General features: G+C 32.4%; 3 protein-coding genes and 1 long non-coding RNA gene across 8 annotated transcripts in view; 2 read left to right on the top strand and 2 right to left on the bottom strand.

Moving 5' to 3' along the window:
• Positions 1 to 32,877: 32,877 nt before the first annotated feature.
• On the bottom strand, positions 32,878 to 44,430 carry LOC139515998 (uncharacterized). Of its 2 annotated transcripts, none has more exons than XR_011662891.1 (3): positions 44,151 to 44,430; positions 42,965 to 43,072; positions 32,878 to 33,036 (listed from the first exon to the last, which is right to left on the bottom strand). It is a non-coding gene; the product is annotated as an uncharacterized lncRNA (long non-coding RNA). The 2 variants fall into 2 exon arrangements; XR_011662890.1 differs by having other exon boundaries at positions 44,185 to 44,425.
• A 3,790-nt stretch (positions 44,431 to 48,220) lies between these two features.
• Positions 48,221 to 48,865, top strand: LOC139515104 (uncharacterized). The gene has a single exon (XM_071304665.1). It carries the CDS (start codon positions 48,221 to 48,223, stop codon positions 48,863 to 48,865), a length of 645 nt encoding a protein of 214 aa, XP_071160766.1.
• An 8,324-nt stretch (positions 48,866 to 57,189) lies between these two features.
• LOC139514176 (ras GTPase-activating protein 3-like) lies at positions 57,190 to 93,255 on the bottom strand. 4 transcript variants are annotated; one of them, XM_071302966.1, is made up of 24 exons: positions 93,149 to 93,255; positions 85,932 to 86,049; positions 85,184 to 85,277; positions 84,016 to 84,117; positions 81,195 to 81,277; positions 80,443 to 80,605; positions 79,114 to 79,184; positions 78,446 to 78,574; positions 77,819 to 77,969; positions 76,813 to 76,961; positions 74,602 to 74,716; positions 74,046 to 74,120; positions 73,240 to 73,363; positions 72,868 to 72,974; positions 72,519 to 72,596; positions 69,556 to 69,639; positions 68,338 to 68,417; positions 67,512 to 67,704; positions 64,590 to 64,660; positions 60,250 to 60,339; positions 59,692 to 59,846; positions 59,290 to 59,307; positions 58,076 to 58,253; positions 57,190 to 57,594 (listed from the first exon to the last, which is right to left on the bottom strand). In XM_071302966.1, the coding sequence occupies exons 1-24, from the start codon at positions 93,240 to 93,242 to the stop codon at positions 57,537 to 57,539; spliced, it is 2,580 nt and encodes an 859-aa protein (XP_071159067.1). In that variant the 5' UTR covers positions 93,243 to 93,255; the 3' UTR covers positions 57,190 to 57,536. The 4 variants fall into 4 exon arrangements, with proteins under 4 accessions (XP_071159067.1, XP_071159069.1, XP_071159071.1 ...); XM_071302968.1 differs by lacking the exon at positions 59,290 to 59,307; XM_071302970.1 differs by lacking the exons at positions 81,195 to 81,277; positions 84,016 to 84,117; positions 85,184 to 85,277; positions 85,932 to 86,049; positions 93,149 to 93,255 and adding an exon at positions 81,138 to 81,184 and having other exon boundaries at positions 57,407 to 57,594.
• A 36,450-nt stretch (positions 93,256 to 129,705) lies between these two features.
• LOC139515996 (ryanodine receptor-like) overlaps positions 129,706 to 144,179 on the top strand; it is a gene marked incomplete in the record, with an annotated part of 134,798 nt that continues 120,324 nt past the window's right edge. Inside the window, 3 exon segments of the mRNA XM_071305798.1 lie at positions 129,706 to 129,989; positions 141,435 to 141,557; positions 143,879 to 143,980. Coding sequence (XP_071161899.1) covers positions 129,933 to 129,989; positions 141,435 to 141,557; positions 143,879 to 143,980 — 282 coding nt within the window.

The following is a 144,179-nucleotide window of genomic DNA, read 5'->3' as shown; positions in this document are numbered from 1 at the left end:
AGCTTGAAGCTTTTTATATTGCGGATAAACAGAGGGACAAACCTTCAAGTGTTCGAAATTTTGCTATTTCGGATGGTTCAGAAGTGTCTGGTCAAATAAAAACACTGACTGATGTGGTAGAAGAACTTCGACATGAGCTTCAGTTTATTAAGCGTGATATGAGTCAACAGAGACACGGATTTTACAACAATAACAACCAGCCAGGGAAAAGAGGATGTTGGACTTGTGGGGACACGGGACATATTAGAAGAAATTGTCCTAATGATGACAAGCGTAACGCGAACTATCAACAAAAAGACAGAGTTAGAACAGGTAACGTTGCGAGTGACGGTGGAGAAATGTATATTCCTGGTAAATTTCAAGGTACAAACGTTCAATGTTTAGTAGATACAGGTGCAAATGTGACAATTTTGAACGATAAGGTATACAATTCTCTGTCCGATAAAAACAAAGTAGTGTTGCGTCCAACACAAACAAACATGAAACTTGCCGACGGTCAACCACTAAAAGTCCGAGGAATAGGTCAAATGAACGTTCAAATCGGAAGGACACTTTTAAAACACGATGTGTGGGTAGCGGATATAGATGCAGATATAAACTGTATAATCGGTTACGACTTCATGAAACAAAATATGTGTTGCATTGATGTGGCTAACAATACAATGACTGTGAACAAAGAACAGATATCGTGTGCAGTATTAAATACACAAGGTGTGCGATGTTGTCGGGTTGCTGTGTCAGAGACAACAGTTATTCCGCCGGGTGTCGACCAGATTATTCCGGGGAAAGTTATGGATATTGGTTATGCTCCAGATTGTAGTATGTTAGTAGCTTCAGATAAATTTGTGGAGAAGCATCAGCTCATGTTGGCTAAAACGGTAGTTAATTCATCATCAGATGTCGTTCCGATTCCAGATTTGAACGCAACAGATAAGTCTGTTAAAGTGTATGGAAAAACTATTGAAACGCCATGTGAAGCAGTAACAGTACTTAACGAGTCAGCTTGTTCTCGAGATTCGTCAAGAGAAGATATTCCAGAAAATTTATCCAGTTTTAACACAAACAGTATTAGTGACTTGGTATACCGGATTCAAAAGTTAGAATCATCAAAACCAAGAGTTGTTTATTACAACAGACGTAAACCGTATCATGGAGATTTTGACAATTGGTTAATTAAAACTGTAATTCAAAGAGACACCGAGTCTCACGCTCCCGCAATCGAAGAAAATAACATTGAGTCTGACATTGAATTGAGTGAAAATGAACAGTGCGATATGTCTAATTTTCCAACGGACAATATTAAATACGGTCCCGGTCATCGTGTGAAACGTCCACCCAACAGATACGTACCTGATTAGAACTTTGTTGAAGTTATGAACATTTAAAATTGAAATGAACATTGCCTGTTTTCATAATTATGATTGAGTTAATTGATTTATTTTATTGTTAAAATGTTGAAATTAATTTTTGATATATTTTGATTTTTTCGTATATATTCTTATTGCGTATTTTTGATTTATTTTTGAAGAGTAGTTTTCTATACTTTAATAAGTTAAAGTTATTTTTGTTTACATGTGAGACACATGTTTTTCAAAGAAGGAGGCAATGTAATATTTTAATGTTTTGTAAATATTGACCTCTAGTTAGTTTGGCTTTATAACTGTTTATTTTGTGTACAGAGAAAATTAATGACGCAAGGCTAATTTGACAAGTTGCTAGTTTATTATCTGCAGTTAAAGTTGAACTGTCAGATGTGATTAAGACCAGAAACGATGTCCTGGTGTGTAGGATAATAAAATTAGTTATGCCTATTTGTTTGTCTAGAGATGAAGTAATAAAACTCTATGATAAGGTCAGTTGGTCAAGAGACTGGCAGATTGTGTATCAGCTGTGATACTGTAAGGATGTGTATTCCTTGAAGTCTTGAATCAGTTAGATTCTGGAGGACTTGTATTTAAAGTTTATATGTTTAAACTTTGTAGCTTACTTTGTCAATGTGTCTGAAGTAATGTACATTTGTTAATAAACTTGTATATATAAATACCGTATTATTTAGTTACTGGGAATTTACCACAGGATATATTGTCGTGCCATAGATGGCTATATCCGTCCGTCTGTGTCGGTTGTGACCTCCCCTCGATCACGTTACAATACTTAATAGTCAGCATAAATTTATTTATCTATTAAACTGTGAAGACAATGCTGTTGGTAAATTTATTAAAGTGAATATGAGTTAGTAATTGTATTGTAACTGTATGTAAAAAAAAAAATTGTTTGTATCTATGTATATATGCAAATCAATATTCTTTTTCCTTATTCATGTATGCTCTGTATGCCCCTTGTGGGCCCTTAATTGGAAATAAAAAATGTTCTATACGTCAAGCCAAAACCATATATTTATTTAAACAGTTTTAATATAATAGACACATGCAAGCCAATAATATATAAACAATCAATACAACAGAATATTATATAATATATCAATTACAAAATGTATTCAAATACATGTATATTGTGGGACCCTCCATTTTTCAACAGTAATGTTGGGACCCCTAAAGTAAAGGAAGGCCGAACAGTTGATGGGGCAAGTAATTTAGTATGGACGCAACATTCAATAGTTGACACAGAATGAATGTAGTCTAAGAACTTAGAAAAAAATGGACATTTACCTATTATGGTCCAATATCCAAAATCAAAATCCATGGTTATATTCAGCATATCATAGAACCCCAAATATTCAATTCTTTATGAAATCAAATAAAGTCAATTTTGGACCCTTTCGAACTCAATGTGGACCAATTTGATAAAGGGGCCCAAATATCAAAAATCTAAATACATGGTTAGATTCAGCATATCAAAAGAACCCCATATATTCAATTTTTGTAGAAATCAAACAAAGTTTAATGGACCCCAATTTGGACCAACTTGAAAACTGGACACATAATCAAAAATCTAAGTACATGTTTAGATTCAGTATATCAAAGAACCCCAAGAATTCAATGTTTGTTAAAATCAAACTAAGTTTAATTTCGGACCCGTTGGACCTTAATATGTAGACCAATTTAAAAACAGGACCAAGTATTTAAAACACGGTTAGATTCGTCACATCACAGAACCTCAATAAATCATTTTGATAAAATCAAACAAAGTTTAATTTTGGACCCTTTGGCCCCTAATTCCTAAACTGAACTCTCAAAATCAATCCCAAAATTCCTTTGTGGTCATAAACCTCGTGTTTAAATTTCGTATATTCTATTTACTTATACTAAAGTTATTGTGCGATAACCAAGAAAAATGCTTATTTGTGCCCCTTTTTGGCCCCCCTAATTCCAAAACCCCCAAAATCAATCCCAACGTGTTTTTTAGTGGTTATAAACCTTGTGTTACAGTTTTATTGATTTCTATTTACTTATACTGGTAAAGTTATTATCCGGAAATCATCCGTCTTGGGTGTCGGCGATTGAAATTGGACCACCATCTTGTCGCTTCAAGGTAAGAATTTTACTTATTATGCCAGTTATATGAGGGTTATGATTATACAAAATAGTCCACCAAAGACTATATAAAGTAGGAAAATAAATAAGCCATCACTCAATATTATTGGTTATCTCAATTTTGCAAACACTTCGATACCAGTTTTAGGAATTAGGTCAAACATGCAGGATATCGGCAAAATTTTTCATAACAACATCTTGAATATCAAGAACCGCCTACTTTATCAACAAAAGAACATGTCCGAATTTTTTTACTGTACTCGGGAAAATACTTAATTGTTCCTCACAAATATCCGTCATTATGGTCGAAAAACGTCTTATTTTTTAAAAATGGAAAAAGGATGTCGGCAACACATCGAATATCGAAGGATGTCGGGGACACACTAATATATTAACAATCACAATGTAATTGTCCTTTTATTTTATCAACCATTATAAAGAAACGATAAAAAAAAAACAGGCTTAGTGTTCCTTGCTTGCTTCCATGCATTTCATGCACTCAATTTCAGGATTCAATTTTTGTAAATATTCGAAAAAAAAAATAGTTTTAGAAGGTGAAAATCAGATTTCGTTTCAGTTAAGCCAGGGGTTTCACAGGGGTCAATTATTGGACCAAGTCTTTTTGATACTATATGTATATATATACAACTCGTCTAAACATCAACCCAACAATGTTAGATCTGTAAATTTGCTTTCGCAATTTTTTTGTTTTTCCCTCGCCGGGATTCGAACCCATGCTACTGATATATCGTGACACCAAATCGCCTGCACTTGAAACTTTGCTTGTACGCCGCTAGATTAAAACTGACGTGGAAAGGTAACACACGGCCAGCGAAAGCTCTAATATTGTAGAGCCCAGGTGGTCGTGTGGTCTAGCGGGACGGCTGCAGTTCAGACGATTTGGTGTCACGATATCACAGTAGTATGGGTTCGAATCCCGGCGAGGGAAGAACCAAAAATTTGCGAAAGCAAAATTTACAGATCTAACATTGTTGGGTTGATGTTTAGGCGAGTTGTATATAAATATATATATATATATATATATATATATATATATATATATATATATATACGAGTCTAAATTGAAAACTACGTTCAAACCTATGATTGCGTTGGATATATATATGGAAGGATGAAATCGATAGAATGGAACTGTTAACTTTTTACTTATTTTATTATTTTATATATATATATATATGACATTTCATCTGGCTGTCATCTACCGGGTGTTTCATAAAGGCAACAGTAGTATACCGCTGTTCGAAATTCATAAATCGAGAAATAAAAAGAAATCGGTTTACAAACTAAAACTGAGGGAAACGCATCAAATATAAGAGGAAAACTACGTCACAACAGAAATACATCATCAAAATGTAACAAACACAGAAACGAACTATTATATACCAATGGCAATTTTCCTGACTTGGTACACTAGGACATTTAAAAAAAATGGTGGATTGAACCTTGTTTTGTGACATGCCAAACCTTCCGCTTTAAATGGCAATGACAAATTTAACATTTAAATGACAACATTACCTGACAGGATTACGATACAAAAAATGGGAGAAAATAAAGGACAGAGAAATACACTAATAATAGCTAACAAAAAGTATCAGGGTTAAAATTTTATATGCCAGACGTGCGTTTCGTTACATTTTTACTTGCAGACGATACCATAGTTATTTTGGCTTTTTTTTATCGAACTTTCATGTCTCTACAGTACAAAAAGATCTCATGGGAAACTATGCTGGTAAAGGCATTCCACCCAGACAATTAAGCAATGTCATCCCAGACACCAGATTAAATAAACATATGGACGTTCATTTAACTTTTATAATTGAGTCGAAATCCTTGCCATGATCATTAGTTTTATCTGAAAAAATAAGAAATTAAATCTAGTGACATGTTGAATAACATATGTGTTAAAAATAGTATATGATGTGTCCCCGACATCCTTCGATATTCGATGTGTTGCCGATATCCTTTTTCCATTTTTAAAAAAATTAGACGTTTATCGACCATAATTACGGACATTTGTGCATGTTTGACCTAATTCCTAAAACTGGTATCGAAGTGTTTGCAAAATTGAGATAACCAATAATATGGAGTGATGGCTCATTTATTTTCCTACTTTATATAGTCTTTGGTGGACTATTTTGTATGATCATAACCCTCATATAACTGGCATAATAAGTAAAATTCTTACCTTGAAGCGACAAGATGGTTGTCCAATTTCAATCGCCGACATCCTGCGTGATGACGTAGATCCCCCCCCTTGAATATACGACCATTTTTTTTTTTATTTTTGTTGTCATATAATATTATATATACCTAAAATTTAAGGAGAATAAATACTTTCTTTATATAGTAATTTTTTTTTGTCAAATGACCCCTTTATGATGGACCTACAAACTTCTGAATGGACATGACAATGATTTGATTTATTAAACAAGGGTTTATACTGTACAAATCCTGATAAATCCTTGGATTGACTCAAAATTCATTATCTTTTTTTCCAATGACTTTTTCACAAGCTTGAATTTTATTTTTAATAGTTAAATAAAAAAGGAATGAACAAGAAAATGTACATAATTTTTTTTTTTAAATGAGTGACTAAAGATTTTCAGGTCATTTCTTTTCTTCTTTCAGGTACAAGAAAAAAAAAATTGCTATATACCTTAATATTAAGGTTAACATGGAAAAAAAGATGGACTCGCCGTGAAATGTCTTCAATTTTAATCGTCTGCATAAAAGTTAAAGGACAACAACCAACGGATGCCAAGCTATCAGAAAAGCTCACTTGGCCCTTTGGGTCAGGTGAGCTAATAAAAAAGAGGGTTTTTTTTTGTCATGCACATAGACCTAGGTGAGTGAAACAGGGCTCTTTAGATACTCTAGTTTGAATAATCCCCTGTAAAGTAAGACAGTGTGAGCACTTTTTAAAAATAAATTGCACACTTAACAAGAATAACATTAATTTAGGCATGTTATGAAAATCACTTCAAAATCTGACAAATCTATTGGTTTTAATGGATAGTTTTTAAAATGTTTGGTATTTAATATGCAGATAGGTCAAGCCTTGTTGAAATATCGGTTCAAGTTGGTTCGTCTACTGTATCATTCGCCTGATGATACTGAGGTTATGAGTTCGAGCCCAGCACATGGCTAGTGCGTTAGACTTCAGCCATAATTGACAAGTATTGCCAGTTTTCCTGCCAAAGGTATGTGGTCTCTCCTTTTTCCTCAACTTATTTAATATTGGTGCCAAGAAATACTAGCAGTCAATATTTACAAAACACAAAAAGTGTGTTGTGGAGAAGACACTCGAGAAACCATCAAAAACTATACAGAAAAATTGACATACGAACAAGTTGACAAATACTACAATTTAACTAAAGATTTAAGGAAATTGAAAAACCTTTGAAAGAACACCACATACCCCAAGCCACTACATTGTCAGGAGGCGAAAAATCTCACTTAATTCCTAAGTTTAAAGACTCATAACTCCTACAAAAGTCAACTGATAATATTATCTTGGGTATTCACATCTACCTATGATATCTACAAAGTTTCAGGAAATTCTGTTGTGTTCAGAAGAGTTGCAAAGACAAACTCTTGCAAGTAGTATCTTGATGTAAAAAAATTAAGTTCAAACGGACATATTTCCTATGGATAAGCAAATTTATAAAATATTCACTAACTATCTACAAAGTTTTATAAAATTTTGTTTCAGTGGAGTTTCGATGACAAACTGTTACAGTATGATATTTAGGCCAACATTTAATGTTTACAGGCCATATTTCTTAGAAAAACTAGAGGTCCTCAAGAGCCTGTCTGGTTCACCTGGGACTATGTGCATAATCAACAAAGGACATCTCCAATATCGTAGACGAGAATAGAATTCATGACAAAATCTTTTTGGTTTGTTTTTTTCTAAAAAACTAGTAATTACGATGCGAAATATGTTCTAGTTACCCCCCTTTGGCCGATCATTTGATATTCTCGCTTAACTGATTTCGAATTGTGTTCACTCCACCTTTAGTTTTAAAGTGAATTCTTTTTCCTAGTCATTACATTAGAATACGTTAGAGTAATCAGATCGAAATTTAGAGTTAGAAGTTTGAAGTTAAAAGTTTGACGATGGCCGACAGACCTCGCAGAGACGTCCATGGAATGAATTATAAGTCACTATCGGAGTACGGGATCCCAGATGCGGGGGAAACCAAAGAGGAGAAGAAACTTGAAGATCCAAGCAGTGTTAAAAGGAAGTTGGACGTGAGGGACGAGAAAAAATCTCTAAGCAGTGCGAAGAAGAAGTTGGCGGCAGCCCTCAGTCTAGACAAATCCTGCATTGAAGATGATGTTGAAGACGAGGAGTTGAGATGTTTAAGGGCGGAGTTAAAAAGCACAGAAGATGATTTAAAATCACAGAGATTACAAAACGAAAAGTTGAAGTTGAAGGAAGAGTTAAAGAGAAAACAGCAGGAGTTAGAAAAAGAGAAAGGTGAGAGTAAAAGTACTTTACATAAGAAAGTGGCTACGACATCTAGCGACAAAAGTAAAGAGAAGGTTTTACGGGAAAAATCAATTAAAGACCCTTCACTAAATGAACTTAGGCAATTTGAAAAATTAAACGAAATAGTAGACAAGAAGTTATCAAAGCTAGGTCTTCTTGAGCAAACAATTGATTCTGATTCGTCTTCTAGTACTTCATCTGAAAAATCTCACTCTGTCACTGTTAAGAAGGGAAAAAAGAAAGTAGATTGTATCAGGGTTTCGGATAGTTCCGATTCAGAGTCAGATTGTGACGAAAAGAAAAAGAAGAAAAACAAGAAAACCAAGTCCGGAATTAAAGCAAAGGCTTCCGACAAAGTCAAAACTCAATTGCTCTGGCCCCAATCTGCTCTTCAATATGAATTCGTTAACGAGTCTGTGTCCTTTAACGATTTAGATCCTAAACTTTTTACTGCAGGTGAGCTGGAGATAATTACAAGTAAAAGCATTTCAGAAAAAGAGAGGTCAGGTCGTTTAAATCTACTAAAGAAGATAACATATTATAGCAATATTTATTCTTGGAAAGGTCTGCTATCTTTTTATGCTGCGTGGTTACGCAAAATTGAGTTAGGTCAGAAGTCCTGGGATGATGATCCATCGTCTATCGAAGTTCCTATTCTTACTCAGTATATTGTGCCTAAAGCAAAAACATCGAGTTTTCCCGCTAAGTCGTCGGAAAATAAGGATGACCAGGTTTGGTTTTGTACTCTTTTTAATAGGAACCGTTGTACGCACAAAGGGTCACATACAACTTTCATTAAAGGTCAGCAGAGAGTAGTTCAGCACATTTGTGCAGTATGCTGGAAAAAAGATAAAAGCAAACTAAGTTATCCTGAATGTGCTAACTCCTGTCCTAATTTTCCAAAGTCTGGATGACTAGATATATCTTTTTCTCCGATGAATCCTGACGCTGAAATTTTTTATCCTGAATATTTGAAACGAAATCAAGCACGTAAAATTTTTTCTAGTTCCAATACGGTAGTATATGAAGGTAATAGAGATTTTTCAAATTGTTCAGTTTGCAAAGAAGTACACAATTTAGATAAACATTGGTTTGAGTTTTTAGAAAGATCTGTGTCGGATCACGAACTTATTATGAGTTCGCAGAAGTATAATTTTGAGGATAGTAAAATCCCAGTGGTTTCGCATTTGAATATAGACTTCTTCAAATTCATGTTAACAGATTATTTTGATAGGAACATTTGTCAATTTTTGGAATTCGGTTTTCCTATTGGTTGTGAAAATTGTACTGAATTTTCTTCTGAGAAGATCGTTCAAAATCACAAGGGAGCGGTCGAGTTCCCGGATGATTTGGAGAAATATTTGAAAAAAGAAATCGAGAAGAAAGCAGTATTAGGACCGTTTCACGTAAATCCGTTTTCTCATGATATTGTCATTTCGCCGCTGAATAGTGTTCCCAAAAAAGGTTCTCAGGAACGGAGGATCATCTTAGACTTAAGTGTAAAAGGAGGGGGTGCTGTCAACGGTTATATTGACAAAGACAGCTATTTAGGAAATGAGGTTCATTTAAAATATCCAAATGTTGATGCATTAGTAGAGCTTATTAAAAAGCATGGTCGGAACTGTTTTATTTGGTAGGCACTTAAAGTTAACCATCGAGGGACGTTAACTACCGAGGGTAGTAATGAATATTCATCTTTACCGGATGATTGACAGCGATGTAAATAAAAACATGAGAGTGATTACCGTGTCAAATTAATTCAATTTAATTGTTAGAAATACTGTTTTCTTCTGAAAATTAAAAAATAAATAAAATTGAATGGAATGGAATGGAATTGAGCTATGTACAATACAGTAAATAATAGCAATTAGAATTAGACGGTAGACAAGCATATTTTGCCTATTGATTCCTATTTGGTTATATTATAATGCACTAATTGTTTTGATACTGTTTAATGTTTAAATAAGACCCATATGTGAACCATTTATGCACTTTTAATATAAAGATCAGATTCACACAGGATCATACAGTTCGAGCTAACTATTTTATGTACGAGAGCTATTACTAATGTAACGGTGATGCTGAGATAATCTCCCTTTGCTAGAATATGGGATGACGCAAAATGAACTATATCACTGTGCAAGAACGGAATAGCAAAGTGAATATATAAATCAAACTGTATTGGGATGATTTGGTAACGTTTATCCAACTTACTGGATATTTTATGAAAGATTTTGCCATTTGTATAGAGGAATTATACCTTTTCAAATAAACTTGGGAGAATAATACACTAATTATAGAATTTTTGTCAACTTATACGAACTAATCTTGTCAAATATACATCAAAATCATAGTCTTTGAATATAAATATGTTGCGTGCAATTGTTAAATATTTAATGCGATGAGTGTCATTATAGCCTGAAATGAGATTTTGATTACAACGATGAAGAAAAAATCCTGATTAAATCAAACGCAATACTTCAAAATGCGAGTCTTAATTATTGTCGCAATAATAAAAACCTCGCATTAATTTCTGAATTTACAGACATCTGTACCGTCAGCGTACCGTGATCTTTTAAAGGTTTTTTTTTAATAGTTAATTCCGGTGTCACTTTGTCTCTTTTAGAGAGTTGTCTCATTGGCAATCATGCCATATCTTCTTTTTTTATATAATAAAACAAAAACCTGAACGACTTTACATTATAAATTAAAATGCATCCTAGTCGTGATGGAAACAGAGTCAAATGAACAAATGGACTAGATGAAACTGAACGAAAAAAAGAAAGAAAACACCAATTTGATCTGATAGGGGTGAATTCTATTCTTTATTCAAACTCGAGTTTGGTTTGGAACCGTATCTATTGCGATTATTACCCAAGGACAGATATTACATATCTAAACTTCGATGCTCGAATTTGAAGTTACCTATTGAGACGGGTAGATGGGCGGGGATCGCGAGGGAAAATAGAATATGTACATTATGTAATGAGGGAATAGGGGATGAGTTTCATATATTGTTTACCTGTAAAAATGCTGATGTTTCTGCTCTTAGATCAAAGTTTGTACCAAATTACTATGTAATGAATCCAAGCAAGAAGAAATTCACTGGCTTGTTGTCTATATGTAACGTACAAGTTCAAAGGAAATTATCAATTTTCGTGAAGAAAATCATAAAATACTTAATCTAATTATACCAATTGTCTTTTAAAATATACTATGTATTTGTGTTTCGTTTGTCCTGTCTCGCTATGTATTATCTTAATATGGTTGTATATATTATTGTCCTCTTGTACACAAGTATGTGTCTGAGGTTATGAATAAAATCTTGAAATCTTGATACAAGAAAAGATTATATTTGCTTCGGCTTTTTCCATTTGCGCCAATCTGCACTTAATTAGCGCCTATTTTTTTTATTTCTTTGCGCCAAATTTATTTTCTTCATTTGCACAAATTAACAGGTAAACACAAGTCATGAGGCATATAAGATGTATAGAATTTATTTATATAATAACAAAAATATTCCTTCTGGCCTTTTGCCACCTGCCACTTGCTCACACGTGACGGGGAGGAGGGGGATTGAAAGAAGGATAAGTTTATTGCAAGTGTACATCACACTTGAAGTAGCGCTTTATAAAATAAGATTGTAACAGTTTGACATAAAAAGCACATTTGCATATGCACAAATCTTTTTTAACTGAGTATTGTCATGCAACACTTCTGCTGAACTGCAACCTTGTGATATCTTCCCTACAATAAAGCATCCCCTTTTTTATCAAAATTTTTATAAGTTAAAGCCTGTTTTTTTCTTTATGGCATCGGTTCCATATATGAAAGTAAATGTTCGGGTACCAGAAGTGTGATTAAATGATGATACCCATGATCTCAACATGTGTCTATACACACATTTATCTATATTGTAGCTTGTGTTCATTGAATTGCTGCGTTTGGTTAAACAAGTTTAATTTTATCATCTAAATTTATCAGACCTAACCTTTCGAATCAATTTGGCGCAAATTAAAAAATGTCAATGTGCGCAAATGAAAAAAAAATATGCTTTTTCAAAATTGGCGTAATTGTCATACGTACATTCACCGATCACATATTACTGGTTAGATTAAAAAATAATATATTATTTAGATTAAGAAGTACTTTAAGAAATTGATTGCTTGTTGTTTGCCATCAGTAGAGCCGCAAATATTTCAGACAAGTTCAGGGAGAAAACTAAATAATGAATACAATAGGGAATGTTACTGTTCAAATAAATGTCATCGGTCATTCAGAGTGAAGTATAGATACGAAACTTTGGACCGTCGATTGAAAATAGTTTGTTTTGATAACAACCGCCGGTAGGTATAGACAAATACGGTTGATAGACGGTATATAGGAGCACTAAATTCTATGTTAACCACCGACAGTAGGTATAAAGAAATACTATTGAAAGACGGTATATAAAAGAACACTATATTTTACGTTAACCACCGACGGTAGGTATAAAGAAATACTGTTAATAGACGGTATATAGGAGCACTATATTGTATGTTAACCACCGACGGTAGGTAAATTCAGATACTTTTGACAGACGGTATATATGAGCACTATATACGGACCATATAATACGTTATATTGACCATCGACGGTAGGTATAAATGAAAACTGTTGATAGACGGTTTATAGGAGCACTTTATTGTATGTTAACCACCGACAGTATGTATAGACACATAATTTTAATAGACAGCACTATATTTTACGTAAACCACCGACGGTAGGTATAGACAAATACTTTTGATATACGGTATATAGGAGTACTGTATTGCTTGTTAACCACCGATGGTAGGTATAAACAGGTACTGTTGATATACGGTATATAGGAGTACTATATGTAATGTTAACCACCGACGGTAGGTATAGACTAAATACTGTTGATAGACAGTATATAGGAGGACTATATTGCATGTTAACCACCGACGATAGGTATAGACAAATACTGTTGATATACGGTATATAGGTGCACTGTATTGCATGTTAACCACCGACGGTAGGTATAGACAGGTACTGTTGATATACGGTATATAGGAGTACTGTATGGCATGTTAACCAACGACGGTAGGTACAGACAAATACTGTTGATATACGGTATATAGGAGTACTGTATGGCATGTTAACCACCGACGGTAGGTACAGACAAATACTGTTGATAGACGATATATAGGAGTACTGTATGGCATGTTAACCACTAACGGTAGGTATAGACAAATACTGTTGATAGACGGTATATAGGAGGACTATATTGCATGTTAACCACCGACCGTAGGTATAGACAAATACTGTTGATAGACGGTATATAGGAGCACTATATGCTATGTTAACTACCAACAGTAGGTATAGACTAAAACTCTTGATAGACGGTATATAGGAGCACTATATTGTATGTTAACTACCAACAGTAGGTAAAGACTAAAACTCTTGATAGACGGTATATAGGAGCACTATATTGTATGTTAACCACCGACGGTAGGTATAGACAAATACTGTTGATAGACGGTATATACACATGTAGGAGCACTATATTGTATGTTAACTACCGACAGTAGGTATAGACAAATAATGGTGATAGACGGTATATAGGAGCTCTATATTGTATGTTAACCACCGACGGTAGGTATAGACAAATACTGCTGATAGACGGTATATAGGAGCACTATATTGTATGTTAACCACCGCCGGTAGGTATAGACAAATACTGTTGATAGACGGTATATAGGTGCACTATATTGTATATTACCTTCCGACAGTAGGTATAGACAAATACTGTTGATAGACGGTATATAGGAACACTATATTGTATGTTAACTACCGACAGTAGGTATAGACAAATACTGGTGATAGACGGTATATAGGAGCTCTATATTGTATGTTAACTACCGACAGTAGGTATAGACTAAAACTCTTGATAGACGGTATATAGGAGCACTATATTGTATGTTAACCACGGAGGGTAGGTTTAGACAAATACTGTTGATAGACGGTATATACATTGTAGGAGCACTATATTGTATGTTAACCACCGACGGTAGGTATAGACAAATACTGTTGATAGACGGTATATAGAAGCACTATATTGTATGTTAACTACCGACAGTAGGTACAGACAAATACTGTTGATAGACGGTATTTGGGAGCATTATATTGTATGTTAACCACCGACGGTAGGTATAGTCATATACTGTTGATAGATGGTATAATGAAGCACTATATGGTATGTTAACTACCGACAGTAGGTATAGACAAATACTGTTGATAGACGGTATATAGAAGCACTATATTGTATGTTAACTACCGACAGTAGGTATAGTCATATACTGTTGATAGATGGTATAATGAAGCACTATATGGTATGTTAACTACCGACAGTAGGTATAGACAAATACTGTTGATAGACGGTATATGGGAGCACTATATTGTATGTTAACCACCGACGGTAGGTAAATTCAGATACTTTTGACAGACGGTATATATGAGCACTATATACGGACCATATAATACGTTATATTGACCATCGACGGTAGGTATCAATGAAAACTGTTGATAGACGGTTTATAGGAGCACTTTATTGTATGTTTACCACCGACATTATGTATAGACACATGATTTTAATAGACAGCACTATATTTTACGTTAACCACCGACGGTAGGTATAGACAAATACTTTTGATATACCGTATATAGGAGAACTGTATTGCTTGTTAACCACCGATGGTAGGTATAAACAGGTACTGTTGATATACGGTATATAGGAGTACTATATGTCATGTTAACCACCGACGGTAGGTATAGACTAAATACTGCTGATAGACAGTATATAGGAGGACTAAATTGCATGTTAACCACCGACGATAGGTATAGACAAATACTGTTGATATACGGTATATAGGTGCACTGTATTGCATGTTTACCACCGACGGTGGGTATAGAAACAGGTTAGAAACATAGTGTTGATAGACAGTAAATAGGAGCACTATATTGCATGTTAACCACCGATGGTAGGTTTAGAAAAATACTGATAATAGACGGTATATAGGTGCACTGTATTATATGTTAACCACCGACGGCAGGTAGAGAAAAATAGTATTGATAGACGGTATATAAGAGTACTGTAATGCTTGTTAACCACCGATGGTAGGTATAGACAGGTACTGTTGATATACGGTATATAGGAGTACTGTATGGCATGTTAACCACCGACGGTAGGTATAGACAAATACTGCTGATAGACAGTATATAGGAGGACTATATTGCATGTTAACCACCGACGGTAGGTATAGAGAAATACTGGTGATAGACGGTATATATGAGCACTATATTGTATGTTAACCACCGACGGTAGGTATAGATAAATACTGGTGATAGACGGTATATAAGAGCACTATATTGTATGTTAACCACCGACGGTAGGTATAGACAAATACTGTTGATAGACGGTATATAGGTGCACTATATTGTATGTTACCTTCCGACAGTAGGTATAGACAAATACTGTTGATAGACGGTATATAGGAACACTATATTGTATGTTAACTACCGACAGTAGGTATAGACAAATACTGGTGATAGACGGTATATAGGAGCACTATATTGTATGTTAACTACCGACAGTAGGTAAAAAATGTATAGACTAAAACTCTTGATAGACGGTATATAGGAGCACTATATTGTATGTTAACCACCGACGGTTGGTATAGACAAATACTGTTGATAGACGGTATATACATTGTAGGAGCATTTTATTGTATGTTAACCACCGACGGTAGGTATAGACAAATACTGTTGATAGACGGTATATAGAAGCACTATATTGTATGTTAACTACCGACAGTAGGTATAGACAAATACTGTTGATAGACGGTATATAGAAGCACTATATTGTATGTTAACTACCGACAGTAGGTATAGTCATATACTGTTGATAGATGGTATAATGAAGCACTATATGGTATGTTAACTACCGACAGTAGGTATAGACAAATACTGTTGTTAGACGGTATATGGGAGCACTATATTGTATGTTAACCACCGACGGTAGGTAAATTCAGATACTTTTGACAGACGGTATATATGAGCACTATATACGGACCATATAATACGTTATATTGACCATCGACGGTAGGTATCAATGAAAACTGTTGATAGACGGTTTATAGGAGCACTTTATTGTATGTTTACCACCGACATTATGTATAGACACATGATTTTAATAGACAGCACTATATTTTACGTTAACCACCGACGGTAGGTATAGACAAATACTTTTGATATACGGTATATAGGAGTACTGTATTGCTTGTTAACCACCGATGGTAGGTATCAACAGGTACTGTTGATATACGGTATATAGGAGTACTATATGTCATGTTAACCACCGACGGTAGGTATAGACTAAATACTGTTGATAGACAGTATATAGGAGGACTAAATTGCATGTTAACCACCGACGATAGGTAAAGACAAATACTGTTGATATACGGTATATAGGTGCACTGTATTGCATGTTTACCACCGACGGTGGGTATAGAAACAGGTTAGAAACATAGTGTTGATAGACAGTAAATAGGAGCACTATATTGCATGTTAACCACCGATGGTAGGTTTAGAAAAATACTGATAATAGACGGTATATAGGTGCACTGCATTATATGTTAACCACCGACGGCAGGTAGAGAAAAATAGTATTGATAGACGGTATATAAGAGTACTGTAATGCTTGTTAACCACCGATGGTAGGTATAGACAGGTACTGTTGATATACGGTATATAGGAGTACTGTATGGCATGTTAACCACCGACGGTAGGTATAGACAAATACTGCTGATAGACAATATATAGGAGGACTATATTGCATGTTAACCACCGACGGTAGGTATAGAGAAATACTGGTGATAGACGGTATATATGAGCAGTATATTGTATGTTAACCACCGACGGTAGGTATAGATAAATACTGGTGATAGACGGTATATAAGAGCACTATATTGTATGTTAACCACCGACGGTAGGTATAGACAAATACTGTTGATAGACGGTATATAGGTGCACTATATTGTATGTTACCTTCCGACAGTAGGTATAGACAAATACTGTTGATAGACGGTATATAGGAACACTATATTGTATGTTAACTACCGACAGTAGGTATAGACAAATACTGGTGATAGACGGTATATAGGAGCACTATATTGTATGTTAACTACCGACAGTAGGTATAGACTAAAACTCTTGATAGACGGTATATAGGAGCACTATATTGTATGTTAACCACCGACGGTTGGTATAGACAAATACTGTTGATAGACGGTATATACATTGTAGGAGCACTTTATTGTATGTTAACCACCGACGGTAGGTATAGACAAATACTGTTGATAGACGGTATATAGAAGCACTATATTGTATGTTAACTACCGACAGTAGGTATAGACAAATACTGTTGATAGACGGTATATGGGAGCATTATATTGTATGTTAACCACCAACGGTAGGTATAGTCATATATTGTTGATAGATGGTATATAGAAGCACTATATTGTATGTTAACTACCGACAGTAGGTATAGACAAATACTGTTGATAGACGGTATATGGGAGCACTATATTGTATGTTAACCACCGACGGTAGGTAAATTCAGATACTTTTGACAGACGGTATATATGAGCACTATATACGGACCATATAATACGTTATATTGACCATCGACGGTAGGTATAAATGAAAACTGTGATAGACGGTTTATAGGAGCACTTTATTGTATGTTTACCACCGACAGTATGTATAGACACATGATTTTAATAGACAGCACTATATTTTACGTTAACCACCGACGGTAGGTATAGACATATACTTTTGATATACGGTATATAGGAGTACTGTATTGCTTGTTAACCACCGATGGTAGGTATAAACAGGTACTGTTAATATACGGTATATAGGAGTACTATATGTCATGTTAACCACCGACGGTAGGTATAGACTAAATACTGTTGATAGACAGTATATAGGAGGACTATATTGCATGTTAACCACCGACGATAGGTATAGACAAATACTGTTGATATACGGTATATAGGTGCACTGTATTGCATGTTAACCACCGACGGTTGGTATAGGAGGACTATATTGCATGTTAACCTTCGACGGTAGGTATAGACAAATACTGTTGATAGACGGTATATAGGAGCACTATATTGTATGTTAACTACCAACAGTAAGTATAGACTAAAACTCTTGATAGACGGTATATAGGAGCACTATATTGTATGTTAACCACCGACGGTAGGTATAGACAAATACTGTTGATAGACGGTATATACACATGTAGGAGCACTATATTGTATGTTAACTACCGACAGTATGTATAGACAAATACTATTGATAGACGGTATATAGGAGCACTGTATTGTAAGTTAACTACCAACAGTAGGTAAAGACTAAAACTCTTGATAGACGGTATATGTAATAGCACTATATCGTATGTTAATCACCGACGGTAGGTATAGACAAATACTGGTGATAGACGGTATATAGGAGCACTATATTGTATGTTAACTACCGACAGTAGGTATAGACAAATACTGGTGATAGACGGTATATAGGAGTACTATATTGTATGTTAACCACCGACGGTAGGTACAGACAAATACTGCTGATAGACGGTATATAGGAGCATTATATTGTATGTTAACCACCGACGGTAGGTATAGACAAATACTGTTGATAGACGGTATATAGGTGCACTATATTGTATGTTACCTTCCGACAGTAGGTATAGACAAATACTGTTGATAGACGGTAAATAGGAACACCATATTGTATGTTAACTACCGACTGTAGGTATAGACAAATACTGGTGATAGACGATATATAGGAGCTCTATATTGTATGTTAACTACCAACAGTAGGTATAGACTAAAACTCTTGATAGACGGTATATAGGAGCACTATATTGTATGTTAACTACCGACAGTAGATATAGACTAAAACTCTTGATAGACGGTATATACTAGTAGGAGCACTATATTGTATGTTAAACCACCGACGGTAGGTATAGACAAATACTGTTGATAGACGGTATATACATTGTAGGAGCACTATATTGTATGTTAACCACCGACGGTAGGTATAGACAAATACTGTTGATAGATGGTATATAGAAGCACTATATTGTATGTTAACTACCGACAGTAGGTATAGACAAATACTGTTGATAGACGGTATATGGGAGCATTATATTGTATGTTAACCACCGACGGTAGGTATAGACATATACTGTTGATAGATGGTATATAGGAGCACTATCTTGTATGTTAACTACCGACAGTAGGTATAGACAAATACTGCTGATAGACGGTATATGGGAGCACTATATTGTATGTTAACCACCGACGGTAGGTAAATTCAGATACTTTTGACAGACGGTATATATGAGCACTATATACGGACCATATAATACGTTATATTGACCATCGACGGTAGGTATCAATGAAAACTGTTGATAGACGGTTTATAGGAGCACTTTATTGTATCTTAACCACCAACAGTATGTATAGACACATAATTTTAATAGACAGCAGTATATTTTACGTTAACCATCGACGGTAGGTATAGACAAATACTTTTGATATACGGTATATAGGAGTACTGTATTGCTTGTTAACCACCGATGGTAGGTATAAACAGGTACTGTTGATATACGGTATATAGGAGTACTATATGTCATGTTAACCACCGACGGTAGGTATAGACTAAATACTGTTGATAGACAGTATATGGGAGGACTATATTGCATGTTAACCACCGACGATAGGTATAGACAAATACTGTTGATATACGGTATATAGGTGCACTGTATTGCATGTTAACCACCGACGGTGGGTATAGAAACAGGTTAAAACATAGTGTTGATAGACGGTATATAGGAGCACTATATTGCATGTTAACCACCGATGGTAGGTTTAGAAAAATACTGATCATAGACGGTATATAGGTGCACTGTATTATATGTTAACCACCGACGGCAGGTAGAGAAAAATAGTATTGATAGACGGTATATAGGAGTACTGTAATGCTTGTTAACCACCGATGGTAGGTATAGACAGGTACTGTTGATATACGGTATATAGGAGTACTGTATGGCATGTTAACCACCGACGGTAGGTACAGACAAATACTGTTGATAGACGATCTATAGGAGTACTGTATGGCATGTTAACCACCAACGGTAGGTATAGACAAATACTGTTGATAGACAGTATATAAGAGGACTATATTGCATGTTAACCACCGACGGTAGGTATAGACAAATACTGTTGATAGACGGTATATAGGAGCACTATATTGTATGTTAACTACCAACAGTAGGTATAGACTAAAACTCTTGATAGACGGTATATAGGAGCACTATATTGTATGTTAACCACCGACGGTAGGTATAGACAAATACTTTTGATAGACGGTATATACACATGTAGGAGCACTATATTGTAGGTTAACTACCAACAGTAGGTATAGACAAATACTGTTGATAGACGGTATATAGGAGCACTATATTGCATGTTAACCACCGACGGTAGGTATAGACAAATACTGTTGATAGACGGTATATAGGAGCACTATATTGTATGTTAACTACCAACAGTAGGTAAAGACTAAAACTCTTGATAGACGGTATATGTAATAGCACTATATCGTATGTTAATCACCGACGGTAGGTATAGACAAATACTGGTGATAGACGGTATATACGAGCACTATGTTGTATGTTAACTACCGACAGTAGGTATAGACAAATACTGGTGATAGACGGTAGATAGGAGCACTATATTGTATGTTAACCACCGACGGTAGGTATAGACAAATACTGTTGATAGACGGTATATAGGAACACTATATTGTATGTTAACTACCGACAGTAGGTATAGACAAATACTGGTGATAGACGGTATATAGGAGCACTATATTGTATGTTAACTACCGACAGTAGGTATAGACTAAAACTCTTGATAGACGGTATATATGAGTACTATATTGTATGTTAACCACCGACGGTAAGTATAGACAAATACTGTTGATAGACGGTATATACATTGTAGGAGCACTATATTGTATGTTAACCACCGACGGTAGGTATAGACAAATACTGTTGATAGATGGTATATAGAAGCACTATATTGTATGTTAACTACCGACAGTAGGTATAGACAAATACTGTTGATAGACGGTATATGGGAGCATTATATTGTATGTTAACCACCGACGGTAGGTATAGACATATACTGTTGATAGATGGTATATAGGAGCACTATATTGTATGTTAACTACCGACAGTAGGTATAGACAAATACTGTTGATAGACGGTATATGGGAGCACTATATTGTATGTTAACTACCGACAGTAGGTATAGACAAATACTGGTGATAGACGGTATATAGGAGCACTATATTGCATGTTAACTACCGACGGTAGGTTTAGAAAAAAATAAAATAATAGACGGTATATAGGAGCATTTTATTGCATGTTAATCACCGACGGTAGGTATAGATAAATTATGTTGATAGACGGTATATAGGAACACTATATTGCATGTTAATCCCCGACGGTAGGGATAGACAATTGTTAATTGACTGTGTACTGGAGCACTGTATTGTATGTTAACCACCGACGGTAGGTACATACAATTACTGTTGATATACGATGTATAGGAGCATTATACTGTATGTTAACTACCGACAGTAGGTATAGACAAATACTGTTGATAGACGGTATATAGGAGCTCTATATTGTATGTTAACTACCGACGGTAGGTATAGACACATACTGTTGATAGACGGTATATAGGAGCACTATATTGTATGTTAACTACCGACAGTAGGTATATAATTTAGACAAATACTGTTGATAGACGGTATATAGGAGCACTATATTGTATGTTAACTACCGACAGTAGGTATAGACAAATACTGTTGAAAGACGGTATATAGGAGCACTATATTGTATGTTAACCACCGACGGTAGGTATAGCCGAATACTGTTTATATACGGTAAATAGGAGTACTGTATTGCATGTTAACCACCGACGGTAGGTATAGATAAATACTGTTGGTAGACGGTATATAGGAGCACTATATTGCATGTTAACTACGGACTGTAGGTTTAGAAAAATACTGATAATAGACGGTATATAGGAGCATTATATTGCATGTTAACCACCAACGGTAGGTATAGACAAATACTATTGACAGACGGTGTGAAGGAGTACTAATTCGTATGTTAACCACTGACGGTAGGTATAGACAAATACTGTTGATATACGGTGAATAGGAGTACTGTATTGCATGTTAACCACCGACGGTAGGTATAGATAGAATGAAATTCAAAACAGTGTGGCTGTGGCCATTGATTGACACATTAAATTCATCCATTGACTGGGACAATTTACATGAACGTTTGTCTGTAACGACCACTGTTCACGACGTAGCTACGATAGACATTTAAACTGTGGGGTCACCAAAGGTTTCTTAACGCCTTTAATTATAAAATAATTCAAAAAATTGTTTTGATTTATATAATTGATATAAATCAAAACATCGTGTTATTTCTGATTAGTTTTTCGAATTACTTTATTAAGTTGTTGAGAACCTTTGGTGACCCCATAGTTTAAGTGTCTTTAAAAAGTACATAGTGAGCAGTGGTAGCTACATACAAACGTTCACCTTAATTGTCCCAGTCAATGGATGAATTTAATGTGTCAATCAATGGCCACAGCCACACTGTTTTGAATTTCATTATAAATACTGTTGGTAGACGGTATATAGGAGCACTATATCGCATGTTAACTACAGACGGTAGGTTTAGAAAAATACTGATAATAGACGGTATATAGGAGCATTATATTGCATGTTAACTACCGACAGTAGGTATAGACAAATAATGTTGATAGACGGTATATAGGAGCACTATATGGTATGTTAACTACCAACAGTAGGTATAGACTAAAACTCTTGATAGACGGTATATATAATAGCACTATATCGTATGTTAATCACCGACGGTAGGTATAGACAAATACTGGTGATAGACGGTATATAGGAGCACTATATTGTATGTTAAGTACCGACGGTAGGTACAGACAAATACTGTTGATATACGGTGTATAGGAGCACTATACTGTATGTTAACTACCGACAGTAGGTATAGACAAATACTGTTGATAGACGGTATATAGGAGCACTATATTGTATGTTAACCACCGACGGTAGGTATAGACAAATACTGTTGATATACGGTACATTGGAGTACTGTATTGCATGTTAAACACCGACGGTAGGTATAGATAAATACTGTTGGTAGACGATATATAGGAGCACTGTATTGTTATTGGTTGCTGTTTTTGATATTGATTTTACGTTTATCGTTTCAGCATTAATCGGGCTGTTTGTTTTCGTTTTTCGTCACATCTAGTCAGGAATGGGTTTGAATAGCATTTTACATGAATACATATGTGTAACTCATGGCTGATTCACATTCGTTTGTCTTTGGTGGATAAGTTTCCCATTGGCAATATTACCACATATCTTCTGAATTTTCATTGCATCATCTAAACATGTAAAATTCGTATATAGAAAATATATACGTATAGATAATATATATATATAATATAAAAAAGTAGATGTTGTATGATTGCCAATGAGACAACAGTAGTGTTTGTGGGAGAGAATGACCCCATTAAGGTGGACGTCGGACGCTGACGCCATATTCGAAAGTTGGCGCAGACGCCGACGCCATATTTGGGCCTTAAAGCGGACGCCATAGTCGACCCTGAAATCAAGACGCAAACTTCGGGTTGGACCATGTTACTCGGACATCGAGACGCCGACGCCATATTTGGGCTTAAATCCTGGACGCCATATCTTAATTATTGACCAGGCTACCCTCCAGGGTGGATACTTTTAGTGACCCTAGAAAGTGTTTTTCAAGACTTGAAACATGCTATACATCCATGTAGGTGTTTTAAGATTTATTTTTTCTTTTCTTCTGTTTTTTTTTTCTTTTTTCATTATTTTTTTTTGTATCATTATTTTTCATTTAACCAAATAGAGCTACGAGTTTACTGTCATTCTGAATCGTGTCAGTGGATGAAAAGTTGTTGATAATGTCCTTCATCTCGAGTTCCGACATCTCAATTTGACGTAATAAATGCAATACAGGCCACATGTATCTGAATCATTGGGTTGGATTCGATTGCAAACCACATAGTATTTCGGTCCATTGACGATGAGTACATTTCTGAAATAGCGTTGGTACTTTTCCGGTAATCGTTCTAAGGAGTCGAAAAATTCTGATGGACCCGATGCGGGGAAATGAAATGCAACCCAATGACCCCCCTTTTGATCACAGTTGTCTGTATTGACCACAAACCTTCTACGCCTGTCGCTCACATATCTAGGCAAGTCTTTTGCACAGCAAACGGTCACGGGCAATCCACTCAAAACATCCTCTACATCTTTCCCGGTCATCGTTAAGGGCAATGCCGTTTTTATTCCCACAACCTTGCTGACGTTGGGCTTCTAATCCACGTAGGTGAGCAAACACTAAGTACTCCACAATCCTGACAGGCGATGAGATCTTTCCGTGTTTCAGCATCCTCTGACGAACTATGTGTTGTCTCGTCGGCAATATCTTCGTCTGATGAGACCGAACTATCGTCTTCAAAAGTATTCGAGAGACGGTCGTCATCCCTCTGTCCGTCTGGTGTCTCTCCTTGACCGACCTGCAAGACCTCTGTGTGCAATCTGGAGGCTTCTGGGGTTCTAGCTTTTAGGTCAACAAGAAAGTACACGAAAGGTGTCCTCTTTGCCTCTTCAAATTTCCGGAGAAAGAAGTCCCCTCGAGAAGGATACATCTGTCGGCCAAGAGTCACGATGGGCTGTCGATCAATGGGGTTATTAAAGAGAATGAGATAATGACAGTTTCGTCTCTGGGTGGGGTCTTTGCCAAAGTATAAATTCTGATTAAAAACGACGACCGATAAATTCCTATGGTGACACCCTTCCGTAAACAAATCATTTATTCTGGAGTCTTTGTCCGATGTCGACATGAGGTCATCTAATAGGATCATGTTTCGAATGTTGGGATCGAAAAAATCGTCCCTTTCGAGATCAAAAGGAATTCCACGAATGAATTCAACGCGTGGAAGCACTGCATGTTCGTTGTATATCCTCGTAAATAGGTTGCCACCTTTTATACAACCAAACGATCCTGTCTGGACTAGGACTTCACAGTTTTTTTATGTGTTGAAACAAATAACATAAAATAAGTTTTATCGCAGGAGGTTGGACCGGACACAATCATGGTAGAAGGGTGTCTAAACACGAAAGCCTTCTGCTGCTGCTTTTGCTGCTGCTGCTTCTTTTTCTGCTGCTGCTGTTGCTGCTTTTGCTGCTGCTGGGTAACACCTGGGTGGTATAGTGGCTCATCGGAAGAATGCTTACTTCTTATATGTCTTTGAAGATCGTGCGGCCACACATACACTTAACAGCAAATATTGCAATTAAACATACTCGTAATTTCCTAAATGACAGTGAGTAGTTTCCTCTTATAGATTTACTTCACTTCCTTCGAAAATATAGCAAGAGAAATACATGGTCATCTTTTAGACGACATATTTGAAGATGATCGTATCTCAAAACAAATTCGATGTGATACAATTCATTCCTGGTTACCGTGAAATAGACTGGTTTCCCAAACGTCACGTCCGTAATATCTTCATTTAATCGTATCGACTGGAGAATATGGAGAGATTTTCCCTAACGTACGACTGGTGCACGAAATCGGAACAGAAGTACATACGTCTCGTTTAGGCTTCTAATTCCGGTATGAACGACACCTTCAATGAACATTCCCACGATCCATCCAACGTATAGCGTTTTGCAAGGCGCACTTTGAAATTGCCACGTACGTTATTTTCAAACGATGGATGAAAGCGAGTTTTCGCTATTAATAAATAAACAAAACTCGTCCACAGTGTTAATTCCAGTGAAACCTTTAGTATCTCTCTTACAGCTTTGTTATACTCAAAGCCGTATTTAAGGAAATAAACGGAAATAGTAATTGATTGCTTAACGTCCAGTGGCAAATAATTCATGAATGTTTAGAACACGTTACCATAAATACAATAGGTATAGGTCTTGTAAAAGAGGCCACCCCGCGGGATAAAGGGTATATTGGATAGGAACATAAATTTTGCCTTGCAATAGGCTAAAATGTGTTGTGTATAACTATATAAGTACAGTAGACTAATTTATCTAATAATTATTATAGTCAATACAATTTTTTGTGTTTCTGTATAATTAATGAATCCTCCTGATCATCTTTCTTCCTTAAGCATTTAGTAATCTTCATCATAATTTTATGTTAAGGACTATATAGACATAAAACTTGTTTGATTGGACCGTATGCTAAGAGCCGGCCACCTACAGAGCCAGAATCATCTCATTTATACCGGTTCAAACCGGTTCTTGTTTCTCTGCACGGACATAATTCTTGCACGTGCACAAACAAACAAAAAATGCTACTGCAATTATATACTGTAACAGTCGTATTTGTTTGTATTCCTTTATAATTTTTTTTATAGTTTAACATCCCATAATTCTTAATTCCTTATATTTAAGCAGCCTATATTTCTCTATTCGATGTATTTTACCAGTCCCTATTTCACTATTCTTTATATTTATTTTGGTCATATTTCTTTATTCTTTATTTTTCTCGCCCATATCATTCTTTATTTATTTTTTCGTCCATTATTCTCTATTCTGTGAACCCAATCCAAACTCCTTGTATATAAATATTGATTGATTAAATATATTATCCGTGTAATTTTTGAAGATAAAAACCAACTACGACCGTGGAATTTTCAAATATATAGTTAAGATTATGTTAAATGAGAAACAATTTTAAATGACCAGACGTGGTTTTAGTTAATCATTTGGGTTGAAATCCTAATCATATGATAGTAATTATATGTGGTTAAGGTTTATGTACCCTTCTGTAGCCATTTTTGTACTAATTTTTCAAACCTAAATTGTATCAAAACTAAAGATGTAATAAATAATAGAGATAGGCCATTTAGTACATGTTCCAAGGGGAAACTTGATGCAAAGCATTATTTTTTACTGTTTCATTGCATTTGATAGAAAAAGAGGACTTTGTGGCAAAGAAATCAAGATTTTTATAGAAAATCCACAGCCTTTAATACAGAGATTTTTGTTATAAAATTTGAAACATAAATTACTCACTTGATTTTCTATGATGTGCTAGTGTTTATGTTTTACAAAAAGTTCTAAGTAACCTGTAAATTCCAAAACACCTCGTGCTGAGTCACTAAAGTCGAGCACACCCTAAAAGGTGTACTTGATTTGGCCATATTTATACTTGTCTTAACCAATAACTACATTTATAAACTTGTTTTAATGAAATCAATGCTAGCACTGCATGCAATAATCCTATATCTATCAGTCATCAAATTGCCAAATATGAGAGTACAAGGATAAAGGCTGTGGATTTTCTATAAAAATCTTGATTTATTTGCCACAAAGTCCTCTTTTTCTATTAAATGCCATGGAACAGTAAAAAATAATGCTTTGCATCAAGTTTCCCCTTGGAATATGTACAAAATGGCCTATCTCTATTATTCATTTTGTCTGTAGTTTTGATACAATTGAAGTTTGAAAAGTTCGTACAAAAATGGCTACAGAAGGGTACATAAACCTTAAAATGAGTTGGAATGCAATACTACTCAATGTTTACGGTTGTCATGCTTATCTAAAAGATAAAGATAATTATTTAATGTCACAGACTATATTTTTATAATTGGTGTCCGTTAATTAGAACCAAATAAAAAAGTGTACACCTGTAAACATGTTATTGAAAGAAAGTGTATAAAGATACTTATTTTTAATCACCAGATGTGCTTTATCTCTTAATCTAATTATTTGAGATGTCATGTTAAACAGGACCATAGGATATTAAGTGGTTCAAATAAGTCGGAAAGCTACGGACGCCCATAGGACCTCCCACAAATATAATTTGAATTCGAAATCACGAATTTAAATCGTTATTACGAATTTTATAATTCGTTACTGGTATAACATTAAGGTATAGCGTCCAAGCCCAAATATGGCGTCGGTGTCTCGATGTCCGAATCATACGGTCCAACCTCAAATTCGCGTCCCGATTTCATGGTCGACCATGGCGTCCGCGTTAAGGCCCAAATATGGCGTCGGCATTCACACCCAGGTCCAAATATAGCGTCAGCGTCCGACGTCAACCTTTATGGGTTCATTCTGTCCCACAAACACTACTGACAACTCTCCACAAGAGACCAAAATGGCACAGATATTAACAACTATAGGTCACCCTACGGCCTTCAACAATGATCACAGCCCATACCGCATAGTCACCTATAACAAGTCCCGAAATGACAATGTGAAACAATTTAAACGAAAAAACTAACGACCTAATTTATATAAAAAAAATGAACGAAAAACAAATATGTAACATATAAACAAACGACAACCACTGAATTATAGTCTCCTAACTTGGGACAGGCACATACATAGAGAATGTGGGGGGTTAAACATGTTAGTGGGATCCCAAACCTGCAATAACCTGGGACTTTGGTGTAACAGTACAACATAAGAACGAACTTTAAAAATCAGTTGAAAAAGGCTTACTCATCAGATGGAAAATAATACAAATATATAAGATCCATACAATACATACAGACCATATATCGAAACCAATATATACTAAGCATTCAGCCAATCAAACAAAATGCATCTTAGAACCAAAGATCATTTTCACACTGTATATGGGTTAGAGATCTTAAAACAGAGTTTTTTTGGACACTGTATATGGGTCAGAGATACAGTTTGTATACAGACTGTATATAAAAATTAGACCCATAGATAAAGCATACAGAAAATGCATACAGACTGTATATAAGAGCCACAGGTAGTGCACACACTTTATCTTGCAGTAACAGGCAAAACATACAGACTTTTATTTCAACTTGGAACAACTTACAATGCATACATACTGTATCTCTGATCCAAAGACAGTGTTAACCGACTAAATCTAAGATATACCGACAATAGAAGTATCTTAGACTCATAGTCAAAGCATATAAACAATGTATAAAGACTAAGAACGACGTACAATACATAAACTTAATTTAATTTACAACAAAGAAAATGCATACAGACTGTATCTGGGAAGCACAGACAATGCATTGACTGTGTGTAATCAAAGAACCTTTGTGAGCACGCTCACATACTTTACAGCCCGACATTGTCACTAAGCAAACACAATTTCAACAGATTATTTAGTTCAAACACGCATGAAATTCTGTTGTGTAATTTCAGAAGATATGCAGAAGTATATTTAGGCCGAAATTCTAAGTTCAGAAGGCATAGTTCCTAATTCCTAACAAGAGTACACACGTTGAAATTTCTCGCCTTATTTATGTTGATAGACCTAAATATAAAGTTTTACTACAATTATCACATAAACTTATTAATAACATGACCAGAGAAAATGAGATCAAGGTCATATGACCAAAATGAGGAATACATTTACACCTTACAATCATTCAATACAAATCAGGTCAAGGTCAGATGACACTTGGCACAAAAACTAAACACTGAACAATGAACCTCGAAAATGAGGTCAAGGTCAAATGAGACTTGCGAGACTGACATCATAAGATATTTCAACACCAAATAAAGTTGACCTAGTGCATATAGTATTAGAAAAAACGAACAAAACTCAAAAGCTTAACTTTGACCATTGAACCAAGGAAATGAGGTCAAGATCAGATGACACCTGCCAGTTGGACATGTACACCTTACAATCCTTCCATACACCAAATATACAAGACATATTTCATATAGTATCTGAGATATAGACTTGACCACCAAAAACTTAACCCTTTTCACTGATCCATGAAATGATGGCGAGGTCAAGTGAAAACTGTCTGATGGGCATGCTGATTAAGGTACGCAAATACTAAACATAGTTACCCATAATATGAGAGAAATTACAAAAACTCTTAACTTTTTTTCAAGTAGTCACTGAACCATGAAAATGAGTTCAAGGACAATGGACATGTGACAGACGGAAACTTCCAAACTTAAGGCATCTGTATTTAAAGTATGGAGCATCCAGGTCGTTCGCCGTCTAAAATATAAAGCTTTTAAGAAGTGAACTAACGCTGTCGCCGCCGCCGCCGCCGGATCACCATTCCTATGTCGAGCTTTCTGCGACAAAAGTCGCAAGCTCGACAAAAACAAGAATGTGTCCATCGTACACCGTTCCCCACTTGCCCTATCATTTTCTTTGTTCAGTGGACCGTGAAATAGGGGAAAAAAACCTTCTTTGGCATTAAGCTAAGAAAAAAACATATTATTGGAAACATATGTACTAAGTTTCAAGTTTATTGGACCTGACCTTCAACAAAAACTACCTTGACCAAAACATTTAACCTGAAGCGAGAAAACGGACGAAGGAGCAGACGCATAGACCGGAAAACTAATGCCCATTTACTATCATAGGTGGGGCATAAAAAAATTAATCATGATTTTCTGCCAATATGCACATTTACATAGCATGTCCTAACTATCTAAAAAATTCATGAAACTCTGTTGTGGTCTTTAGACAGATTTTATGACAAACTGTTGTAGGAGTATATAGAAAATCAATGAATTGATAATTTCATAATTTCCTCATTATCTACAAAAATTTATAAAACTCTGTTATGTGGTTTCAGAGGAGTTGCAATAACGAGAACAGGACTGACAGACCGATGGATCAAAAACATTGTACCATAAAGAACTTTGTTTGGTTTGGTATAATAAAGGGTCTGCTAAATAATGTAAGGCTGAGATAAATTAGTCATTTGGTCACACCAGTTTTTTGGCGAGGTTCGTTTTGTTCAGTCTGTGATGTTCTTTGTTGTGTTTTGCATTCTGTTGTTGGTTTTTTAATCTTTCTCTTTTTTTTGCCGTGGTTTTGTCAGTTTATTATTGACTTATGTGTTTGAATAAGCCTTTAGTATCTTTCGCCTCTCTCTTCGGTCAATTTGATTATGTGGGACATACAGATTTAGACCCAAACTTGTCTCTGATTGTTTCGTGATTATTGCAGATGTAAATCATACTATAAAATTGAGTATGGAAATGGGGAATGTGTCAAGGAGACAACAACCCGACCATAGAGCAGACAACAGCCGAAGGCCAAAGATAGATCTTCAATGTAGCGAGAAACTCCCGCACACGGAGGTGTCCGTCAGCTGGCCCCTAAACAAATATGTATACTAGTTCAGTGATAATGGACGTCATACTAAGCTCCGAATTATACACAAGAAACTAAAATTATAAATCATACAAGACTAACAAAGGTCAGAGGCTCCTAACTTGGGACAGGCGCAAAATTGCGGCGGGATTAAACATGTTTTTTGAGATCTCAACCCTCCCCTATACCTGTAGCCAATGAAGAAAAAACAAACGCGAAACAATACGCATAGTAAAACACAGTTTAAGAGAAGTCCGAGTCTGATGTCAGAATATGAAACAAAAGAAAATAAACAAAATGACAATAATACATAAATAACAACAGACTACTAGCAGTTATTGACATGCCAGAACCAGACCTTAATTAAACTGATTGAAAGATTATGTCTTCATCATATGAATATCAGGCACAATCCCTCCTGTTAAGGGTTTAGTATTATACCGTCATGAAATATACAACCCTCTTATGTACAATATCATTTGATCAACACCTATTTACAAGGGTCTATTTTATATGATTTTTCTCATTGTTGAAGGCTGTATGGTTGCATATAACTGCTTACATCCACTTTATTTGAACTTCAGTGGATACATGTAGGCGTCTCATTGGCAATCATACCACATCTCCGTATTTTTACAGTATTGTATCAGTACTGTTACCTAATAACAGGACAAAACAAGACAGCAATTTGACAAAACTAAAGACATACATACTTGATTTTACTTCTCTAAAGATATAAACAAAATTTTCATAGTTCGTATCTGAACATGTACACAGCCATGGGAATTTTAAGGGACTATATTTCAGTGTGCATATATTTAGTAGCTAATCTGGCTACTTCCTGTTTATCAGACCGGTACCTTAGAAAAGAATTGTGACAATATATCCAATCTTTTCAAAAACCAAAGACTAACGTCACTAGGAGCAGCAGTTAGTTGTCATAGATACTCTAGATAGAAAGATAATCTGCCACTTTTATAAAAGGGACTACACATAGTTTTTGAAAGGGTATAATCGGTTTATGCCGAAATTACTTTCTTTAGTCCAGAAACTCATTTGTGCTAAATGGTAATCTCCACCCACATTTAGGACTGGCAGTTATTTGTAGTTTTTATCAACAGCTTGCACTTTTTCTAAATTATATCTGCTTCTTTTAAGACTGACCAAAACTGTTTTTTTACCATTGTGGTTTGATTAAGGTAGTGTATATCAAACAGCTGTTGGAAATATTTTGGACAACCCTCTTATTTACAATATCATTTGATCAACACCTAGTGGTCTTTGGTGGTATCTCGCATAACATTAATAAGGTCTTTTTTAAAAGGCAACTTGAAATTATTGGTCCCATATTTATGTGCTATAGCAAATGTATGGGCTGCTGATCTGCAATATTGCAATATATGATAGCAATATATTCTTATGTTTTCAATGACCCCTTATTTCTTCACTCCACTTTATAAGAAAGAAATAAATGTTATTCCATATTTTATTGTTTTTTTTAAAGGTATCATAATTTAGACATAAAGACAAAACTAAGCACAGTGAAAAAAGTCTACTCTGTCCTGTAAAGTTTGAGATGTTTTTGTTGTTCAATCTTTATCACTTGTATGGAAACACTAAATCTTGATAACCTACAACAGAAATATTATCACTTTTATTTCAATTCAATTGTTGCAGTTATCATGCATGTAATAGAGAAAATGATAAATTAGAGGCTTCAATGAGCCTGTGTCACTCACATGATACTTTTATTTACAATTGATGCATGATACAGAAATTGTCCATACCAACCGTCAGTGTTTACCATACAATACAGTACTTCTATACACTGTCTGTATACAGTATTTGTCGGATTTTGTCCATACCTATCGTCGATGTTTGACATAAAATACAATACTCCTATATACCGTATATCAACAGTATTTGTCTATACCTACCGTCGGTGGTTAACATACAATACATTCCTCCTATATACCGTCTATCAACAGTATTTGTCTATACCTACCGTCAGTGGTTAACATACGATATAGCACTCCTTTGCACCATCCATCAACAGTATTTGTCTATACCTACCGTCGGTGGTTAACATGCAATATAGTGCTCCTATATACCGTCTATCAACAGTATTTGTCTATACCAACCGTCGGTGGTTAACATACAATATAGTGCTCCTATATACCGTCTATCAACAGTATTTGTCTATACCAACCGTCGGTGGTTAACATACAATATAGTGCTCCTATATACCGTCTATCAACAGTATTTGTCTATACCTAACGTCAGTGGTTAACATGCAATATAGTGCTCCTATATACCGTCTATAAACAGTATATGTCTATACCTACCGTCGGTGGTTAACATACAATATAGTGCTCCCATAAACCGTCTATCAACAGTATTTGTCTATACCTACTGTCAGTAGTTAACATACAATATAGTGCTTCTATATACTGTCTATCAACAGTATTTTGCTATACCTACCGTCGGTGGTTAACATACAATATAGTGCTCCTATATACCGTCTATCAACAGTATTTGTCTATACCTACCGTCGGTGGTTAACATACAATATAGTGCTCCCATATACCGTCTATCAACAGTATTTGTCTATACCTACTGTCGGTAGTTAACATACAATATAGTGCTTCTATATACCGTCTATCAATAGTATTTTGCTATACCTATCGTCAGTGGTTAACATGCAATATAGTGCTCCTATATACCGTCTATAAACAGTATATATCTATACCTACCGTCGGTGGTTAACATACAATATAGTGCTCCCATAAACCGTCTATCAACAGTATTTGTCTATACCTACTGTCGGTAGTTAACATACAATATAGTGCTCCTATATACCGTCTATCAACAGTATTTTGCTATACCTACCGTCGGTGGTTAACATACAATATAGTGCTCCTATATACCGTCTATCAACAGTATTTGTCTATACCTACCGTCGGTGGTTAACATACAATATAGTGATCCCATATACCGTCTATCAACAGTATTTGTCTATACCTACTGTCGGTAGTTAACATACAATATAGTGCTCCTATATACCGTCTATCAACAGTATTTGTCTATACCTACCGTCGGTAGTTAACATACAATATAGTGCTCCTATATGCAGTCTATCATTAGTATTTGTCTATACCTACCGTCGGTGGTTAACATACAATATAGTGCTCCCATATACCGTCTATCAACAGTATTTGTCTATACCTACTGTCGGTAGTTAACATACAATATAGTGCTCCTATATACCGTCTATCAACAGTATTTGTCTATACCTACCGTCGGTAGTTAACATACAATATATTGCTCCTATATACCGTCTATCAACAGTATTTGTCTAGACCTACCGTCGGTGGTTAACATACAATATAGTGCTCTTATATACCGTCTATCAACAGTATTTGTCTATACCTACCGTCGGTGGTTAACATACAATATAGTGCTCCCATAAACCGTCTATCAACAGTATTTGTCTATACCTACTGTCGGTAGTTAACATACAATATAGTGCTTCTATATACCGTCTATCAATAGTATTTTGCTATACCTATCGTCAGTGGTTAACATGCAATATAGTGCTCCTATATACCGTCTATAAACAGTATATATCTATACCTACCGTCGGTGGTTAACATACAATATAGTGCTCCCATAAACCGTCTATCAACAGTATTTGTCTATACCTACTGTCGGTAGTTAACATACAATATAGTGCTCCTATATACCGTCTATCAACAGTATTTTGCTATACCTACCGTCGGTGGTTAACATACAATATAGTGCTCCTATATACCGTCTATCAACAGTATTTGTCTATACCTACCGTCGGTGGTTAACATACAATATAGTGATCCCATATACCGTCTATCAACAGTATTTGTCTATACCTACTGTCGGTAGTTAACATACAATATAGTGCTCCTATATACCGTCTATCAACAGTATTTGTCTATACCTACCGTCGGTAGTTAACATACAATATAGTGCTCCTATATGCAGTCTATCATTAGTATTTGTCTATACCTACCGTCGGTGGTTAACATACAATATAGTGCTCCCATATACCGTCTATCAACAGTATTTGTCTATACCTACTGTCGGTAGTTAACATACAATATAGTGCTCCTATATACCGTCTATCAACAGTATTTGTCTATACCTACCGTCGGTAGTTAACATACAATATATTGCTCCTATATACCGTCTATCAACAGTATTTGTCTAGACCTACCGTCGGTGGTTAACATACAATATAGTGCTCTTATATACCGTCTATCAACAGTATTTGTCTATACCTACCGTCGGTGGTTAACATACAATATAGTGCTCCCATAAACCGTCTATCAACAGTATTTGTCTATACCTACTGTCGGTAGTTAACATACAATATAGTGCTCCTATATACCATCTATCAACAGTATATGTCTATACCTATCGTCGGTGGTTAACATACAATATAGTGCTTCTATATACCGTCTATCAATAGTATTTGTCTATACCTACCGTCGGTAGTTAACATACAATATAGTGCTCCTATATACCGTGTATCAACAGTATGTGTCTATACCTACTGTCGGTAGTTAACATACAATATAGTGCTCCCATATACTGTCTATCAACAGTATTTATCTATACCTACCGTCGGTAGTTAACATACAATATAGTGCTCCTATATACCATCTATCAACAGTACTTGTCTATACCTACCGTCGGTGGTTAACATACAATATAGTGCTCCTATATACCGTCTATCAACAGTATTTGTCTATACCTACTGTCGGTAGTTAACATACAATATAGTGCTCCTATATACCGTTTATCAACAGTATTTGTCTATACCTACTGTCGGTAGTTAACATACAATATAGTGCTCCTATATACCGTTTATCAACAGTATTTGTCTATACCTACCGTCGCTGGTTAACATACAATATAGTGCTCTTTGATATCGTCTATCAACAGTATCTGTCTATACCTACTGTCGGTAGTTGCTCCTATATACCGTCTATCACCAGTATTTGTCTATACCTACCGTCGGTGCTTAACATAAGATATAGTGCTCGTATATACCGTCTATCAACAGTATTTTTCTATACCTACCGTCAGTGGTTAACATACAATATAGTGCTCCTATATACCGTCTATCACCAGTATTTGTCTATACCTACCGTCGGTGGTTAACATACAATATAAAGCTCCCATATACCGTTTATCAACAGTATTTGTCTATACCTACTGTCGGTAGTTAACATACAATATAGTGCTCCTATATACCATCTATCAACAGTATATGTCTATACCTACCGTCGGTGGATAACATACAATATAATGCTCCCATATACCGTCTATCAACAGTATTTGTCTATACCTACTGTCGGTAGTTAACATACAATATAGTGCTTCTATATACCGTCTATCAACAGTATTTGTCTATACCTACCGTCGGTGGTTTACGTACAATATAGTGCTCCTATATACCGTCTAGTAACAGTATGTGTCTATACCTACTGTCGGTAGTTAACATACAATATAGTGCTCCTATATACCGTCTATCAACAGTATTTGTCTATACCTACCGTCGGTAGTTAACATACAATATAGTGCTCCTATATACCATCTATCAACAGTATTTGTCTATACCTACCGTCGGAGGTTTACATACAATATAGTGCTCCTATGTACCATCTATCAACAGTATTTGTCTATACCTACCGTCGGTGGTTAACATACAATATAGTGCTCCTATATACCATCTATCAACAGTATTTGTCTATACCTACCGTCGGTGGTTAACATACAATATAGTGGTCCTATATACCGTCTATAAACAGTATCTGTCTATACCTACTGTCGGTAGTTAACATACAATATAGTGCTCCTATATACCGTCTATCAACAGTATTTGTCTATACCTACTGTCGGTAGTTAACATACAATATAGTGCTCCTATATACTGTCTATCAACAGTATTTGTCTATATCTGCCGTCGGTGGTTAACATACAATATAGTGCTCCTATATACCGTCTATCAACAGTATTTGTTTATACCTACCGTCGGTGGTTAACATACAATATAGTGCTCCTATATACCGTCTATCACCAGTATTTGTCTATACCTACCGTCAGTGGTTAACATAGAATATAGTGCTCCTATATACTGTCTATCACCAGTATTTGTCTATACCTACCGTCGGTGGTTAACATGGAATATAGTGCTCCTATATACTGTCTATCAACAGTATTTGTTTATACCTACTGTCGGAGGTTAACATAGAATATAGTGCTTCTATATACCGTCTATCAACAGTATGCGTCTATACCTACTGTCGGTAGTTAACATACAATATAGTGCTCCTATATACTGTCTATCAACAGTATTTATCTATACCTACCGTCGGTAGTGAACATACAATATAGTGCTCCTATATACCATCTATCAACAGTACTTGTCTATACCTACCGTCGGTGGTTAACATACAATATAGTGCTCCTATATACCGTCTATCAACAGTATTTGTCTATACCTACTGTCGGTAGTTAACATACAATATAGTGCTCCTATATACCGTTTATCAACAGTATTTGTCTATACCTACTGTCGGTAGTTAACATACAATATAGTGCTCCTATATACCGTTTATCAACAGTATTTGTCTATACCTACCGTCGCTGGTTAACATACAATATAGTGCTCTTTGATACCGTCTATCAACAGTATCTGTCTATACCTACTGTCGGTAGTTGCTCGTATATACCGTCTATCACCAGTATTTGTCTATACCTACCGTCGGTGCTTAACATAAGATATAGTGCTCCTATATACCGTCTATCAACAGTATTTTTCTATACCTACCGTCAGTGATTAACATACAATATAGTGCTCCTATATACCGTCTATCACCAGTATTTGTCTATACCTACCGTCGGTGGTTAACATACAATATAAAGCTCCCATATACCGTTTATCAACAGTATTTGTCTATACCTACTGTCGGTAGTTAACATACAATATAGTGCTCCTATATACCATCTATCAACAGTATATGTCTATACCTACCGTCGGTGGATAACATACAATATAATGCTCCCATATACCGTCTATCAACAGTATTTGTCTATACCTACTGTCGGTAGTTAACATACAATATAGTGCTTCTATATACCGTCTATCAACAGTATTTGTCTATACCTACCGTCGGTGGTTAACATACAATATAGTGCTCCTACAATGTATATGCCGTCTATCAACAGTATTTGTCTATACCTACCGTCGGTGGTTAACATACAATATAATGCTCCCATATACTGCTATCAACAGTATTTGTCTATACCTACTGTCGGTAGTTAACATACAATATAGTGCTCCTATATACCGTCTATCAACAGTATTTGTCTATACCTACTGTCGGTAGTTAACATACAATATAGTACTCCTATATACCGTCTATCAACAGTATTTGTCTATACCTACCGTCGGTGCTTAATATACAATATAGTGCTCCCATATACCGTTGATGTCTATCAACAGTATTTGTCTATACCTACTGTCGGTAGTTAACATACAATATAGTGCTCCTATATACCATCTATCAACAGTATATGTCTATACCTACCGTCGGTGGTTAACATACAATATAGTGCTCCCATATACCGTCTATCAACAGTATTTGTCTATACCTACCGTCGGTGGTTAACATACAATATAGTGCTCCTATATACCGTCTAGTAACAGTATGTGTCTATACCTACTGTCGGTAGTTAACATACAATATAGTGCTCCTATATACCGTCTATCAACAGTATTTGTCTATACCTACCGTCGGTAGTTAACATACAATATAGTGCTCCTATATACCATCTATCAACAGTATTTGTCTATACCTACTGTCGGTAGTTAACATACAATATAGTGCTCCTATATACCGTCTATCAACAGTATTTGTCTATACCTACTGTCGGTAGTTAACATACAATATAGTGCTCCTTTATACCGTCTATCAACAGTATTTGTCTATACCTACTGTCGGTAGTTAACATACAATATAGTGCTCCTATATACCGTCTATCAACAGTATTTGTCTATATCTGCCGTCGGTGGTTAACATACAATATAGTGCTCCTATATACCGTATTTCAACAGTATTTGTTTATACCTACCGTCGGTGGTTAACATACAATATAGTGGTCCTATATACCGTCTATCAACAGTATCTGTCTATACCTACTGTCGGTAGTTAACATACAATATAGTGCTCCTATCAGGCATGGGGTAATCGTAATCAGTAATCGTAATCAGCTGTAATCGATTACATTTTGCAGTGTAATCCTATGTAATCAGTAATCATGCCATTTCTGATTACAAGTAATCATAATGTAATCGATTACATGGCAAAAAACAGGTGTAATCATGATTACTTTTAGATTACTTTAAGATTACATTCATAAGATTACTTGATGATTACAAATCTTGTATAAATATGACAATAGTTTTCGATAGACAAGATGAAAATAAGAAAATGTAAAGCTTGAATGAAAAATCATGAAACTAGTAATCACAATGATGGGACCTTGTTTAATGTGATCATCTATATAACAAATTTGTTTCACCTAGTGTTTTATTTTGTTTTAACAGTTTACAAAAAGAAATTTACTGTCCAATATTTCTTTGTGAAATTTAGCTCTTTTGATACAAGAATATGCCTTGAAGGCATTTGTTTTCCTGGATTGAAAACTTCTGATATTAACTCCAATTTCATATTAGTTTACCCAATATTTTTACCAAAATACATTGAAATTCAAATGCAGAAAACATTTAGTTCCTATTTGACTTTGATTGTCAGCATAAATATATATAAGCCCACTTAATTCAAAACGGAAGTTAAAACCAGGTTTCGTTTATTGACAAAATTGAATGAATTTTCTATTTATTTTCTATAAATTTGTGTATAATATGTGCTTTCTTATTTTTATTCTTTATTAACTTTATTAGCCTTAAGGCTCACCAGTATAAACAAGTACATTTTGTACATGTACAGTGTATACCTATGGCATAAATATTGCAAACAATATGCATAGTAAACAATAGGTGACATCAGAAGTTTCATTAATACAATAAACTGTTGCTTAATATAAAGAGAAATGAATAATTTTTCCTTAGTTCAAAACTGTTTTGTGTTTTCACCTGACAATAATTCTATTAATTTCAATCAGATCAAGTATTAAAACTTTTCAAACAAATAATGACAATCAACCACTTTTAACTTTACTGATATTGTTATTAAGACAATAAAATTTTAATACCCAAGCCCACCCATTGTTTGTTTAAAAAAATGGAAGTAGTGATTAACACCTGTAAAAACATTAGTGGATGTGTCAATTATGTCCCAACAGACAATAAAACTACACTTAATTAATTTTTCCTTATTTTTATTTTTTTTGTTAATTAGGCAGTTGGTTACAATTTGTAGTTAAAAATAAAACTACATCTTTTACATAGAGAAAGGACACTTGTCTATAGCTATTTTATCAAATTACACATGTTACACTGTAACTGTAACTATCTTGTCTATAAATTCTTTTAAAAGATGAATAAATTAAGGCTTTTAAAAAAAATCACCAAAATAAGCGGATAAAAAGTTATACAAAAACTTTGATATAGCAATATACAATGTAATCATAAGTAATCTAAAGTAATCATGATTACAATAAAGAAAAGTAATCTAATGTAATCGATTACATATGAAATAGGGTGTAATTGTAATGTAATCGATTACATTTTATTACCAAAGTAATTGTAATTTAATCGATTACATTTTAAAGTAATCGACCCCATCCCTGGCTCCTATATACCATCTATCAACAGTATTTGTCTATACCTACCGTCGGTGGTTAACATACAATATAGTGGTCCTATATACCGTCTATCAACAGTATCTGTCTATACCTACTGTCGGTAGTTAACATACAATATAGTGCTCCTATATACCGTCTATCAACAGTATTTGTCTATACCTACTGTCGGTAGTTAACATACAATATAGTGCTCCTATATACCGTCTATCAACAGTATTTGTCTATATCTGCCGTCGGTGGTTAACATACAATATAGTGCTCCTATATACCGTATTTCAACAGTATTTGTTTATACCTACCGTCGGTGGTTAACATACAATATAGTGCTCCTATATACCGTCTATCACCAGTATTTGTCTATACCTACCGTCGGTGGTTAACATAAGATATAGTGGTCCTATATACCGTCTATCAACAGTATTTGGCTATACCTACCGTCAGTGGTTAACATAGAATATAGTGCTCCTATATACTGTCTATCACCAGTATTTGTCTATACCTACCGTCGGTGGTTAACATGGAATATAGTGCTCCTATATACCGTCTATCAACAGTATTTGTTTATACCTACTGTCGGAGGTTAACATAGAATATAGTGCTCCTATATACCAAGAGGGATAACGGATCTGCATCTAGAATTTATCAAGCTGCCCTTTTTTTGGATTTTTAAAATTCTTGTTATCCCTCAATTTTTACATTCATCCCAAATAATACAACAGTAGTCAGTTAGGGGCAGAACACCCATTGTATTATGTTTTCTTGCAGTTATATAAAAAAAAATGTATTTAAGAAAGATGGTATATTCTGGATGATATATTAGCACAACCTTGGTCAATTTGATTTCTCCAGTTACTTAGTGGGCTGTCAATTTTGAAACTAATATTTTTTCACATGAAGAATTTTGTAATACTTTAATTTATTATCAAGTTTGGTTGAAAAGTCTGAATAGTTTCTGCTTTGTTCCAGTAATCAAACATTTTGTTTCATTTGCATCTATGAACATGTTATTCATTTTACACCACTCTTCAACCCTGTATAAATCTTCTTGAACATCATCATTTATATTTTCTAGATGTTTCCCCCTGATTTATGAATAGTGGTGTCATCAGCATATACAACGATATAGGTCTGTTTCACAATTTTTAATGCATAAGGGAAGGTCATTTATAAATAGCACAAACAATAGAGGACAAGGTATAGAACATTGGGGAACACCAAATTTTACATGTTGTTGTTCAGAGTTAACATTACAAATGTATACCTTTTGTAATTCAGGTACGACTTAAAAAAACTAACAGTAGTCTCACTAAATCCATACATGTCGAGCTTTAAACAAAGAAAGTCATATTCTACCAAATCAAAAGCTTTTTTTTTAAATCTTAATAAAATTGCTAGGTTTAAATTACCATCTTATATTTCTTGCAACCATGTGTCAATGATATTAAATAAATGTCAAGCTCAATCCAGTATATATTCCAAGTTATGGACAAATGATAATGCTATTAAAAATACCAAATCATAACCAGTGCTTTTCTCTTTTTCTATTTACGGTATATGACAAGGTAATAATGATTACTTTTTTCAACTATTTTCATACTTTTTTGTTTCCTCTGCTTTTGTATCAAGGGCATAATTGTTTATGGCAAACTAAGCATCTGCATAATCAAACTATTCCTAACTATACTCTACCTCAAATTCTGGAAACTGCAGAATTTTTGTCATAGCAGTCTTATGGTAGCTGAACTATTTCTATTTTTTGTAAATCTGGGTTAATAAGTCTTTTGTCATATTCTGGGGCTATAGAAAAAAAAACATTACAGAATTATCAAAATTATGTGTGTATAATGTTTGTGTACAGTCATTCAACTAAAAAAGGACAAAAATTATTTTTTTGTGTATAAATAAATAATTGTGATTTTAATGTCTTAATATTATAAAAAAAACTTCAAAAGATTAAATTTAAATTATAATCTAAACATGAAAGAGCACATATAAATCAACCTTTTACTCAGATTTATATCTAAAACCAGTTATAACTAGCTATAATATCTTTGACTTCACAAATATCATCATCTAATTTTACAAATCAGTATTTATTTGGTGGCACTTCCTGCACACTAAGTATGTTATGCCTTAGGTTTAATTTTGATGCAATCACATTTCAGAAGGTACATGTCTTGAACTGTTTTAATGAATAAATTACAGTTTTAAACTCAGTTTAGGCTGACCTGAGGTCAATAGTCTTAAACAATGTCATCAAACTATCAGTTTTACTGTAATATATTGATATTGTGACATTTATGGGAAAGAGCATATGAGTTAGTCATATTGGTCAATACAATGGAAAGTTTATAGCTGAGACTACTATAACACTATGTGTTATACTAGTAGTCTCAGTTTATAACTATGTTAATGTTAATTATATACATGACATAATAATTAAATCATTTAAAAAACTATTCCAAAGATTTCTCTCAAATCATGTTTACATTTTTTTAGAGAAGAGTCTGTCTGAAATATATTCAGGGGTAGTCCAAATAATTATGACTTCTTAAAAAACTATATTATGGGGAAAAAGGGGGGGTCTATTATGTTTTTTTTTCATACAGGAGGAAGACGTCAAAGCAAAAAAAAACCCCAACAAAAAAAATAAAATAATAGCCTGTCAAGACGTCCTTATATCATAATAATTTGGTCTAATTATTTTGGGATAATACATTTAACTTCCTTTGATGTCGGGGAGGGGATAAGTTTTGACGATTAATTATTCTTGAAACTAACAATAAATATTTCTTATTGTTACTTTGTTAAGCGAGCGCGATGTGTGGTTCTCGAGTTATTTAAAAAAGGGGGGGGGTTACTATATCAAATTTACCCAGTTTGGAGACAAGAAATATTTAAAATCTAACCATAAACTCCAATGTTCCTGCTTTTTTTAGCAGAACAAACACGATGGCATTCTCGTCTCTGTTATAATCAATAGTTAACTCATTTCTTCTTCCAGGTTATTTCTTAATCAATTATGATTATCAGCTGTCTATCTATTTACCATGTTTATGTTAAACTGGTCCGTAATTCCATCGTAGTGTATCGATAAGTGAACACAACAGGGATCCAGTTTATTAAACGTCTGTAAACCGAGGTATATGATATACAAGGTTCCTGAGTCAGTAACCGTAACTATCACCGTGCTTTGTGCGCATGCGCAATAAACACCAACAACAAGGATAAAACATGGTACACAGTTCCGTAATTTCGTATATTTTTCTTATCTTCATACTAAAAAGCTCCAAAAGTAGGCGTGCTTAGGTGCACTGGGCGGGTCTAAAAACCGACTCTCGGTGGTTAACGTCTCTCGATGGTTAACTTTAAGTGCCTACCGTTTTATTTTCAAACGGGACTTGAGTAGGGCTTACAGACAAATTTTCATTGACTTACACGATGTGCACTTAGTTGGATACAAATGGAATGATCATTTATATTTCGATAGAGTCCTCAGCATGGGTTTGCGATCAGCTGCTCATATTTGCCAGCGTGTTACAAATGCAGACGCAACGTCAGATATTGCTACCATTAATTGTAACAGAAAAATGACGTTAAATTGGAAACGGGCTTTATCTAATTCTTCCTACTTTTCTTTTTGGGTAAATGCAAAGTATAACACACAAGTATAAATGCCGTGAGAATCCAATCCAATATGATTTTATAATTAGCATAGGATATTCAATTTTACTGCTAGTAATTATGTGTTTTTGGAGGAATGTTGCTGCATTATATATATTCAACCCGAGTATGATATTATTCATGCAGTGATATACAATAGCTTATACTTATGATACTGAAGTTTTCTTACTTTTTGATCGTCTTATAGATGTGTATTTTTGTAATGTGTGCATCATTTCGTTTTTTTGAAAGCAGGACATTTAGATTTAGTGGAGGAAGGAACACGCGAATGCAGTTCATGCCGTCCCTAGCATATTACGCCTGTGGCGACGTCAAATAATGATAACGGACAAACTTGCAAGACATTTCCATTAATCCGTATTCTTTATAGATAACCCTGTTATCTTAATGCTATTTGGTGTACCAACTTCAACTTTAAAAGTACTTTTTATTGGTGTAGTTATCAAAGCCGAAAAATAATCTTCACGAAATCAAATCTAAGTTTTTTTGGCCGTAAAAGTTTTGTGAAGGCATGAAAGTTTAACTCGGACATTTCCGCAAGACATTGCAAATCTATTGTTTTGAATTGAATATGTAGCTCAATTTATTTTTCAATTCAAATTTTGGGAGCTAACACTTAGTACAAAACGATCGTGCTTACAATTTAATGAATTATTTGTCAAAATTTTATTTTTGAACTGAAATGTTTCAAGTTTCCAAATTAAATTTCCGATGGGACATTTCCGTACATCATATTCTTTTGAAAATATGTATGCAAATTTTAAATGGAGACAGCCATGTTAACCAATACTGAAATATATCACGTCATAGAATGTTCATGCAAAATTTCGCAGAGTTGTGTGAACATTTCGCGAATTGTGAGAGTTTTATGTCCCGAGTTTGTTACATGGGACAACGCTAAGTAAACGTTTTTTTCGGATAATCTGTGTCTTCCTAAGCCTATGAATATTATATTTTTATTCTTTCTCTATCATAATGTGAAAAAATAAGAATCAATCTTTATTTTCATATATAGTTTGAAATATTTATTTCAGCATTTCTATAAAAAAATTTCCGTCAAATATTTACTTAACGCTATTTTTCGTGGTAGTATCAATATCTAACGTTGCGTCAGTTGCTTTCATGTATCGGCAAATGGGATTTGATATAGTAAACTATTTAGATGATTTTGCGGGGGTGGAATCAGTTGACAGAGCCGATAAGGCATATATTGAATTAAAGCGTTTACTTGATTCCTGTGGTTTAGAAGAATCGTCTCATAAGGCAGTTTCTCTTAGTACTAGGATGGAGTTTCTGGGGATAATATGTGATACTAGTAAACTTTTGTTACAAATTCCTGACGATAAATTAAAAGATATTCAGGAAATTTTACTTTTTTGGACAAACAAGAGATCTGCCAAATTACGCGATATTCAATCGTTGGTAGGGAAATTAAATTTTATGGCGAGCTGTGTTAGACCTGGACGTATATTTATGAGCAGGTTGCTCAATTGGCTTAGATCAGCTTACGATCAAACTGGTTATATTGTAGTGCCTAGTTATGTTCAAAATGATATATTGTGGTGGGTCAATTTTCTACCTCATTACAACGGCATATCAATGATGATGATAGAGGAATGGTCGATACCGGACGAAGTTTTTTCTTCTGACGCTTGCTTGTCGGGTTGCGGTGGTTGGTTTGGTGGAAAATTCTTTCATCAAGTTTTTCCAGAATTTATTATGGAGTCTAATCTACATATAAACTGTCTCGAGTTATTATCTATTATAGTATGTTTAAAGTTGTGGGCGCAGTGCTTCAAGGGAAAGAGAATTCGTATTTTGTGCGATAACATTACTTCTGTTACTGTAATTAACACTGGTAAGTCCAGAGATACCTTTTTACAGTGTTGTCTGAGAGAACTTTGCTACATTGCTGCTATATACGAATTTGAGATTAGGGCTGTTCATTTAGCAGGAACTGACAATAGGTTACCTTATTATTTATCGAGATGGCATACTTCGGATAAATTTGCTGCATTGTTCTATAATGCGGTATCAGGTTCATTAGAAGAGTTTAGTGCGGAAGAACATTTGTTTAAATTTTCGCATAAGTGGTAATTACGTTGATAAAGTTTATATTTGAACAAGCATTGGACAGCCAATAAAAGAAATTTTTGAATGCTTTTCAGATTTAGAATTATTACAGTTAAAAGAGGATGTTAAAGTTTCTACTAGAGCAGCATATGCGCTAGGATCGAAGAAAAACTTATTAGTCCAATGGAGAGCCTTTTTACTATTTTGCACGTACTTTAATATGAGTTTTATTCCTGCAAATTTGGATACTATTTGTTGTTATGCACAATTTCTCAGTCGGTCTTTTAAATCTGTAGAATCTATTAAGAATTATATTAATGGTGTAAAAGTTGAATCCGGGTTCGTTCGCGCCCATTCACGTTCGCACCCACTCATGTTCGCTCCCTTTCACTTTCGCACCCTACATGTTCGCACCCAAAGTCCGTTCGCACCCTACATGTTCGCGCCCTATTTTAACTTTGTAATCAAGTAGTATTCTTATAAGTATTATTGTTTTCATTGTCTCAAAATAAAGTGATACAGCATTTTTTTGTGTTGAATAAATCTTAATCATGTTTTGGATAGTGATCGATAGTGTATTGTTAAAAAAAAAATATTCCTTTCTAAATAAAGTGGGATTCTGTCAACGTTTTATTTTGTGTTGAATAACTCTTTATCATGTTTTGGTAAGTGTATTACTATAACATGTATAACTTTGTTTCATTGACTTGTTTCAAAATGAAGTGAGATTCTGACTACGTTTTTTTTTTTTTTTGAGTCTTGAATAAATTTTATCATGTTTTGGTTATAATAGTGTATTGCTATATTTTATTGTTTCATTGTTTCAGATCAAAGGGACCAAGCTGTTAAAAACAATTATCTTTGTTCATTTATAATCTTCAATCTTTTACTCATACCTTGCTATAAATACATTCAGTATTTACACGAAAGCAATTAAAAACAACAATGATGATTTTCCAATTATTCAACTGGAATTTGAATTAAAATTGGGCGCGAACATGTAGAGTGCGAACGGACCTTGGGTGCGAACGTGCGAGGTGCGAACGTGTAGGGTGCGAAAGTATATTGGGCGCGAACGGACCTGATACCGTAAAAGTTATGCATTTAATGTTGGATTGCTCTTTTCCACACTTAGACAGTTTTGTTTATAAATTACTGCTTAAAGGATTGTCACGAACCAAGTCACATATGCCACGTAGAGCTTTACCCATTTCACCAGATATTTTATTAGAGATGGTGGTACATTTTAATTTAGAAAATGGTTCTGATTGTGTATATTGGTGTCTTTTTTTGTTTGCCTTTTTCTTGATGTCCAGGAAATCTAACTTAGTTCCAGATTCTTGTTCTCAATTTGACAAGAATAAGCAATTGACCAGAGGTAAAGTCTTTGTTGTTAACGATATTGCTATAGTTGTTTTTGAATGGACTAAGACTATTCAACATGGGGAAAGAAGATTAAAGATTCCGTTGGTTAAAATCCCTGGCTCTGTCCTTTGTCCGGTTTCTGCGTATAATCATATGTGTAGTAAAGTTCCGGCATCTCATGATTCCCCTGCCTTTGTTATAAGTAAGAATTCGAAGTTGACACCAGTCACTTATGGTCAGTTCCAGAGAAAGCTGAAATCTGTTATTCTGAAGACAGGGAGAGATCCTAATCTATATTCATCACATAGTTTTAGGAGAGGTGGTGCCACTTTTGCATTTAGTTCACATGTACCTAGTGATCTTATTCAATTACACGGGGACTGGGCAAGCGATGCATATAAAATATATTTAGAATTTTCTATGAAGGATAAAATTTCTGTAGTTAGAAATATGGCAAAATTTGTTTGATTGTCTTTCAGAAGTTGTGACCAGTAAGAAGGTTTTGGTTTTTACAGATTCTATAGGGAAATATTTGGATGACATAATTTGCATGGATTTGGTCGCGGTCAGAGGAGCCAGGATACATTCTTTAAGAAACATGATTAAGGGTAGAGATATATGTTTAGCTAACTATTCTCATATTATTATTCACTTAGGTACGAATGATATAGTTAATAACTCTGTTGACAAAATTATTGCTGATTTTAGGGAACTTATTGTTACTATCAAATCCAGTATAAAATTTTTTATATCTTCTATTCTGCCAAGGCCTGTTGATTTTTCTTATACAGGTAATAAGTGTAAAAGTGTTAATTTAGAATTGAGCAGGATGTGTTCTAAGAGTAATTTAAGCTATATTAGGTCTTTTAAAAGATTTTTTCATAAAGGCATTCCAGTAAGGTCATTATTTGCTTTTAAAGATGGTGGGCTTCACCTTAATGAAGCTGGGCAATATGAATTGCGCCAGTGTTTCCAGCATGCTATTAATCATATGTAAATAATTTAGTATTTTGTATTTTGTCTTCATGTATGTCATTATTATTATTTAGTTTTTATAGGCTAGCCTAAAGGGAGTGTTTCATTCCTTAGGTGTTTGAATTTTCAAGGGAGTGTTTCATCCTTTGGATTCATTAGTGTATATATGTCTCTTTAAGGTACTCTACTTTTAGGAGAGATTTCCGTGAGTATCTCCTAAGTAGATCTAGCAGCTGAAGAAGTGTTTTATTCTTCCTGCTTGGAGTTGAACTTTCAAGAGAGTGTTACATCTCTTGGGTTTAACCACATCTGTAACTTGTTTGGTTTTGTTTGGCGGGCTAGTTTGGCGGATATTTAATTTTTGTGGCCCGCCTTAATTTATATTATTCTAGTTTAACTGAATAAGTATTAATATTTGTATATGTATTGGTAATTGTTCTTTATATTATTGTAATTCATGTATGTAAAGATTTATGTTTTCGGCCAAATAAATTTATATTATTATTACAGTCTTTTATGAAGCCAAGAAGTAATTGGTTTGTTTTTTCTAAAAAACTAGTAATTACGATGCGAAATATGTTCTAGTTACCCCCCTTTGGCCGATCATTTGATATTCTCGCTTAACTGATTTCGAATTGTGTTCACTCCACCTTTAGTTTTAAAGTGAATTCTTTTTCCTAGTCATTACATTAGAATACGTTAGAGTAATCAGATCGAAATTTACCCACCCGCCCTCTCCTTTTTTTTTTTATTTTTGTCAAATTTCTAGTTTATTTATTTTATTTTATTTTTGCATTTTATGCATCGGTAACTTATGTGGCGGATATTTAATTTTTGTGGCCCGCCTTAATTTATATTATTCTAGTTTAACTGAATAAGTATTAATATTTGTATATGTATTGGTAATTGTTCTTTATATTATTGTAATTCATGTATGTAAAGATTTATGTTTTCGGCCAAATAAATTTATATTATTATTACAGTCTTTTATGAAGACAAGAAGTAATTTTTTAGATCTAAGGCAAAAATGCCAAAAAATTGTTAAAAATCTTTATCAAAGAGCAAAACCTTTTATAAATAGAAAACTGACAATTTTACTAATGAAGATTTAATTGTAAGATTAGTTTTGCTGATTATTTTTGCATTTAAGTTTCTCCTCTATCTATGATAGCTATAAGAAGTCATCTCACAGTTTTGTCCTATATAGACAATAAGTGGAGCTCAACATTTTGAAATTTTTGACCATGAGTGACTGCTTTTCTATATTTATAACAGTTTTAAAAAAACATGCTTTTTCCACTATTTTCAATTTTTATTCATGTCAGCTATCATTGTTCGCAGGCGAGGTCATCAAACACATTTTTTTAAATTAGATAACACAATGATGATTGTGGCCAAGTTTGGTTAAATTTGGCCCAGTAGTTCCAGAGAAGCTTTTTGTAAAAGTTAACAGAAAATGACGACATACACAAAGAAATGAGAAAAGCTCACTTGGCCTTTTGGGCCATGTTAGTTTTAAAAGTTATGGAACATAAAAGAAGAATGGGTCAGAGGACATGAATGCCAATGCTCAAGCTTCGCAAGCTAAATAAGTGAATCACTCAAGAACGGTGGATAACTCACAACTCAAATTTGAACTCTTTCTACCTGTTGTGGCCATTAGCATTGTGTACAAGTTTCATAAAATTAAGATGAGACAAACTTCAGGGAGAGTGAGGAAATTGGTTAATAGATTTGCAGACTATACACGGCCGAATACAGTATTTATTTTCAATTGAAGATTTCTTGCTATTGCACATTACTGTACTGTTGCACAATACTTATTTAACAAGTTAACTATATAGAGATTCTTTCACTGTATCAAGTGGGATACAATATTTAACCACTCAAGACATTTAAATTTTCAAATGGAAAATTTTTGGAAAAAAACAAAAAAGAAAGGAAAAAAAAAACTGCAAGAAAATCTGTCCCCTACTCAAACAATTTTTTAAGTATGAACCTCCTAAAGATTTTGTTTCTTCCAAAACCTTCCTTTTGTGGTAGGAACCTTCTGGTAAAATTTCATAGAGACCAAATGTGTCTTCTGATGACAAAGGCACATAAGCATTATATGAACGCAATTTTTGTCTGGTCGTATAAAAAGTAAACCATCCTATATTGTAAAACTTTGCTACCAAACAAAGATGTCTATGATATTCTTCATGTTTTATTTCATTTGACAATACAGTTGCTATCTGACATGGTGTCTCTGACTGCTCCCCTTCCAGAAAGCCTTGAATACAACAGAATGACAGACATGTGTAATATGAATCAAAAGTAAGATTTTGATAATTTTATATCTTGCTATTCAGCAATAAACAAGAATGTGTCCATAGTACACGGATGCCCCACTCGCACTATCATTTTCCATGTTCAGAGGACTGTGAAATTGGGGTCAAAACTTTAATTTGGCATTAAAATTAGAAAGATCATATCATAGGGAACATGTGTACACAGTTTCAAGTTGATTGGACTTCAACTTCATCAAAAACTACCTTGACCAAAAACTTTAACCTGAACATCGCACTATGTATCATTTTCAATGTTCAGTGGACCGTGAAATTGGGGTCAAAACTTTAATTTGGCATTAAAATTAGAAATATCATATCATGGGGAACATGTGTACTAAGTTTAAAGTTGATTGGACTTCAACTTCATCAAAAACTACATTGACCAAAACCTTTAACCTGAAGCGGGACGAACGGATGAACAGACCCACAGACCAGAAAACAAAATGCCCCTCTACTATCGTAGGTGGGGCATAAAAATCCAATCCATCCAACATATCTGTTTAGATGAATGAAAATCTTTACATTTATTGTGAGATAGGGCTTACCAGTAAAATGACATTTTGAATATCTTTACAAAATCAATAATTGAAAGGAATAATTTTTGTTAAAGTTTTTATTAATCAAATTTTGTACAATATCTTTCAACAGACATATAACAAATACTAAAAATATCAAGAAAACATGGTGAAAACAATTGTTGCACCAACTTGAAAGGAATAAAATAATATGGATATGCCAGGCGTACATGAAATTCCTGTGAAAATGAAGGAGAAATTTATTCCTTGTATTGCATTATATTATAAATAAAATTATTTCATTTGTTAGTGCAACTACCTGTTGCAAATTCTCTTCATATGAAATACAAAACATAAGTCAATGAATAAAACCACTGTCAAAGAAATGTTTTCAGAGAAAAAAAAACCAACATATTTTGCATATACATTTGCATTACCTTTGACAAGAACAATATATCAGTTATAATAACATGAATTCAAAAGTATACCAAGTTTATTCAAACCATAAAAAAAATGTGCATGTCTTTAAAAATTTCTTAAAAATAAACTGTCAACAGCTAGAACAAAAACTTTTTAAAAAATACAAGTAAGTCTGCCAAATAACCTTGCTTAGAAATTTAGATATGAACCAAGAACTTAACAAAACATTCAAAATTAAATATTTTGCTACAAAATTTCTTATTCAATAATTGTAAAATATCTTTTTTTTTGGTATGGCCATTGCTCATATCAATAATGACCTTAAAAGTATGTTTAAAATTACCATATAACGTCAAATTTGTCCATTTTAACATGTTGTGACATCATACTGTCATCATAATTGACATTTCAGCACTTATATCATCCTATAATTCGGTGCATTACGTTTGCATGCAGCTTTTGATTACAATTGCATGTTTTTATTTTACAGTTAAACTCCGGTAAATACCAGTAATAATACTTATTCATTTGTTAATTTATTTAATACATAAAGAACAAGTATCAGTTAGTCCAAGTCCATTGTTCATTAAAAAGTAGATGGGTGTGGGAATTTTAACAGGAAAAGTCCTTTTACATGCATCATGCACAAGAATAGTATCAAGAAACACAGAAATACATGGATGTGCATAATAAAATGCTTGGATGAAATATCGACTCTATGTTTGTGCCTTGAGTCAACTTTACAAGCTAACTTAAATTATTTGCTTATTTAAAAGCAATCACTATTTCAGAGTGAATAGATATTTGCAATGAAGTAACATGTATAACGTGAATTCTCATGATCCCTTTGTATATTCTGTTTTAGATTTCAATATGAAAAATATATAACTTGAATTAACAAATATTTTCAAAATGAATCGCATATAATCATATTTATTATAAAAATTGATAGATTATAGTCATATTTATATTTAATTTTTATTTATATTACCTTTATGTCTACCTGTAAAATAATTGCGTGCAAATGTAATCAAAAGCTGCGCGCAATCGTAAAAATATTTTATCACCAAATGCACGCAAACGTAATGCGCCCCTATAATTTATAAAAAAGTTACATAATTTTGAATGGTTTGAACCATTTTACAATTTACAAAAAGACTCATATCATACCTCCCCCTTTTTGTGCAAGTTATATAGGAAAGGAGAGTGTTACAAAATTACATTGATTACAGTAAATTCGCAAATTATCGTATGCATTATTGTGATTTTGAGAAATTAATCATTGCAATATTTGATTTCAGAATGCAAGTTCTAAATTGTGACTCATCAAGCAGCTGTCATCAAGTGGCAGTAGAAGTGGTAAGGTCTACACATATTGGTCAGTTGTTTTTTTTTAGACTGAAAACGAAATTTTGATACTGTGGCCAATACAAGAAATTTAATGCCTTTGACTTATATATTTTATGTTCTACTATAATTTTCTATACTTATTATGATAAAATCAGATGACAAAATAACAAAATAAAAGTTTTTATTTACAAATAAACAATAACAAAGAAAAGGAATACTGATAGTAACAAATTTAAAAAGTACATGTACATGTAATTTGTGTCGTAAGAATAAAATATATACAAAAGAACATCATCTGTAATGATACAAAAATATATGACAAAGCATATACATGTAATGAATCTAACAAAAAATGCCATTTAATGAAGAAAAATAATAATAAGTTGATTATACAAAACATCTTCAATTTCATGCTTGAAATGCTCCTACTTATCACAAAAGATTATATTCAGCCATTTCAAAAAATTGTATTTGCGTTATACAGTAAAGTTAATGATGTTTACTCCTCTGTTTCAAATTAACAAGCTTTAAAAGGGACCATTTAAAAGTCCTCACCCTTACCACAAGTCTTACTGCATTGGCTTGAAAAAATGCTTTCAGACTTGTAAAATTCTTCTCTACAAGCGAGGCCCCTCATGGGGGGGTCCTAGTAATCACATAATCACCATTTTTTTGCCAATATAATCACATAATCATTAAATATTTGCTTATCTTTAGTAATCAAATAATCATAAACTAAAAATACAGTCCTAGGTAATCAAATAATCATGAAATATTTGGCTTAATAATCAAATAATCATTAAAAAAACGGCCAAGTAATCACATAATCAAAAACCCCATGAGGGCCCTCACAAGCCAACAGAATTCAACTAAAATTTTCAAAAAATTGAACTTTGGACTTGTGAACTCAAAAGTCAATGGCCTGACCATTATAAATTGAGACTTTATAGATAAAAGCAGAAAAAAATTATAGGTCATGTCCTGGTTTTTGAGATATAATTATTTTAAAATTGGGCCAGGAATGATTTTCTCTAGACTTTTCAATCATTTAACATTGGCTACTTTTTCTCTCTCAAAAACTATGAAAAAAATAACAAGGAGTTTATAAGATTTTCCAAAATGGCCTTTTAGACTATTTTATAAAATTATAAAAAGAAAAGTAGGGATTAGCAGGCATAATTTTTATTGGCACTACATGGATAAAACAAAAGCACTCCAGAGAATCTGATAAAAAGTCTAAAACAAGAGCAGCAAACATCCTAAATCATGTTCAATATACAAAAGGAAAAATACTAGTAAATGAATTGTGCTTCATGAAAAAACATCTGTTTAAATTTAAAAATATTTCTACAAGACTAGAATACAGCTTGTATAATAAATATTCATCTTTATTGTCCTAAAATGGGAAACTACAAATTTTGATATATATATATATATAAAAAAAAATAATCTCAAAAATAAATTCATTTTTCAATTCATCTCTATTAAAAAAGTACTTGACAATGTATTATATTGAATCCACATGGGTTTAATACTTTGATCCCTTAACTTGTATTACGAGAGAAACTTGACTTTGAGTGCTATCTTAATGTGAACAATAACAATGCAAATAAAAATTCATGGAGAAATGAAGCCTGTTTTTGTTACCATCTAACTACATTTCTTCATGCCACAAAATATATAAATTTTTGTAAACTGCCATTTTTAAATGAAATTAATTTCCTGACTAGGAACTTTTATTTTTATGCCCCACCTACGATAGTAGAGGGGCATTATGTTTTCTGGTCTGTGCGTCCGTTCGTCCGTCCGTCTGTTCGTTCGTTCGTTCGTTCGTCCGTCTGTCCCGCTTCAGGTTAAAGTTTTTGGTCAAGGTAGTTTTTGATGAAGTTGAAGTCCAATCAACTTGAAACTTAGTACACATGTTCCTTATGATATGATCTTTCTAATTTAAATGCCAAATTAGAGTTTTGACCCCAATTTTACGGTTCACTGATAGAAAATGATAGTGCAAATTTCAGGTTAAAGTTTTTGGCTTCAGGTTAAAGTTTTTGGTCAAGGTAGTTTTTGATGAAGTTGAAGTCCAATCAACTTGAAACTTAGTATACATGTGCCCTATGATATGATCTTTCTAATTTAAATGCCAAATTAGAGTTTTGGCCCCAATTTTACGGTTCACTGAACATAGAAAATGATAGTGCAAATTTCAGGTTAAAGTTTTTGGTCAAGGTAGTTTTTGATGAAGTTGAAGTCCAATCAACTTGAAACTTAGTATACATGTGCCCTATGATATGATCTTTCTAATTTAAATGCCAAATTAGAGTTTTGACCCCAATTTTACGGTTCACTGAACATAGAAAATGATAGTGCAAATTTCAGGTTAAAGTTTTTGGTCAAGGTAGTTTTTGATGAAGTTGAAGTCCAATCAACTTGAAACTTAGTATACATGTGCCCTATGATATGATCTTTCTAATTTAAATGCCAAATTAGAGTTTTGACCCCAATTTTACGGTTCACTGAACATAGAAAATGATAGTGCAAATTTCAGGTTAAAGTTTTTGGCTTCAGGTTAAAGTTTTTGGTCAAGGTAGTTTTTGATGAAGTTGAAGTCCAATCAACTTGAAACTTAGTATACATCTGCCCTATGATATGATCTTTCTAATTTAAATGCCAAATTAGAGTTTTTACCCCAATTTTACGGTTCACTGAACATAGAAAATGATAGTGCAAATTTCAGGTTAAAGTTTTTGGTCAAGGTAGTTTTTGATAAAGTAGAACTCCAATCAACTTGAAACTTAGTATACATGTTCCCTTTGATAAGATCATTCTAATTTTAATGCCAAATTAGAGAATTTATTCCAATTTCACAGTCCTTTAAACATAGAAAATGATAGTGTGAGTGGGGCATCCGTGTACTGTGGACACATTCTTGTTATTTAATGCATGTGTTTCCTTACACAGTAAGAAAATCATGAATTACACAAGTTTTTAAAGAACGGAAATCCACCAAATTGTTAATAAAAAAATGGCACAAAATTCAGGAAATACAAACACTTAACCAATTACATAGCACAAATGAATATTCAGTAAATCTCTTAGGTCTAATTTTCTATGCAAACTCAAAGCGTACATTTCAAAATATATTTTGTGATGAATTTAAGGAGAAACTGTGAGTGAAACTTGCCTTTAAGCATGTTCAATTCAATTTTATTTTTCCAATTTTATATAAACTCTAAAAGAAGACTTAGCTTAACCTTGATGCAAGTTTCATACTATTATAAGACGTTTCTTTTCTTGGTAAAAAAATCTGAAATTTGATTAATCATAAGCTAAAGAAGCTTGATTATTTATTTCAAACTTCCTAAAAAACTGTGGCATTGTTTTGTAAAGGTTGCAGTATTAAGAAATATTGCATTGTATACCCTTCATTTTGAACTTATATAAAAATAACTATAAATATCAACTTCTGGTAATTTCAAATGGCAATTTGATCTTTGACATCTTTTGAACACATACAATATAAAACATAAGAACATCACGGTGGGATTTACGTCATAACCGGGAATTTTCTTGGTAAGATACAACACTTTCATCACCAAACGGTGCATCTCTGAAAAGATAATGATAATAACACATTAAACAAGGTACATTGACTTTATTTTTGAATAATTAAAACTGTAAAAAAAATTAGAGAATATACAAAGGTTTGTCTGACATGTGGCAATGTCCAGTAATAAATTGTTTGGCTCAGTAAAATGTTATTAATTAATGGACAAAACTACCAGTACCAGAACTAGAGTATATGCAAGAATTTTAATTTGTAATACTCATAATTTAAAAGACTGCTTTAACAATGACTGAAACAATAATGCTTGAACAATTACTGGATCAATGGTTGACAAAATTAGTGCTAATATTGTCCAATGACGGTAAGCCCTAAGTTGAAAGACATTCATTTGGTTGTACTTGAAGATTCATTTAAAACTAAGGGCAAATGTAAGGAAAATATTCTATTCAATAAAAACAACCTGAGCAAAAACTTTTCACGGATGACAGGACAAAACTGTAAGGCTAAATTTCCTAATACTTACATTGAACCAATAACTGTATTCCGTTGTTTATTTTTTCTGTATTGCATGTGTTCCTGTTCCAGACTTATGACACATTTAAGTACTTCATTGAGTGTAACAAAACATGTCTTAGTGTCTTCGATGTAAGGCTGTTGGTAGTTATCTTCCCCTGTATATACTTCCTGATCAGCACATGCATCTGTAATATTATTTAATGTTGGATTAAATAAAGTATGCTTGCAAAAATTATGATTTTAATTCATTTTAGTCATGCTTTCAAAATAACACTGAATATTGAAAAACTGGAAATATTCAGAAGGGTTTATTTTTTGCCCATTTTTGCTTACGATAAAACCATTAAAAATATCCTACCCTGTAAATTTTATCTTTAGAAAAGATCAGAATCAGAGACAATAAAATCATGAAAATAAAACCAGGTTTGGCTGTAGAAATCTTGAATTTTAAACCCTTTAAAAGAAATCAACTTTACAGCTATTAGAGCTATTGGAGCTATTAGAGCTAAGAACCTTACTTTCTTTTTCATTTATATCCTTCAAAACAAAGCTAAGCATGGCAAAACATCTTGCAGCTGTGACCTTAACTCAGCCTCAAATTTCCATCTTTCTTACAACATTAGATAAAGCACCAAAATCATAGTTTAATTGGTTTTAAATGGTAAATTAGTAAGTTATTGTGAATAAAGAATTTTTAGAGTGCACATATTAGAAATTGAAATTCCAAAATGAACAATTATGAAGAAACAATGCAAATTGCATTATGCTTAATATATAAACATTCATCTTGTGATTTTTTGCATTATGCTTAATATATAAACATTCATCTTGTGATTTTTTGCATTATGCTTAATATATAAACATTCATCTTGTGATTTTTTTTGTCCATGTCTATTCATTCTGTGATATTATACAATTTTAAATAAATAAAATCAAATTTTTAATGAAAATAATAACACATAAATAACAAAAAGAGTAAAAAGAAAACTGTCCTTGTCAAAGTATACAAGTGTTTTAAAAAACTGATACAAAAAGATTAACAACAGGCAACAACAAATTTATACAATGTTACTTTCTGAACATCATCGAACTGGGTTTGTACGACGTGATTACTATATAATTGTAGATTGTTCTTTTTCTTATAAAACAAAGCCATTTTAATAGGTGAAATTAAGTAATACATCAAACATCATCAACCATTACACTATCAAAACATCTTACCCTTCCTATCCATGACAGCTAAAAGCATTACCAAATAAATATCATTTGTATTTTATGATAAAACAGACAAAAGTTATTGTTTATCAAATTTATTTAAAACATCATTTAAATTTAAATAAGCACATGAACATGTAAAGAGTATGAAAGAATAGGAAATAAGGCATTTTTATTCAAATATTTGTAGTCAAAATATTAATAACCAAGCACTCTAGAGCAATATTTGATTTTCTAGTGTGTTCTAAAAATTTTTTTTTTTTTTTAGCTATATTAAATATTTTTGTGAAATTTTTATGTTGTTTTTTACATTTAAACATGAGGTGTACACCCTTATGCAGTATCTAAACCTACTTCTTTATAAAATTTGTTAACAGTTTGCCTATCGAACTCTATGTCAATGCCTACCTTGCATGGCCTCTAATTTTTCTCTATTAGCTAAGAACTGGGAATGTATTTTCTCGACTTCTCTATCTGAATCAATAGAGACCTGAATATCTGTAGCATGTAGACCACCAGACACTGGCGTACAACCTTCACAGGAAGATTCTATCTTCTTACAACTGTAAATAAAGTCATGTGATAATCATAATACATCCTGTCAAATATGTTCATATAAATCTTGGATTTCAAAATAATTTAGAACACTTTGGGCCAAGCAATTTAAGTTAAAAACAGCAATTTCTTGCTGTACATGTAAATAAGGATATCCTTTCTGCTTTCAGACTATTTAAAAAAAAACCAAACAATATGTATAAATCACTATTAAAAAGTATTTATCAGTGCAAGCATGAGGCACACACTGAAATGTCTTCCCTGCTTTACTTATAAATCATGATTGAATTTATACTGAAAGTCACTTATATAAAGATTTTATAGGCAAGACACAATTTGCAGCATGCTGATTCTTTCCGAATAAAACATCACAGACAAGATATAAAAAAGGTAAAGTACAGCCAAACCTACCATAACCAGTGTCCATTGATATAAGCTGCTGGATGGAATGTCTTTAGTCGATTCTTGTTTCTGTTACACACTTTAGTTAAAATAGCCAACCTAGAGAAAAATGGTAAAGATAAGACTACTTATTAACTAACAGGAATAAAATACATCATTGTGAGGTTTCTAAAATTTATATTTATTGCATTTTTTTATGAGAAAGAGAGAGAGGGGAGACTAAGTGACAAACGGACAGTCGGTCTCTTTTAGTTTCAGAAATATCTGCAAATTGCTTGTTCAATTAACTAAAAATAGAAAAACTGAAAAGGCAAGATCCACAACTGAAATGAGTTTTAAAAATGCTGCTTGAATGGATCAATGAAATACATAGTATATTTCTGTCTTTTTTTGGTAGTCTTCTATGTCATAAAAGAAGCTGGTTAACTTAAGGAATTATTTTTAAGGTTTTTCTACAAATGAATATCAAAAGGAGTGATCTCTTACATGTTTTAAGTAAAATAATTACAATACATGTAGCTATAACTGTCACAAATGTGTCCATAAAATGAAGTTGAAACTAATTGCGAAAAATAAAGATTGTGTATTTACTTGCATTAATTTTTATCATATTATATTATGCTTGTGAACATCTTGATTATAAACCATCCGTTGAGGTCTACTTCTAGCATTACACTATATTTTCAATGTATATATATTTTATTAATCACACATGATTATAGACAAACTTGTCAACTTTATACTGAGCACACAGCACAAAAAAGGGCATTGATAAGTTAATCTACAATGTTAGTTTTCACATATAATTTCTAAAATAAGTTCTTCATACAAGTTTTAAGAAGGCTTTGGCCAAATTGGATTTAAACATAACTCTATGTGGCTCTTCATACTTTTGAGTTTTACAAATGTAAGTTAATCCAGGATATTTTTAGCTATGTTTGTTTATCGCACTAGTTCTAATGAATTATAATTGAAATACAACTAAATTCAAATTGGACTACTTTGACCATTTTCAAAAAAAAAAAAAAGTAATTCACAGAACCATGAACAACAAACACATTGTGACAGCCTCAAAAAACAAGAAAAAGACAGAAAGATAAATAAAATCCACTATATATTTGATTGAAACAAACTATAAAAAGATTTCCCAATGTAAATGAGTTCAGACTATGTATGAAAAATTACAAACAAGAATGTGTCCCAAGTACACAGATAGATGCCCCATCCGCACTATCATTTTCTATGATCAGTGGACTGTAAAAATGGAGTAAAACTCTAATTTGGCATTAAAATTAGAAAGATCATATCATAAGGAACATGTGTACTAAGTTTCAAGTTGATTGGACTTCAACTTCATAAAAACTACCTCGACCAAAAACTTTAACCAAAACTTTAACCTGAAGTGGGGCACTATCATTTTCTATGATCAGTGGACTGTGAAAATGGGGTAAAACTCTAATTTGGCATTAAAATTAGAAATATCATATCATAAGGAACATGTTTACAAAGTTTCAAGTTGATTGGACTTCAACTTCATCAAAAACTACCTCGACCAAAAACTTTAACCAAAACTTTAACCTGAAGCGGGACGAACGGACGGACGGACAGACAGACAGATGGACAGATGGACAGATGGACGAACGAAAGGACAGACACACAGACCAGAAAACATAATGCCCATACATGGGGCATAATAAATGGGGCATAAAAACTGTAAACTAATTGTTAATTCAGAAATTTTATGATTTTGCTTTTATGAATGACCAGAACGAATAAAGGGCTGCGCTTTAGCGCATGATACGCCCGTTGCTCTTTTAACATGTCTTTTATGCTTTAAATGAATTTATATGATCAACTAGAAATATATATACAAATCAAAAGGGATGTTACATTAATATATTCACCAAAGTTTCATAAAATCCCCCTTTTTTAGGTATAAAAATTTATTACTTAAGAAAACGTAAAATCTAAAATTTATAAAAATGAAAAGGGAGCTTATGTCAATAGATATAAACAATTTATCAAAGTTGCATAAAATTTTGTGAAAGTGTTAGTTATTGTCCCAAAATTCGAAAATCCCCCCTTTTTTAAGCATAAAAATTCATAACACGGAAATGTAAAATCTGAAATTTATAAAAATTGAAAGGGAGCTTACATCAATAGATATAAACAATTCACCAAAGTTTCATGGACATTGGTGAAAGCCTTTTTGAGTTATTGTCCGAAGGGTTGAAAATCCCCCTTTTTTTTATGAATAAAGCCCCATAAATCCAAAACTTTAAATCTGAAATTTATAAAAATTAAAAGGGAGCTTACATCAATAGATATAAACAATTCGCCAAAGTTTCATGGACATTGGTGAAAGCCTTTTTGAGTTATTGTCCGAAGTGTTGAAAATCCCCCTTTTTTATGAATAAAGCCCCATAAATCCAAAACTTAAAATCTGAAATTTATAAAAATTGAAAGGGAGCTTACATCAATAGATATAAACAATTCACCAAAGTTTCATGGACATTGGTGAAAGCCTTTTTGAGTTATTGTCCGAAGTGTTGAAAATCCCCCCTTTTTATGAATAAAGCCCCATAAATCCAAAACTTAAAATCTGAAATTAAAAAAAAACGAAAGGGAGCTTACGTCAATAGATATAAACAATTCACTTAAGTTGCATGGAAATTGGTGAAAGTGTTTTTGAGTTATTGTCCGAAGTGTGGACGACGGACGGACAGACGGACGGACAACGGTATACCATAATACGCCCCGTCTAAAAGACGACAGGCGTATAAAAACTGTTAGTAAATTTCACACAGCAAATTATGTGTTGCACATCAAAATAAAACAAAATGTGCTACCAACTGCCAGAAATATATTAATTCAGAGCATTTTATAAATGTGCTACATTTGTTTTTTGCATACCAATTACCTTACAATTTTCTTTACTATAAAACAAACAAAGAAACTAACATAAGTACTATATGTTTCCATTAAAAAGCAATTTAATGCTAGTATTCAAAAGTACTGAAATCTGAATAATCATTAACCCTTATATTTGTTATCAAATTGCCATTCAAATATTAAATTCAAGGAAAATTATTAAATATAAATGAATTGTTACCAAGGATCCGGAAATTTTTTCACCTAATTTCGGTCATTTTGGGATAACAAAAAGTTGGTGCCCTTTTTCAAACAAAGATTGTGTCTATGCTCATACAGTCACACTGAGACTACTATAACATGTGTAAAATCGACAACATGTGTTATAGTAGTCTCAGAGTCATACTAGTAGCATCAACGAACTTGTTGCATCGCATTTACTTCTAAAATTTCCCTACCTTTTTCCTTAAAATCGATCTTGAGCAATAAAAGGAAGGCAACAGTTTAAAAATGAAATGATTTTAATGACTCAAAATGATAAATTTCTCAAACATCGCTTACGTTTCTTTCGATTTTGAAGACAAAATTAAAACCGGATGTTTTACGACAATAGTAAAACGACCAATCCCGGACTCATTTCCGGGATTAGTTTTGTTTATCAAATTCACAGGAAATCGTCGGCTTTTTAACTGTTTGATCTTTAATAGTGTTGAATATTAATTATAATAGTTGGACTTGTTTAATTTAGCATGAAATCATTTTGAATTTACGATTTAGTGTCTAATTTGCGGAAGAGAATTTCAAGCATGCGTATTAGTAAACAAAGCAAGTGTGTTTGTAGTGAAACAAAATTTTGTTCTAGGTAAATTAATTTAATTTTAATTTAATCAGAATTGACAATTGTCTAAGCTGAGAAAAGTAATTAAATATATCCGACAGTTGTTATGAACTTTTAATTTCTTTAAAATATTAGTTCTGGGCTTTTGATCAATAGAAAATTTAATTAAAAACACAGGTAAAGAGATTAGCGATCATTAGCCAATATTTCCCAGAGGCATTACTATAGTTATTAGGAGGGCCCTCAGGATTATAACACTTTACTGGAGTGGCAGTTTTATTACAGGAAAAGGATAACAAACAAAAAATAAGTTCAAAATGGCGATTTAGACAATGTAAGAAACTCGATCTCAACGAAATGACCGAAATTATTTCTGTAAAAAAATATAATTTGTCCTAAATCCCAATTACTCATTTAGGACAAAATACTTTCAGTTTAGGTCAAGACTGGCATATATGACCGTTTCCGGACCCTTGATTGTTACATTGGTGTACCTAAGGTTTCAGATAATCTTCTAGATGATTAAATTGACATATGAACTTCAAGTTCAATTTTGTTTCATTAATAAGTGAATTTGACTATATGTGATGCATATTCATCCTATGTTTTCCAAAGCATAACAAACACATTTTAACATTACCATTCTTTCTCTTCCACACAATTGTTTGCTTGGATATACAAAGCTCTCTCAGGCTGAATCACTTGGAACATCTACAAAATATTGAACGTATATTAATAAACTGATCATTAGAATCTATCTAAACCTTTAAAGGAGTAGGTCCAGTAAGACCCTTTTTGGCCCCAAAATATAGCAGTTTTACAAAATTGTTAAAATGTAAACTTTTAGTTATCTATTGGAAAGTAGAATGCTTCTGCTACATAAATATGGGCTGTTTTTGAATATAACATGCACATATATCGGGTACTAGCATCATTAAGTCATGCTAAATTACTGAAATTTTCACAATTTTAGCATTTTAGCTAAATTTTAGACGGTTTCCGTCTTACATGAAAGTGGCTGCATTTATTTTCATTCTTAATATTGAAATGTAAGTTGTATTTGATGATAATACATAACATATAAAAAGGTTGAGGATGAACACGGATGCGGCCACTTTCATTTTTGACAACCAGATGCTCCACAGGGCGCAGCTTTATACGACCGCAGAGGGTGAACCCTGAACGGTTGGGGCTAGTATGGACGCATCATTCAAGCTGGATACAGCTCTGAATTTGGATTGTGATTAAATAGTTGACACAGCATAGGTTTCTGACACAGAATGAATATGGTCTAATGAACTTTAATTTTTTGACGATGTGATACCAATGTATGACCGTAAAAAATTTTGCCGTCGTATAAAAACCATCTGAAAAGTGATATTTTTTGGCATACGGCAGATTTTACAGTATTGTGTTCTGTCTCCTACTTTCATGTTGCTAATGTGACGGAGACAAAAATGAGTAACGTTAGCGACATTTGGACATGTCACATGAGCAACAACATCTTTAAAAGTTAAAATGTATGCACACAGTGATGTTTAATATATGCCTGGAGTAATAAAATTGTACAGTCTGGTTTAGAATTTCTAAATATACAGAATGTCATTTGCAGGTGTACTTTATATCAAATGAATACACAAGAAACCAAAAAATTAGTAACGTTTGCGACATTTGGACATGTCACATGAGCAACAACATCTTTAAAAGTTAAAATGTATGCACACAGTGATGTTTAAAATATGCCTGGAGTAATAAAATTGTACAGTCTGGTTTAGAATTTCTAAATATACAGAATGTCATTTGCAGGTGTACTTTATATCAAATGAATACACAAGAAACCAATTCGTAATAGTAACATTAGCAACATCTACTATCATGACATTATGTTTTGTTGCGAACGTCTTTTTGATGGACGGAATACATTTAAGGTCCTCTTGTAACGATATTACATACAACTTACCTTCTTTGCTTCCCCATCATGTGAAGGAACTGACTCCGAATCTATTTCTGCAAAGGGCGATATCGTAACTCCTATACAGGAGAGTTACAGATATAAATATATGTTGCTCACGTGACACTGATTTGGACGGAAACCTCGAACAGTAACGTTCGCAAAAAATAAAACAGCCAATGATATTGATTCCTCAAGTCCTTTGACCCCCTTACGTCATCCAAATTTAATATGATTGCTATTTTCAATTATTTATAAAACCCGGGATAAAAATAACTACAATGGGCTGTCTGAGAACTAACAAGAAAATTGCGATCGTGACATACCACAATGGACGGAAAAGACGTGACGTTAGCAACAATATTATTAAATTACCTTTTTTAGCCTTTACCAATAAAAATCTGCCTTAAAGTTATGATTAAAACACAAAAGAAGACTTTTTATTAAAATATAAGTCCATGTTATTAGGCTCCACTTATAAATAATACTTCAAAATTCCACTCCAAATAAGCTGGATGTCAGTAAAGTAGGTCATGATGTCTATTCCATGTCCAATATTTTGAAATTGAAAACCCTCTAATTCTAACATAAAACACAAACACAGAGTAATTTTTATTTTTATTTACTCAGAAAGACACATTTTATTCAATAACATAATGCATTACTCCATTACACAGTCTGTTTCACAGTTTCAGCAATTGCTTTTTTGATGGATACAAAAAACAATAATTCCTTCTTATTGTAAAATCTGCCATATTTGATAGACTTTTCATATTTAAGGTAGAATCGGAGCATTTTTAATGTGTAAATCAGTTAAAATCTTTCACATACACTAATTAAATCAACTGAAATAGACATTTAAGTGCTTAAAAAGTGTACAAAATCTTTCGTCAGATGAACCTGAAATTTGAGGCCAAAATCGGCCCTTATTGGACCTACTCCTTTAATAAATATATTACATATATTTAATGTATAAATTCATCACCAATTCATCAGATTGTGTTCTGAACCTAGCCATACTTTTATTAAGAAGGAGAACAATTTCTGACTGATTGCAACGTTTGTGTGGATTAACATACAGATCCTAATTCGATGCTGTCTTCACAGGATGTGACAATGCTTTGTTCTTATTTCTGTTTTGAAAACCTTTTCCAGATAATTTGGTTCAATCCAAATGAAACATTCAAAAAATTTGGAAGCAGATATTTCATTGGTTGCTCTAATAATTAAAAGAAGGTAAAATGAAGTACATTTTGAAAATACTTATCATTTTGGATAAGTAAGAATATGAAGCTAATTTTAAGTGTCCAAACTTTCTCACTAATTATTGTAATTTTTTCATTGTTGTTGCATGTTTGTCAAACTGAAATCATAGAATATGTTTTGCATATAAACTATGTCTCTAATGTCAGTACTGTCTAATGGAATAGGATGTTCAAAATAAACAGTAGAAACATGCAGAAATTTCCACTGCAATTAAACAACTTTATTGCCAATGTCTGTAACACGTAATAATTTATATAGTATTATTTATTTGAAGATTGGATCTCAGATGTATTGCTGTAAAACTTGTAGATTATAGACCAATAAAGTATAATAAGAGTTTCTTACATATTTCATTTTGAATGATTCTTCTTGCAATGTTTCCACAGCCAGAATATCTTCTATGGGGATTTCATATAACGGATTGTCTCCCCTGTTTTTTGAATAGGAGAGTTTTTGATTGGTCAAACAGAAATGTCTTCTTTTAAAGTTCTTCACTTTAAGTATTCTTTTACGTCCCTGAGCTCTTTTGATTAATGTCCTGAAAAGAAAATTGATATTATTTATATAGATCTTTAAAACAAACAAAAAAACTTCTTCCATGAATTTTAGGATTTTGCTAATATCATTAAAATCTGTTACAAAGCTTTTATTTTCTCACAATTATTTCAAATCAGTTAAAGATATTCACTCTTCAGGATACACAACATTATATTACACTGGTTTCTGATACACTAAGGGTCGTCCATTTAACACGGCTTTTGACTTATATAGCTTCCCTCAATTACAGACTTAGCTCTTATACTACAAGTGTAGAATCATCCTCTGCGTTTTTTTACCATGCAACAGTGAATCTAAAGTTCTAAGTTTTTAACTGATCATTTGATGTAGATAAAAATATATCGTTCCTAGATTTAGCATTGGGTTAAATTAAAAGATCAAGTACTGTCTGTTTACACATTGTGGATTAGTTTATTTTATAAGACATACATTTTTATGGGTCAAGGAAAAACTGTTGTGTCTAAACTTAAATTTGTGGTTAACTGTAGCAGCTAAATCAACAGAAAAATTAATATTCCATGATTAGTAATGCATTCCCCAGTATATATTAGGGAATGCAACTTATTCATTTTAATATATTTTAATATTTATAAGACTATAAATATAAACTAACCCTTCTTTTATAATAATTGGTGCTTCACCAGAAACATTTTGTGTTCTTGCTCTTGCTGCAGATGATATGATGTCTAAATACTGAAAACAAATATACACTGAAGATCAATATTTAATCACACTAACTACTGCAAATTCTAGAACATGTATACATACTATTGTGAAAATTGAGGTATGATAAGTACTGCATTAATTAAAACTCATTTAAAAATCTTATAGTGGTACACATGTATTTATATGAAACATTTCTTCAAAGTTTATTTATCAATCTCTCAATTTCAAATGAAATTTATTGCTTGCATCCACTCCACAAGCCTGTTTTAACATTTTTCAGTGGAAAACATTTTCATGCAATCTCTCACCTTGTCTATTTTTGAGGAACTTAAATAAAACCTTGTTCCACAAATAAAGAACTTTTGAATACAAGATTTGTACATTAGGACACACCAATTTAATTTCTTGTTCTACAGATTTTTGGCTTCCAAAAATTGGGACAAGCAAGAGATTTGAAATTTTTTATAAATAAAATATTTAATTTGCAAATTTTTGAGGCAAAGCTGGATTAGTTGAGGCAAGTGATTATAATTTTTTTTGTAAACATAAAATAATAGGTTTTGACATTATTAAAACTTGATTTATCACTTGCATTTTGACATTTCTTTAATTTATGAAGTGTTTTTCCCTGTTTACCAAGAAATAATTTAATAATTAGATGTGGTACATGTATGTGTGCAATGAGACAATTTTCCATCCAAGTCTTTATCACATTGGGAACAACCCCTCATTGTTATAAATATCCCTTTCATAAAGGGTCATTTCAAGTTATATATTTTTTGTAAATAAAAGTTTTTAGTACAAAAGGGCTCATATTTTGCCAAAGAACTATATATCTTTCTGGTATTAAATGAACAAAACATGTCCAAGAATTTTGTAATACTGTAAATTCCGAAATTATTGCGTGCATTTATTATTGCGATTTTGTCATTATAGACGAATATGCGAATTTAATTTTGCAATATTGAGAAACAATTTTTAATATCTTTTTATAATATTTACAAAAAGCGGTGCAGGAAATGGACATGGTTACATTTACGGATGCAAGTAGCGGGAATATTAAAAAAAAAAAAAATCTGTTCTGTTCGAACAAGGAATTAAATTGGTGTGGCCTTATCAAATATTTATTTGATGATAAAGTGCTTGCTTAATTTTCAATACTTACCATTCGGACGGCTTCAATGTGTGATGGCTGAGACAGATATTGAAATAATGGCACCATATAATCTTCTTTTAATCCATAGGATAGCTGAAAATTGAGGAACAGATGTGATTATTCATAAAAAAACAATCAAATCTCAAAAACTTGATAAAATCTTAACTTCTATATGAGAGCCAAAAAAATAATGCCATAAGCCAGATAAGGCTATCAAAATGAAATTTGACCTTTCAAAATTGTAATCTATTCTGGTCTTCGTGTTTGTCCCTGTCAAAAAAGGTGTTGCTTCCACCAATAAAATAATAAAACCAGCTTCTAACCAGGTGCTCCGCAGGGTGCAGCTTTATACGACCGCAGAGGTCGAACCCTGAACAGTTGGGGCAAGTATGGACAAAACATTCAAGCGTGATACAGCTCTGAATTTGGATTGTGATCAAATTTTTGACATTACATGGTTTTTTTTACACAAAACAAATGTCAAGATTTTAAAAATCAATTAAAGATTTCTTCTTCAAACTTATTTAAATCTAAAATTAAATAGTTGACACAGCATAGGTTTCTGACACAGAATGAATGTGGTCTAATGAACTTAAATTTTTTTTTTTTCTTTGAGCAATTCACCATGCTGTTGAATATTAATCCTCTAAAAAAAAATTTTGAAGAAGTTTTCTTTTTATTTATGAAATCTGAAATGAGAAAAATCTACCCCCCCCCCCTTTTTTTCACATCCCCGTTTCCCTTTTTCCAAAACTGATATCAATTCAAATTTCTAATGGAGTTTGCAACAATAACTACTCTTTTAAATACATCATAAAATATTAAAATGTAAAATAAAGTGCTTGTTATCACTGAATGGTAAAGATTGGTTGGTAGTAAAAGTGAATATACATTGTTTATTGTATAAAACAATAAAAAAAACTTCATCAGCAACATTTAATATTGGCAAATTTCCAATAAAGTTATTTACATAAAGTTATTGGCAAATAAAAATAGAAAATGACATCATGAAGTCATGTCTGGCAAATGTCCAACATACATTATCTAAAAACATTTTAGATAAGATAAGGAAAAAAACTTTATCAGCAACATTTTATATTGGCAAATTTCCAATGAAGTTATTTACATCAAGTTATTGGTAAATAAAAATAGAAAATGACATCATAGTCATGTCTGGCAAATTTCCAACATATATTATCAACTACTATTCTATACAAAGAAAGATAACTCCAATTGAAAATTAATTGCTATTGCACAATATTGTGCAATTAGATATTTCTTGCTATTGTGCAATACTGTGCAATTGAAAATTTCTTGCTATTGCACAATACTTGATATGGAATCCTGATTTGGACCAACTTGAAAACTGGGCCCATAATCAAAAATCAAAGTACATGTTTAGATAAAGCATATCAAATAAGCCCAAGAATTTAATTTTTGTTAAAATCAAACTTAGTTTAATTTTGGACCCTTTGGACCTTAATGTAGACCAATTTGAAAACTGGACCAAAAATTAAGAATCTACATACACAGTTAGATTTGGCATATCAAAGAACACATTTATTCAATTTTTGATGAAATCAAACAAAGTTTAATTTTGGACCCCCATTTGGACCAACTTGAAAACAAGGCCAATAATTAAAAATCTAAGTACATTTTTAAATTCAGCATATCAAAGAACCCCAAAGATTCATTTTTTGTTAAAATCAAACTAAGTTTAATTTTGGACCCTTTGGACCTTAATGTAGACCAATTTGAAAATGGGACCAAAAATTAAGAATATACATACATAGTTAGATTCGGCATATCAAAGAACCCCAATTATTCAATTTTTGATGAAATCACACCAAGTTCAATTTTGGACCCTTTGGGCCCCTTATTCCTAAACTGTTGGGACCAAAACTCCCAAAATCAAACCCAACCTTCCTTTTATGGTCATAAACCTTGTGTTTAAATTTCATAGATTTCTATTTACTTATACTAAAGTTATGGTGCAAAAACCAAGAATAATGCTTATTTGGGCCCTTTTTTGGCCCTTAATTCCTAAACTGTTGGAACCAAAACTCCCAAAATCAATCCCAACCGTCCTTTTGTGGTCATAAACCTTGTGTTTAAATTTCATTGATTTCTATTTACTTATACTAAAGTTATTGTGCGAAAACCAAGAATAATGCTTATTTGGGCCCTTTTTTGGCCCTTAATTCCTAAACTGTTGGAACCAAAACTCCCAAAATCAATCCCAACCGTCCTTTTGTGGTCATAAACCTTGTGTTAAAATTTCATAGATTTCTATTCACTTAAACTAAAGTTATAGTGCGAAAACCAAGAAAATGCTTATTTGGGCCCTTTTTGGCCCCTAATTCCTAAAATATTGGGACAAAAACTCCCAAAATCAATCCCAACCTTCCTTTTGTGGTCATAAACCTTGTGTTAAAATTTCATTGATTTCTATTCACTTTTACTAAAGTTAGAGTGCGAAAACTAAAAGTTTTCGGACGACGACGCCGACGACGCCAACGTGATAGCAATATACGACCAAAAAATTAAAATTTTTGCGGTCGTATAAAAAAGTATTAAATGTAAACAGCAATTTAGTTGTAAGAGCAGACAATGATTATTTGGCTGTCAGAAAATGTGTCAAAGCAAGGTGAAAAGTCTTCTATGGATAGTTATCTAGTGAATGATAAATATTCCAACTTGGTGTGTCAGTCTAATATAAATCAAGGAATATAACACAAATATGCCCTCATCTTGAATATGCATACAACATTTGATGTCAAAGTTTTAAAAAAATCTATGAAGGTTTGACAAAATTATTGTTATTTAAATAAACTCAGTCTAAAAGCTGACATTTCTTCTTACAGATGGTAGAATGGCTTTGTTTCGCTTACATGAAAGAATGTTGTAGGCTCGACACTAAAAAATTAAAAGATTTATTTCACTAAATGTGTACAGTTTTGTATTTGACTTACCGTTTTAGAACTGACTAGATTTCCTAATCCTTGTATTGCTTTGGATATTAATGTTAATGTCCGATTAACAATACTGTCCTGAAATTAAACAAAAGTTATTTGCAATGAATTTTTTTCTTATCAGTTATTGATCTTATAATTTAAGCTCTTTATCTTTGACAGGAAGATATAATAAAAAATAAAAAAAAATAAACTTTTCAATGATTAGTTTGATCTTTAAACATATCTGAATTTAAAAAAAACTTTAAAAATGCATAATTACCCACTGACCTAAACACAATCTCTACATTTAAAGTAACTGATTTTAACACAACCCATATAAGCAATGATATATGTGTATTTAATTTACCTGAGTATCATTTCTGAGATCAAAAAGTTTTGGTCCTAAAATGGCAGGAGCAAAGAATCTGAGGAACACAAATCCACTGACAGCTTGATATCGTACTTCACTGGAATCTACAAATATTTCAGTTGTATACTCAAACTCATGTAAGTGTTCACATATTTCTTGCAACTTTTGAGCTAAATTTGAATTTTACCCAGAGCTATTCAAATATTTGTTAGGTGTAGATATTAAAATTTGTTTCTTCCTGTCATTCTTAAATGTTAAAAACAATTAAAAAGTTGTAACTTTGTGACCATATTAGGGTTATTCTATCTAAACTTTTAACCCAAATAGACCAAATCAGATTCAAATTAATGTATTCCCCAATGTACCTACCTTTGAAGTACTGGTGGGCTATATCTTTCAAGGCATAAAATACTTCACACATATTGGTTGGGCACAATAATGATGATGAAATTATTCCTTGAAAAATTCTCTGTACATAACATTTCAAACTGTCCTGAAAGTATACAGTAATTTTACATTAATTAACCTGTTACAATGCTTAATATAATAAATAATATTAATACCATTTAGATTTTTTTCATACATTGCATTTTTTTCTTCTTCTTGTTATTATCAAACTATCAGAAATTATTGCGAGGTTTTTAATATTGCAAAAAATGTGACAGAGTTATAATCGCAATAATTTAAACCCACATTTTGATTTTTTCTATATGAATTAAACAGGATTTTTCTCAGAATCGCAAAAATTAAAATTGTAAAATGACGAAATCACAATAATAAATGCATGCAATAATTTCTGAATTTACAGTAACTAGAGACAATAAGTATAAAATAAAGTCTTCTAATACCAAATGGTGGTTTCCCTTTACTTACTTTCTTTCTTTTTTTTATTCAGGAAAAGCCATTCTCTCATCAGTCGTTACATATTTATGATACATGTTAATTATTAAATAGACAAATCTTTCAACCTTATTGCTGATCAGTGATGTGAGCGTGTTAATGTTAAATAAACATGAAGGTCTGTTTTGTAATACACAAAACACTTTTAATATGCTATTTAAATGTGAAAGCTCACAAGGTTACTTCTAATGTTGAACTATTTTTAGAGAAAGTCTATTGCTATGAAACATCAATGATGGTGAAAACGGATAAAGCTGAAAAAGTGCTAAATATACCATATTTTCTTCAAGGCTCTCTCCTTCTTTTAACCTGGTTGGATCAATTTCACAAGATTTGTGTTCTATACAGATCTGAAAAATATGTAATTGTGTATGTAACAATTTTTAAACATATTAGAAATCTCTATAGTAGATATAAGTATAAACTTAGAAGTGCTCAAATACAATAGAATGTTGGTTTTTTTTTTATCTAAAATTAGTTATCATGTTGCAGAATACTTAAATTAGTTTTTCAATTTTCTATAAAAACAATTTGTAACACTTGGTCGTCATACAAATATAAAGCTGTGTAAGCTTATCCTTTGACTCAGCCATTTTAACTTTTATTCACCATTGAATGATCTGAAAGGTTGATGTCATGGGAACATCTTACTACCTGTCACTTTTTAGTTGGTATCATTGGTATCATATAGCAACAGGTATTTTCTTTTACTCTCAAGCCAGGCTTTCATACCTTGAAAGACTAACTGGTCTTTTTAAGTCTAATTTAATACCTGACACTCCAATAAGACGTCCAAGTCTTTCTTGACATAACAAAAGTATATTGACCTACCTGGTCTATTGTAGCCTTAATTGTTTCCTGTAAGTAAGGTAAACCAGTCAGCTTCATTAACTCATCGATTAACTTTGTTACTAGAGTATTACCACGGAACAATGTGTGAGGATCCCTACAATAATAAAAATACATTACTGAAAATCTTAAAATACAATTTTTAGTTTCTGCAAAATGAAAAGAAATAAAAGATAAATAGATAATTTACTGTTTTCCAATAGAATCCTTAAAAGTTTTTTTTACAATTACCTTGTATGAATGGTAGGGAATGTCAATAGTTTCACTTTATCATAACAATGCTGATTGTCTGCATGTTTCTGATAGCATGCTGGAAGGGCTTTGTTCATCTTTCCAATATTTTTTAACATTTAATCTTGATACAAAAGCAATTCATATTGATTTTTGTGGTTACTATTAAACAAAATTCTTACTAGAAACTTATTTTTATTGTGTTTTGTCAGTTCACTTTAAGGCCACTTTTTTTTAATTAGTTGGTTTACGGGATTCTTTTTAAAAAAGGAAGGGTAGGAGGTTGAAAAAAAAAAAAAAATAAATATAGTGAAAAAATATAGGGTAGGAGGTCGAAAAAAAATTAAAAATTAAAATTGGAATTAATACTGGGTTTTTTTTACTAAAAATAGAGAGAAATAAACAATGACATTACTCTATATAATAGTATTATACTAACCATGTATGCAGATCGTTTCATAATTTGGTATTAATTCTTGCTGTTAAAGTGTTTTAATTTAAATTAAATGTGTTACAAGGAGTCCAATGTCACCATGGTCACTGTAGATTGATGAAAGCAGATATATATATATGTCCCTGATGAAAGGGAAGTGTCTTTTCCAATTGCATTTCTCTTTGCTCTGTGTATTTATTTAACAAATTTAGATAAGGGAGAGACAAAATTCCTCATAACACAATACAATCGTATTGAGGAAATACCATATGCGCTCTGCATGTCATATGTGGTACATAAAAACATGTCCTTTTTAGGCTTTTTATGCTATTTTACACTGCTTAGTATAAGTTAATATCTCGAAGTGTCCTGTGATTGTTCCTTTTTATAAATGTCGAAGTGATTTTAATTGTCAGACATTCTATGACTGTCACAGTAATACATGTTCTGATTTTGTGTTGGGATCTTGTTCACCATATCCCATCTCTGTTCCATTAAATCTTAATGGTTACCGTGGGATGGTATTTAGGTATTTACATAATAAGGCCAATTAATCAGACACCCATCCCTGGAAGCAAATTAAAATATCCTTCCCTTTTAGTGACGTCTGGCAAGGCTATTTAAAAACAAATCTGGGATGCCAGGAAGCCTTGCCAGACGTCATAATTATTTGGACTATTACCTCATATGTGTAATGGAACTAAAATAGCCCTTTCGACGGGTTTCAGACTTTCTGATCAACACTTGAACCAAAGTTGACCCGCCGTCAACCTCACTGACTGTCTGAAACAGGGGTTCAAATTAGCGCTGGTTCGACTTTTTAAACCAAAATTCCCAAACGATCTCAAAAATAATTTTCATTTTTATTATTCATGACTGCGATGTTCATTTTTTACACCGAAAATCTCCAACAATTAATGTGTAAATCTAAGTAAGTATAAGTATTTGTAAAATCGTATCTGGTCCTCCATTTTCAACTGGTTCCTTTTCATCGCATTAGATCATGATGAAACGTTGACTGAACAGGGAACCCCTTTCAACTGGTTCCTTTTCCCCACATTAGATCATGATGAAACCTTGACTGAACAGGGAACCGCACGGGATTTTCGAATCCACTCCGAGGGTATTCTGACTGGAAGAAGAAAGACCGATCTTTTTTATCATGTTTATATTTTTATTTGCACTTCTTCAAACAGAAAAGGGTTGGCGGAATTAAAAAAAATCTTCAAAATCGTTTTTATTTTTATTTCAAAATCGTGAAAAACAGCGTCGGCGGATCCGTAAACCAACAAATAAAAAAAAAGTGGCCTAAAAGGCTATTACAACTACAGTAAAACCTGTCATAAAACAAACTCTTCTAACTACAGAAATGTACATAAACTGAACTCTAGTATCAGGACATACAACTCTTTTCTATAGCAATTAAACCTGTATAAACTGACACCTGTCTAATAAAAAAAAAACCTTAAGTCCTTACAGAGTTCTATTCAGATGGGTTTCACTGTAATAATGTAAATGATTTCACTTACGCTGTTCTGTCAATTTCATACTTTGCCAGGGATCTGATAAATGGGACTAATCTATTATGGTGGAGAAATATTTTCATGAGAGGTTGTGCTGCATCCTGTCGATGATCTACAACCTCACTGAGTATGTAAGCTGCACTTGAGGTAATGGGCTAGAAATAAATACATCATATGAAACAATTTACCAATTCTGATTTTTTTTTGGTCATCAAACCAATCATTTCAATAATCAAAGTGTTTGTGAGCACTAAAAGGTAAAGATTGCTTTTATTTTGCAATGTGAATTTATATGAGTGATACATTGAATTGTATTGAACAATGGAACGCCTTCAAATCATATACTGTCAATCAGAACTATCTTCCTTTATACATTATAGCACATTAGTTAAAACAGATAAATTCATTTGCCATACACAACTTTAATAACATCTTATTCTTAACAAAACAGTTTTCATACAAAACATGTTTAACACCTCTGCATTTTTGTGCATGGCCCCAGTCAGGAGCCTTTGGTTTATACAAGTCTTGTATGATTTTTAATTTAAGGTTCTTTTTTATGTTTTTGAGTTCAGTATGACGTCCATTATCACTGAACTAGTATATATGTTTGTTTAGAGCTGACCCCAGTCAGTAGCCTTTGGTTTTAAAAGTCTTGTATGATTTTTAATTTAAGGTTCATTTTTATGTTTTTGAGTTCAGTATGACGTCCATTATCGCTAAACTAGTATACGTGTTTGTTAAGAGCTGATGTGTGTGGGATTTTCTTGTGGTGATGGATGCCTTTGGCTGTGTTCTGCACTTTGATCGGATTTTTGTATCTTTACACATTCCCCATTGTCATTCTCAGTTTTATTCTTGGCAAGTATTGTTATTTAAACCTATGTTACAAATTTTCTCAATCCACTGAAATACAAAATGAACTTAGTATCAGCAAAAATATATGAATACACAATATTGGGTGGATGCATAAGAAACCACATTTTCTTATTTTTAAATAAACATATCTAACCTCGATATCAGGAGACTGTAGAAGCAGCTCCCGTAAGTCATCATAGTATTCCGGTGGGAAAACATGATCTGAGGTATAGGAGATTTTTAATCTTAAGGAACCAAGATCATACTGATGTGGCTTCCAACTCTCTCGTCTCCTCAAACAGTACCTATAATAGAAATTAAATACATAATAAAGTTATTAAATAAATCAATACTTGCTATATGATTTACGTTGGAATATCATGTTTCTATTTATTTTTTTAAAATATAGACTTTTGACATCAGGTTGTTTTTCATCTTTACACAAAAAGTCTATTTAGTTGAACATCACATACAGGTGGTTATTAGCACCGATACCTGCTCTCATTTTGTAAAATTTGAGTTTAAATAGTAATTGCAATATATATCTGCTTTAATAAAAAAAAAAGTCCCCCATTTTATTCTAAATGTATTTTTTGCACTATTCTATTTGGATTTTTTAATCTTTATTTTACCATAACAAAGACAATTTCCCTCAGATCAATAGTTGCTGTTATCACTGATTTTCTTGTCAAGAGAAATTAATTATTAAAAACAACTCAAAATTTTACATTTTAATGATATGGAGATTATATCTCATTTATTTTTACTTGTTCTAACTTACCATGCATTGTGCACTGTACCAGAGGTTAGATCTTTCAAAGGCATTTTAACTTCACCAAGAAATGACCCTGGGAATATTTTCCCAAATACTTCTCTGGACATTCTAGTATCATCATGCCATATCGAGACCCTGAAAAATAGTTCAATGCACTATTAAAAGAATATTCTTATATACAACATATAACAGCTAGATATGCTTAGTTAGTTATATTTTCAACACAAAATTTACATTTTTATAATTTTCTTGTCAACTGTCAATTGTTTTTTTTATAATTTGATATGAACTGAAATGATGAAATTCAAATTGCTCTAATTGACCTATAACAGTCAGATCTACCATAATGTCCACAAAATCGAGTTGCTGTACACAAGCAATATATTTCCATTACTTCACAATGTTCTGATACCTGTCAAAGATTGAATAAACTGGTAAACATATGGCCAGCTATAAAGCTTGACTTTGTATATTGACTGTTTTCCTTATTAACATTGTATGTTAGTCAGCTTCTTTTCAATTTATGATTTTTGAATATCCCCTTGGTATAATTTTCTTCTTTTTAAAGTATTTGAACATCACACAAGATTTCAAATACCCTTACTGTACTGTTTTCTAATTAATTTATTTTCTTACTCTTTATTCCTAGTATAGATAAATAAAACATAGCATACCCTAGATCAATGTTGAATTCATCTTCTATATAATATGTCTGCCTGTCAGAGTTCTGGCCTTTACTTCCCAACTAAAAGAAACAAAACAGTCCATAGAAATGTTTACATTCTCCTTTAATCAAACAAGGAAAAACATTCTGTGTATGTATGTCAAACTTGATTTATTTGGGCTGAAGCAATATATTTCATCATCACACAATATAACATAATATTTTTCAAATGTTTTAAAACCCATAATTATGAAATTTAAAAATTTGATTTGGACTAAAGGGGGCTCGCAGTTAAAAATCGATTTTTTCTTTTAATATAGGATTTCGCTATATTTTTTTTCAGTAAATAAACTTCATCATACACTTAATAGAAAAATGAAATAAAAGAATGGGATCACTGTTCATTTAAGCTCACAATCTGCCTCCGACAGAAGCATACATTTTTGTTAATGTCCTTTTTTTCTGTTGAACTAATTGGAGAAATAGAGGTAATATCGAAATAAAAAAAGAACTAAATTACAGAAATCACTTAAATTTTACAATTATTTAGTTTATGTACAGCTTATTTGAAAACAATAATAAACAAGAATGTGTCCATAGTACATGGATGTCCCACTCCCACTATCATTTTCTATGTTCAGTGGACCGTGAAATTGGGGTCAAAACTTTAATTTGGAATTAAAATTAGAAAGATCATATCATAGGGAACATGTGTACTAAGTTTCAAGTTGATGTAACTTTAACTTCATCATAAACTACCTTGACCAAAAACTTTAACCTGAACTTTGCACTATCATTTTCTATGTTCAGTGGACCATGAAATTGGGGTCAAAACTATAATTTGGCATTAAAATAAGAAAGATCATATCATGGGGAACATGTGTATTAAGTTTCAAGTTGATTGGACTTCAGCTTCATCAAAAACTACCTCGACCAAAAACTTTAACCTGAAGCGAACGGACGCACAGACGGACGGACGAACGAATGAACGGACGAACGAATGGAGGCACAGACCAGAAAACATAATGACTCTCTACTATCATAGGTGGGGCATAAAAATATAGATCACCGATGAGTTAAAAAAAGATATTTCAATTTAAATACTAAAAAATGTCATTTTTGCACCAAAGGGAGATAATTTGGAGCTTTTTTAATGATATAAACATTTTAAAAGTCTTCTGGGGCCAAACCGAAATGTTTTTTTGGGTTGATTTTTGTACTATATCATAAAGTAATAACTAATAGTGTAATAAATAAAATTTGGAATGAAAAAAAAAGTTTAATTTTTTGCTGAAATTTTTGTACCCGCGATCCTGCTTAATACACCAAAAAAACTTACAACAAATTGGAAACACTCATTGAACTGCGGACAAGTTGTCTTCTTCTTGACTGTTGTCCTTCTGATATCAGCCTTATTCCTAGATTTACTATAGGTCAAGGTCACCATAGCATAGGGATTACACCCTCCATTTGTAACAGGTAAGTCACTACATTCTAGTACCCTAATGAAGGAATCAGGATACTTATTTCAATCAGAATTTTATCAGAGTTTGTATTGCTTAAGTTTTTGTTTGTTTGTGATGTTTTGTTTACTGGTATTTGCTTTTTGGAAGTTGTCTGAATTTTTGCATTGTCACAGAGTTTTATAATGCTTCTATATTTTCATGTAATTGATACTCTGGTGCTCTTTTATATCTATTTATAAAAAAGAAATGTATTTGACTTCCAGAAAAAAATTGTAGACACATACCTGGTAATTTACAAGTGCATGCACTATACAGTTTTTAAAATAGCCATACCATGTTTTATTTTGAACATATTGAAAATGGGTGCTAATTTTTAGCAAAGAGTACTACAGATTTTTTCTAGCTTCAATTTTTTGTTGTTACTCATAGTTCATTATCCCCTGCTTTATTGTATGCCCAAAAAGATAAAATACATTTGCACACATATCATCATTTAAAATCCTCTGAAAACTAACAATTATGATAAATTAATCCAAATCTATTAAAGATGGTTGTTCTATGCCATCACCTGACTGACAAACCCTGTGATATATTATTTTCTGATTCACCATTTATGTAATCTCACCTGACTGACAAACCCTGTGAGGTATAATTTTCTGATTCACCATTTAAGTATTCATCAAACTTGATCTCCAAGTGAACTTTACCCTTAAATAAACATATGACTATCAATATATCATATCACATATCGTTTAACATCTAATTACATCATACATATGTCAATTATAAAATCTAAGAGGAAACATATAATGATGAACAACCTGTTAATGTTAAACCTTTATTATAAGTTATTTACACCTAGGATATTATAAACTTACCTTTAGGTTATTCATTGAGTGTTTAATTTGGAGAAAGAAGGTTGACAGTGGGTTTTTTTTTATTCTCAGATTCAACAACATATTTGTTCCTTCACATCAAGATATAAACCAGGTGCTCCGCAGGGCGCAGCTTTATACGACCGCAGAGGTCGAACCCTGAACAGTTGGGGCAAGTATGGACAAAACATTCAAGCATGAAACAGCTCTGAATTTGGATTGTGATCAAATTTTTGACATTACATGTTTTTTTTTACACAAAACAAATGTCAAGATTTTACAAATCAATTAAAGATTTCTTCTTCAAACTTTTTAAATCTAAAATTAAATAGTTGACACAGCATAGGTTTCTGACACAGAATGAATGTGGTCTAATGAACTTAAAAGTTTTTTTTTGCCTTTGAGCAATTCACTATGCTGTTGAATATTAATCCTCTCAAAAACATGTTTGAAGAATTTTCTTTTTATTTATGAAATCTGAAATGAGAAAAATTTACCCCCCCCCCCCCTTTTTTCCACATCCAAGCTTCCCTTTTTCCAAAACTGATATCAATTCAAATTTCTAATGGAGTTTGCAACAATAACTACTCTTTTAAATACATCATAAAATATTAAAATGTAAAATAAAGTGCTTGTTATCACTGAATGGTAAAGATTGGTTGGTAGTAAAAGTGAATATACATTGTTTATTGTATAAAACATTAAAAAAACTTCATCAGCAACATTTTATATTGGCAAATTTCCAGTGAAGTTATTTACATAAAGTTATTGGCAAATAAAAATAGAAAATGACATCATAGTCATGTCTGGCAAATGTCCAACATACATTATCTAAAAACATTTTAGATAAGATAAGGAAAAAAAGCTTCATCAGCAACATTTTGTATTGGCAAATTTCCAATGAAGTTATTTACATAAAGTTATTGGCAAATAAAAATAGAAAATGACATCATAGTCATGTCTGGCAAATTTCCAACATATATTATCAACTACTATTCTATACAAAGAAAGATAACTCCAATTGAAAATTAATTGCTATTGCACAATATTGTGCAATTAGATATTTCTTGCTATTGTGCAATACTGTGCAATTGAAAATTTCTTGCTATTGCACAAGACTTGATATGGAATCCTGATTTGGACCAACTTGAAAACTGGGCCCATAATCAAAAATCAAAGTACATATTTAGATAAAGCATATCAAATAAGCCCAAGAATTTAATTTTTGTTAAAATCAAACTTAGTTTAATTTTGGACCCTTTGGACCTTAATGTAGACCAATTTGAAAACTGGACCAAAAATTAAGAATCTACATACACAGTTAGATTTGGCATGTCAAAGAACCCATTTATTCAATTTTTGATGAAATCAAACAAAGTTTAATTTTGGACCCCTATTTGGACCAACTTGAAAACTAGGCCAATAATTAAAAATCTAAGTACATTTTTAAATTCAGCATATCAAAGAACCCCAAGGATTCAATTTTTGTTAAAATCAAACTAAGTTTAATTTTGGACCCTTTGGACCTTAATGTAGACCAATTTGAAAACGGGACCAAAAATTAAGAATTTACATACATAGTTAGATTCAGCATATTAAAGAACCCCAATTATTCAATTTTTGATGAAATCACACAAAGTTCAATTTTGGACCCTTTGGGCCCCTTATTCCTAAACTGTTAGGACCAAAACTCCCAAAATCAAACCCAACCTTCCTTTTGTGGTCATAAACATTGTGTTAAAATTTCATTGATTTCTATTTACTTATACTAAAGTTATTGTGCGAAAACCAAGAATAATGCTTATTTGGGCCCTTTTTTGGCCCTTAATTCCTAAACTGTTGGAACCAAAACTCCCAAAATCAATCCCAACCTTCCTTTTGTGGTCATAAACCTTGTGTCAAAATTTCATAGATTTCTATTCACTTAAACTAAAGTTATAGTGCGAAAACCAAGAAAATGCTTATTTGGGCCCTTTTTGGCCCCTAATTCCTAAAATGTTGGGACCAAAACTCCCAAAATCAATCCCAACCTTCCTTTTGTGGTTGTAAACCTTGTGTTAAAATTTCATTGATTTCTATTCACTTTTACTAAAGTTAGAGTGCGAAAACTAAAAGTATTCGGACGACGACGACGACGCAGCCAACGTGATAGCAATATACGACGAAAATTTTTTCAAATTTTGCGGTCGTATAAAAAGATAGCAATGTAGAAGCTGTTCACATGTCAGACTTTTACAGAATTTTTTAACACAACATTCAGAAATCTATGATGATTTAAAAGAATGTTTGATATTCTTTACTTAACAAACTTTTCAACACTGAGTTGGTGACTATTCAAAGTTATAGTTTAACCATTACATAATCATCCTTACTGAATTTTCAATGAATTCTTGGCAATGAGTATTTGCAATTTTGTGAGTGACAACTATTGATACAAAGCATGGTCAGAGAAAACAGAGTACGAAACATTCCTGATCAGAATAAAATGTGCCACAATTTCTCCAACTCATATGGACTCTATTGAGGTTACCAGTTTATAAAGTAAAAATGTCTGTGACTACAAGTATATACCTGAACTTCATTATTAGCATCAACTGGTACTAAAGGGAACCAGTGCTCTTTCCCATGATACTTGTACAGTTCCTGTCGTCTTAAAGTTGTTTTTCCAATAACCTATAAAAAATCAAATGAACTTTCTTTATTATCATGTATCTTTTTACTCTAGAGTGGGGTGCTCATTTTCGCCGGGGACACAATTTCGCCGTTTAAGGATTTTGAGGTGTAAACTTCAAAGGATGGCTGAAATGGAAGAAATGTACCCGTAAATTATATTTTGATAACAAATATAATATTTTTTTAAACTGAGACAAAATTGCGGCTCCTACCGAAAATGACCGAAAAACGGACAACGATTTTAGGACAATTTCCTGAATAAAAACACGATTTCAAAGAAGTATTTCTAAGTAAATATTTGACTGAATGCCCTAATTTTGAATTCTTTATACCTTTGAAATGTCTGCTATTCATCTATAATGCAATTGATTTGATAAAAATTGTTAAAAGCTGCGGTTATTTGGTTTTAAATAGATGTGTAAAAACGGCGAATATGTGTCCCCCATTGACAAAACATCCGGAAATTTCAAACACCCTTTAATCTAACTTTTCAGATGATTTTCTTAAAACAAACCGGTTTTCAAGCTTAAGTATATTTTGCATTTGAAGTTATCTTCATATAGAAATATCAGTATACTTCAAAAACATTTAGACCTGAACATAAACTGTAGAAAACATGGAAAGATGTGGCGAAAATGAGCACCCCACTCTAAGGCTAAATCAATTTTAAAGTTTCTTTAATTTGGTTGCACACATCTTTGGCAGATTAAATGTATATCAACCTATACAAAAGACAAGAACATTGAGACCTTAAATTCAAGTACAAAGAATTACCAAACCAACATTAACCAAGTGATCTAATTATTAACTGATGACTCTAGAATTTCTTTATGTAATTCAAAGAGTGGTAAATCTGCATTGATAAAGAATTCTAGATTTCTTCAGAAAAACTTTAAATCAAAAGTACCTGTATACTAAACATCTAATTCAATTTTGAAACTTAGAACTTCAGGACTTAATTATTGCTGAAAAGTGTTGTATTCTTAAAGTGGGTACCAGTAGCAGGCAAATATTTGACATCATGTATTTATAACATTAAATACAAACCCCATGAATCAGTACTCACCTTACTTTTATTTTGACTGGCTTCATACAATTGAACAGATAAATATCTAAATTTCTTTGGAATTTCTCCTGTAAACTCTTCACCATAAAATGGACTGAAAGTATAATTCATTTTCTCATTATACAAATTTTTGTGTTTACTTCTTAAGATTATACATTATGTACACGTAATAAACAGAATTCATGTTTTGTTTTGAATGTATTGAAGACAAACCAATGAGAAACAATTGCTACTAAGCTGCTTTTAACAAACTAATTTTATATGTTATATATAAGGACTACGCCTGTAGATTCTCCTAGCTATAGATAAGTGCTGATGGACAAAGAAAAAACTATGCTATTAGTGTTTCTGAAAAAAAAAATGACAGAATTTTGTTTATAAAGTTACTTTTTAAGTTTAAAAGGCATTCATAAAAACATCAACAACATTTTAAATTGTTAGTCAGATTATGTTTATATCATAAGTTTAGGATCATGCCTCCAAAAGTAACATTTGTTGACCATGCTTGAGTGTCATACATGCCCTTTTAAGTACCACATGAGGCAATATCCTTTTAAACAACACCAAAAAAAACCTCAAAAAAATCCTCCAACATAGAAAAAAGTTTTTGTTTGACTCACTCTTAATCAAATAAACAATAGAAATGCTTGTTAAAGATCTTTTTTTATATTCTGTACTACATATCATTGAACAAAACTTTCATAGTATTATTTTTCAAGAGTTTTTTTACTACAGTAATTAACCATACTTGAGAGACTTTTCAACTGTAGATGTTCTGTATATTTCTTCGTGATCTAATCTTATTACACAGTAAGTACTTTTTCCTGTTCCTGATAAACTAGTGCTTGGTAAATTTTTGGCTTCACCTGAAATTAATCAAATTTTAAAGTCTTACAAAATAAATATCATCAGTATTTTAACTTCATCAGAATACGAAAAGTAGTTTCTTTCATAATAATTACACATGTGTATGATAAAATGTGTAGATTTTCATGACAATCAGTATATTGTGTGGTTCAATAGTCAAATGATGAGAATTTTAATTTTTTAGGATAAGTGACGTAGTACATACATCGCATACAAAATGTATACATGTAAAATAAACATTAAGAGTAAATTAATGGACCAATTATGGTAACAATTTTTTAACATGTCCCTTCAGATAAGTTAAAATGTTACTTGCTCAAAGAATTTTTAAAATATGTACAAAATGTTTTATTTTAAGGTAATGGTACAAAGGTACATCAGTGAGCTGTGGTAATTTTTTCCTCTGTATTATGTACTGGAATTCTGAATAACAAGTGCATGCCTGTATCTTTGCATTTGTGAATTAAAGAACCTTATTGAGTGCACTAACATACCCCACGTCACCACATTGCCATTGGAGAAATAAAACAAGTGAAACTGCGAGCTACTGCTCACTGATGATACCCTCACCGCAAGTGAATAATATTAATAGTGTAAAAATATGCAAGTGTTCAGTAAACAGGAAGTTGTCAAGTGATGAATCTGAAAACGCATCAAACGGTATAGCTGACTTATATAAACCCTGAAACCAAATTTCAGAAATCCTTGTATTGTAGTTCCTGAGAAAAATGTGACGAAATTTTCAACTTGGCTATCATGTGTAAAATCATACAAGTGTTCGGTAAACAGGAAGTTGTCAAGTGATCAATCTGAAAACGCATCACAGGGTATAGCTGACTTAGATAAACCCTGAAACCAAATTTCAGAAATCCTTGGATTGTAGTTCCTGAGAAAAATGTGACGAAAATTTTCAACTTGGCTATCATGTGTAAAATCATACAAGTAATCGGTAAACAGGAAGTTGTCAAGTGATCAATCTGAAAACGCATCACACAGTATAGCTGACTTAGATAAACCCTGAAACCAAATTTCAGAAATCCTTGTATTGTAGTTCCTGAGAAAAATGCGATGAAAAATATTCATGGGACGGATGGACTGACGGAAGGACAGACATAGGTAAAACAGTATACCCCCCCTTTTTTAAAGCGGGGGTATAATAACTGTAAGAAAACAAAATTGAATCATAATTTCCTGTCGATATGCACATCTTCATAGTATGTCCTTATTATCTACAAAGTTTTATGATATTCTGTTGTGTGGTTTCAGAGGAGTTGTGATGACAAACTGTTGCAGTAGTATATTGAAGCAAATAAGTTCAAAGGGGCATAACTCCTAGAGAAAGAATTGAATCGTAATTTCCTTATGATATGCAGATCTACATAGTATGTCCTTATTATCTAAAAAGGTTTCATGAAATTCTGTTGTGTGGTTTCAGAGGAGTTGCGATGACAAACGGTTATGTTCAACATCAGTCATACAAACTTGAGATTTATTGCAAGTTTACTTGTCTGTAAGATTTACTGACTGACACTTACATGTGTGAAGGGATTGCTTCCCTTAGAATAAGTGTTAGATACTTAGTCAGCTGTAAGTAGTTGAGCTAAGGAAGTACTTCTTTAGCTCAGTCGGTTAATGTGCTGCCTTGTAACAGAGAGGTCCAGGTGGATACAAAGATGATTTTGTAAGAAGAAGCATGCTCTCCGGTTACATTCGTGCACAACATAAAAAACACACTGTGGTTAGAGTGGAATTCAAGCTAGGGTATATTAGTGTGAGAGTCATAATGGTATGATGACTATTGAGGTGGGGGAAGTGTCACCGGATTGCTTCCCTTCGAACATGTTAGATACTTAGTCAGCCGTAAGTTGTTGAGCTTAGGAAGTACATTTTTTAGCTCAGTTGGTTAACATGCTGCCTTGTAACACAGAGGTCCTGGGTTCGAGTCCCGGTGGAGACAAAGACGATTTTGTATGTAGAATCATGCTCTCAGGTTACACATGTATATGTCATGGTATAATATGTTTTCAGTGCTAAGTTCTGAGCTAGAGTCAAAAAGACGACAACTGTCGTTTCACTTTGAACAGGAGCAGTTTTTTTCAAATGAATTATGCTAGATGTTTGGGTAGAAACAATTTGTTTATTGTTAGTTTAAACATATTTATTTATAGTGGATTGGGAAACAAGTTTTACAACTTATATTAATCCCTTTCCACTTTGCGGGTGCGAGTGCTGCCTTGTAGCGGCATTAGCCTACTCTTTTTCGAAATCTACAAGGGTGTCTTTAACGTGCAAGAGATATGGCTCTCTCTTAACACGGGCCAGCCATTTATCGTCCCCGTCCGACGGACTATCATCGTTTCCTCAAGACCATACTCGCAAATGGTGTCAAGGGAGAGCCGAAAATTGAGTTCCTGAAATTTTCATCCCAAACGGGAATCGAACCAGGAACCTTTGTGTTAGTAGTCCGATGCACTAACCACTACACCACGGCTCTCTTGTTTATTGTTAGTACTTGGGTAAAAACACATGGAACAAGAATTGTAAACTAAGCAATTGTGACAATCATCCTATAAATTCTGTGACTTTCTATATCAAAAATCAATTCTTCAGTTTCTATTTTATAAAAATAACAATGTTTAAATCAATATGTATATATATATATATATATATAGAGTCTATAAGAATCTACCAACCAGTAAACTTAATAGGTATTGGATCATCAAAATTGACAATACTACACAAACAGGAAAAATTATATGAGTCTGAAAGATTGTGTTACACAATCTTTCAGACTCATATATATATATATATATATATATATATGTGTAACAGTAAATTTGGTCCGGTAGTAAAATATGTCATTTTCCCCTAGTTAATCAAGTCCATGTCAATGATTTTACTAGGAAAAGAAGTCCTAGGACAAATGTTCCTAGGAAAATAAGTCCATAGCTAGTAAAATATGTCTGGTACTCATTATCCTAGGAAAAATTGTCCCAAGACTTGTTTTTCTATTAGTTTTCCTGTTTAGAAAAATCATTCAAAATGGGAAAAAAAATCTTTGTTAAGATTGGAAAGTGTCATTATGTACATGTATCCTATCTAATTGAGGGAGATATCTTTTTGCGCCAAAAAGTAACACATTTGCGCCAATACTTCTTTTACACCCCCTAATTTTCTAAACTATAGGTATCATTTGCGCCAATAAAATAATCATCTAATTGCGCCAATTTTATTTATTTTTATTTATATATACTGACAACTAAATGATTGACTTCCCTATTCCTTTATCCGGGCTTGGGACCGGCAGTTCTTGCAACTTTCACCAAGTCGGGAAAACATTTTCTTGTAACAAGCTTCTGAATTTGACAGCAACAGAAAAAACACTAAGGGAATATTATGTCCATTCTTAAAGCCATGTATAGTATAAAATTGTTTGAAATATTTTGGACAACATTTATAGGTACCATCAGCAAAAATTCCTCTGACATTTTACACAGAAATTTTAAATTAACCTCACATTCTAATAAAATTAGCCCGCTTTCTGGATCGTTACACAATACAAAGTCACCATCTTTGTTTGTAACAACACCAGTCTCATCCAATATTCTGTGAAATTCTGCTTGATTTTTAAGTTGAGCCAGATGCAGTTTTCTTTTCTCTCTATACATTGACTGACGCACATATTCTAAATCTTTCTTTTCTAAATTTTTTTCTTCAATTTTGAAGAGCTCTGAATTTATCATTTTTGAAGGTCGCTCTGACAACATATCGGTTGCTTTTCTTTTCCAGACATCTTGACTCGTGAAAAAATATTCTATTACTAAATAATTTATTTTTTGGTGAGTTTTCTTAAATTTGATGAGTACTCAGTTAAATCTTAAGTGGAAAGGTTAACTAAAGTACATGTATGATATAGGTAAACCAATGTGTATACAGTGGTTTTAAAGAAAAAAATGTCTTGTATGGTCTCATCTTGTAAAAAAATGTACAGGTATGATATAGGTAAACAACATTTACAGGTAAATGTGGCGCAATTTCATTTCATTTATTGGCACAATTAATACCATCAAAATAAAAGAGAGTGGCACAATTAATACCTTTTTAAAACTGCAATTGGCGCAAATTGATTGGACATGTACGTTATTACCTAGACATGTTAATGACAAGGACATGATATCCTTTGAAAATTTATCTTGGAAATACATTTAAGTTAACTAAAACATTGATACACAACTGTAAAACAATATTAAACAACAGTTTAATTAACCTTTTAAAATAAAGAGCATGGACATTTTTATGGAATATTAATGACATGGACATTTTTATGGAATATTATATATAATTAATGACATGGACATGATTTCCTAGGAAAAATAGTCTGGGGACAAAATTTCTATTAAATGTGAATGCACAACTCTTTACCAGTATTAAAACATGAATAGTGAGTTTCCATTGTTTATAAAAATTTCCTTTTAAAATAAAGGACATGGACATTTTTACCTAGGAATTTTGATACATGTAACATAGACATGATTTCCTAGGAAAATTTGTCTGGGGACATGCATTTAATAAAAAAAGAAACCCATAATATTATCATTCTTCATTTAAAATTGAGAGCATGGACGTTTTTACCTAGGAATATTAATGTCATTGATGTGATTTCCTAGGAAAATTAGTCTGGAGACATTAGTTTTATCAAGGATATAAATATGCAACTCTTAAAACAACATTAAACTAACATAGGACTAAATATACTAGTTGGGCCATGGAAAAATAATTGATGGCTTCCCCTAACCCGACCGGGTAATTTTTTAACCGCCGGGTCATTTAATTTTTTTTTAAATGATTAATGCATGTACCCTAGAATATACAATACAACACTAAGCAGTCAAAATTATATAAAATCTACAAGAAATCCTTAAAAGTAGTTTGAAATAAGTGAGTCTTGAGTTGCAACCATTCCAAGTTGAAGGAGGGATGTTTGTCAGAGATGTTGTTAATTTTAGGAACAAGTTTATTGAATTCCAATGCAAAGATAATGAGGTTGAAACATGCATTGAAAAAGCATGTAGGGCTGCTAATACCCATGCAGTCCAGGAGCGTAGCTGTCGTTAGGCACTTAAGGCACATGCCTACACATAATTCTTTCACAAACAACGTTATCTGTAGATGAAGTTGTCAAAACTCTTTAATTATCTAATGTCATGTGTACACTAGTCTCTCGTCCTTAGAGAATGGAATATTGGATAGAATTGAATGTTTTACGATTTTACCTTATATAGAAACTATAAACTAGAACTTTGGTTTAGATTATTTCACTTCTAGCCTATCAACAAAAACTTGAATGAACCTCAACTTAGACATATGAGTTTTATAATTAGTTGTTGTTAGTTTTCAACTATCTTTCCACTTTGTCTTCCCCCGACTTGCCAATGTTGGTCGTCCGTTTGGCTGTGCAGGATGTATAATTATAAATACGCAGTTACGTCTGGTCAGAATGGGGACATTAAATCCGATGCCTAATTGTAGAGAGAATGCAACTCTTTAAGGAGTTTGTAGTTGGTCTACTGAAAGGCAAAATTTCTGCTCCTATCGAATAATCCCTCATTTTCCAATGCATGGCATTTTTAAATTTCCAGACCTTCAGCCTGGACGACACCTATCACAGGACCTAGCTCTAGGTTGTATTTATTGTAATTTTGTTTTGCAACGGTCCTGAACTTGCATAAATATTTGACACTGGATGTAAAAAAATCAATCAATCAACTGGTTTCCAGTAATTTTGAATACTCTCAAACCTGCGTGTAATGGCCACAATTATTCAAAATTCCTAAGCAGGTAGGGATTTTACAGTAGAGGATATAAAGAAATACGAATTTCTTGAATTTTGTTCGGCATCGACTATGTCTGTATACATGTTTGTGTGGCTAGGGTGAAGGTTTAAGATTTAAAAGCGTGATGGTTGATGTCTAGCCAAAAGGATAGTTCTATTATATAGTAGTGTTTACGTGCCTATTTTTTTTTTTTATGAAGGATCAATATGTACTATTAATTAAGTTAAATGTATATACATGTATCAATCAGAACGGAATATGATATGATACCAAACAGGGTGTACTGCTTAATTAAAGGGATACGCTGATCTACCCTGGGCAATGTATATATTGTAAATATTTTTTTATATCACGAATTGTACTGCGTTATTTAATTCACCAGTCAGATGTTATGGTACATGTACATTATTCATAATTCTTCTTACTTTATTTTCATCATGTATATTATAATTATGATTAAATAACCAGTAAATTTAATATTTTTGTATATAAAATTTTGCAGCTAAAACGCTGAAAACCGTTTTCCAATGGGGGTGCTTTGCCCCCTGAACCCCCTACCAGGAATATGCCCTGCACCTGCTGGAAGCCTTAAGCGGCCCCCAGACCCCCTGCTGATTGGTGCCTACAGTTGACTGAATACCTAGCTACGCCCCTGCAGTCAACGCCTTCCAGCTGTTAATGGCTGGTGGGAGGTGATTCCCTTTAAGACAAAACATAGTGCATTTAATTTTACTCATGTTATTTAAGATTCATCAGTGATGAAGGAGATCAAAACATTTTTAAATCTCCCCCCAAATAAATGTGAAGCGCAGAGACAACTAAAAGTGTTGGAAATATGCAAGATTATAGTTCCCCTATAGAAACAAAACATATAGATATAGATATAAAATTATGCATAGTTACAAAAAAAAAAAGAAGAAAAAAAAAAGGTCTTTAAAATTTTCCCATGTTAGGGGAAGCCAACAATTAATTTTCCATGGCCTAAATTCTGTAACCATGGACTTTTTATACTAGTAATATTTGTCCGCCCAGACATAATTTACCAGGACAAATTTATCACTTACACATGCAAGGTATAAATTTACAGTATAAAGTTATACAAAAAACATTGCAAAATGAAAATAATGGGACGTCAAAAATCATACATGTGCGTAATGGTTTCGCTTCATACTTTATTTCTTGGAACTGAGGTGTTCAGTTGAAATAAACAAACATAAAGCATATGTTAATGATAAATTTTGTTCATTATAATAGAAATAACAACCTATTTTCACTTTTAAACTTTCTTCAATTCTCACATTTTCTTCAGCCATACTTCCATTTCCGGTGTCTAGAAAAGTAAATGAAAGCCAAACCATGCACGGATATGAACCAATTCCGTATTTTGACCGTACACCCTAATAGATCTTGTAGGATCACAGAATAACCGGGGTTTTTTTTCATTTTTAGCAGAGACTAGTACTGAAACAAACAAAAAAGAGCTTGAGAATAATAAACCACCTGTAATGATTTCATAACTAAATACTTGTTTTAAATTTCTGAGCAAAATACAAAAACAAAGAGAAATCATTGGCCGAGTCATTTATAACTTTCGATTCAGTGGCAATTTTGATATGTGGTCACCAGAAGAAAATTTCAAGAATTTTCTGTTCCCCATGGAGCAAATTTCAATGTTCCATATAGAGGACCATATCACTAAATTGATGGTAAATTTTGACATATAGCTCCATGATGAACATATAATGATTAAGGGCCTATTAAAAAAGTCCAAATTGAAACTTTTATTATGTGTTCCTTATCATGAGGCACATTAAGTTTTGTGTTCCCTGTGGAACATTTCGTGGTAACTGTTATCCTGAATTCCCAAAAGGGACCATTTCACAAAATATTTAATAGTTATGTTTCATAACGCACGCAAATGTGCCGGACTACTCAGTAAGACATGTTGGTTCCAGTGGACCTTTTTAGAGTGACACACATATAGTAGATATTACACTTTTATTGAACATGTTGAATTCATTTTGAATATTTGATATTTTGATTTTTAAGGTATATTTTTTCCCGAATATACTCTTAATTCTAGTCCTCAGTCATACATACTCAACGAGCATATGTTTAATTCAATACTGTAAACTAATTGTCAGACCTTGTTTACCTTTGTGATCAGTTCTTATTGGTCATTTTGGACACACCTCAGATTTTGGAAAAGTAGTAATGGTGGTCAACTCTTGAAAATTGGAGACGTATATATTTGATAAATACTTCTTAAACTTTACATAGCGGTGGAATCATATGGACTAGAGATATTATATATAGTCACGGTGTGTTATTACTGACACATTGAACAGGTTGGCCAGATTATCTCTCATTGGCAAATGGGGGTATAATATCCCGGTAAATATATTATATCCCATTTATATCCCAAATGGGATATAAGTTTACTTTGCACAAAAAATATTAACAAAGGGAAAATATCACAAATGGCATATGATTACAAAAATAGGCAATAACTTTTGGTTAGCAAATTTTGTGCATACCTGGCTGTTTTTTTAGTTTGAGCCCTGGGAAGATGCAGTTTTCAGTTCAACTTATTAGTTTTCTGGAAAAGTTGATTTCCAAAAGTTATTACTATTGTCCTAAACGAAGACATTTTTAAATAGTACTGAAAATTTATACTCCATTCGGGCCATAATATCCCAAAAGGATTAAAATCCCCAACCTGCTGAAATTTCTATACTTTGGAATAACTCTATCTCATTTTGAAGATACATTCTTCATATCTGGTAAGTAAGGTTTTATGTTCTTTGTGCGGCGTATGTATTGCGCGCTTTACAGTTCTGCCGTTTATCGATGAGTATGTTTTATACGGCTATAAACCTATAAAATAATATGAAAGGAGTAAAATAGTTTTTGTACGAATCTGAGAATATACGCAATAAATCTTCAGTTTGAATGAAGAAAGCCGTAGTTGCAATCTGGTCCCTGGGACGGATCATAAAACTTGGCTAGAGTAGATGGTATATAGAAATAGGAGATTTAAGCAAGATTTTTAAAGTGACTTGATTATAATGACGTGCTCTTTGATACTCATCGTATATACCTAGCAGACGTTTCCTTAGAAACTTTGTTATAAATGGGACTGATATAATTTTTATATAATAGATATTCAATGCAATAATCCCAGGTAATACACAATGCCAAAATATATGTTCCTGTTGGAACAAATAATCTGTACCATCTTTTCCGTTAGGAAACTGAAATACTCCGTTCTATTTATTCCAGTGGAAATAATATCCCAGAATAATTTTTTTTTCGTTTGGAACTTATATATACTGAACGATCTTCTATGACAATACAATGATTCCGTTGAAGTTTGTTGCATATTATGAATGTCACTGCATTCATAACATTCAGTATAGTTTATTGTAAAGAATATAACGTACTATTGTGTAAAGTTGTTATTTGCACCAATATTTATAATGTCCTAAATATAAGAGTTGACTCTGACTTTGGAAATGTTGTCAATTTTAATTCTTCCATGTCCAGACTGTGATATTGATCAATGTTTTAATTATATGTTATTGTCATGATTGTTTTATTTCCTTCATTTATTCGAATATGTAATAAAAAAGTAATGTCAAAGAGCCCTAGACTGTCATAATCGTTTATGGAACCCCATAAAGCACGACTATCATATTATTTCTAAAAGCTAGGATATCACCGCAAATTATCGAGCACTGTATACAATTAGTAATAAAAGGTACCAGGATTATAATTTAATACGTCAGACGCGCGTTTCGTCTACTTAAGACTCACCAGTGACGCTCAGATCAAAATAGTTATAAAAGCCAAACAAGTACAAAGTTGAAGAGCATTGAGGACCCAAATTTCAAAAAAGTTTTGCCAAATACGGCTAAGGTAATCTATGCAATGTAGTCAGTGCTTCGATACCTTAATGAATTACAACATAATTTTCTTAATTCTACGGTGATCAGTGCTTCGGTACTTTAATTTTAACATAATTTTCTTAATTCTTCGGTGAAAAACTTTAGAACTTAAATCACAAAGGTTCCAACTCCCTCAGAAAATCGAGACCCTGTGCATAATTGATTTGGTTATTCTTTCAAAGCTCCTTTTTGCCATAAAGCTCCTCGCAAAATCAGGTATTTATATACACCCAAAGCGTCAAATATTGACATACTGTCGGATCCTGTACCTTAATGCAAATATTTTGGGTAAGAGCGTTCCTGATAAAGGTAATTTACCCCCCCCCCCCCCCAAAAAAAAAGCACTTTGGGCGGACCAACAAACTTATAATAATGTTCTATCTTACTTTTGTTACCAAGTAAACCTAGGTTTGCTTCTAATTCAGTCAAAAAGGGCTAAAGGAACCCACACGCTAAATTAAGCTTCACAAATTTTAAAGTATGCCGTTTGTGGCTTTTGAAAGTAAACGAATTACAACTTCATTTACCTCACTGAATAAAACTAACAATGGATTCCTCATAAGCCACAATGAAAAAATCGTCTCACAGATATAAATAAATCCTATTTAAAGCAATGCAATCATTGATGTATGATTGCCAAAGAAACAACTATACACCATAGTTCATATGCAGTGGATTAAACAATTATAATTCACCGTAAGATCTTCAACAATGAGGAAAAAAAATACCGAATAGTCGACTCAGTATAAAAATAATGCCACGAAATGAAGAATGGGTATCAATTCAATCGGGAAAACTGCCCGCCTTAATACTAGTAACTGTTAACATTGGACAGTGGTTTTTTTTAACAGCACAGCAAAAGAACCCATCTAAAAATCAGTTCCAAATTTCAGTTCTTTGGCATTTTAATTTTAAATCCATACGGAAAATCAAGATCGTTCCGTGGACCGTACCAATAAGTAATGTTTACGTTTTCATTATGACGTCACAATTGAATTTTACCCATCAGTCCACACGATCATCATTCGCAACACAGAGACAACACACACAAGAAAGGATCGGCAAACAAAAGGCAAGATTATTATTAAAGGGACAAGATGAACACGCTGAAATGTAAGTGTTATATTTACTAGCTTTACATAAGTCATACGCATTGATTCTTTTTTCTTTTTGCGAGACTCTTTATTTCAAAATCAACATTAAGGAGGTGAGATGCTCAGATACAGTCTTCCTGACTTTGACAATGTCAATGGTTGGCAACAACACAAAATAGTGACAACCATTAATGATTCAACACAACGAAAGCAAAATATACACAATATAAACGTTTTATATAAGTGCTCATTCATTAATTAAAATTGGCTTTACCGAAATTTGTCAAAAAAGTTAAACTCATCTTCATTTGAAATTGATGAACATGCATGATACAGGAGATGCAGGGTTGCATAAATCGAGAGAAAAAAAATCAGCTGATATACAAAATTTAGTCCTAGTGTCTATACTGAGTTTATTATATAAATTGATAATGTGTTTATGCCAAAAACCGTATAACACTTTTGATTAAAATTATATACATTTTTATATCTGATATATCCACGAACAGCATAGATCTCTGTTGACTGTTGTTTGATTGTGAACTATGTGCGGAGTCCCGGCTACTCAAAACGAAATAAACTTTTAGGGTATCCAATCCTTACAGTAGTAAACTGAGTTTGCCCTCCCCTCCCAAATCAACCCTTAGATCTACCTAAATCTGAAATTAGCCATATCCCTTACCTCCACCCTATCTATAAAGAACATGTTTTCCTTCAGTAAATTTAATGAAGTTTCTTAACACTTTGCTGCAGAAACTTCTTCCTAGTCCTACAGTTTTAAGCTATATATATGTCAGTCATGTGTAATGTGTTAGATACATATTACTTCAGTCTACTCTACACATTTTGTGACTTCTGTATATCGTTTAATACCGGCATGGTACGAGGAAAACATCAGCTTCCAACTTGCATTTCAAAATTTCCATATGTTATGTAGTTAAACTATTAACTGTTTGAAAATTCACTTACTTCAACTTTTGTCTCGCTTGACGGAGTAAAAAACCGAGACATAGGTATGCTGTTTCCGGTCAATGATATTCGGTATGAAGTTGTATAAGTATTGGCAGATCTCATCACCATGAAGATTATTTGGCACCGCCCCTTCAGTAACTGAGGATTTTCTTATCCCAGGCATAGATTACCTTAGCCGTATTTGGCACAACTTTTTGGAATTTTGGATATTTGGCACAACTTTTTGGAATTTTGGATCCTCAATGCTCTTCAACTTTGAACTGGTTTGGCTTTATAAATATTTTGATATGAGCGTCACTGATGAGTCTTATGTAGACGAAACGCGCGTCTAGCGTACTAAATTATAATCCTGGTACCTTTGATAACTATTATGATCTATTGACTTTGAAATTTTTGCTTCGTTTTCATGTATTAGTTTGTGATTAGGTCTCATTTCCATGGAGATTATTTAGCCCCACCCCCTCAGTCATGGTCTATTGACTGAAATTTTTGCTTAGTTTTCATGTATGAGGGGGGATAGGACCTTTATCGGGAGTCCGGGATCGGGTGCTTTTAAGCTCGGGATTTCGGGATTTACCCCTTCGGGATCCGGGAATTCTTTTTTTTCAAATTTCGGGATCCGGGATTTAACTTTATTTAAATTCGGGACCTCGGGATTTCGTGTTTTTAAGCCCGGGATTTCGGGATCAGGACCCCTCCTACCCCCCTTCATGTATTAGTTTGTGATTAGGTCAGTTTAGGGGGAAACACTAGTAGTAAGTTAATGATATTTGGTATGCAGTTGTATTAGCATTGGCACATCTCATTACCACTAGTGGTAATTCAATGATATTTGGTATGCAGTTGTATAAATATTGGCAGATCTCATCACCATGAAGATTATTTGGCCCCGCCCCCTCAGTTATTGTATATTGACTTTGAAATTTTTGCTTCGTTTTCATGTATTAGTTTGTGATTAGGTCAGTTTATGGGGAACCACTAGTAGTAAGTTAATGATAATTGGAATGCAGTTGTATAAACATTGGCAGATCTCATTTCCATGGAGATTATTTAGCCCCACCCCCTCAGTCATGGTCTATTGACTGAATTTTTTGCTTAGTTTTCATGTATTAGTTTATGATTAGGTCAGTTTAGGGGGAACCACTAGTAGTAAGGTAATGATATTTGGTATGCAGTTGTATTAGCATTGGCACATCTCATTACCACTAGTGGTAAGTCAATGATATTTGGTATGCAGTTGTATAAGTATTGGCAGATCTCATCACCATGAAGATTATTTGGCCCCGCCCCCTCAGTTATTGTATATTGACTTTGAAATTTTTGCTTCGTTTTCATGTATTAGTTTGTGATTAGGTCAGTTTATGGGGAACCACTAGTAGTAAGTTAATGATAATTGGAATGCAGTTGTATAAACATTGGCAGATCTCATTTCCATGGAGATTATTTAGCCCCACCCCCTCAGTCATGGTCTATTGACTGATTTTTTTGCTTAGTTTTCATGTATTAGTTTGTGATTAGGTCAGTTTAGGGGGAACCACTAGTAGTAAGGTAATGATATTTGGTATGCAGTTGTATTAGCATTGGCACATCTCATTACCACTAGTGGTAAGTCAATGATATTTGGTATGCAGTTGTATAAGTATTGGCAGATCTCATCACCATGAAGATTATTTGGCCCCGCCCCCTCAGTTATTGTATATTGACTTTGAAATTTTTGCTTCGTTTTTATGTATTAGTTTGTGATTAGGTCAGTTTATGGGGAACCACTAGTAGTAAGTGAATGATAATAATTGGTATGCAGTTGTATAAACATTGGCATATATATGATCTCATTTCCATGGAGATTATTTAGCCCCACCCCCTCAGTCATGGTCTATTGACTGAATTGGTTGCTTAGTTTTCATGTATTAGTTTGTGATTAGGTCAGTTTAGGGGGAACCACTAGTAGTAAGGTAATGATATTTGGTATGCAGTTGTATTAGCATTGGCACATCTCATTACCGAGGAGATTATTTGACCCGCCCCCTCAGTTATGATTTATTGACCTTGAAATTTTCCTTAGTTTACATGTATAAGTTTGTGGTTATAAGGTTTGTTTAAAGGGAACTTCTTATGATAAGTCAATGGTATTTGGTATGCAGTTGTATTAGCATAATGGCACATCTCATTTTCATGGAGATTGTTTAGCTATGTACCTTCAGTCATGATTCACTGACTTCGAATATCTGCAAAACTTACATGTGAAAGTGTTGCTATTTTAATTTCAACATTTGCAGTATTGAAATTACAAAAAAGCGAGACATATCTCTGTGATAACAGTTTATTTTAAATACAGTTTAATCTAAAAAAGAGAATCTTTAAATAGAATAAGGTAATAACATGATAGTTGTGTACAAACACAGAAACAAATATGCTTTTGAAATGTATTAACACTTTAATCTTTACTGTGAGTATCATTTTGAATTTTGACTGCCCTGGATCTGCCGATCAGCATGTTTAACTGCTTGCTTTGAACTTCAGAGTTAATGTTTTTGAATATTTGTGATTACTCCAAATTTTAAGATGGTGCAGAACTCTGAATCTAAATTTGACATATCATGAAAATATCGATATGTTTTATAACTTGAAGACAGATTATATACAATTGTAATCATCTGCTGTCAACTTTTACATGTTATTTGCTTAATGGTTGAACATCTACTAGATATTAGATATACATGCACACTTGCATATAGTTCCTATGTAAACAAAAATATAGTTTATAATTATCATGAATTAAAGTGGAATGGTTTTATATCAAGTTCAAACAGTTGTTTAGAAGCATATAAGTATTTTATCACTCAGCATGTTATGCTTGTGCTAGTACTTTAATAATATTTGGTGCAAGATGTGTATTGATATTAAAGTTGATTCCCACATTTTCTCAAATGCTATTATTCCATTTTAAGTCAAGTAAGAGGACTGAATACAATACCAGTATGATTATAACGCTGTCATGTTTGACAGATAATTACATTCAAATGTGTGAGTCTAAATTGGAATCAAATATACTCGAATGCAATCTTAATTGACCACAGTTGATATCTCTTGTGTAACATAATGGAATAGACACTTTTTAAAAAGACAAAATAAAAAATGTATAAACAATTTCACTTCATGACACTTTTACTGCCCTAAATTTTTGAAAAGATTCATTTAAACTGCATAATTTTTGAGTGTTCAGAACAACATTTTACTGACTTGCATATCTTAAAACATTAACCCCAACTTTGTTTTTGTTTGCTTTTGAGCCTCCTTTAACTGCTTATATGTCTCAATATATTTCTTAAACCTTTGTGTTTTTTCTTTCTTAACAACACCACTTTTGACTGTCTGATATAATTCAATATATTAACTATAATTTTCTTATCCCAGCAATAGATTACCCTAGCCGTATTTGGCACAACTTTTTTTGAATTTTGGGTCCTCGGTGTTTTTGAACTTTGTACTTGTTTGGCTTTATAACTATTTTGATCTGAGCGTCACTGATGTGATGAGTCTTTTATGTAGAAACGCGCGTCTGGCGTATTAAATTATAATCCTCGTACCTTTGATAACTATTCATTAGATTTCTTAAACCTTTCAGTTTGTGTTTGTTTTCTTTACAACATGACCTTTAACTGCCTGATTAATGTCAACAAAGTAGACTTATTGAACATTTATGTTTGTTCACTTTTCAATACAACCCTTGACTGCTTGATATATCTCAATATATAATTATGGAATATATATGTTTGTTGCCTTTTTATCACAACATTACACTGCCTAATTTATACCTGTTGTCCTTTTAACACAACCTTCGACTGCCTGATTTATACCTGTTGTCCTTTTAACACAATCTTTGACTACCTGATTTATACCTGTTGTCCTTTTAACACAACCTTCGACTGCCTGATTTATACCTGTTGTCTTTTTAACACAACCTTCGACTGCCTTATTTATACCAATAGATTTTTTTAACCTTTATGTTTGTTGTCCTTTCAACGCAACCTTTGGCTGCCTGATTTATTCCTGTTGTCTTTTCCACACAACCATTGACTGCCTGATTCATTTAGAATTTCAAGATTATAAAACCTTTGTGTTTGTTTTCTTTCAACACAACTTTTGACTGATTGATATTTCAATATATTTATTTAACTTTCTACTTTGTGTTTGTTGTCTTTTCAACATAATCTTTGAAACTGTTATTTTACAATAGAGTAACTGAACCTTTGTGTTTGTTGTCTTTTTAGCACAATCTTTTAAACCTGATTGATATCTGTTGTCTTTTCAATAAAACCTTTGATTGTCTGATTTATACCAATAGATCTATCTAATCTTTGACTTTGTGTTTGTTGTCTTTTCAACACAACCTTTGACTATTTATTATTTCCCTATAGATTTCTCTAACATTTGTTGTCGTTACAACACAACTTTTGACAGCCGTATATTTCTCAATAGATATTTGAAGTATTTGTACTCGCTATCTTTTCAACACAAACTGTGACTGCCTGATTTATACTAATAGATTTATTAAACTTTTGTGTTTGTTGTCTTTTATTATTTCAATAGATTTATTAAACCTTTGTGTTTGTTGTCTTTTATTTTTTCAATAGATTTATTAAACCTTTGTGTTTGTTGTCTTTTTTTTCAATAAATTTATTAAACCTTTGTGTTTGTCGTTTTTTTCAACACTGCTTTTGACTGACTGATAAAATAATAGATTTATTTAACCTTTGGCTTTGTGTTTGTTGTCTTTTTAACATAATCTTTGAAACTGTTATTTTACAATTTTTACAATTGTCCTTTTAGCATAACCTTTGACAACCTGATTGATATCTGTTGTCTTTTTAATACAACATTTGATTGTCTGATTTATACCAATAGATCTATTTAATCTTTGACTTTGTGTTTGTTGTCTTTTTAACACAACCTTTGACTATTATTTCCCTATAGAGTTCTGTAACATTTGTTGTCGTTACAACACAACTTTTGACTGCCGTATATTTCTCAATAGATATTTGAAGTATTTGTACTCGCTATCTTTTCAACACAAACTGTGACTGCCTGATTTATACTAATAGATTTATTAAACCTTAGTGTTTGTTGTCTTTTATTTTTCAATGGATTTATTAAACCTTTGATTGTGTTTGTCGTTTTTTTCAACACTGCTATTGACTGACTGATAAAATAATAGATTTATTTAACCTTTGGCTTTGTGTTTGTTGTCTTTTAAACATTATCTTTGAAACTGTTATTTTACAATAGAGTTATTGAACCTTTGTGTTTGTTGTGTTTTGAGCACAATCTTTGACAAACTGATTGATATCTGTTGTCTTTTCAATACAACCTGTGATTGCCTGATTTATACCAATAGATCTATTCAATCTTTGACTTTGTGTTTGTTGTCTTTTTAACACAACCTTTGACTATTATTTCCCTATAGAGTTCTGTAACATTTGTTGTCGTTACAACACAACTTTTGACTGCCGTATATTTCTCAATAGATATTTGAAGTATTTGTACTCGCTATCTTTTCAACACAAACTGTGACTGCCTGATTTATACTAATAGATTTATTAAACCTTAGTGTTTGTTGTCTTTTATTTTTCAATGGATTTATTAAACCTTTGATTGTGTTTGTCGTTTTTTTCAACACTGCTATTGACTGACTGATAAAATAATAGATTTATTTAACCTTTGGCTTTGTGTTTGTTGTCTTTTAAACATTATCTTTGAAACTGTTATTTTACAATAGAGTTATTGAACCTTTGTGTTTGTTGTGTTTTGAGCACAATCTTTGACAAACTGATTGATATCTGTTGTCTTTTCAATACAACCTGTGATTGCCTGATTTATACCAATAGATCTATTTAATCTTTGACTTTGTGTTTGTTGTCTTTTCAACAGAATCTTTAGAATTTTATTTTACAAGAAAGTTATTGAACTTTGTGTTTGTTGTCTTTTCAACACAACCTTTGACTGTTTATTATTTCCACATAGAGTTCTCTAACATTTGCGTTTGTTGTCATTACAACACAACTTTTGACTGCCGTATATTTCTCAATAGATATTTGAAATATTTGTACTGGCTGTTTTTTCAACAAAAATTTTGACTGCCTGATTTTTACTAATAGATTTATTAATCCTTTGTGTTTGTTGTCTTTTTTTTAATAGATTTATTAAGCCTTTATGTTTGTTGTTTTTTCATCACGGCTATTTACTGACTAATATTTTAAAAAATCTATTTAACCTTTGACTTTATGTTTATTGTCTTTTCAACATGATATTTGCAACTGCTATTTTTCAAAAGAGTTATTGAACTTTTGTGGTTGTCATTACAACACAACTTTTGACTGCCATATATTTCTCAATAGATATTTGAAATATTTGTACTCGCTGTTTTTTCAACAAAAATTTTGACTGCCTGATTTTTACTAATAGATTTATTAATCCTTTGTGTTTGTTGTCATTTTTTTCAATAGATTTATTAAGCCTTTGTGTTTGTTGTTTTTTCATCACGGATATTTACTGACTAATATTTAAAAAAATCTATTTAACCTTTGACTTTATGTTTATTGTCTTTTCAACATGATATTTGCAACTGTTATTTTTCAAAAGAGTTATTGAACTTTTGTGTTTGTTGTCTTTTTTCAAAAGATTTGATAAACCTTTGTGTTTGTTGTATGGACTTTCCGATAAGATTTTCCTCTGAGTTCATTATTTTTGGGATTTTACTTTGTTTTTTGTATTTTCAACAGAATTTTTGAAAAATTTATTTTATTATAGAGTTATTGATCTTTGTGTTTATTTTTTCCCTATACAGTTTTCAAACATTTGCGTTTGTTGTCGTTACAACACATTTTTTGACTGCCGTATATTTCTCAATGGATATTTGAAGTATTTGTACTCGCTATCTTTTCAATACAAACTTTGACTGCCTGATTTAAACTAATAGATTTATTAAACCTTTGTGTTTGTTGTCTTTAATTTTTTCAATAGATTTATTAAACCTTTGTGTTTGTCGTTTTTTTCAACACTGCTATTGACTGACTGATAAAATAATAGATTTATTTAACCTTTGGCTTTGTGTTTGTTGTCTTTTAAGCGTAATCTATGAAACTGTTATTTTACAATAGAGTTATTGAACCTTTGTGTTTGTTGTCTTTTTAGCACAATCTTTTACAACCTGATCGATATCTGTTCTCTTTTCAATACAACCTTTGATTGTCTGATTTATACCAATAGATCTATTTAATCTTTGACTTTGTGTTTGTTGTCTTTTCAACACAACCTTTGACTATTTATTATTTCCCTATAGAGTTCTCTAACATTTGTTGTCGTTACAACACAACTTTTGACTGCCGTATATTTCTCAATAGCTATTTGAAGTATTTGTACTCGCTATCTTTTCAACACAAACTGTGACTGCCTGATTTATACTAATAGATTTATTAAACTTTTGTGTTTGTTGTCTTTTATTTTTTCAATAGATTTATTCAACCTTTGTGTTTTTTGTCTTTTATTTTTCAATAAATTTATTAAACCTTTGTGTTTGTCGTTTTTTTTTCAACACTGCTATTGACTTACTGATAAAATAATAGATTTATTTAACCTTTGGCTTTGTGTTTGTTGTCTTTTATTTTTTCAATAGATTTATTCAACCTTCGTGTTTTTTGTCTTTAATTTTTTCAATAGTTTTATTAAACCTTTGTGTTTGTCGTTTTTTTCAACACTGCTTTTGACTGACTGATAAAATAATAGATTTATTTAACCTTTGGCTTTGTGTTTGTTGTCTTTTTAACATAATCTTTGAAATATGTTATTTTACAATTTTTACAACTGTCTTTTTAGCACAACCTTTGACAACCTGATTGATATCTGTTGTCTTTTCAATACAACCTTTGATTGTCTGATTTATACCAATAGATCTATTTAATCTTTGACTTTGTGTATGTTGTCTTTTCAATAAAAACTTTGAAAATTTTATTTTACAAAAAGTTATTAAACTTTGTGTTTGTTGTCTTTTCAACACAACCTTTGACTGTTTATTATTTCCCTATAGAGTTCTCTAACATTTGCGTTTTTTGTCGTTGCAACACAACTTTTGACTGCCGTATATTTCTCAATAGATATTTGAAGTATTTTTTCTCGCTATCTTTTCAACACAAACTTTGACTGCCTGATTTATACTAATAGATTTATAAAACCTTTGTGTTTGTTGTCTTTTATTTTTTCAATAGATTTATTAAATCTTTGTGTTTGTCGTTTTTTTCAACACTGCTATTGACTGACTGATAAAATAAGATTTATTTAATCTTTGGCTTTGTGTTTGTTTAAGAAATAATTCCTTCATGTCATGCTCTATGCTCATTTTAACATGGGTAGGCATTATATTTGTCGATATTTTACACTGAGCGTTAGCGAGGTGTAAAATGTGGTCAAATATAATGCCTACCCATGTTAAAATGAGCATAGAGCATGACATGAAGGAATTATTTCGATTCTAATAGGACAAATACAGTATTTTTATAGGTCGAAGCGTACGAAATTCCCGTAAAAATGTTTGGCTGTTCCCGTTTCTTCCTCGAGGAGTCTGTGCATTGCATTTCATATTTGATAAGTTTAAAAGCTACGAGCAGGGTAAATATATGTTTTTTCATTATCAAATATAATAAAAGTTTATGTTAGCTGCTTAACTGTATATATTTTAAAGGATAACGATGGAAATAACGTTAATATAAACAGTAAGTTCGTGCGCTTGTGTCAAACATATAATTTGTGCTCATTAGAACATGGCTTTGTTTACAAATCGTAATAAGGACGTCATATTAGAATGTCTTGTAAACATAATCTTTGAAACTGTTATTTTACAATTTTTACAATTGTCCTTTTAGCACAACATTGATATCTGTTGTCTTTTCAATACAACATTTGATTGTCTGATTTATACCGATAGATGTATTTAATCTTTGACTTTGTGTTTGTTGTCTTTTTAACAGAATCTTTGAAAATTTTATTTTACAATAAAGTTATTGAACTTTGTGTTTGATGTCTTTTCAACACAACCATTGACTGTTTATTATTTCCCTATAGAGTTCTCTAACATTTGCGTTTGTTGTCGTTACAACACAACTTTTGACTGCCGTATTTGTCTCAATAGATATTTGAAGTATTTGTACTCGCCATCTTTTCAACACAAACTTTGACTGCCTTATTTATACTAATAGATTTATTAAACCTTTGTGTTTGTTGTCTTTTATTTTTTCAATAGATTTATTAAACCTTTGTGTTTGTCGTTTTTTTCAACACTGCTATTGACTGACTGAGAAAATAATAGATTTATTTATCCTTTGGCTTTGTGTGTGTTGTCTTTTTAACATAATCTTTAAAAAAATTATTTTACAATAAAGTTATTGAACTTTGTGTATGTTGTCTTTTCAACACAACCTTTGACTGTTTATTATTTCCCTAAAGCGTTCTCTAATATTGCGTTTGTTGTCATTACAACACAACTTTTGACTGCCGTATATTTCTCAATAGAGATTTGAAATTTTTGTACTCTCTATCTTTTAAACACAAACTTTGACTGCCTGATTTATACTAATAGATTTATTAAACCTTTGTGTTTGTTTCTTTTATTTTTTTCAATAGATTTATTAAACCTTTGTGTTTGTTGTCTTTTATTTTTTCAATAGATTTATAAAACCTTTGTGTTTGTTGTCTTTTATTTTTTCAATAGATTTATTAAACCTTTGTGTTTGTTGTCTCTCATTTTTCAATAGATTTATTAAACCTTTGTGTTTGTCGTTTTCTTCAACACTGCTATTGACTGACTGATAAAATAATAGATTTATTTAACCTTTGGCTTTGTGTTTGTTGTCTTTTAAACGTAATCTTTGAAACTGTTATTTTACAATTTTACAACCTGATTGATATCTGTTGTCTTTTCAATACAACCTTTGATTGTCTGATTTATACCAATAGATCTATTTAATCTTTGACTTTGTGTTTGTTGACTTTTCAACAGAATCTTTGTTATTTTTTCAATAAAGTTAATGAACTTTGTGTTTGTTGTCTTTTCAACAAAACCTTTGACTGTTTATTATTTCCCTATAGAGTTCTCTAACATTTACGTTTGTTGTCGTTACAACACAACTTTTGACTGCCGTATTTGTCTCAATAGATATTTGAAGTATTTGTACTCGCCATCTTTTCAACACAAACTTTGACTGCCTGATTTATACTAATAGATTTATTAAACCTTTGTGTTTGTTGTCTTTTATTTTTTCAATAGATTTATTAAACCTTTGTGTTTGTCGTTTTTTTCAACACTGCTATTGACTGACTGAGAAAATAATAGATTTATTTATCCTTTGGCTTTGTGTGTGTTGTCTTTTTAACATAATCTTTAAAAAAATTATTTTACAATAAAGTTATTGAACTTTGTGTATGTTGTCTTTTCAACACAACCTTTGACTGTTTATTATTTCCCTAAAGCGTTCTCTAATATTGCGTTTGTTGTCATTACAACACAACTTTTGACTGCCGTATATTTCTCAATAGAGATTTGAAATTTTTGTACTCTCTATCTTTTAAACACAAACTTTGACTGCCTGATTTATACTAATAGATTTATTAAACCTTTGTGTTTGTTTCTTTTATTTTTTTCAATAGATTTATTAAACCTTTGTGTTTGTTGTCTTTTATTTTTTCAATAGATTTTATAAAACCTTTGTGTTTGTTGTCTTTTATTTTTTCAATAGATTTATTAAACCTTTGTGTTTGTTGTCTCTCATTTTTCAATAGATTTATTAAACCTTTGTGTTTGTCGTTTTCTTCAACACTGCTATTGACTGACTGATAAAATAATAGATTTATTTAACCTTTGGCTTTGTGTTTGTTGTCTTTTAAACGTAATCTTTGAAACTGTTATTTTACAATTTTACAACCTGATTGATATCTGTTGTCTTTTCAATACAACCTTTGATTGTCTGATTTATACCAATAGATCTATTTAATCTTTGACTTTGTGTTTGTTGACTTTTCAACAGAATCTTTGTTATTTTTTCAATAAAGTTAATGAACTTTGTGTTTGTTGTCTTTTCAACAAAACCTTTGACTGTTTAATATTTCCCTATAGAGTTCTCTAACATTTGCGTTTGTTGTCGTTACAACACAACTTTTGACTGCCGTATTTGTCTCAATAGATATTTGAAGTATTTGTACTCGCTATCTTTTCAACACAAACTTTGACTGACTGATTTATACTAATAGATTTATTAAACCTTTGTGTTTGTTGTCTTTTATTTTTTCAATAGATTTATTAAACCTTTGTGTTTGTTGTCTTTTATGTTTTCAATAGATTTATTAAACCTTTGTGTTTGTTGTTTTCTTCAACACTGCTATTGACTGACTGATAAAATAATAGATTTATTTAACCTTTGGCTTTGTGTTTGTTGTCTTTTAAACGTAATCTTTGAAACTGTTATTTTACAATTTTACAACCTGATTGATATCTGTTGTCTTTTCAATACAACCTTTGATTGTCTGATTTATACCAATAGATCTATTTAATCTTTGACTTTGTGTTTGTTGTCTTTTCAACAGAATCTTTGTTATTTTTTCAATAAAGTTAATGAACTTTGTGTTTGTTGTCTTTTCAACAAAACCTTTGACTGTTTATTATTTCCCTATAGAGTTCTCTAACATTTACGTTTGTTGTCGTTACAACACAACTTTTGACTGCCGTATTTGTCTCAATAGATATTTGAAGTGTTTGTACTCGCCATCTTTTCAACACAAACTTTGACTGCCTGATTTATACTAATAGATTTATTAAACCTTTGTGTTTGTTGTCTTTTATTTTTTCAATAGATTTATTAAACCTTTGTGTTTGTCGTTTTTTTCAACACTGCTATTGACTGACTGAGAAAATAATAGATTTATTTATCCTTTGGCTTTGTGTGTGTTGTCTTTTTAACATAATCTTTAAAAAAATTATTTTACAATAAAGTTATTGAACTTTGTGTATGTTGTCTTTTCAACACAACCTTTGACTGTTTATTATTTCCCTAAAGCGTTCTCTAATATTGCGTTTGTTGTCATTACAACACAACTTTTGACTGCCGTATATTTCTCAATAGAGATTTGAAATTTTTGTACTCTCTATCTTTTAAACACAAACTTTGACTGCCTGATTTATACTAATAGATTTATTAAACCTTTGTGTTTGTTTCTTTTATTTTTTTCAATAGATTTATTAAACCTTTGTGTTTGTTGTCTTTTATTTTTTCAATAGATTTATAAAACCTTTGTGTTTATTGTCTTTTATTTTTTCAATAGATTTATTAAACCTTTGTGTTTGTTGTCTCTCATTTTTCAATAGATTTATTAAACCTTTGTGTTTGTCGTTTTCTTCAACACTGCTATTGACTGACTGATAAAATAATAGATTTATTTAACCTTTGGCTTTGTGTTTGTTGTCTTTTAAACGTAATCTTTGAAACTGTTATTTTACAATTTTACAACCTGATTGATATCTGTTGTCTTTTCAATACAACCTTTGATTGTCTGATTTATACCAATAGATCTATTTAATCTTTGACTTTGTGTTTGTTGTCTTTTCAACAGAATCTTTGTTATTTTTTCAATAAAGTTAATGAACTTTGTGTTTGTTGTCTTTTCAACAAAACCTTTGACTGTTTAATATTTCCCTATAGAGTTCTCTAACATTTGCGTTTGTTGTCATTACAACACAACGTTTGACTGCCGTACATTTCTCAATAGATATTTGAAATATTTGTACTCGCTGTTTTTTCAACAAAAATTTTGACTGCCTGATTTTTACTAATAGATTTATTAATCCTTTGTGTTTGTTGTCTTTTATTTTTCTATAGATTTATTAAACCTTTGTGTTTATCGTTTTTTCTACACTGCTATTGACTGACTGATAAAATAATAGAGTTATTGAACCTTTGTGTTTGTTGTCTTTTTAGTACGATCTTTGACAACCTGACTGATATGTGTTTTCAATACAACCTTTGATTGCCTGATTTATACCAATAGATCTGTTTAATCTTTGACTTTGTGTTTGTTGTCTTTGAAACAGACTCTTTGAAAATTTTATTTAGCAATAAAGTAATTGAACTTTGTGTTTGTTGTCTTTTCAACACAACCTTTGACTGTTTGTTATTTCGCTATAGAGTTCTCTAACATTTGCGTTTGTTGTCATTACAACACAACTTTTGACTGCCGTATATTTCTCAATAGATATTTGAAACATTTGTACTCGCTATCTTTTCTTCACAAACTTTGACTGCCTGATTTATATTAATAGATTTATTAAACCTTTGTGTTTCTTGTCTTTAATTTTTCAATAGATTTGTTAAACCTTTGTGTTTGTTGTCTTTTATTTTTCAATAGATTTATTAAACCTTTGTGTTTGTCGTTTTTTTCCACACTGCTATTGACTGACTGATAAAATAATAGATTTATTTAACCTTTGGCTTTGTGTTTGTTGTCTTTTAAACATAATCTTTGAAACTGTTATTTTACAATAGAGTTATTGAACCTTTGTGTTTGTTGTCTTTTTATCACAATCTTTGACAACCTGATTGATATGTGTCGTCTTTTCAATACAACCTTTGATTGCCTGATTTATACCAATAGATCTATTTAATCTTTGACTTTGTGTTTGTTGTCTTTTCAACAGCATCTTTAGAATTTTATTTTACAATAAAGTTATTGAACTTTCTGTTTGTTGCCTTTTCAACACAACCTTTGACTGTTTATTATTTCCACATAGAGTTCTCTAACATTTGCGTTTGTTGTCATTACAACACAACTTTTGACTGCCGTATATTTCTCAATAGATATTTGAAATATTTGTACTCGCTGTTTTTTCAACAAAAATTTTGACTGCCTGATTTTTACTAATAGATTTATTAATCCTTTGTGTTTGTTGTCTTTTTTTTCAATAGATTTATTAAGCCTTTGTGTTTGTTGTTTTTTCATCACGGCTATTTACTGACTAATATTTAAAAAAATCTATTTAACCTTTGACTTTATGTTTATTGTCTTTTCAACATGATATTTGCAACTGTTATTTTTCAAAAGAGTTATTGAACTTTTGTGTTTGTTGTCTGTTTTCAAAAGATTTGATAAACCTTTGTGTTTGTTGTATGGACTTTTCGATTAGATTTTCCTCTGAGTTTAGTATTTTTGTGATTTTACTTTGTTTTTTGTATTTTCAACAGAATTTATGAAAACTTTATTTGACTATAGAGTAATTGATCTTTGTGTTTGTTGTCTTTCAACACGACCTTTGGCTGTTTAGTTTTTCCCTATACAGTTTTCAAACATTTGCGTTTGTCATCGTTACAACACAACTTTTGACTGCTGTATATTTCTCAATATATATTTGAAATATTTGTACTCGCTATATTTTCAACACAAACTTTGACTGCCTGATTTATACTAATAGATTTGTTAAACCTTTGTGTTTCTTGTCTTTTATTTTTCAATAGATTTGTTAAACCTTTGTGTTTGTCGTTTTTTTTCAACACTGCTATTGACTGACAGATAAAATAATAGATATATTTAACTTTGGCTTTGTGTTTGTTGTCTTTTAAACATAATCTTTGAAACTGTTATTTTACAATAAAGTTATTGAACCTTTGTGTTTGTTGTCTTTTTACCACAATCTTTGACAAACTGATTGATATCTGTTGTCTTTTCAATACAACCTTTGATTGCCTGATTTATACCAATAGATCTATTTAATCTTTGACTTTGTGAAACTGTATTTTACAATAGAGTTATTGAACCTGTGTGTTTGTTGTTAATTTAGAACAATCTTTGACTGCCTGATATATACCTGTTGTCTTTTCAACACAACCTTTGATTGCATGATGTATTCCAATAGATTTATTCAACCTTTGTGTTTGTTGTCTTTTTTTCAAAAGATTTATTAAACCTTTGTGTTTGTTGTTTTATCAACACCAATATTTACTGACTGATATTTTAATAAGTCTATTTAATCTTTGACTTTGTGTTTGTTGTCTTTCAACATGATCTTTGAAACTGTTGTTTTACAAAGAGTTATTGAACCTTTGTGTTTGTTGTTTGAATTTTCAATAAATTTATTAAATATTTGTGTTTGTTGTCTTTTCTACACAACCTTTAACTGTTTATTATTTCCCTATAGAGTTATCAAACATTTGCGATTGTTGGCATTACAATTCCATAACTTTTAACTGCCGTTTATTTCTAAATAGATAGATCGAATATTTGTACTCGCTGTCTTTTCAACGCGAACTTTGAATGCCTGATTTATACTAATAGATTTATTAAACCCTTGTGTTTGTTGTCTTTTTAACATAATCTGTGAAACTGTTATTTTACAATAGAGTTATTGAACCTGTGTGTTTGTTGTCTTTTAAGTACAATCTTTGACAGCCTGATTGATACCAGTTGTCTTTTCAACACAACCTTTGATTGCCCCATTTATACGATGTGTCTTTAACCAATCTAGCTGAGGACATTTTTACCACATGGTAGATTGAGGTTTGTCATTATGTCGTCTTATCTTTTAATTACCAAACGTGACTTATTCCCGATTGTGACTGTTTTGCTGAGTGTGAATTCGCATTACTATAAGACGTGTTACGGTACTTGTCTATCCCAAATTCATGTATTTAGTTTAAATGTTTAATGTTATATTTGTAATTCTCATCGGATTTTGTCAAATGTGTTGACGTCTTTTCTATTATATTTATGTGTTATGGTAAAGAAAATTAATCACCGCATTCATTCATTAGATTTGATTTTGTTCAACGTATTCAGTACGATATTTTATTTGAAAAGGATGAGATTTTGGCGAATCATAAGTCCTTCATGGCTTATATGAACATTGCATTGAACAATAAATTGGAGGACTTACCTTGTTTATTTTGGATACCTAAACTTCACAAAATTCCGTAAAAACAACGGTACATTGCCGGCTCATCTGCTTGTTCTACTAAAGAATTGTCCATTAGATTGACTAAAATTCTGTCCGCAGTTAAAGTTCGGTGAAACGAAAGGAAGGCTAAACAAACGTATGTGCGGTCATAGATCAGACATTAACCTCAATGCTAACGACATTCTATACCAGCATTTCAATCAGCCCGATCATTCCATCGTTTCTATGACAGTTTGCATTATCGAAAAGATATACCATAGCTCTAACAATCCTAATCTTTCAACGACTCTCCGTAGACAAAAAGAAGACTACTGGATTAGACAATTGGGAACTGCAACACCGTATGGTTGCAATGACAAAATTGATGGTATAGGTATTCTATCTAGTCCTTCGTGTAACTCGGTGAATGTGATGAATATTTTCAACTCGACTCCTCGACGTAGACGTAGTCATGGTCATCGTCATTATACATCACCTTCTCTGCATGATGTCTCTATTAATGACTTGCTGTCATTCATACAAAAGCCGTTAGGTATTCATCACATTCGCACGAAACTTTATTCATTACCCCTTTCAAAACTTCATTCTCTGTTCAATTTATGTTTGGAATCCACTGTTACAAACCCTCATTCAAACAAATACAAACTTCAAGCTATAATTTCGGATATTGCAAGTCACAGACTTTTCAAGCCAGTTCTCATTGGAAAAGATGAAAAAGAGAAAAGATCTTTTCTAAATCTTTCCTTTGCCAATAAAGGTCTCGATGGCGTCAACCTTGGCAATATCCTTCATCATAAATTAGTTCAATCGAAAATACCTCCTTATTTCAAAGACCAGTCTGTACCAATAATTTCTTATACCTATACCAAACCTATTGCAACTAAAATTTTCAATTACAAACGCGTTTTGCAGAATCTCGATATTGACGACTTCAAGTCTAAACCTCCTGATTGCACTTGTGCTAGTTCCCAATTCATATATAATCCTGCTGACCACGTTATTACCGGTGACCTTAACATTGTTAATAACACTTCTCTACGAAATGTGTTATCGAAAGGTCCGAAATATCGTGAGCCTAAATCCATCAATTGGAAATACAACTTTAAAATTTTGATGGACTCAGTCGAGGATTATGCCAGGCAATGGGCTAAACGTGAAAAGGAAGACGTAGACACTCTATCCGAATGGATTAAGGCAGTGAGGTCGTTAATACAAATCGGAATCAAGAAACTGAATGGGTCCATCAATGCCCATGCTACGTCAATCTTTAAAGACCCAAATGTTGCTAAACACATATCCGACCTCCATGATAAATATGTTGTTGTCCCCGCAGACAAAGCCCCAAATAACATCGTTTTTGTCTGTAAAAGTCACTACATTAATTGCTTGATAAACGAATTAGGTATAGACAATGCACTTGGAAACTCAACATATACCCTCACGACACTTACCAAAGAGGAAATCCTGGATAATCATAGGTCTGTTCTTTGTTCCTTTGGTATTTCAACCAAAGATGAAGAACTGGATCTTCCATCACTGTATTGGATACCTAAACTACATAAGTGTCCTTACAAACAACGGTATATTGCTGGGTCTTCCAAGTGCTCCACGAAACCTCTTTCTAAATTATTAACATCTATTTTATCAGCAATCAAAGACGGTCTTCAAAGTTATTGTGAAACTGCCTATTCTAGAGGTGGCGTGAATCAGATGTGGATACTTAAAAATTCCAAAGATCTTTTAGAGTACATACAATCTAACTCTCTTTCATCTTGTAACAGTATTAAAACATTTGACTTTTCTACTCTTTATACAAGTATTCCACATTCCAAACTAAAAGACAAATTGAAAGAGTTGGTATTACTTTGCTTCATAAAAAAGAATGGCCAACGTAGATACAAGTATCTTGTCTTAGGGAGGGATAAATCATACTTTGTAAAGAATCACTCTGATTCAAACAAAAAATTCTCTGAAACCGATATTATCAAGATGCTTGATTTCTTGATTGACAACATATTTGTAACGTTCGGAGGACGTGTTTTTCAACAGACTGTCGGCATCCCAATGGGAACAAACTGTGCCCCTCTACTTCCCGACTTGTTTCTTTATTATTATGAGGCTGACTTCATGCAGGAACTTCTTAGGAAGAAAGATAAGAAGTTAGCAATATCCTTTAACTCTACTTTCCGCTATATAGATGACGTTCTTTCACTAAACAATTCAAATTTGGTGACTATGTGGAACGCATCTATCCCATCGAATTCGAGATAAAGGATACTACAGATACAGTTAAGTCGGCTTCATGTCTTGACTTACATCTAGAAATTGACAATGAGGGTCGATTGAAAACTAAACTTTACGACAAAAGAGATGATTTCAGCTTTCCAATTGTGAACTTTCCATTTCTAAGTAGCAAAATTCCAGCTGCACCTGCATACGGGGTATATATCTCCCAATTGATACGATATTCCCGTGCTTGCATTTCCTATCATGTTTTTCTTGATAGAGGGTTACTGCTCACAAGGAAGCTATTAAACCAAGAGTTCCAAATGGTGAAGTTGAAATCATCCCTTCGTAAATTTTACGGACGCCATCACGAGTTGGTTGACCGTTATGGAATAACCGTTTCACAAATGATATCGGATATGTTCCTTACGTCGTAACTACAATCCCCTTCCCTTTCATGAATGTGACCTACCGAAGTAGACTATTTACCGGATTTGTAATCACATAAGCAACACGACGGGTGCCACATGTGGAGCAGGATCAACATACCCTTCCGGAGCACCTGAGATCACCCCTAGTTTTTGGTGGGGTTCGTGTTGTTTATTCTTTAGTTTTCTATGTTGTGTCATGTATACTATTGTTTTTCTGTTTGTCTTTTTTAGCCATGGCGTTGTCAGTTTGTTTTAGATTTATGAGTTTGACTGTCCCTTTGGTATCTTTCGTCCCTCTTTTAAAGAGGGTCTTCAGATATACTGTGAAACTGTTTACTCACGTAGAGGTATTAACCATATGTAGATTCTTAAAAACTCTAAAGAACTTCTGGATAATTTTAAATCTCGGTCTTTTTCTGAAATTAGTTCTATTAAAACTTTTGATTTTTCAACCTTGTATACAACCATTCCCCATGTGAAATTGAAAAACCGTCTAAAAGAAATAATCCACAATGATTTTCATCATAAAAATGGTAGCATACGCTATAAATTTATCACTTTGGGATACCATAAGGCATATTTTGTTAATAAGGAACAAAAGGGTAAAACATATTACACAGAGGAACAAGTGATCAGTATGCTGGAGTTTCTTATTGACAACATATTTGTTGAATTTGGAGGTAGACTGTTTCAACAAATTGTCGGCATTCCTATGGGAACGAATTGTGCGCCTCTCCTTTCCGATCTCTTTTTATTTTCATATGAATCGGAGTTCCTTCAGACACTTGTCAAAAACAAGAAGATCAAAGAAGCCAGGTTATTTAATTTCACTTTCAGATATATTGATGATGTTCTTTCCATTAACAATCCGAACTTTTCTGATTGGGTTCCATTGATATACCCACCAGAACTAGAAATTAAAGAGACTACAGACACGGCTTCCTCCGCCTCATTTTTAAACTTATACCTCGAATTTGACATACACAGTCATCTCAGTACCAGAATCTATGACAAACGAGACGACTTTAATTTTGAAATTATCAATTTCCCCCACCTTAGTAGTAATATACCAACTTCACCTGCATATGGAATATACATTTCCCAACTTATCAGGTATTCAAGAGCTTGCAGCTCCTATTCAGACTTTATAAACGTCACCAGTGTCTGAGCAGAAAGTTGATGAACCAGGGATATGTCAAAGTACGTCTCGTCCTTTTTCTAAAAAAGTTCATCGGAAGATGCCCAGAACTTGTTGATAAATATTCCGTATCAACTTCACAAATAATACAAGATGGTCTTGAAGTATAGATTTTGCGTACTGACGTTGGTTATCATCTTAATAACGTGTTATAGTATTCTTTTATTTGTCTTTATTAATATTACTTGTACTGTTAAGTCAGTTTTTTTAGATATTCTTTTGAAGTGACTCTGTGGTTATGTAAACCATCATACTTTGAACGACAAAATTATTTCATTTATTAATATTACTTTTACTTATGGATCTTGACATACTATGAATGACAAAACTATTTTATTCAATAATACTTCTTTTTTTTGTTAAGTCTGTTTTTTATGATATACATTTGACGTGAAACTGTTCTGATGCGTCCCGTCATACTTTGAACCACACAATTTTTTTATTTATTAAGGTCTTTCCTTTTTCAAAAGGGAAAGACCTTACTGTATTTCTTCTGTTTATTATTATTATTCTTCCGCCAAACTTTGACGAAGTTAACAGCCTTAACCGTAAGACGTGTCGCTTTCATGTTCACACTTTGTATCGGTGTCATGAATACCTATCTGGAACTCACCCTGTGAGTCGAAATATTTTGTCGGTTCGGAGTAATTCCTCCGAAACCCAAAAACCTTGTTGCCGTTCCAACACCGTAACCGTAATAGGTAGAAAAAAACAAAGGGTGAAATTTGTTCAGGACCAGACCCCGGTTCTTCGTCACATTTGGATTGAAAGGATTCAACGACTCATTGGTAGGGTTATGCCCCTATGAAAATTAACCAGTGTCGGTTTGCCACCAAAACTCAAAAACCGTAAGTCGTAGACACCTAGGATCTTCACCATTCATTATCAATTCATGTGACTTTGAAAAATACCTCAAGGTCAAATGTGTATGTTGACCTTGACCTTTGACCTAACACCTTGTTACCAGATAATCTCAGAAACCATTATACTTACAGAAGTTTTGAATAGTGGAAAATGTTTGGGTCATTAAGGCGCAACTTTGTTACATTTTGACCGAAGAGATTTTACCTTTCTGTAAGGGGCATAACCCCTGATTTAGTTTTCTGAAAAGACAAAATCAGCTTTTACTATATAACCAAAGGTCCTAGACCCATGGGGTCTTCAGCAATGACATTGGGGACTAATGACCTTGACAAAGGTCAAAGTCATGTCCCAGATAGCGAATTTAGTGTTTTTAACCTGATATAAAGGATTTTCAGTGTGTTATCAAGCTTTTTAAGGTTGACTTTGACCTTTGACCTTTCAACTTCTTATTGGATATCAAAAACGATTATTGTTTTACTATACTTACAGAAATAGTAAATAGTGAAAAATGTTGAGTTGACTAAGGCGCAACTTTTTTACATTTTAACGGTTTTATGTGTGTTTGAGAGCTTTTCAATGCATTCTACAACTATTGGAACATGTATTTTACATTTCGAAAAGGAAAGACCTCTCAATAGTTTAAGAGCAATTGACTTTTAATTATTATCACTTCTACTGTTAAGTCTGTATTTTGTTATATCTACTGTACATGACTCTTCATTTATGTATGCCATCAATCGAACGACAAAATTATTTTTATGTCTACCTGTGCGAATTTCAAACGTGCAATTTTACACCAGTTCTGAAAACCTTCTATCCTTTACGGGTAGACTTTACATAGATAAATTAAGTCGTATAAGAAAAGCAATATGAGTATGTTAAATTTGATGTATGCCTTTTTGTGCTTCTTCGTTACATTTGATGTTTTTATAGTGATATTAAGATGATAACACAATATTGACTGCTGTACCCCTATTTTTGACATTTTTACTCTTTGAGTATGTTTGTTTTGTTCATGCATCGTTGACAATGTAATGGAATTTGATGCGACTGTCATGCAAGTGAGAGGTTTAGCTAGCTATAAAACCAGGTTCAATCCACCATTTTCTACATTAGAAAATGCCTGTACCAAGTCAGAAATATGGCAGTTGTTATCCATTCGTTTGATGTGTTTGGACTTTTGATTTTTGATTTTCCTTTTTGAATTTTCCTCGGAGTTCAGTATTTTTGTGTTTTTACTTTTTACGTTTAAAGTTAGATTCAAACCATCTTATTCATTCAAATGTGACGTCATTTTTCATTTTTTGACGATCTGTTTTACAAATTCAAATGACGTCATTTTTTTGTCATTTTTACAATTTCAAATATGACGTCACTTGGCGTTGAGGTTTTTAACTTATTCGGATGTGTCTACATTTTGTGTTATAAATGTCTGGTTATGTAATGTATTTCAGTTGTTTCCTGTAATTACTTCAGTCTTATCATGTACATCATTTGTATATAATTTTATAAATTTACTGTTTGCAAAAGTATAAATTATTCTAAATAATAGGGATGTTCTGGTAACTAACAGATAACCCTGGCCGTTTTTGGCACAACTTTTTTGATCTTTTGGTCTTCGATGCTGTTCGACTTTGTGCTTGTTTCTGCTTTCATACTTTTGTATCTAGGCGTCACTAGTAGATCTTGTGTGGACAAAATGCACTTCTGGCGTATTAAAATTTTGAACTTGTTGCCTTTTGTTGGCTGTTGTTCGTGTGTTTCTTTGTCAATTGTGTTCTCCAATTTATTTATATTGTAGTCCTGTGGTATTGAGTTGTCATTTTAATGTTATATTTCACATGGCTATAAAAGAGGGAGGTTTGGCATGCCACAAAACCAGGTTCAACCCACCATTTTTTACTTTAAAAATGTCCTGTACCAAGTCAGGAATATGGCCATTGTTGTATTATAGTTGGTTTCTGTGTGTGTTACATTTTAACGTTGCGTCGTTTGTTTTCTCTCTTATTTTTTAGTGTAAATTCACATTGCGATAAGACGTGTCAGGGTACTTGTCTATCCCAAATTCATGTATTTGGTTTTGATGTTATATTTGTTATTCTCATGGGATTTTGTCTGATGCTTGGTCCGTTTCTGTGTGTGTTTCATTGTAGTGTTGTGTCGTTGTTCTCCTCTTATATATAATGCGTTTCCCTCAGTTTTAGTTTGTTACCCCGATTTTGTTTTTTGTCCATAGATTTATGAGTTTGAACAGCGGTATACTACTGTTGCCTTTATTTATACCAATAGATCTATTTAATCGTTGACTTTATGTTTGTTCTTTTTTCAACAGAATCTTAGAAAAATATTTCGACATTAGTTTTATTGAAGTTTTTTGTCTTTTCAACACAATCTTTGACTGTTTATTATTTCTCTGTAGAGTTCTCAACTATCTGCGTTTGTTGTCATTACGACACAACTTTTGACTGCCGCATATTTCTCAATAGATATTTTAATATTTGTACTTCCTGTCTTTTCAACACAAACTTTGACTGCCTGATTTATACTAATAGATTTATTTATCCTTTGTGTTTGTTATTTTTTTTTCTACACGGCTATTGACTGACTGATATTTCAATAGATCTATTCAATCTTTGACTTTGTGTTTGTTGTCTTTTTAGCAGAATCTTTGACAGCATGATTGATACCTGTTGTCTTTTCAACACAACCTTTCACTGTCTAATTGATACCTGTTGTCTTTTCAACATAACCTTTCACTGCCTGATTTAATCCAATATATTTCTTTAACCTTTGTGTTTGTTGTCTTAGTTTTCAAAAGATTTATTAAACCTTTTTGTCTGTTATTTTTTTCAACACAACTTTTGACTGCCTAATTTATACCTGTTGTCTTTTCCACACAACCTTTAAATTGTCTGATTTATACCAATATTTTTATTGAATCTTTGTATATGTTGTCTTTTTAATCGAACATTTGACTGTCTGATTTATTCGAGTTGATTTATTAAACCTCTGTGTTTTTTTCCCCAACCCAACTTTTGACTGACTGATATTTCAATAGATCTATTCAACATTTGACTTTTAATGTTTGCAGAACTGGAATATGAAGATGATGACTCTAGTTTTAAACTTTTTGAATTGGCCCGATTTTTGGCACAGAGACCATCCCCTGATATAACAACATTTTCTGTGCCAGAGATAGTAGTGAAGAGAGATGTCATGCCACCTGTAAGTTGAAATCTTCATAAGTTCTTCAACATTGCTATAGTTTGCAATAAATGAAGATTTCATATGAAATATATGAATATCATGACACTTTATTTTACTTTGATGTTGGTACATAAACTTGTAATACATATATACCAAAAGGAGTAGTTTTGATAAGGCCCTTAAATAGCTCTCTTTTTATGCCCAACCTACGATAGTAGAGGGGCATTATGTTTTCTGGTCTGTGCCTCCGTTCGTCCGTCCGTCTGTGCGTCCGTTCGTCCGTCTGCTTCAGGTTAAAGTTTTTGGTCAAGGTAGTTTTTGAAGAAGTTGAAGTCCAATCAACTTGAAACTTAGTATACATGTTCCCCATGATATTATCTTTCTAATTTTAATTCCAAATTAAAGTTTTGACCCCAATTTCATGGTCCACTGAACATAGAAAATGATAGTGCGAGTGGGGCATTCCTGTACTATGGACACATTCTTGTTTAGACTAAATTTCAAATTAGGATTGATTGACCACTATCACAATGAATCATAGCTAAAATAGTGACTAGGTACAAACTAAGCCTTTTTGTTGAAAATTGAAGTTTTTGTGTTCTGCTGATGACGTCATAAACAGTACTCATTTTTATTGTCCAGGAAAAATCAACGAAAATTACTAAATTTTATGTGTTTATTGGACAGGACACATAAAGCACATATGTAGACAAAATAAATTTTTGAAAATAGTGTTTGTAATGACATTTTATATGTTAAACCTTGAATATATCGTTTTTTTACGCCTGTACTCTATGTTTACTGGTCCTTTTGGTTAAAATCTAGACAATTTTGGATGAAAAAATCATCGTTTTCGAATAAAACTTTGACACAAATAGTTCTATTTAACTTTCTCATATGTCTTTATGACAACTTAAACATTTTTTATCTTTTACCATTGAACTTATAATCAGGGTCAAATCTGTATAAATCATGCATTATACTATTCTTTTCAATTATTTGGTAAATACATGTACAGTAGATTTTGACAACTCGATAGCTATTCATTCAATAAAATAAAACATCAAGTACATTGAATCAAACAAATATTACAAATATTCATATGTTTTATTGTCTTATAATAAATGTATCAACCATGCACTTCAACTTGTTGCTCATCTTTTTTAGGTTATCCTTGGGAAGAAAACAAAGCCTGCCAGGTCTCAACCAGTCATAATAGACGAATGTCTCAAGGACAATTATTTTGTGTTGACAAATCTGGAAAAGTACAGCGATGAGTGGCCACAAATTGGAAAAGTAATTTCAATTTGTGGTCAAAATATACATATACTTTGGTTTAAGGGCAGTAAATGTACAAGGTGGTCTCCATGCACAGTTCCTATTTCAGGACAGAGAGGAAAGAGGGAGCCTTTCATTGAAACGGTAACAAGAGACCAAATTTGGAAAAGTGCTTTCATATTGACCAACAACGGACACCTACCGAAATCTGTCAAGGATTCCATTGACAGATATTGAATAAAATATTTATTTTAACAGAAAGAATGCACTTTATTATTCTAAATTCTTATTTGTCAATAGATTTATTAAACCTTTGTGCTGTTGTTTTTTTAACATGACTTTTGACTGATTGATATTTCAATAGATCTATTTAACCTTTTACTTTTTGTTTGTTGTCTTTTCAACACAATCTTTGAAACTGTTATTTTACAATAGAGTTTTTGTGTTTGTTGTCTTTTAAGCACAACTTTTGACAGCCTGAATTATTTCAATAGATGTATAAAACCATTGTGTTTGATGTCTTTTCACATCATTTTAATGTTTTATATTTATCAATTGACTTATCAACACAACTTTTGACTGTTTATTATTTCCCTATAGAGTTCTTAACATTTGCGTCTGTTGGCACTCTAGAAAAGCAATCGAGATGACCAACACAACTTTTGACTGCCGTATATTTTCAAATAGATATTTGAAGTATTTGTACTCGCTATCTTTTCAACACAAACTTTGACTGCCTGACTTTTACTAATAGATTTATTAAACCTTTGTGTTTGCTGTCTTTCATTTATCAATAGATTTATTAAACCTTTGTGTTTGTTGTTTTTTATGCCCCACCTACGATAGTAGAGGGGCATTATGTTTTCTGGTCTGTGCGTCCGTCCGTCTGTTCGTCCGTTCGTCCCGCTTCAGGTTAAAGTTTTTGGTCAAGGTAGTTTTTGATGAAGCTGAAGTCCAAACAACTTGAAACTTAGTACACATGTTCCTTTGACCTTATGATATGATCTTTCTGATTTTAAAGCCAAATTAGACTCTTGATCCTAATTTCATGGTCCACTCAACATAGAAAATGAAAGTGCGAGTTTTAGGTGAAAGTTTTTGGTCTATGTAGTTTTTAATGAAGTTCAAGTCCAATCGACTTAAAACTTAGTACACATGCATGTTCCATATGGTATGATCTTTCTAATTTAATGCCAAATTATATTTTTACCCAGTTTCAGTCCATTGAACATGGAAAATGAAAGTGCCGTGTACTTTGGACACATTCTTGTTCAATCAAACTTTTGACTGACTGATATTTCAATAGATCTATTCAACCTTTGACTTTGTGTGTGTTGTCTTTTTAACATAATCTTTGAAACTGTTATTTTACAATAGAGTTATTTCAACTTTGTGTTTGTTGTCTTTTTAGCACAATCTTTGACTGATTGATTTATACCTGATGTCTTTTCAACACAACCTTTGACCGCCTGATTTATACCAATATATTTATTCGACTTTTGTGTTATATTTCAATAGATTTATTTAACCTTTGGCTTTGTGTTTGTTGTCTTTTAAACATAATCTTTGAAACTGTTATTTTACAATAGAGTTATTGAACCTTTGTGTTTGTTGTCTTTTCAACAAAACCTTTGACTGCCTGATTTATTCCAATAGATTTATTAAACCTTTGTGTTTGTTGTCTTAGTTTTCAATAGTGTTATTAAACCTTTGTGTTTGTTGTTTTTTCAACACAACTTTTGACTGCCTAATTTATACCTGTTGTCTTTTCCATACAACCTTTGACTGTCTGATTTATACCAATAGATTTATTGAATCTTTGTATGTTATCTTTTTAACATAACCTTCCACTGCCGTATAGTTCTAAAGAAATTATAATAAAAATTTAGCGTTTGTTGTCTTTTCATCATAATTAAGACTGTTTCATATTTCTCAATAGGCTTATTGAATATCTGTACTCGCTGTCTTTTAAACAGAACCTTTGACTGCCTGATTTGTACTTAAAGATTTATTAAACCTGTATGTTTGTTGTCTTTTATTTTTCAATAGATTTATTAAACCTTTGTGTTTTTTTGTCTTTTATTTGTGAATAGATTTATTACACCTTTGTGTTTGTTGTTTTTCAACACAACCTTTGACTGCCTAATTTATTCCAACAGATTTCTTTAACCTTTGTGTTTGTTGTCTTAGTTTTCGAAAGATTTATTTAACCGGTGTGTTTGTTTTCTTTTTTAACAAATCTTTTGACTGCCTTATATTTTATAACTGTTTACACCACTGGGTCGATGCCACTGCTGGTGGACGTTTCGTCCCCGAGGGTATCACCAGCCCAGTAGTCGGCACTTCTGTGTTGACATGAATATCAATTATATGGTCATTTTTATAAATTTTCTGTTTACAAAACTTTGAGTTTTTCGAAAAACTAAGGATTTTCTTACCCCAGGAGTAGATTACCTTAGCCTTATTTGGCACAACTTTTGGGAATTTTGGGTCCTCAATGCTCTTCAACTTTGTATTTATTTGGCTTTTTTAACTATTTTGATCTGAGCGTCACTGATGAGTCTTATGTAGACGAAACGCGCGTCTGGCGTATAAAATTATAATCCTGGTACTTTTGATAACTATTTGGTCATAATTATAATAGATTTTTCGTTTCAGTTGGGTTAGTCACATGTCCATTGTCCTTGATATCATTTTCATGGTTCAGTGACTACTTGGCAAAAAGTAAGGTTTTTTTAAAATGTTTTAAATTTCTCTCTTATTATGAGTAATGGGATAACCATATTTGATGTGTGCATACCTTGTAGGGACTCTGTGGGATTGCGACGTTAAAGACGTTATATCTGCCACTGAACAAAATATGATAAAAAATGAACTTTCTTAAAACTACCGAATCAATGTTTTGGAGGCAGAAAAGTTAAATAAAAGTAGATATCTATGAAGCAAAGATTGTATTTTTTCCCCAAACTTTAATATATGTGCACGAAATAAAATATTAGTTCACCTTTATTTACGATTACGAAACTTTGCAATGTCCTCATGACCTCATTTTCAAAGTTCATTGGTCAAAGCTAAAGTTTTTATGCAATAGGTCAACTACATTTGGTGTATGGAAATATGTTTTGATGTGCATGTCAGTCTCGCTGGTTTTTTTTTACCTTGACCTCATTTTTACAGTTTAGTTTATGTGATTAAGGTTTTGGTTTTTTAAACTATAAGCAATAGGTCAACTATATTTGTTGCATTGAAGGATTGTAAGTTGTACATGTCTGTCCAGCAAGATTTATCTGACCTTGACCTCATTTCCATGGTTCATTTGTAAATTTAGTTTTCTTTGTTAAGTCTGCAATAGGTCAATATTGAATGATTGTAAGGTTTGTGTATTTTTTGTTTGGTTTATATGACCTTGAACTCATTTGCTTGGATCATGTTCAGTTTATGTTATAGTTGTAGTAAAGCTTTCCATTTATGACTACCAACATAATACCAATGGTCTATAAAGTAGACGAGACAGCATGTGCACTCTTGTAAATGTTAAATTATTTCTTAGATGCTGAACAAGCAATAGGTAAAATATATTTAATCCATAGATTGTTTGTAAAACCAGGTTTAATCCACCATTTTCTACATTTGAAAATGCCTGTACCAAGTCAGGAATATGACAGTTCTTGTCCATTCGTTTTTGATGCGTTTTGTTATTTGATTTTGCCATGTGATTATGGACTTTCCGAATTGATTTTTCCTCTAAGTTCAGTATTTTTGTGATCTGACTTTTTTGTAAGGTGAACATGTCTGTCTGGCATGGTTCATCTGACCTTGACCTCATTTACATGGTTCATTGGTAAGTATTTAGTCTGTTCTTAAAAAATATTAGAAATGGGTCAACTATATTTGGTGTTTTAAATGATTGTAAGATGTACATGTATGTATTTCTCGTTTGGTTTATCTGACTTTGACCTCATTTTCTTGGATCAAGTTAAGTTTATGTGACACTTTTAGTAAAGCTATATATTTAGGACTATCAACATAAAATAAATGGTTAGTAAATGAGGCGAGACATTTCAGCGTGTTCATTCTTGTGTATAATATGTCTCAGGTTATATGCCACATACAGCTAACTTAAAATAAGGTAATATAATTCTTGCAGGGGCGGATCCAGGGGTTTGAACCCCCTTTTGTATTAACGATCAATGCATTTGAATGATGACATAATTGAAACACCCTTTCTCCTAGGTTGGAATCCTCCTGCATGATTTTTTTTATTAGTTGTTAGAGGCTTAGAACTAGCTGTCTAACTGACTGCGAGTACTCTCAGATCTGTACCTAGTGTCTTTTTTGTTGTTGGGATGTACAAGTACCCGTCCACGTCCACTTGTATTTCTGTCCATGTGATGAGTTAAGCCTTTTTCAACTCATTTTTATAGTTCGTGCTTATGTTGTACTGTTATACCATTGTCCCAGGTTAGGGGAGGGTTGGGATCCCGCTAACATGTTTAACCCCGCCACATTCATGATTCTGTATGTATGTGCCTGTCCAAAGTCAGAAGCCTGTTATTCAGTGGCTTTCGTTTGTTAATGTGTTGCATATTTGTTCGTTGTTCAATTTTTGTCGAGCCTGAGACTTAAGTCGAAAAAGCGAGACATAACGATCCTACATTCCGTCAGCGTCGGTGTCGTCGTCGGAGGCGGCGTCCACAAATATTCACTCTGGTTAAAGTTTTTGAAATTCTAATTACTTTCTTAAACTATCCTGGATTTCTACGAAACTTGGACAGAAGCTTGTTTATGTTCATAAGATAGTATCCAGAAGTTAATTTTGTAAAACTAAAATTCCATTTTTTCCGTTTTTTACGTATATATGGACTTAGTTTTCTGCCATAAAACATTACATTTACTCTGTGGTTAAAGTTTTAAAAAATTTAAGAACTTTCTTAAACTATCCTGGAATTGTACCAAACTTGGACAGAAGCTTGTTTATGATCATAAGATAGTATCAAGAAGTAAATTTTGTGAAAAATAAAATTCCATTTTTTCCGTTTTTTACTTATAAATAGACTTAGTTTTTCTTCCAGAAAACATTACATTCACTCTGTGGTTAATGTTTTAAGATTTTAATAACTTTCTTAAACTATCCTGTATTTGTACCAAACTTGGACAGAAGCTTGTTTCTAATCATTAGATGGAAGACCCCCCCCCCCCCCCAAACAAAAAAAAAGTACCTAGAAGTAAATTTTGTAAAATAAAAAATCCATTATTTTCCGTATTTTACTTAAAATGGACTTAGTTTTTCTTCCAGTTTTCCAGTTAACATTACATATAGTCTGCAGTTAAAGTTTTAAAAATATCCAGTTGTGGCTTGACAACTCTGTCACATGTCTGAGGTCCGAGTAGGCGAGACCGCGGAACCCTTTATACGAGTTTTTACATAAATTAGGCCGTTAGTTTTCTCATTTGAATTGTTTGACATTGTCATTTGGGGACCTTTTATAGCTGACTATGCAGTATGGGCTTTGCTCATTGTTGAAGGCCGTACGGTGACCCCGTATAGTTGTTAATTTCTGTGTTATTTTGGTCTCTTGTGGAGAGTTGTCTCATTGGCAATCATACCACATCTTCTTTTTTTTACTTTTAAAAATGGCTGGATCCGCCTAGATGCCTAAAAAATAATAATAATATGTGTGTTTCCTATTACATCTTTGAAGGTATAGGGGTTGTTTTTTTATGTTACCTTTTTATTACTTTGAGTCTATGGGAGGGACATTAATTCTGACTTTTACAGTGCTTATTGAAAATGAAAAAAAGACAAAACTTTAGGGTAGGCTTAAAATAGGGTGGGTACCATGAGAGGAAATACACATCTTTTTTTTCTATTTGGCCTAATCTTTGCTTACTATTACATTAGATATTATTTTGACAAAAACAAAATAAGAGTAGATCTAGGTGTTGAAAATAAGGGCATGTGAACTACATTAACTGTTAGCGGAATATGTGGTTAAGTGGATAAATGTCTAAGATAAATGTAAATTAATTCAATTGAAGTAGAAGCAAAACCGGAGCCTAGCTATCCCTCGGAGGGATGGAATTATTCTACATTTAGTACGCCAGGGACATATACAACGTAAATAAATGTATAATATATGTGTCTAATTAATGATATACGAGCTGTTAGTAAAAATGTAATATAAATTTCCTCTCTGATCATGTACGGTGTTCTAAAAAACAAATAATTTAAATCGTATGCTTTAAAAAATACTGATCAATGAAAAATTAAAAATAATAGAAAATTAAAAATATAGACAAGAGGCAAGAACTATTTGCTAGAACAGCGTTACAATAAATTAATGGTTTATATATCAGGTTATAAAAGAGAAATATATAAAAAAAAAAATCGAAAAATTCCCAATAAATAATTATTAATGGAATGTAATTGTGACAACTTTATTCTTACACATCGCGGATCAATTGCAACAAAAATCCATTGCTGTATACATTCTAAATAAACGAGTTGATTCTGATTAAACATGTGTAGCACATTATACAAACAATGCAATCATTAATATTTACTAAACACACCATAGGTATCATGTTACCTGTGATCGGCTGCTGAGGAAAGTATACCGTAAGGCTATTTATAGATCATAGCACATAAGATATTACACATCCGAAGTGCTTGTCTGGATACACTGCTGTTCTTAGTGACCCCCCTCGGAACCAAAGAAATTTTCGATGCTTTGTTTATTCGATAGATTCAGGAAATAACCGGAGGGATGGAATTATTCTTCTGGAGGTTTTAAAACAATAGATGAAAGGAAAGTACCGGTGTTAACGATAGATATCTGAACGTGCAATATGGCGGATACTGCTGAAGGGGGTTCAGAGCAGGATGATATTTCATTTTTACGAACGGTGGGTATTTATTATGTTTTCTTGTGTAATACATAACATAAAGTTGACAGATCGATTTAAAACAAACCAGCAAAAATCAATAATTACACCTATACTATAGCTTAGCAGCCATCAATATTAATATGAACTGTAAATACCAATTTACAACTTTTTTTTTGTACATTTACAAGTCTTAGAGCAATATGAATTCCAGATTGTTATTTGAAATTGATTTAGTAAAATTGATACCAAACGTTTATTTGTTATGGCATTTTTTTATTTTAATTTATATTTCAGTATAATGGTCTAGTATCTTATTTAGTTATTATCGAGCCTAATCCTCATGTTTTGACCAAAATTAGATTTTTTTACTGGCTCTTATCAACAAATTTTTAACCTTATTCCCTGTGGTAATTTAACTGTGATGAAATATTGTTCCCTTATACTTTTTATAAATATGGATGTAATTTGTTCTAAATGTGTGAAAATGAAAGAAAGAAAAGAATTGGCATTCAATTACATTGATGGCTATAAATAGTATAATATTATCTCAAATCAGAGTTGAGTTCCAAACCTAATGTGACAACTCTTAGGTTTGTCTAAAATTACTTTTCAAATTACATTAAATTCTTGTTAGTATATTATCTGTCTGGTTCTGAATAGTGTTATCTTATTCCCCCCAATACACTGGGGTATACCCAGATAATGACACACATGTTACTAATCAACAGTCATGAATCTTCTACATGCTAATGTAATTATTCCTTTCATATGTTTTGTGGAGGGAGCTAACACCAATAAAGATATGACAATTAACAGTAGAATGAGAAATTATTTAATTAATATGATTAACTAACGCGAACTTGACAGTTGCAAATAAACTCATCATAGATGCATGTACCAGGATTGAAATTTTGTATATATATACTATTACATCATGATGCAGTTAAACATGATAAATAAAATCTTGTATTTATTTTGCTTAACCATATATAAAAAAAAGGTCAAATTGATGAAAGACCCCCCCCCCCCCCCCCTCCATTTTTTTTTATAAGTATTATGAAAATCTATGGTTTTGCTTTAATCCTAATACAGATGTCCTGTTGTGAATAAAATACAATGTACACTAAATTTGGATAACACCTTCTTGAGCTTACACCCTCTTGAATGTACAAATTTATTTAATACATACCATATGTGGACAAAAGACATCCTTGACTTGTTTTATTTATTTGTTCCATAAACATGTCAGATATATATGTATGTACATTGTATTTCATATATTATAAATCCATGAACTTTTAAAGCTCATTTCTTCGTTCTCTATTAAAAAAAAAAGAAAACCTTGACTGGTTTTATGCAAATATATAGTAACCTGAAGCATAAAACTAAGCTTATGTACAAATCTTACATTTTTAAAGAACTTAGATTTTAGTAAATTTATGAAAATTATCTTTAAAAAAAACCCAAGCAATATAATTGACTTCTATGATAAATTTCATTTCAATCAGTTAAAAATCTGTATAATTCATTTAAAAATTGGTTTCGTATTTAATAATTGACATAAAGAATTTACAAAGTAAATTTATTACTTTTTGGAATATGTTTCAAAATTTTTGGTCATAGTAAAATAGTAAACTTAGTCTGGGGATTTTTCGCTTAGAAACCTATGTTCTTACACTCCAAAACAATCTTATGATTACATTTTAAAAAAGACAGCACTGACTCTTTCCTAAAAAACTCTATGAGTAAAATGAATCCTAGTTACACTGAATGTTCATGACTTGCAATGTTTCTTTCTGGTAAAATTTTTTTGTGAAAAGAACCCCTGGTATGTAAGTGATATTCAGTAATTTCATAAAACTGATCGATCTTTGCAGTCTACTGTCTTTATAAGGTTACCATGTTAAAGTAGTTCCGACAAGTTTAGGACGAAAGAGTAGAAATTAACAGCCCTCACATTTTAATTCCATTTTAAGTGTTAAATCTAATCAATTTTTGACTAAAGAAAATGAATAAGGTTTGTCTTATGGTAGAAATGTTGAAAATTTCAGACAACAAAGTTTTTTTTCAACCATTTCTTTACATTTGACTCCAGAACGGGAAGATGAAATTCAAAATAAAAAGATCTGTAGTTTATTCATTCCATACTTTTAACATTTTTTTTAATGCTTCACTTTGTCACTTTGAATAAAAACTTTTTGAGAAAAAAAAAATTATATTCATTTTCAGGTCATAATCTGAATACACACCACAAATTTCTTGGTTTATTTGTCCTGCTAACACATATTTAAGTAAGACTAGAACACACCCGTAATATCCCGGGTCCGTGACTGAATTTAAGTATATAACTATGCGTAAGCCTTATTTTAGTATTGGTATTGTCATCTGATAAAGTCGTGCCGATTATTATAAGATACACAGTTTTCTCTGCTTTCAAATCTTTCTGTTTGAACCCGTCGACCTGGAACTTTTCAATTATTGGTAATATTCAGGTCCTGGAATTGAGTATTTTTTAATCAACAGCATTGTCCAATAAAGTTCAAATCTTTGATTCGCTGTTTTACGTCATGCCCGCTAACAAATTGAAAACTGTACCTCTACGCCTTAGTCCAAATTTTTAGTATTCGTATTGTTATCTTAGAAAGTCTTACTAATTAAAAAAAAAAACTACAATAGGGAACAGTATGACAATGATTGAATTTAGTTGTGTTGACTTTGTGATTATGACCCGTGTATATATTTGGTGGTGCGCCTGTTAGATGCGGAACGTACAGATAAGGTAATAGGTACATTAACAGGTGAATATACTATTGGTATCGGTACCGGATTCGACCCGGAACTTGTTAATTATTGGCAATATTAATTATGTGGAAAACAAAAGGGTCTGGAGTGGTGTAATTTTTAATCTACACAATTGTCCTATATTAGCTATATATAAAGTTGAATTCTTTGATATGCCGTTTTTACCTGATGCCGGCTGATAAATTGGACCTCGTAATTTAAGTATTATAGATGTTTCTTTTACTGCAAATTTGATATGTTCTATTTTAACTGCAAATTGAACAATCATTCTATAATTTAGTTTGCAATAAGCTTGGCATACGTTCTTCAGCAGAATTAAAATGCCATTTGCAGCTATTCCTAATTTAAGATCTGACGTAAATGAAGGTCATATTGCATATCTGTTCACTTTGACATCCATTGAAAATATGCCAGAAAAACATATTTCCTAATTAAGTAAAAATAAACAGTTATTAATATTTTTAATAAGGAAACTTAAGATCTATTTTGATGCAAGAAGCAATGTTTATGGTTGAAAGGAGGTAAAAAAAGATCAAGGGAGCCACCTAGTTTTTACATCAGAAATACATTTATTTGTGCTGCCCTGTTTAATAATTAGAAAAGAAATTGAAAAATAGAGAAATAAATGTTGGTTAATGGTGTAGAAAAAGGGAGAAATTTGAAGGAAACTCTGAATGTGATGAGCAATATTTCCTGTGCATATTTAAGCAAGGGGTGTTTTTCATTTATTTTCTATCAAAAAACTGCAGCACCATAGTTTTGCAGTTTAATTCACACCCAAAGTTTGTTAATTTAGAGTTTGGTAGTTTTTTCAACAGATTTTTTATAGTGAAAACACAGAACCCAAAGAGGCCTACATTGCCACCCACATAAATGATTAACTTATTTAACCTTTTACAGTTGTATTAATACTTACAACAAGATGTTATTAACTTTTATTGGATTTTATTCAGTGTACAAGGTCACCATCCTACAGTCCCAGTATAGATTACCTTTTTTAATCTTCATGTTTTTCTTTTACACACATATATTGATTGATAGTTGGTTACTGAATGTCCAGTATTGTCTTACATATTCAGACTGTTTATTACATTCAAATTACATATATCCTTCAGATGCAGATCCAAGATTTTGAAAAAAATGGGTCCCCTAACTAGGCAACATTTTGATTGAGACATGTATAAAGTCTATATATTAATCATGTATGTGTTAGGGGAATAAATTTAAATAAATTTGAAGGAGATCTGTGTATGATGGTGTTCTGCAGAAGTTTGGAATCTTTTTCTTGGGCAGAAGCTCTTATTTACAAGGTCACATTTTGAATTTTGTAGTCCTTATCTGATCTTCATAGTAATGAACAGGGATACTTTTATGATTTATTGGTAGTATTTATCATTAAAATAATAAAAGTGAGCCCATTGTGAATATTTACCACTTTATTGCTCATACTGAATCAATACAAGACAGCATTAGTTAGCCAAAACATTTGGAGGTCATTATCACACAACCTTAAACAAGACAAGCACCATCATTACTTACATTGTATGAAGCATCCACATGTTATACATGTATCTACAGTGTAGTACACACAAGATGATACAGAGAAAACAAACATGTGCTGATTTTGTAATGTTTATTGGTTGTTAAGATAACAAACATAAAGAATCTTGTTGTGTATATGCTTATTTCATGTAGAAGGAAGCGTTTTGTAGATTTGGACGTTTGGCGCGAGATTCAGTGGTTGGGTCTATCGGCGTAGGGGTGTTTGAGAGGTACTATTGTGTTCGGTATCGGGGACATTTGGAGAACACCCCTATCGAGGAAATAGTGAATTCGCCCTAGAGTATATAAGTGGGTGAGGAATACAAATCGGGTTCTGTCGATGTTCTTACAGAAGAAGACTGGCTTACAATAGAGAATACGCTACATAGCTGTAAGATTGTAAGGAGGACAACTTGTACTGGGGACAACTTGTACTGGGTACAAGTTGGTCTAACATTGGAAGTTGGTAGAGCAGACTGTCTCACTCGGAGGACAGACTGCAATAGTCCACATTAGTTGTTAGTGACATACTGTCCCACTCGGAGGACAAATTGTTCCAGCCCATACTGTCTGGTAGTTACAGACTGTCCTACTAGGAGGACAAGTTGTACCAGACCGCACTGTCTGATAGTAACATACTGTACCAGCCCGCACTGTCATATAGGACAGATTGTTCTATTAGGAGGACAGGCTGTGTTATAATTATATTTGTATATATATATAATTGTTTTATTGTGCATTGTTACTTTGTATCGGCAAGGAGCTAGTATATATATTTTGGTTCATTGTGTATATCATAGATAGTTATTGTTTTTGGTATTGCGTATTGTTTGTGGACAACTTGGATCCAAGTATTTACTGGAACGTTCGTTTAAGATATAAACGCCTGGTTACACGTTACAATTTTGAGTGGAGGAAACAGGGTGGTGATGTGTTAGCTGAAATGCAAAAAAAATAAATATATATATATATACCTAGCTTGTTTTGTATAAAAGAAAGCCAATGTACTTGCAAGCCAAGTGGTCTTAATAGTTACTGCTGTAATGAGGGTAGTAATGCCCTTTACCGTCGGGTGTCAAATGGCCATTTTCAGCTACCGTTAGCGTCAAATTGTTAAATTTTTACTGTGATTTGTCAAACTATCCTTATCGTTATTTGTCAGAGGTCTCAAATAATTGTCCTTACCGTCATTTTTGGGTTAAAGTGATTTTCTTATCGTCTAAAAGAAAGTGTACATTTTATCGTCATGCATCAAAAATTACCGTTAACGTCATTTGGCAAGAATTTTTACCATGATTCGTCATGAAGGTACCCCCATTACCACCCTCTGTAATCGCTAGCCAGTCAACACTGAGGTTGTGAGTTCGAACTCCACTCGTGCAGTGCACTAGACTCCAATCTTAATTGACTAGGATTGTCAGTTTTCCTATTGAAGGTCAGTGCAGGTGCACTCGACTTCAATCTTAATTGACAAGGATTGTCAGTTTTCCTATTAAAGGTCAGTGGTTTTCTATGGGCACTCCAGCTTCCTCCATCAATAAAAATTGGCTGCCACAAAATAGCCTAAATGCAGTGTTAAAAAGAGGCGTAATAACACCAAAAATCAAATCAAATTGTATCATGGTATTAGTATAGATCTGTGATAGTAGACTCTTCATTTTTCTGTTCTTTGAACATAATCAGAGAACAAAACAGAATTAATCGGATTATTGAACTGTTGTAGCAATTATTGTAAGGTCAATCATTAATAAATCATCAGTGAAGAATTTCATTCATGGCTAGTTGTATTGACCTTACTTTTGTCTTCAACAGTGGCCAATATAGTCTAGGAAATTATTGACCTCCTATGGAATAAATCCTGAAATAGACTTTATTACTAATTGATAATTTCTGAATAGTTATGTATAGTGTATTGGTCATATATTGCAAGGACATTTTAGTATTGTTTACAAGAGTTCATTCTATACTACACATTATACATGATAAATCTGTACATAGCAATTACTGGTTTTATATGGATACTGCAGAGAAATCAATTTCGTAATTATGTTTCAGGAAGTCCTAACAGCACTTAATCTTTTTACTTTGAAGTTGATTTTATGATACTCTTTTAGAAAATGAAAAGTAATAAAGAATAATGTGGAACTAACTACTTCAGTACTTGTATGAAAAGACACATTTTCTTTTGCACTACCATTTGAAGCGGAGAATCACATAAATGAATTAGTTCAAATAAAATGGATTTTAAGATTCTGATTTGATTCGCTATCTATTTTATTTGTTAAATTTGAGAAGTAATAAAAATTCACTTAAAATCGCTCCGAGATGCATCAGCTTTCAATTTTATTCAGGAATAACAAAATTAAATTGATTTTTAGATTCTCATCCAATTCTTTATCTAAATGTTTTAAGAATGTTTGTTAAAAGTAACAAAGATTTATCAGATAACCTTGAATTATCTATTAAAGATGCATCTATTTTGCACTACATTTAATTCAGGAATAACAAAAACAAAATTGATTTTACATGTTTATATTCTTTTTTCATTCTGTAAGTTTTCCTTCCAACTTAAATATTATATAATCATACTATATTTTCAAAAACTTTAAGTCTTTTTAAATTGTATGCTGTAGTAGTGAAAATCATCCTTTCCACCTATTTTTTGTGAGACAGGAGGGGTTATTTGAAATAATTGTATGACCCAAACCTTGGACATTTTAAGTGTAAGCTTTAGCTCATATTAATCTCTAACTATTTCTCTATACCTCTATAGGCAGATCAGTAATATGAAATTAAAATAAGAACTTCTGAAAAATAGGGATTGCTAAATCTATGAAGTAAATCTTTCAACACATATATATATTTCATTTTACAGTTTCATGTTGAATAATCTTTCACTACATATGTACAGGATTAAAATTTTCATATATACATAAAAAAAAAAAAAAAGCTTTGAATTCCTGTCTTTTGGTGAAGATGATATGTTGAAATTTATATTGTTTTTTTGCTTGGTTGCTGTCTCATTGACATATTCCCCACATTATCTTTGATTCATAATAAAAGATGATTTAAATTTATAAAATAAATATATTTGTTGTAGTTTGGAAACTGACATTTATAGATCTTGTTACATAATATATTTGGATAAATGTTTTTAACTGTTTCAAAATGCTGAGATTGCTAATTTTTATGTAATCAAGGATTATGTGAAGATTATTTTTACTTATTTTTGTAATTAACCCAATCTGTCAAAATTGGATAAGATTTTATCTTATAGAATGTTTACATAACCCTTGCTGATTTTATAATCCTAGCTATAGAATTTCAGAACATATGGACACATGATTCCATTGTAAAACATATTCGCTGTACTATCTGAAGTGTTCTGCTGATCTGGATTCATTTATTTATGTAAAATATGTTTGACTATATGGAGGTAACTTTTGAACTTTTGAGTTGAAATGAGTTTTGAAAAGCTGCTTAAGTTTGCTTTTAGTTTATATCAGGTTTTCTGAGATATTATTTTGGGATTACAAGCAATTTAATTCTTAGTCTGAAAATCCAAAAAATAAAGTTAGAGTGATATAATTGTTCAACACAATGGAATTTTGCACTGAAACTATTCAACTCGTACGTATTTCTATTTGATATGGAAAGTTTGATTGTTTTAAACATACAGAATGGGTTTTCAAATTCACATGCTTATCATAATTATTGCAAAGTGGATATTAAAATGAATTAAAATGAGAGATATGTATGAGAATGGATACATATTCCACAAGATATGTAATAGGGATAGAACAAATTGCAGGTTGGATCCATTTGACACCCTCCCTATGGCTAAAAAAAAATTATTGAAAAAAAGACATATAGTGGATTAATTTATATTTGTGGGTACACATTTTTATGAGTTGAGTAAAAATTGTATTTTTCATGGATTTTGATTGCATGGTTTTAATCAAATCTGCATATAAGCCTTTAGAAATTTTGTACTTAATTTGTACATATACATTTGTAATTCATCTTTACCCATGAAATCCATGAAAATTGTTATACATGTACCTCAATATATGATAAATCCACAGTATGTATGACTTGAATAGAATGTTTAACATTTAAGTAGTAGTGGTTGTCATTTTAACATTCTCTTTCAAGGTGACAGTAGGCTACATTTCACCAGTGAATACTGAAATGCATTCATGGCTTTCTTTAAAAGAGCAAATGCATTAAAGCATTAAAATGTCAACAGTATTATATACAAATATAGCCTTTGTATGAGGTCAATACAAGGATATATTGACCTGAAAGAAGTGTTTTGACTGAGGACAAAGTCTGAGGTCGATATGCTTTTTTGGGTCGATATATTCTGTATTGACCTCATACAAAGGCTATATTTGTTATATTATTAATTTCCAACCATAATTGTATCAAAATCGTCATTTGATTTTGTTGGAATTTTTCTAGATATTATGATATTTTCTCCTAGACAATAACAAAATATTAGTTGTTATTGCACTTGCTTTTTTTTGTTAGTTTGTCATCTTATGTATTTGAAGATTTTTTTCGTAAAATAATCGATCACAGATATCATTTGTTTCAAATTGTTTAAGATTAGTTAACATTATCCTGAAATTTATTACCTGACGTCACAAAGTATATCGATTTTCAGATATTCTAAAATTAACCGTGCAATATGCTTTGCTGTGCAATATGCTTTTTGCTGTTCAATATGCTTTTTGCTGTGCAATATGCTTTTTGCTATCCGACGTTTTCTCTTTTTCTTCGAAAATGTAGTTTAACATGTGAATATCTCTAAACCAATCAAATTTGTTAAAATATACGAATTAATAATATACAATTATTGTCGAGCCTGCAACTTTTGTTGCAGAAAGCTCGACATAGGGATAGTGATCCGGCGGCGGCGGCGGCTACGGCGGCTACGGCGGCGGCGTTAGCTAACTTCTTAAAAGCTTTATATTTTAGAAGGTAGAAGACCTGGATGCTTCATACTTTGTATATAGATGCCTCATGTTACGAACTTTCCGTCAGTCACATGTCCAATGTCCTTGACCTCATTTTCATGGTTCAGTGACCACTTGAAAAAAAAGTTAATATTTTTTGTAATGTTAAATTCTCTCTTATTATAACTAATTGGATAACTATATTTGGTATGTGCGTACCTTGCAAGGTCCTCATGCCCGTCAGACAGTTTTCACTTGACCTCGACCTCATTTCATGGATCAGTGAACAAGGTTAAGTTTTGGTGGTCAAGTCCATATCTCAGATACTATAAGCAATAGGGCTAGTATATTTTGTGTATGGAAGGACTGTAAGGTGTACATGTCCAACTGGCAGATGTCATCTGACCTTGACCTCATTTTCATGGTTCAGTGGTTATAGTTAGATTTTTGTGGTTTGGTCTGTTTTTCTCATACTTTATGCAATAGATCTTCTATATTTGTTGTATGGAATGATTGTAAGGTGTACACGTCTAGCGGGCAGATGTCATCTGACCTTGACCTCATTTTCATGGTTCAGTGGTCAAAGTTAAGTTTTTGAGTTTTGGTCTTTTTATCTAATACTATATGCCATAGGTCAACTATATTTGGTGTATGGAAATATTTTATGATCTATATGTCAGTCGCGCAGGTTTTATTTGACCTTGACCTCATTTTCATGGTTCATTGCTCAGTGTTAAGTTTTTGTGTTTTGGTCTATTTTTTTTAAACTATAAGTAATAGGTCAACTATATTAGTTGTATGGAAGCATTGTTAGCTGTACATGTCTGCCTGGCATGGTTCATCTGACCTTGAACTCATTTTCATGGTTCATTGGTCTTTGTTTTGTTATCTTGGTTAATGTTAAGTTTATGTGACAGTCTTTAATAAAGCTTTATACTTAGGACTATCAACATAATATCAATGATAAGTAAAGAAGGCGAGACATTTCAGCGTGTGCACTCTTGTATATTATTGATATGGTAAGTCCACATGCACATTGCTGTAATGACATTGTTGAAACAAAGCAATACTAAGACACTTTGTAATAACATGCATCTGCTATAAATGAGCTTTCATGAAGAAAACATTACATACTTGATTAATTGTTATTTGCTGAACTTTGTGTGGAAAATATATCATGCATAGTACAATTTCATGTTCAGGAGGATTTCACATTCTAAATGTTTGCATACATATGCATGATTGATAAATGACTACAAAAATGTCAAGTAGCATATTATAACAAATGTTTGACTTTATATTTATACTCCAAGGGCAATCAGTGTCCTAGAGCAATCATTGTTATATAAGCATCAGTAAGTAAAAAGGAAATCAACAAAAATGGGAATTATAGAAAGTTCACCTATTAATAAAACATATTTTTTCATTCTTTAATGAACCCATAATTGTGAAGAAAAGTGATTGACATTAAATTGACATTGTATGAAATAAACATCATAAAGGAAATAAACAATACAGAAGTGTTCCAGCTGTAGTTTAAATTACATGATATGTGATTTATTCTTGTACATGTACATTTTGTATTGTTATATTTTTATTGTTGCATGAATAGAAATATAAAATTGATATCTGATGTTAGTGTATTTGGAACATATAATGATGTCAACTTTGCTTTGCAAGGGATATCTCAGAGAAGGGAACAGCATCATTACTCTTGTGTAGCGTAGTTGATATAACGTAAAATATAAAAAGAAGAAAAATTTCTGCAACACAGTTTGGTGACCTGGTAGATAAAAGACACAAAAAATGTAAAACATTATGACAAATTATCGTATTAAATCGCTTTTTGAAGAAATGCAACAATATTTTGACTTCCACACAGCCAGCCTTAAATTGAATTGGTATTAAAAAAAGGCATTCAGAGGAGTAAAAAATACATTTAAAACACAGGAATAATCTATATGCATTTAAAACCGTAGATGTTCTAATTTAGATCCCTAATGAAATGGATAGGTATGCATTAGGTCCTCTTGTGCTTCAAATCCCCATAGAGATTTTGAAAAATTGGCAAGTATGATAAGATGCAGAGCTTCAATGTTATTGTCATTTTCAAATTGTTGCCCAATTTATTAATTTTATATTTGTTTTTTTATTGTAGAATGATATTGTTTGTTTGAGTTGTGTGACATCCTCAAGAGATAGTAGTACAACAGATAGAGTATGTCTTGCAGCAGAAGGATTCGGCAGTCGTATGTGCTGTCTAGAGAATGTATCTTGTCGGGTATGTAATAAAAGTTAAAACTAGGAGTCTTTGTACACTCTTTCTTTTTAAAGCAGCTTTCATTCAAAACCTTTACAACATATAATTAGTACAAGAATGTGGGTAGCAATTAATTCTGTACCTCTCAAAAATTCAGAATCAAAACATTACAACATAAAAAGAGGACGCCAAAAATGCTTTCAGATGTACAATGTAGTTATGTTTACAAGTTACATCCCCTCTTCTTCATTTTGAATATTAAAGGAGCAGATTTTCATTATTTATAAGGGTCAACCACCGCACTGCAATTTATAAGGAGACATTTTTCTATAGATATAGATAGCATATAAAGGAATAAAAAATAAAACAGTACTAAGCAATAGTTCTGAAAGGTTCCGAAAATTACATTCTCCTGATAAAAGGCATGAAAAGGACTTCAGTGTTTTAAAGGTTTCGAAAACATTCGCTTTTGAAAGTATAGTTTGTATTCTTATGTAATCACTGTTGGCATGATAATTAGACACTACTGTAAATACAAGGCACTGGAAATACACCATATGTTTTGTATATTTTTGTATTGTATTTGGAGATGAGCCAGTTCTTATGTACTTCATCATTGTTGCCTTGGGGATTCTTATAGGATCTACATACTTTGTTGATAGGAAAAACATTTATATAAACATCAGACAATTATTTAGTGATGTCTTTAAGTTTACATCAAAAATACCAAACTAGAAAAAAAATGCACTGAGGAATATGATTCTTAATACTAGTAGTTGTATTTAATCAAGTAGGAAACGGTTTGAAAGTGTCTGAAAATAAGATTATGTGTCTGTTCTATCTTTTGTTATTTTTGGTTATTACATTTGTATCTTGGCATTGGTCCTTAGAGTTGATCAACTTCTCCTGTCTAACTTGCTCGCAGTCTTGTATAAGCAAAATATGAATGAAAAGGTGTAAATAGAGATTATCTAGCCTTGAGTCAGAGGGAGAAAATATAGGGTCAAAGTCCTCTGAATGCAGATTATTGTAGATTTTATTCAATGTTATGCAAGGGGCATAGCATAGAGAATGGAAACAAGGAATGTGTCAATGAGACAACAACCTAACTAGACAGCAGAAAACAGCCCATGGTCATAAATGGTTCTTTGGCACAGAAAGAAAATCCTGCACTAGAATAGGGCTTCTAAACAATAATGTATATTATATGTACTAAATAGATGCCACGCTAAACTTCAAAACATACAAATGAAACAAAATTAAAAAAGACCAACAACTCAAGCCTCAAGAAAAAACAAAGGCTAGCGGCTCCTTACTTGGGACAGGTGCACAAATGTGGACATAGATATAAGAAGATGTGGTATGAGTGCCAATGAGACAACTTTCCATTCAAGTCACAATTTATAAAAGTAAACCATTATAGGTCAAAGTACGGTCTTCATCACAGAGTCTTGGTTCACACCAAATAGCAAGCACAAAAATCTCATTTACTATCATTTTATACACACGCTATTTTATAGCGCATTTTAAATGAGCTGTTAGGTTTCTTAAAACTTTGCAATTATCAAGTGCAATCTGATATAAACAATAAAATACCTTAATATAGCAAAAGGCCTTCAATTAATATGATTTGTGGAATAAAGAAACTAAATTATTATTTGTACAGATTAATAACGACAGATTTTGTTGCTTGTTTACCAATGTAGCATTAATAACACATGCATCAAAATGGACCAAATTGCTATTCATATGTTATGAAGTTTGTAGCAGGACCACATGACATATATGAGATAGAGAAATCTTATGGCCAGTTTATGTACATAATAATGGAAAAAAAACCAATATGATGAACAGCAACAAATGACAACTACCGGAACTGAACTACCAGCTCCTGACTGTTAAACTTGTCTAGGCCTTGCATGAACCCATAAAACATTTGATATTTTTTATTTTCAGGACTTCGCTAGGCCTTGCATGAACCCATAAAACATTTGATATTTTTTATTTTCAGGACTTCACTAGGCCTTGCATGAACCCATAAAACATTTGATATTTTTTATTTTCAGGACTTCGCTAGGCCTTGCATGAACCCATAAAACATTTGATATTTTTTTATTTTCAGGAATTCGCTAGGCCTTGCATGAACCCATAAAACATTTGATATTTTTTATTTTCAGGACTTCGCTAGGCCTTGCATGAACCCATAAAACATTTGATATTTTTTATTTTCAGGACTTCGCTAGGCCTTGCATGAACCCATAAAACATTTGATATTTTTTATTTTCAGGACTTGCCTAGGCCTAGCATGAACCCATAAAACATTTGATATTTTTTATTTTCAGGATGTTCCTCCAGATTTGTCAGTCTGTTCGTTTGTTCTAGAACAAGCTCTTTCGGTCAGAGCTCTGCAGGAAATGGTCACATCATCATCCCAGGATTCCACAGTATGTATGGTAGCTTTATATCCAATAGTTGTATTGCTGAAATGAACAAGATTATAAATCATTGTGGGCTTTTGCATAGTTAGAAATAAGAAATGCATACCCAGCGTATGCTTTACAGACGATTGCATTGAGTGCGTAAGCAAAAGTATTTTCTTTGGTTGGCTTGCTTGCTTGCTGAACTGTGAGGTCATTAATAGGT

The sequence above is a fragment of the Mytilus edulis genome, chromosome 3 (assembly GCF_963676685.1).
Source record: "Mytilus edulis chromosome 3, xbMytEdul2.2, whole genome shotgun sequence".
NCBI classification, from domain to species: Eukaryota; Metazoa; Mollusca; class Bivalvia; order Mytilida; family Mytilidae; genus Mytilus; species Mytilus edulis.
This window is presented reverse-complemented; position numbering and strand designations above follow the sequence as displayed.

What these genes read in the sequence shown, in the direction of transcription:
- LOC139515104 (XM_071304665.1), top strand. Translation starts at nt 48,221, where the DNA reads ATGCCACGTAGAGCTTTACCCATTTCACCAGATATTTTATTAGAGATG.
- LOC139514176 (XM_071302966.1), bottom strand. Translation starts at nt 93,242, where the DNA reads ATGGTTTGGCTTTCATTTACTTTTCTAGACACCGGAAATGGAAGTATG. An exon ending in GAATTCAACATTGATCTAGG is followed by an intron (nt 78,575 to 79,113) that starts GTATGCTATGTT and finishes ACTATTTTTCAG; the next exon opens with GGTCTCGATATGGCATGATG. An exon ending in CCAATTATTATAAAAGAAGG is followed by an intron (nt 67,705 to 68,337) that starts GTTAGTTTATAT and finishes TTTTCTTTTCAG; the next exon opens with GACATTAATCAAAAGAGCTC.